The sequence below is a fragment of the Macaca mulatta genome, chromosome 14, assembly GCF_049350105.2.
Source record: "Macaca mulatta isolate MMU2019108-1 chromosome 14, T2T-MMU8v2.0, whole genome shotgun sequence".
Taxonomy (NCBI): domain Eukaryota; kingdom Metazoa; phylum Chordata; class Mammalia; order Primates; family Cercopithecidae; genus Macaca; species Macaca mulatta.
Genome location: NC_133419.1, coordinates 29,751,882 through 29,854,583, shown reverse-complemented (window position 1 = coordinate 29,854,583; position 102,702 = coordinate 29,751,882). Strand labels below are relative to the sequence as shown.

Genomic DNA, 102,702 nt, shown 5'->3' with positions numbered 1-102,702 from the left:
GGTTGCAGAGAGGCTGGCTGGGCAGTTGCCAGAGGTTGTCACTGTGGCCATGAGGCTGAGTGACCCAGACAAGGGTCAAACAGGAGTCAGTCTGCAGGAAGGAGGGCCGGGCCCCATGAAATAGAGAACATAGCACAAGTTACACTAATTACAGACTCTAGCATTAAATGTCAGCAACAAAAAGACCCACCACACACACCCAAGAACCAGCAGGTACTTGGCGGTCCCCACTCTTATCCCAATGCTTGAAGGAAGGTAAGCCTCCAAAGCACCAGCCTAGTGAAGAGAAAACTGGCGAGGAGAGCAGGGGAGAAAGGATAAAAGAGTAAGTCACCCCAAAAAGAGGGTCACTGCCAAAATTACTTAAGGTGTCTGACTAGACTGAATTCATGTTCTTTCCTTCACTATCCAGTGGGAGGTGAGAGTGAGGCTTGAGAGAAAAATCACATAAGTTACAGACAACACTGAAGCTACAGTTTCTTGGCATATCTAAACTTAGTGTGAGTTAATATGTGACTCCAATTCATATGCTATAAAAGCATTCCATGAAGATTTATGGAGGTTCAAAGCAGGACTCTGTGCTGGATCTAGAAGACAAGAAGCAGAGGCAATCCTAAAAATCATCGAATCTCTGGTGTTTCTGTTTGTGCCTTATTGTAGGGTACCCATGTCCCTCCTCCCCTGGCCCATGACCCACTGAGCTCTAAGAGTTGGTATTAAAAAGATGATATTGACTTTGTCAAACACACTATTTGGGAATGACAGCCCTTGGCACTATTTTAAAGGGCTATCACCAAGCCATCAGCCCTGATACATGTAGCTCTGAGAAACAGCATGCAGAAATAAGAGCATAGCACATTTGTTTTGTAGTTCAGAAGCCAACCCTTGTTTTATTAAAATGTGTACAAGAGATGGGGAAGGAAAAGGACCAGAGTGTACTGCGGCCATGTACACAAAGGCATGCACCACATCCCAGTTCTGCTGCTCTGGGCTGTCCCACGGGCAGCTCTCTAGAACTTGAGAGCCTCAAAAGGGGTCTCATGAAGCCCAGATCTTCCCTGGTCAAGCTGATGGCATTCGTGACACTGAAAGGTGGGAAAGGCCACCAGGTCAGTGGAGTGGAGAGGTTTTGTATATGGTCTTCTTTGAAGAAACTTACTTCTTGCAAGCCCTGGCATCTTCCAATTGACTGTCCTAGTAGTGGAGGCGGCATCAGCCTACCAGCAATGGAGGTCTACTCACCCTTCACTGAGTTTTGTCCCTGAAGTCAGAAACCCTGGCACAGCCAAGTTCACAGACAAAATCACACTTCAGGCCCACACTGCTTCACGCAATGACACATGTATAGATGGATATACAGAAACACTTCTCAAGGAGTGCATGAGCCTGGTTCATTTCATGTTTCTTTCAATCCAGTCTTTAAAAGGCAGCACCTTGGTGAAGGCAGTGGAGAGCCTGTGGCTGCATGTTTTATCATAGCTCCAGCTGACCAGTCCCATCAGATGCCAGCGTGGCTCAGGAGATGCTCGTCCCGGGAAGGACACAGCTGCGATGCCTCCTGTCTCTGCAGTGCATATATCAGAAGGGGCAGTGGGGTCCTGGCTGGCACAGAACATGTTATCAGTGACACTCACTGGGATGCCATGGTCCTCATGCTGCTCCTCACACAACAGCGAGTCCACCACGCTGACCACCCCAGAGCGCAGTGTGTCGTTCTTGAAGCCAGGGCTCCTCACATCTGCCAGGACATTCCAGCCAGCCACAGTGATGTGGGACTCCTGGAAGGAAGTGCTGAGATCCCGACTGGCAGCGAGGCAGATGGGCTGGACTCGGGTGCTGATACGGGCCTTGTCTAGGAGCTTCAGGATGGCGATGTCAGCATCAAGCAGGATGGGGTCATAGTTGGGATGCAGAATGATAGCAGAAATCTGCAAATGCAAGGAATGGGCAGCAATGGTGAGGAGCCACTCCACAGTGCACAAGAACAGGCAAGGCTTGGGGCTAAATTTTTGGGAGAAAATGTCTAAGAGGCAGCTACAATTATTTGGAGATACCTTACTCGAGAAATCATGGAAAACAACTGCTCTACTTCCAGGATTGCAAACCAAAGTGCTTTCTACAGCCTGGAAAGTGGGATTAAGTAAGTGAAGTGGACAGTTGAGGCTGCACAGCCATCTAAGGTGGGCAGCGGCCACATCACTGTAGTCAGCCACTCCATGCTGAAATGGGACCAGCATTCTAGTTTTGCCAGAAAATGAATTTCAAATCTTTATTTGAAATATCTTGATGTTAAACAATGCTTGCAAATAAATAAATGATTAAAAATATGTGTCAGTACCATCAAGGCACAAACCCTCACAGGCTAAGTTTTCAACCTCTGGTCCACTGTAAACATTTCATTTACATTCAAGTCAGCAAATAGAGCTATGCTCAGAATATTCCACAAGACTTTTCCACAAAGTCTTCCCTGATTTTCCCAGTCCTTGCTGGTCATGCCTTTTGATAAGAGCCTATAGGAGCACACATCTTGTAAAATTTTTATGTATATGTTCTATTACCTCAATCTCCTTTGAGTATATTGCCTTGGGGCTTCTCTTGTGTCACACTGATTATGATAAATTTGTCTATCTCTCCCACTCAACTGTGGACTTTTCAGAGAAAATAAAACGTGTTCTATTCTTTTCTGTGTCTACTTACAGTGGAAGGCCCATTGTGGGGGCTCAACAATAGATGGACAGGCTATTGTCTGTGGATAGATGGAGAGATGGATGGATGGATGGATAGATAGATGGAGGGATGGACAGATGGATGGGTGGATGGATGGACAGATGGATGGATGGATAGATAGATGGCGGGATGGATAGATGGATGGATGGATAGATAGATGGAGGGATGGATAGATGGATGGATGGATGGACAGATGGATGGATGGATAGATAGATGGAGGGATGGATAGATGGATGGATGGATGGACAGATGGATGGATGGATAGATAGATGGATGGATGGATAGATGGATGGATGGATGGACAGATGGATGGATGGATAGATAGATGGAGGGATGGATGGATGGATGGACAGATGGATGGATGGATAGATAGATGGAGGGATGGATGGATGGATGGATGAACAGATAGATGGATAGACAGATGGGTAGGTGAATAAAAGAGAGGGAGGAAGGAAGGGAAAGACAGACATATATTATAAATTTGTTAGGAGTGTATCTAGGTTAAAATATCTCTGTCTACCTAGAACAGTGCCCAAATGTAATAGGTGATTAGCCTTTTTTTATTCAAAAAATATTTATTGATAATCTACTTTGAGCCAGGCACTGTGCCACGCTGTGAGGGTACAATGACAAATCGCAACATTCATAGAGCTAACCGTTTCAGGCAAAGCCAGGCATTAAACAAATAATTTCACTAAGTTTTAATTTGTTACAATTTATGACATATGCTACCAAGTAACATATGCTACTAGGAGAAGTACATTTTGCTCTTAGGTGATTAACTTTTGATGACCACAGTGATAGATGACTTTGCCTCTATCTTGTGTATAAAATAATCTAGGTGGAAAAAAGACTCCACAGTCTTTCTAGATGGCCCCATCTAGTATCTTAATACGAAATATTGAACACTGCTATATGCCAGGCTCCAGGCTGGCTGCTGACATGCTAAGGGGACAGGGCTTGGCATAATCACTGCTCTCCCATGCTTGGAATTTTTTGAGCCAGAGCCCCAGCTTCCAAGTACTAGCCCTCTCTTACCCGTAGGCTCTGGATGGTCTTCTCATCCCGGTCATCATCCCGGTAGAATTTCCCCAAAACAACTTTCAGGTCTGCTGTCTTGATCATGGTGACCTTCCCCAGGTCAGTAACACAGTGGGCAGCCACCACCACGGTGCGCTCATTCACCAGGGCACCACTGCAGACCAGGAACCATGCTCCCTTGTGAAGGCTGCCATCATGCACCCCGCTGGTCCTCCTATAGATGGCCGCCTGCCATGGCCAGCGCAACCCTTGGGTCTTCGGAGCAGTGACGTTCTCAATTTTCCCACAGACTATGAAGAAAGTACCGGATTAGTAAGATAAAACTCAGACTTTGCCATCCAAAGGAGAATGTATCACTCAACCAGACAGCACAAATCTGGAAAGGTGAACCCTATGGACGTGATGACCACTAAGCCAAGTAACCTGGTTTTCTTCTCCCCTTAAATATGAATCAACCCACCTTGACATGGCTAGCTATAAATCTAGGGTTAAAATTGGAGGCTTTGCAGTCAAATGAAACCTGAGTTCTGATCCCAGGCACTTACTATCAGTAGAACTTTGGGCAAGTTGTCTAATCTTTTAGAGCCTCTGTCTTCTTGCCTGTAAAATGGATAGAACAATAATAATGGTCTCACAGAGCTCTTGAGGAGATTAAATGAGATGGTACATGTAAACAAACTCAAAATATCCTGACTATCCTCATAGTCATAACCACAACGAACTAAACCATACTGTTCTCCTTTCTCAAAGAGGGTGGGGAAGGCAGCTTAGTAAATGCAGGCCCCTAATCCAGACACTTCCACATATTATCTCAGTATTCATCATCATAACCTTACGATGTAATTAGTACCTCATTACATTTTTTATTTTTTGAAGCAGAGGCTCACTCTATCACCCAGGCTGGAGTGCAGTGGCATGATCTTGGCTCACTGCAACCTCTGCCTCCCAGGTTCAAATGATTCTCCTGCCTCAGCCTCCCAAGTAGCTGGAATTATAGGCATGTGCCACCACACCCAACTAATTTTTTTTTTTTTTTTTTTTTTTTTTGTATTTTCAGTAGAGACGGGGTTTCACCATGTTGACCAGGCTGGTCTCGAGCTCCTGACCTCAAATGACCTGCCCACCTTGGCCTCCCAAAGTCCTGAGATTATAGGCATGAGCCACCGGTGCCTGGCCTAATACCTTATTGCTTAATAACAAGTACCCAATTAGTATCATTGGGTGATGAGTGTAAAAATTGGGGCTTAAACAGGGTAGCCAAGATTATGTAACTTGAGGCCCTCTGGCACCTTTAACCCCGTTCCCCACTTGGGAAGTCACCCAAGTGGGGAAGTCACCCAAGTGGGGAAGTCACCACTTAATGACCCTTTTTTCTAAGTAAATATGACAGAATCACCCAAGAACGTATGCCCCTAAGATTTAATGAGTCAATTTCTCCTGGGTAGTAAGGTTAAGCCAAAGGAAAAAAAGTTCTAACTATGGAATTTCAGATATCACCAAACTAGAGAAAGCACTGGAGATGCTTTCCCAAAAGGCAGGGTTAATGGTTTTTCTCAAGCAGCCACAAAAGATGGAGCATGCTCAAGCCCAAGAATGAGCCTTGACTCACTAGGGATGCAGGATGGTGCCCGCCCACTCCACTTCCCAGTCCTCAGACATGTCCTCCGGCTGCTGCCCAGGCGGCGGTAGAAGGGTGAGATGCACTCATATTGGAGCTGGGTGTGCAGATGTTGGTATCCGGTGGGCAGATCTCCAAAGGGAAGGGCTGGCTTCTTGGTAGGGGCACTCTGCAGTTTCTGCTTGCTGAAGGCCGCTGAGTATAGCTGGTGTAATGGTGTCTCCCTGGGTCAGGAAACATGGGCCCAGAGAAAGGGCAGGGCGAGAGAAAGTCATTGTGGCCTCTTTAGCATTCATGCCATGTCCCACGTAGATATTTGGTTTCAGAAACAGAAAAAATCTCTCTCTCTCTCTCTCTCTCTGTCTGTCTGTCTTTTGAGGCAGGGTCTCCCTCTGTCCCTCACTCCAAGATGGAGTGCAGTGATGTGATCTTGGCTCACTGCAACCTCTACCTCCCGGGTTCAAGCAGTTCTTGTGTCTCAGCCTCCTGAATAGCTGGGATTACAGACATGCAACACCATGCCCAGCTAATTTTTGTATTTTTTGTAGAGATGGGTTTTCATCATGTTATCCAGGCAGATCTTGAATTCCCGAGTCAATTCCCAGATTCAAGCAATCCACCCCTTTGGCCTCCCAAATTGCCGGGATTACAGGTGTGAGCTACCCTGCCCAGCCAAAAATGTCTTTCTCATTCTGTGTCTCTCTGTTTCTCTCTTTCTGTGTCTCTCTTTCTCTCTCTCTCTCTCTCTCTCTGTCTCTCTCTCTCTCTCTCTCACACACACACACACACACACACACACACACACACACACTTCGACTCTCCCACTGAGCAAATTCTCTTGTACACTTCAATCTTCATTTTATGTCTCCATGTCTATTACTGGCATGATTCCAACTGCTTAAGATTTTAACCAAAGAGAATACTATCTGGCATAATAGCTGCTATCCAAAGGTACATTATACATGCACACACAAAGAAATTAATTGCAACATTAAACAGAAAAGGGAGTTAATTTGAATGAGAGAAATCTAGACATTTTTTTTCTCCAAACATTATCATAATGGGGCAATATTAGGAATTGACTTGAACTAAACTGTGTTGATACAGTAGCTTGATTTAGCAATTAGCAGGTGTAATTAGTACACCTCAGAGAGTAGAATTTTCTCTCAGGGCATATTGATTGGGAGAAATATGAAGCATTGTATATAAATGGGAAAAGGGGATATTAAATGAGCCTCGAAGTTGGAGCCATCAGAGACAACTCAGGGATTCTTGGGGAAGATGTGCACACATTCTGCGGGTTGTGTTCATTTTATATTGGCACCTAATGACTGTCACCTGAAAAGCTGAAATTCCTTTAGGAATCTATGTTTGCATCCCTGTTTAATGAACGGGCAAAGGAAGCGCAGAGAGACAAGTGGAAGTACGCAGAGGCACGCAGTAAAGAAACCTGTACCCAAGGCAGTGCTTAGCAGTCACAATTTCCACCCTGGTGTCCCCACCACACCAATATATCGTCATAAGAAATCTATTTCATATACAGTGCTTGGCTCAGAGCAAATATTCCAATCCTCTTGATTTCATTCTACAAATCTTTAGCTCGTGTTTATAACGAGGTCTGTAGCTCAGGGAGCTCCTGAACTTGCAAACAAGCTCCTCCCTTGGCCATGGAAGGTATACACTGTTGTTGTGGGCTTCTGGATGAGGAGGTAGCTGCTGGAGATAGGGATACCCTCCACTTCAGCAGCCTGTCTTCCCAACAGATACTTAAAACCAAATTTCAGCCTTGCTTTTTCATTTACTTGAGAAACCTGGCACCTTGCCACCTAACCTCCCATTAATATTGCTTTAAAAATAGGAAGCTCAGTAGTCTTTTTGAATAGTGCAGGGGCCTGTCTACAGCATGTGTCTTTGGGAAGAACAGGTTGATCCCATTTAGTGGAGAGTCCAGCCCAGGAAAATCACACAGATCAGGAAAGAGGGCAGAATTTGAATTTCACTGCCACCGTTTCCAAGGAAATGCCTTGCCCCTGAAAGGAAAAAGACAAAAATGGAAGGAGACAGCCTGAGGAGGGGTGAGAGACTGATGGATATTCTGACTTATGAATATTCCAGGGAACTTGGCTGTGGTCAATTTCAGTCACCGGAATCCGCTGTTACTATTTCTAACAATAGGTGAGAAATCACTTTCCGATGAATTATGTGTGCAAGGTGCTTTGCTACAGCCTTTACATAAGACTCAAAGTATAGTGCATAAGGGAGCAGACCATGAAGCCAGATACTGAATTTACATCCTGGCTTTGCCACTTCTAGCAATGTGACATTGGACAAGTTACTTAACTTCTCTGAGCTTCAGTTTACCCCTCTGTAATATAAATAATAAAATCTGTAATAAAATGGTGATAACAAAAATACGGACCTCAGAGGTTATAGTGAGGATTAAATGAACTAATGCATGAAAATGCTCAGAAGAGCAACTGACATAGAGCAAACATGCAATAAATGTTAGCTATTAGTGTTGCATATAATCCTTAAAACAATCCCCAGAGGCAGATTGTTATGATTATCCCTACTTTTCAAAAGAAAAAACTAAGGCTCAGCAGGTTTAGGAACTTGCTGAAGAATACTCAGCACTAAAGACAGAGGCAGACTCAGGTCTTGATCCTTTGTTTGTCAATCCAATTCATTCATTCAATAAATACTTACTGAATGCCTACTATGTGGCAGATACTGTTGTAGGCACTAGAACTTTCAGCATAAACAAAACAGATAATGTTCCTGTACGTGTAACTTTCACATTTTGGGGAGGGTGAGGGAGACAGAAATTGGACAAATAAACCCTTAAAAAATATGAGACAACAGGTGGAGAGAGATGCTAAGATAAAAACAGAAACAGAGTAAAGGCTAGAGTATTCTGGCTAAAGGGGTCCACTAGACAGTCAGGGTGAAGATAGGATTGCTATCTTTAAAAGGATATTTAGGGAAGATCTCTCTCTGTTAGGCAAAAACTGAGCAGAGAACTGAAGGAAGAGAGGCATTAAGCCTCACTGAGATCTTGTGGAAGCAGGTTCCAGACAGAAGGAGCCACAGTGTAAAGTTTCCAAAGCAGGACTGTGCTTGAAGTGATAGAGGAAAATCAAGGAGGCCCGTGTAGCTGAGTGGGGAGAGTGAGAAGGAGAATGTAGAAGAGATGAGTAGAAAGGGGCTACTCCCTCCCCACCAGGTGGACCCCACCTTTGTCTTCCCAGGAGAAAGGCTGAGCATACCAGAGGGCTCACATCCTTCTGTGTGGTTGGTCATTTGTCTCCAGTTCCTGGGCTCCCCCAGCCTGCCTCATCTCACTGGTTACCTCCAAGCATAACTTCCTAAATTATAGCTGGCTGTGCTTAACAGAAATGTCGTCTTCCTAGAAGCTGCCATAACAAGTACATAGTAATTTCAGGAAGACTCAAAGATTCAAGTCCATTTTCTCAAAGATCATCTGAAAGTCTTGCTTTCCACCAGTCATCTACTTTCCCACGATCCAGTGAAATTTGTACATCTTCCAACAGTTGCTACCTCTTGGCTAAAGGCAGCTGGCTAATAAGCCTCCATCTAACAAGCCCTATTCTTTCATGACCAGTTAGCACTAAATGTCCCTAAGAAACCTCAAACCATCTTTGGCCAAACACAAGTGGGGAAGGGGAAAGGAAGGGGAAATACTCATTAGCCTTTAGGGCAGAGTGCAGGTGTTTCGACCTCACCTTGACTGAACCTGCATTGGAAGAACTCTCCTTCTCACCAGGTCTGAAATCTTTGGTTCTCGGCAGGCTAGAAATAAAAAAGACAATGCTGCACGATCCTTTTCCATATTCACTGTTCACATCATTCAGTTCAGATTCATACCTGACTCCCACTTCTGGACACCAGGTGCCCATTCCCCAGGCTCTCAGAGGCAAGACATGTCAGCCAAGCTTGAACATCTCACTTTACAAAAGAGCTTGCTGCCTTTAATCTTGATTGACAGCACCCTCTGAAGAATCTAAGAAGACCAGATGCCTCTGAAAGGCTGCCCCACCTGAGTGATTTGGGACAATGGCATCATAGAGTAGGATCATCTGTTCATGTGAATGTAATTCGCAAACTTGATCAAAGTGGAATAAAATTCAAAGTGAAGGTTCTAAAACATAGCCCACATGGGGAATTAGAAGGTTCTCTTTTGACACTAGACAGCAGTGTCAACCATAGATAAGTCTTGGAAAACTGATTCCTTCGTGTTCTTTCTCTGCCGTTAAGGCCCCTAACAATCACTTGAGGGCAATTCAAAGCCCAGTTTAATTTTGTTGAAGTCTCTCTTTCTTCATGAGTGAAAAGGAATCCTTCCCATCTCACTTTCCCAATCAGGCAGCCAACATTCATCTAATTAGCAACTTAGAGAACTTTGGTTGTATTAATTTGTAAGAGAAGAGTGGACAAAAATCTCCAAGGACATATGTGACACCGTTCCCATACTTAATGAAATAAAAATCAGAGTTTGTGCTGGTGGGGATGAAGGTCGCTTCTGGCTAAAGTCTAAAGTGATTTATTCCTTTCACAAACCATTCCCTTTCATTCCTTTTCCCATGATTCAGGTTGTTGACAAACACCCAGAAGGCAAAGTGGAGGATTAAGACAATTATCTGGATAATCTAGGACAAGAACATGTTTTCTTCTCAGTAAACAGCCAGATCATTGTGCCCTGCCCCCAAATAGAGAGGCTGTTAACCTGAAGCAACTAGTGAATCAACTCAGTGAGAAACTATACATCCCCACTGCCAATAGAGAAGGTTCAAACGTCTCTATTCAGTATTCCACTTTTCTGTCCAACCTACATATTTAAGTTTACCCCTTGATTCCCAGATTGCCTCACTTTGAGTTTACCATGATGACTTCACTTCTGCCTACACCTCTTTTCTTTTCCGCTGTCTTCCATCTGGAATACCATCCCAACTCCTCTTCACATGTACAAATCCTCCCCAGCTTTCCAGACTGGCTCCAGTCCTACTGGATTCATGCAATTGTCCCTATTTCAGGAACATTGATCTCTCCCTTTGCTGAACTTACACCACTCATCTCTTCCTATAACTATCCCTTGAATGTACAAGGGTTTACTCTCTGTCTTTGTTTTTAAACATCTTAACATCTTCAATCCTCCCCCTCCATAGGCTGGTAGGGATGATGCATCTATTTTGTTCTTTTATTTCTCGCATCAACTTAATATTGCATAGAAAGTAGATAAGTGGAGCTATGTAAATGCTTATACATTGCCTCAATTCTATACTTGGATTTGCGTATATTAAACTCAGCCCTGTCATCTTTCCTAAATTGCTCTGATAACTACATTCCTCTTCTTGATCACCTCTCGAGGTGTTGTGATTAGGGAAAGCAGGTCCTCTTGAGGGAAAAAAAAAAAGAAGCAAATGTTTTTAGGATGGTTTCCAACCTCAGAGTTACATATGGTTTCAGAAGGGACTTAAGAGAGAAAGGCATTTTTCCAGGGGCTTAAAAACATGCAGAGGAGCTACCAAAAGGTCTAGCAACCTCATCAATGTCTGTAGACTTCAGAAACAATTGTAAGTTACCTTTTATGCAGATGGGCTGTTTCCCTGACCACTCTCCATTCTGCTGGCAAGTTCTTTTCTCATTGCCACTAAGAACATAGGAGTTGTTACAAAAGAAGGACACAACGGTGCCAATTTTAGCATGGTGTCCATTGATAAGCCCAGGGCCCCCTGTTATTTTCTTGTACCCATTGACTGGGCCCCCAGGGTCTGAGCAGTTTCTTTCTTCAAGGACTAAAAGAAAGTAAAAGAAAAGGAGAATTGTTAAAAGTCTGAGTTATTCCATTTTAGAATAGAATCTTTCATGTTTCATTGAACTGAAAATACAATGATATAGGACTTGGTGCTCAAAAGTATTACTAAAAGAAATCGCATAATAGAAAATTCATATATTAGACATGTATTTCCCTTGTTTTCATAATTTATTCTTAAATTGAAAAGTATCTAATTCTATATAGAAATAAATTTGATGCCAAATCTGGCTCTTATATCATCTTGTCCATTTCTTTCTCAAACTGTAGGAGCTAGGCAGCCCTGAGTAAAATAAATATCTCGCCTAAATTTCATTATTGGTATACAAGGATTATTGATTTTCAGTGTTGTTGTATTATCTCCTTCATTCTTTAAAGCTTGGGCAATTAAAAGCTATTCCATTTCCTATTTGTATTGTACCCAGAAAGTAGAGCTGCTTAGAAATAAGAGTAGATACGTGAAGTTAATTTAGATTTCATATTTAATCTCTAGGAAAATAAGTGTGTTGAAAGTTATAGTTAAAAATACTAGAGGACAATATAATTGTAGAGATATAATAAATTTACCTTGATCTCCAAATACAACTTTCCATGTAAGTATTGATACTCATTACAGAGGTATTTCTATTCTTTGACTCCTGTTGAATGGCTATTTAAAGTAGAAATGGCATCAGCAGCTATTCTGAGCACTAAACAGGATTTTTAGATACATTCTGGAAATATTCTATCAAATAGGCAACATATTTCTCTCAAATAGATTATGACACTGTACTGAACATGACTTGCCTTAAGGAAACTGAGCTCCCAGAGAATTCTAACTTTGACTACTTGATTTGGGTACCACTCTACCAGCCTCCCTACTTTCTTTTCCCTTTTCTTTCTTTTCCTTTCTTTCTTTCTTTTCTTTTCTTTTCTTTTTTTTTTTTTTTTTTTTTTTTTTTTTTGAGACATGGTCTCACTCTGTCACCCAGGCTGGAGTGCAGTGGCACAATCTCGGCTCACTGCAACATCCATCCCCTGGGCTCCAGTGATCCTGCCACCTCAGGCTCCTGAGTAGCTGGGACCATAGGCACACACCAGCTGATTTTTGTATTTTTAGTAGAGATGGGGTTTCACCATGTTGCCCAGGTTGGTCTTGAACTCCTAAGCTCAAGCTGTCCTCCCACCTTGGCCTCCCAAAGTGCTAGGATCACAGGTGTAAGCCACCACAACTGATCTTAGTTTCTTTTTTTAATAAATAATTTCAACTTTTATTTTAGATTCAGGGGGTACATGTGCAGAATTATTACCTGAGCATATTGCATTATGCTGAGCTTTGGGGTACAATTGATCCTGTCACACCGGCATTGATCATGATATCCAGTAGTTTTCAACCCTTGCCACCTTTTCTGTCTCCTCTTCTAATAGACTCTCTGGTTTCCTTAAAATCATTTATTCTAAGACACAGACAGGCTCATCCCTGTAAAACAGTCTCTGTGCAATGCAATTATGCTTTTGTTTCTTTCCTTCTTTTTATTTTTATTTTCAGTTTCAGATACATGTGCAGGATGTTCAGGTGTCTTACCTAGGTAAATGTGCGCCATGGTGGTTTGCTGCACCTATCAATCCATCACCTAGGTATTAAGCCCCCCATGTATTAGCTATTTATCCTGATGGTCTCCCTCCCCTCCTCCCCTAACCCCCCAACAGACACCAGTGTGTGTTATTCCCCTCCATGTGTCTATGTGTTCTTATCATTCAGCTCCCACTTACGAGTAAGAACATTCAGTGTTTGGTTTTCTGTTCCTGCATTAATTTGCTGAGGATAATGGCTTCTAGCTTCATCCAAGTCCCTGCAATGGATATGATCTTGTTCCTTTTTATGGCTGCATAGTATTCCATGGTGTATCATGTACCACATTTTCTTTATCCAGTCTATCATTGATGGGCATTTGGGTTGATTCCATGTCTTTGCTGTTGTGAGTAGTGATGCAATGAACATACACGTGCATGTATCTTTATAATAGAATGATTTATATTCCTTTGGTTACATACCCAGTAATGGGATTGCTGGGTCAAATGGTATTTCTGGTTCTAGGTCTTTGAGGAATCACCAAATTAGTTCAATCACCTTAAACTAATTTGCATTCCATGAGCAGTGTAAAAGTGTTCCTATTTCTCCACAGCCTTGGCAGCATCTGTTGTTTCTTGACTTTTAAATACTTGCCATTCTGACTGCTGTGAGATGGTATCTCGTTGTGGTTTTTATTTACATTTCTCTAATGATCAGTAATGTTGAGCTTTTTTCAAATGTTTGTTGGCTGCATACATGTCTTTAAATTCATAAGGAACCACAAAAGAACCCATATAGCCAAGATAATCCTAAGCAAAAAGAACAAAACTAGAGGCATCATGCTAACTGACTCCAAATTATACTATAAGGTTACAGTAACCAAAACAGCATGGTACTGGTACAAAACCAGTACCTTTGAGAAGTGTCTGTTCATGTCCTTGGCCCCCTTTTTAATGGGATTGTTTCTTTTTTCTTGTAAAGTGTTTAATTTCCTTGTAGACTCTGGATATTAGATCTTTGTCAGTTGGATAGGTTGCAAAAATTTCCTCCCATTCTGTAGGTTGTGTGTTCACTCTGATGATAGTTTATTTTGCTGTGCAGAAGCTCTGTAGTTTAATTAGATTCAATTTGTCAATTTTTGGTTTTGTTTCAATTGCTTTTGACGTTTTTGTCATGAAATCTTTGTCTGTGCCTGTGTTGTATGGTATTGCCTAGATTTTCTTCTAGGGTTTTTATAGCTTTGGATTTTACATTTCAGTCATTATTCCATCTTGAGTTAATTTTTGTATAAAGTGTAAGGAAGGGGTCCAGGTTCAATTTTCTGCATATGCCTAGCCAGTTCTCCCAGTACCATTTATTAAACAGGGAATCATTTCCTCATTGCTTGTTTTTGTCAGGTTTGTTGAAGATCAGATGGTTGTAGATGTATGGTCTTAGTTCTGAGGTCTCTGTTCTATTCCATTGGTCTACGTGTCTGCTTTTACACCAGTACCATGCTGTTTTGGTTACTGTAGCCTTGTGTGGTTTGAAGTAGGTTAGTGTGATGCCTCCAGTTTCATTCTTTTTGCTTAGGATTATCTTGACTATATGGGCTGTTTTTTTGTTTCCTTATGAATTTTAAAATAGTTTTTTCTAATTCCATGAAGAATGTCAATGGTAGTTTGATGGGAATAGCATTGAATCTATAAATTACTTTGGGCAGTATGGCCATTTTCACAATATTGATTTTTCCTATCCATGAGCATGGAATGTTTTCCCATTTGTTTATGTCCTATCTGATTTCCTTGAGCAGTGGTTTCTAGTTCTCCTTGAAAAGATCCTTCACTTCCCTTGTTAGCTGAATTCCTAGATATTTTATTCTCTTCGTGGCAATTGTCAATGGGAGTTCATTCATGATTTGACTCTCTGCCTGTCTGTTGTTGGTGTACAGGAATGCTTATGATTTTTGTACATTGATTTTGTGTCCTGAGACTTTGCTGAAGTTGCTTATCAGCTTAAGAAGTTTTTCGGCTGAGACGATGGGGTTTTCTAGATATAGGATCATGCCATCCACAAACAAAGAAAATTTGACTTCCTCTTTTCCTGTTTGAATACACTTTATTTCTTTCTCTTGCCTGATTGCCCTGGCCCGAACTTCCAGTACTACATTGAATAGGAGTGATGAGAGAGGGCATCCTTGTCTTGTGCCAGTTTTCAATGGGAATGCTTCCAGCTTTTGCCCATTCAGTATGATATTGGCTTTGGGTTTGTCATAAATGGCTCTTATTTTGAGGTTTATTGAGAGTTTATTGAGAGTTTTTAACATGAAGGGATGTTGAATTTTATCAAGGGCATTTTCTGTGTCTATTTAGATAATCATGTGTTTTTCATCTTTAGTTCTGTTTATGTGATGAATTATGTTTATTGATTTGCACATGTTGAACCAGCCTTGCATCCTGGGGATAAAGCCAACTTGATCATGGTGGATAAGCTTTTTGATGTGCTGCTGGATTTGGTTTGCCAGTATTTTATAGAGGATTTTTGCATTGATGTTTATCAGGGATATTGGCCTGAAGTTTTGTTTTTCTTTTTGTTGCATCTCTGATAGGTTTTGTTTTCAGGATGATGCTGGCCTCATAAAATAAGTTAGGGAGAAGTCCCTCCTTTTCCATTGTTTTGAATAGTTTCAGAAGAAATGGGACCAGATCCTCTCTCTACCTCTGGTGAAATTCAACTGTAAATCCGTCTGGTCCTGGGCTTCTTTTGGTTGATAGCCTATTAATTACTGCCTCAATTTCAGAACTAGTTATTGGTCTATTCAGGGATTCAAATTCTTCCTGGTTCAGTCCTGGGAGGGTGTATGTGTCCAGGAATTTATCCATTTATCATAGATTTTCTGGTTTATTTGCATAGAGGTGTTTATAGCATTCTCTGATAATTGTTTGCCTTTCTGTGGGGTTAGTGGTGATATCCCCTTTATTATTTTATATTGTGTCTATTTTATTCTTTAATTAGTCTCTCCTTTCTTCTTTATTAATCTAGCTAGCTATCTATTTTATTGATTTTTTTCAAAAAACCAGCTCCTGGATTTGTTGATTTTTGGAAGGTGTTTTTGTGTCTCGATCTCCTTCAGCTCTGCTCTGATCTTGGTTATTTCTTGTCTTCTGCTAGCTTTGGAGTTTGTTTTTCTTAGTTCTCTAGTTCTTTTAGTTGTGATGCTAGGATATCAATTTGAGATCCTTGTAGTTTTTTGATGTGGGCATTTAGTGCTATAAATTTTCCTTGTAACATTGCTTTAGCTGCATCCCAGTGATTCTGGTATGTTGTCTCTTTGCTCTCATTGGTTTCAAAGAACTTCTTGATTTCTGCCTTAATTTCATTATTTACCCAGGAGTCTTTCAGGAGCAGGTTGTTCAGTTTCCGTATAATTGTATGGTTGAGTGAGTTTCTTAATCTTGAGTTCTAATTTAATTGTGCTGCAGTCTGAGAGACTGTTATGATTTCAGTTCTTTGTATTGGCTGAGAAGTGTTTTACTTTCAATTATGTGATCAATTTCAGAGTAAGTGCTATGTGGCGCCAAGAAGAATATTTATTCTTTTGTTTTTAGGGGAAGAGTTCTGCAGATATCTATCAGGTCCACTTGGTCCAGAGCTGAGTTCAACTCCTGAATATCTTTGTTAATTTTCTGTCTTGACAATCTAATATTGACAATGGGGGGTTAAAGTCTCCCACTGTTTTTGTATGGGAGTCTAAGTCTCCTTTTAGGTCTCTAAGAACTTGTTTTATGAATCTGGGTGCTCCTGTATTGGGTGCATATATATTTAGGATAGTTAGCTCTTCTTGTTTAATTGAATCCTTTACAATTATATAATGCCCTGCTTTATCTTTTTTGATATTGTTGGTTTAAAGTCTGTTTTGTCAGAAACTAGGATTGCAGCCCCTGCTTTTTTCTGCTTTCTATTTGCTTGGTAAATTTTTCTCCATCCCTTTATTGTGAGCCTATGTGTGTCTTTGCATGTGAGATGGGGCTCTTGAACACAGCACACCAATGGGTCTTCACTCTTTATCCAGCTTGCCATTCTGTGTCTTTTAATTGGGGCATTTAGCCTATTTACACTTAAGGTTAATATCGTTATGTGTAAATTTGATCCTGTCATCATGATGCTCACTGGTTATTTTGCAGACTTGTTTATGTAGTTCTTTCATAGTGTCATTGGTCTATGTACTTCAGTGTGTTTTTGTAGTGGCTGGTAACAGTTTTTCCTTTCACTATTCAGTGATTCCTTCAGGAACTCTTGCAAGGCAGGTCTTGTGGTGCCAAATCCCCTCAGCATTTGCTTGTCTGAAAGATATTTTATTTCTTTTTCACTTATGAAGCTTAGTTTGGCCGGATATGAAATTCTGGGTTGGAAATTCTTTTCTTTAAGAATGTTAAATATTGGCCCCCAATCTCTTCTGGCTTGTAGGTTTCTCCTGAGATATCCAATGTTAGTCTGATGGCATTCCCTTTGTAGGTGACCTTGCCTTTCTCTCTGGCTGCCCTTAACATTTTTTCCTTCATTTCAACCTTGGAAAGTCTGATGATTATGTGTCTTGAAGTTGACCTTCTCCTGGAATATCTTGCTGGGGTTCTCTGGATTTCCTGAATTTGAATGTTAGCCTGTCTTTCTAGGTTGGGGAAGTTCTCCTAGATGACATCCTGAAGTATGTTTTCTAGCATGGTTCCATTCTCCCTATCTCTTTCAGGTACCCCAGTCAGTTGCAGGTTTGGTCCTTTTATATAATCCCATAGTTCTCAGAGGTTTGGTTCATTCCTTTTCATTTTATTTTTTTTAATCTAATCTTGTCTGCATGTCCTATTTCAGCAGGATAGTTTTCATGTTCTGAGATTCCCTCCTCCATTTTGTCTATTCAGCTATTGATACTTCTGGTTGCATTGTGAAGTTTTTGTGTTGTGTTTTTCAGCTCCATCAGGTCATTTATGTTTCTCTCTAAACTGATTATTCTGGTTAACAGCTCCTGTAGTGTTTTATCACGATTCTTACCTTCTTTGCATTAGGTTAGAACATACTCCTTTAGCTCAGCAAAGTTCATTATTACCCACCTTTTGAAGCCTACTTCTGTCAATTCATCCATCTCAGCCTCAGTCCAGTTCTGTGCCCTTGCTGGAGAGTTGTTGCAATCATTTGGAAGAGAAGAGACACTCTGGCTTTTTGAATTTTCAGCACTTTTAATGTTGATTTTTTTTTTCATCTTCATGGGTTTATCTACCTTCAATCTTTGAGGCTGTGACCTTTGGATGAGATTTTTATGGGGTCTTTTTTGTCAATGTTGTTGTTGCTTTCTGTTTTTCTTTTAACAGCCAGTCCCCTCTTCTGCAGGGCTGCTGCAGTTTCCTGGAGGTCCACTCCAGACTCTATTCACCTGGGTCCCTCCCACACCTGGAGAGATCACCAGTGGAGGCTACAGCAAAGCAAAGATGGCTGCCTGCTCCTTCCTCCAGGAGCTCCATTGCACAGGAGCACCAACATGATGCTGGCTGGAACTCTCCTGTATGAGGTGTCTGGTAACCCCTGTTGGGAGGTTCTACCCAGTAAGGAGGCACGGGATCAGGGACCTGCTTAATGAAGCAATCTGGCTGCCCCTTAGCAGAGCAGGTGCACTGCACTGGGGGGAATTCCACTTGTCTGGACTACCAGCCACCTCAGAGCCAGCAAGCAGGAAAGACTAAGTCTGTTGAACAGGAGATCATGACTGCCTCCCCACAGGGGCTCTGTCCCAGGAAGATTGGGATTCTGTCCATAAATCCCTGGCTGGAGTTGCTGGAATTCCTGCAGGGAAGTGCCACCCAGTGAGGAGGGATGGATCCAGGTTCCACCTAAAGAAGGAGTCTGGCCAAAATCTGCCACAGTCACTGTACTGCATTGTGAGGAATTCTTCTCCATCCAAACCATCCAAACTTTCTGGACCAGTGCGGAAAAATGGCCAACTGAAACTGCAGTGATAGCTGCCTCCCCTCCCCCTGGGAACTTGGTCATCTTAGGCAGTCTCCAGCTTGCTGCCACTGGCTGCAACCCAAGCAGCCTCCGAGAGACTGCACAGCTCTGTGCTTGAGACCAAAGGCCCTGTTGGCACAGGCTCACAAGGGGATCTCCTGATCATGGGTTGCACAGATCCATGGCAAAATTGTGGTTTCCCTGGCAGGGTAGCACATCACTCACTGACCCCTTTGGCTGGGGTGGGAGTTTGCTTTACTCCATGCAGCTCCCGGCTGGGCCATCACTCCACCCTGCTTTTCCTTGCTCTCCACGGGTCATGACAACCACCTAGTCAGTCTCAATAAGAGGACCTGGATACCTCAGCTGAAAGTGCAGGATTCATTTGGTGTTTTCATTTTTCTCAGTGGGAGCCGCAGACCAGAGCTGCTTCTAATCGGCCATCTTGGCCCCCACAATTATGCATTTGATATGCTTTCTTCCCTGTAACTGTTACAACTGCCTTCCAAGCAACTCAGTTGCTTGCCTCCAGGCAAAAAAAAAAATTCTCCATTCAGATAACACCTCTAAAATATTTGAGAATTAAAAATAAATAACTTTCCTATGTGCAACTTGGCAAGGCTGCAACAATTAGCCAAATCACTGGTTTGTCCACTCTAAGACCATCCATAGACTATGTCGAAGTTGATCTCAATGACACTCTGTATGCCTTTGGACTATGTAATATTAGCATTTTTTCTGGCAAATGAATCCAAAACTCCCATTTTATAAAAGTGTAAAAGTATAAAAAAGGGACTCCACTGAGTAAACTATTTAAAAATACTGTGATGGTATAAAAAGGGTAATGGGTTTCTTGAGCTTCAAGTGAACTCAGAAAACTCCAGTGCTTATATTTTCAGAAATGCCTCCATGATGTGGGAGGAAAAGGCAGATAAAGCAGTCCATGTTGCTTCACTGATGGTGGCAGCTTCTAAAAGCACAGACTCATTCATTCTGAAAATTGAGCTTAATAAGCACCCATTGGGGCCCACAGACTGAAATTGTCTCAAAAGCATAATATGTTATGCCTGAAAGTTTTATAAAATGGAATTCGTTGCAGACATAAAAATCGGGAGATTTCATTTAAAAATCTATATTATTCATTTCTAACATAATTCAGATCTGAAACCCTGGGTCTGTATTCCCATACAGCAATAATCAACTGGAGTTGAAAAGTATCTTTGCTTAGAAGGGAGCCCTATTCTTCACAGCCCCCAAGGGCTGCCTAGTTCTAGCAGGCATGGGAATATGTAGCCAATTAGCCTGTTAAAGGGCTATAATTTGTGTAATTTAAGTGGAGCTTCCCATCGATTTTGACCATAGCTAGATAGAGCTCATGGCCAAGAAAGATTGAGTGATATTTAAGACCAGTCTTGGAATACTAAGAGAAAATGAACTATACTCTAGCCACGTGTGCCTCAGCAGAGGATAAGAAATCCTTTCTATTGTTGGCTTTGACAGGTAAGCCTGATAGTTGGGTTTTTCTGCCCTTGGAAGGAAGTGCTTTCATGGTCCACTAGGCTCCCACCCCATTACTTTCCAAATGCAGGGTTCTAACGGCTCATAGCTCTACTATATTTAATGTGGGTTTAACTAGCAGAAACTTTAGAGAGTTTTTGAGCCCTTGAAAGTAAGAGAGATTTAGAACAATTTAGATCCTTTGTTTCTTTCACTAAGCAAACTTTAAAAGAAGACTTAAAGAGAAACTGAATCAGGACATACAAACACCTGTGCCCAAGGCATATAGCTATATTTCCATAATGCTTAGATGTGTATTCTTTTATAATCTGGCATTTCTGAAATCAAAGCACATGGGATGTGTACTTTTCATGTAGTATTTCTTTCCTCACAAACCCAGAAAAGCTATATTAAATCAACGGTACAACTTTAACTTGACAAGATCTTAGAATGGAGAACTATGAGAACCATTATTTGGTTTTAAGTTATTGCTTACAGAATGTCATAAGGATAGAGCCAAGTGATGCTTCTGAGTTAGGATCCAATAGAAGGTACAATGTACTGAATGTGTGTGTCCCCCCAGTATTCATATATTGAAATCCGAATCCCCAATATCATGGTATTAGGATGTGGGGCATTTGGGGGTAGATTAGGTCGTAAGGGTGGAGACCTCATGAATGAGATTAGTGTCTTTATAAAAAAGAACCCAGAGAGCTCTCCCACCCTCCTTCTGCCACATGAGGATACAGCAAGAAGTCAGCATCTGAAGCAAGCCCTCACCAGACAACGAATCTTCTGACGCCTTGATCTTGGACTTCCCAGCCTCCAGAACTGTGAGAAATAAATGTTTGTTGTTTAAGTCACCCAGTCTATGGTATTCTGTTGTAGCAGCCCAAACTGACTAAGACAGAAGGCAAGACTGAAAATCAAGAGAAATACAAACAATAGAAACACATTTATAAAGAATACAGATAATGTTGTTATCTACCACTACTCAAAAATAACTATGCTGAATATGTTTGAGGAAATAAAACAAGATTAAGCAGAAGACTGGAAACCTTAAAAAAAATAAGGGAAAAACATGTAACTGAAAAGTGTAAGGGCAGGAATTTAAAGCTTAGTGGATAAGTTTGATAGCAAATCAGATACCACTGAAGAGTATTAGTAAACTAAAAGATGGCTTAAAAACACTCAGAATGAAGCAAAAAAAGACAAAAAGATTTAAAACGTATGAGAAAAAATAAGGGACATAGGTGATAGAGTGAGAAGGTTAAAAAATAAATGTAATTGGCATCCAAGAAAGAGAAGGGAGAGAAAATGGAGTACAAATAATATGCAAAGAAATAAAAGCTAAAACTTTTCCCATATTGATGAAAGACATCAACCTACAGATTCACAAAGTTCAAAGCCAGATAAATATGAAGCAGCCGAGGGTTGCGGGGGGGAGAAACTAGAGCATACTTTAAAATAATTATAGTTATTATCTCTGGCTTATAACCTTAAAAATAAATTTTGCTTCTTTATAACTTTTTCCAAAGTTCTATAATCAGAAAATGTGACCCTAAAAGTTTGTTATTATATTTGTTGTTTCTGGGGTTAAGTACATATCAAGCAAAACGGCTTGGGTCTTCCCTGCCAAGTGTCTAAATCTAGCATTATTCAGTCTTCCACGCCTATTTTTATGTGTTCCCATAGTCTCACCACCCCATACAAATCTCTTTAATATCTTGCATAATCATAGAGTAATATAATTTTCTATGAAATTATTTAAATAAGTTTATTCACTAGACTCCAATGGAAAAAGAATGGCCGTCAGGATCAGATAGATATGAGTTCAGATAATCATTTGGTTCCCCAGTGTCCAGAGCAAGCGCATAGTAGGTGTTCAATAAATATTTGTTGGTGGGTGGAAGGGATAAAGGGTGAAATATATTCATTCTTCCACTTAATGAACTAGGGTTTGGAAAAATTACATAATCTCCCCAAGCCTTGCTCTTCTCATCTGTAAAACAGGATAACACTTACCTGGCTGGGCTAGTTTTGAGAAGTAACTGAAATAGTACAGTTTCCTTTTCCCTTACTTGCCTTTGTTCACAAAGCCCCCAACTGCCTTTAAATGCCAATTTCCCAAATACATCTTAAAGAAAACCCCACAGAGAAGTATAAAAGCCCATGGTTGGGCCTATTCAAACGTAATGCAATATTCCACTCCATTTTCTGGGATCCTGGTAATGTCTACCCATGACGGGCTTCCATACCTCATTCCAAGGTGTTGATCACACTTCTGGGTGCCAACCACGGTGTCCGTACATTGGTATCTTTTAATCCTGCACAATAAAGCCTTCAAATTTCATCCTATATCAAACAACCACTGTGCTTATCTCTTATCTCTCATTTATTTTCTGTGCTTCCCAAAGCCACACTGTCTCCTATGATGCTTTTGAAGTTAATTCTAAGACTTGCCCTCCCAGTTTAGACATCTACCTGGTGGGTACATAGGCCATCTGCACCTCATCAGAGCTCCTCCCCAGGGTCAGATTTCAAAACAATCTTTTGTTTTTCCTATTCATTCTCTTTTTAGAAACCTTTGTGTCTCCCCATTGAACTGATTTATGATTCTTTCCTATTTGAGTTTTTAATGAGTGTTTCATTTATCTTCAGTGGGATGGGGTTTTTTTGGTGCAAAGCCAAATGAGAATTTAAAATATTTGCATTTCTGGCCTGAAGGAGCATCAAGATCCTGCTTCGCTAAGTGAAATATTCTGTGATTAATAATAAATAGCACATTGCCATGCTACTTTCAGGATTCATCCTGCAGACAGAAACGCACTAGGTTTAGCATGCCCTTACGTGCTATTGCATGAACAAAAAATAGGAATCAAAGGTGCATTTCTCTGGGATATTGTTTCAGATAAATATTTAAAGAGAGACCTTTCTTATTTTTGTTTTCTTTTTTCCTTTGGGCAACTGTATGAGGTGGTTCACTGCCAGGTCAGTTTACAGAAGCATATGTGATGGTTTTGGAATGGCTCTATAGTGAACACTTAAGTCTCCCAGATTCTTTTGCCAGCTCAAAGCACCCATTCCTCAACTTCTACATGAGTGCTTTGCAGCTGAGAACTGGCACTTGCAACTTTTAGAGAACTGCCCTTGGGCATGGCCACCACCCTGCACTTGATATGTGTACTTCATATGAATTGAAAAATACCTAGGAGATTTTTGTCTCCCTATGCCAACCCCAGGGTTGCCTGTGGGCAATGACTGAGGGGTATGGAAGTTTCCAAGCCCAAACAGTGTTTCTGGAGGTGTAATTGATACTCCACAGAGCCCGTGAGATCAGGTTGAGTCTGGGAGTTCAACTGAAAATGCTCTTGCTTGATCCCATCCCCATTCTTATCTTGCTTCCTCAACTCGTTACTGGTTGATCCTGGGAGTGCTTCCTTTGATAAATCAGTTGGACCCAAGCACCTGACTCAAGGTCTGCTTGGGGAAGAAAACTAACCTGAGACAACTCTGCTGTTTTCTTAGCCCTGGACATCAAGGTCCCTCATGCCTTCCCTCAGTCTCACTCCTGGAGGTGAATATACCACAGAAAGGCAGCTGTCTTAACCCTGGGCATCAGGCCCTGTGTGCAGCACTCCTCGGCGGTGAAAAGATCTTGGGGAGTATGATTAGCCAAGCAAGTAGAGGCCAGGTCCTCGTGAGAGGACCTCCAACCTCCACAGATACACTCGCCTCGGGCTCCAGGCCAGCCCCACACAAGCCAAGATGTTTTACCTGAAAGAATTAGGTAGTCTAAGACATTGGGCTTCCCTGACTAAATAGCGTGGACCTAAAATCTGCCATGAGAGGATTCCCTCTGATGATTTGGTGCTGTCCGTGTAAAGCAAGTAACCTTTTTACAAGTCTGGGGCACAGAGGAGGCCCCAAGAATGACAGCGACTGCCTTTTTCATGAGCCTCAATTACAGGTCTGAGACACGGATTTTAGTGGATTCAAGGCAAGTAAAGTGACATCCTTTTCTCACCTGATTGTCATACTCAACATAAAAGTAGCTGAGATGACCAGGTCCATAAATTCTATAGGAAGTAGACAGGATGATGGTGATATCAGGGAATAACTATATCAGGACAAGGTGGAGTTATTTTCAGGAAAAGTGGTTCCTCAGTGCACACTCATGACACCATTTTCTATGTCCTCCAGTGAAATCAATAATATTAAATGTGTGAAAAGGAAGTCCATACTCTTCATTCCTAACCTGGGAACAGATGCCCCCTCCATATTCTCTTATAAACACAAAACTCAGGAGTAGATCCTAGCTGTGGTGAGACAACAGACCTCTTCTTTAATTTATTGTTATCCACCAGTGTATGCCTGTCTATAATGAACAAATGAATCTAGAATTTTAATATGATACACCAGCCTTGCATGAATATATGCCTTTTCCTTTTGCTTAAGTCTCCAAGCCATAAATTCAAATTTGGAGCTGAGAGCTACAAAAAGCCCCTAGAAGCCAAATAGTTCAAGCACTGCTTTGCCTTTCAGAAGTCCAGCATGTCACACAGAATGACGAAGTGCTATTAACTATTGATTTGATTCATTTTCTTGGATCTTCACATATTTAATGAGTGCCTCCTCTGTGCCCAGCTGAATAAGCCATTAGAAGATGTTTTTCTGTATGTTTCATTTAGAATTTTTTTATTTAAACCCTGAAATAGAAGTGATGCCAGTTCAAGCTATTCTACTAAGGCGCTTTATACTTTTCAAGGCTCTCCCAGCTTCACTTAAACACTCACCAAAAAAAAAAAAAAAAGATTTGGGGCTTTCCTTCCACTTATTCCCCAGGTCAGATTTTTACCCAGCACAATCTTTGTCAATCAAAAAAGAGAGTTAATAGTTCAACGAGTACTTGAAGGGATGTCATTGCAGGAAATTCAGCTTTACTTCTTTGGGCCAACTCAACTCATTCTGACCAGAAAAGGGAAAGACAGAGAGAGAGTAAGAATGGGGAGAATAAATATATATAATTTTTTTTCACTTGCACCAATTCTTCCTAAGTGACTAGTACCTTTCTTAATTTTGCTTCTATAATTACATCGGAGGATAAGTTGTGAACCAATGAATACAGTAAAGGTAATCATGGGTCCTTAGATGAATTTGAATGAGGTGCAGGGTCTCAGCAAACACTAACCAACCCCAGAAGTTGACTGTAGTCTAGATTGCAGCAAAGATTTCATCAGGTGCAATTAATTGAAGTGGGTTCATACTACTTAGCCTGCCGTGCTGTCTGAAAAGAAATTTCTTAATCTACAGGTAGAGTGCTGAGTTAAATGGAACCAAATTCTAATTTAAATGCTTCTGCTGAGAATAATCATTGGAGATTTGTTGGAATTGGAGCTCCCAGTTTTATCCTATTTGTGTTCTCCTTGTGGTACTAGATAGAACTGTTGATGCAGAGATCACCATTTAACCAGGGCACATTTGTGTAGTTAATGCAGTGTGGACAGTTGATCAGGGCACAATTACAAGAGATGAGACAATTAGAAGAGACCCAGAGACACTTCTTTATGATAGGAGCAGCCATTTTCCAATATGCTGCATGGCAAAGTTTGAACAAACCCTTCAGAAGATATCAAATCCTCTGGGAAGTATTGTAGGCTCTCTCCACAAATAACACTGTAGTCTCCACTCACTCCCATGACCCTACAAAGGACTAGGCTTGCTCTTACACACAGAGAAGAGCTTGTGCATGTGCACACGTGTATGTACAGAATATCAATTCTTAGATCTAACATTATTTTTTTAAATCAGCAATGCAGATGATTCATATTTTGAGTATCCTTCAGATAATGTAACCCTAAAATACATGTTATTCAGCATTAATCAAAGGCTTATCTAATAGTTTAGAGAAACAACCAGATGGTGATCTGCCTGACTGTGGTACTTAATTTTATGTGTCAACTAGACTGGATCATGAAATGCCAGATATCTGGTTAAGCATTATATCTGGGTGTGTCTGTGAGGGTGTTTCTGGAAGAAATTGGTGTTTGAATTGGTAGAACGAGTAAAAAGGATTGCTGTCTCCCAATGTGGGCAGGCATCATCCAATTTGCTGAGGGCCAGAATAGAATAAAAAGGTGCAGGAAGGGATAATCTGGGTTATCTCTCTGCCTGAATGCTTCAGTGGGGCATCCATCTCTGCCCTCAGCACTCTTGGTTCTTAGACTTTAAGATGCTTACTGAAGTCTACACTATTGGATCTCCAGCCTTCAAATTACACCACTAGCTTTCCTGGTCTCCAGCTTGTAGACAGCATATCATAGCACTTCTTAGCCTCCATAATTGTGTGAGCCAATACTTTATATGTGTGTGTGCATGTGTGTGTGTGTGTATGTGTGCATGTGTGTGTGTATATATATATACATACACACACACATATACACAAATTATATTAGTCCTGTTTCTTTAGAGAACCATGACTAATACAAAGCTGTAGACCTCTATTAAGTTAGCTCCTCAAGGAAACACCTTCATGAGGTGTCTTAGGTTGGGTTCTCCCAGAAGTCGCCTGTGTGACAAGGCTTTGAGTGCAAGTAGTTCATTTAGGTGACAGTCTTAGGAAGAACCAACAGTGGAATGAGGGAAATAAGGTGGGGATTATTATAAATGAGAAAGGAGATAAGACTGCATTATCAAGGTTACCACAGGGGATAACTGAGTTGGAATGATGTTTAGAAACTCTGGGAGACAGTGTGGAGCATGTCTCATCATTATCCTACTCACAGAGGAAAGGATATGAGTTATAACCTACCAATTGCCATTAATCATTTGTTGAAGGATGATGAGATGAACATTAACTCTTCATACCTCCCATTTGCCCACCTATAGAAACCTGTGCACCCTGAGAGCCAGAGGAAGTCTCAGACAGGGCAGAAGGCACATGAAAATGCAAGACAGTTGGGTTGGCATGCACAGAAATGGTGTGCATGAGCAAGTCCAGCTACCTTTTTCTTTTCAGGAAAGGGAGAATGATCTACTTTTTAGAAAGATATAATATTTAAAAATTAACATTTCTATAATTTACAAAACTCTAGTGAACAACATTTCCTCAGCACCCATCCTTAGATAAGGGGAAGAAAGGAGTAGATGTTTAGAATAAAATCAGCAATGGTTGCATCTCCAGATGAATGTGTGTTCACTTTCTTTTAATCTCCATCCCATCTAATACTTATTTTTTATTGTTCTTGTTCAGCTTCTAAATTATTTTATTTTACTTTAATTACTTATACCCTGCTTGCTTTCAGAAAGAGTTTACAGTGATTTACAAAACTATACATAAAAAATATACTTCTTTTTTTGCAAATGTTATGTTAATGAAATATTTATGATTGCCAGATACCACCTGAGCTAAAAACCAAGCCAGGCAGGGTGCTTATTTTGTTTCTTTAATATGAGCTGAGTTTTGGAGCTATAAGATTATCTGAGAGTTCCAGGAAAGGAAACAGATCCAGAGTCAGCAAAATTGATGACTGTCATCTAACTGGTAGTAAGGGCCAGGGATGGAGAGATGTTTGTCTCAAATCTTAGCATACTCTTGCCATCCGCCCATTGTCACTTGTCACCAAAATCAAGGAAACAACTTGTGACAGAATTTTGGTTCTGTTTAGAAAAGGCATTAACTTTCTCATCAGGGCATTGTTCATCCTGGAAATCTACTTAACACGACTCTATTTAACTCTACTTAACTCTTAGAGACAGCCATCACATGGCCTCTCTTCTCTTCCTCACTTTTTCCTGTTCAGCTTATATTTGAGTTTTGTGACTCTGGACCAAACCAAATATTTTTTACTCCCGGGAAGGTCTTCACCAACCAGGAATAATGACACCAACTGGTGATGTAATCCCCACTGAAAACTCTTTTTATCCCTTTCCAGCCAATGGAATTCTTCCCCCCTGATGTTTTCTAGCCCTCTGGGGGTGTGAATGAGAAATTCTCATTCTTTCTCTATGTGAAATTATGCTTGGATTGCACACACTGTTATTTTTTCATCCGGCAGCAATTTAGAGGCTGAGGCTTACAATTAGCTATTTGATCTTAATCAGTATTGTCCTTGGGCATGGTACACTATGTCTTTCGGATACCACTTTTCCGGTGTTTGGATGGCCTATTTAATTAGACAGCTGAAACTGCCTGTGCCTAAGAGACAGGTCAACTTGCAAAATTTTTTGAAAAGTTCTGGTCATTTCATTTCTTCTTCAAAATCAACCTGATACATTCTCATTTGATAGAGTAGATGGGTAACCTTTGTAGGTGTTAGAAACTTCACTGTCCAAATACAGTCTGCTTGGTAACATCAGTTTTCTTGGGGTTTCCCCAAATCTCAGAAGATTTCTGCTTCAGCTCCTTGGGGGTGGATAATAACTCTAAACTACTGGGGGAAATGTTCCCCAGTGGTATTCATAGCCAACTTCTCAAACTATAAGAAATGTTTGCTATGAAAATAGCCCGAGCTAGGCAATTCTGTTCTGTTTAGCCTTGGGGATGAAGAGAATGACCTCGCAGAAGAGTCCTCGGCTGCTAAGCACATTTGAGTCCTAGCAGATCCCACCCAGTTCATGGCATACTGGACGCATGTAATAACTTTCATCATCACCATCACTATTACAAAAAACCTTGCTAGAAGAAGCTGTAGCTGGAAACTGCATGGCATGTAACATTCTTCTAAGGACTAGGAAAGGGCTAAGATTGGAATTGTTTTATAGCTTTGTCAAAAGGAAGGGAAAATATATACTGGATAGCCCTGCCTTATTTCCCCAGTGCCTGGTACCTAGTAGACACTCAAAAATGTCTAGCTGGGTGAATCTGTAAAGTGCAAATGATCAAAGTATCTACTACATGGGAACATTGAGACAAATAAATGGACCACGTCACATAAAGCCCAGAGCCTGGCCTATATTAACGATAGACAGAATAATGACTATTGCTTTAGTACATGTATATCAACAAGAGTACCTTGCATTTTGCAAAAGGGAAGCTTTCATTTTCTGGCACAGGAAGAGGGACATGTAGTTAATGTCCCACAAGGGGAGGGACAGGTGGTAAATGTCCCACAAGGCAGATGCCTTTAAGGAAAAGTGGGGCTCTATAACCATTGCCAACAGGCTGGTGTCTGTCTTGGATCCCATAATGTCAGGGATGCTTGTTTCCAAGAGAAGTTAATTGTGCTGTGCTCTTGCTGTTTGCACCCTTCTCTTTCAACCCTCAGTAGGTAGACAGTCCATCCCAGTTCTAATGAAATAGCTCTTAACCCAGAACCCAAATACAATCTGCCTCCCACATTACGTCCTGTCTCAATGACCTCATCTGCCAAAGAAAAAGCCAAAGGGCCTTGACAAGAATCAGACAGGTGCAAGCAAAGCCTTAGCAAAGCAATGGTGGGTCTGGCCCTTTCAACACTGATGGGTGCTCTGTTCCCAACTCTTGGAGGTAGTCTTGCTGCATTGTTCAGATGGCCTCACCTTGGTATTTGGCTCTAGTCTTGGTATTTGGCTAGAATGCTGCCCATGCTGAAATAATTCCTGAGTAGTAAAATACACCCCTTATGTCACAATCCCCAAGCCTCTTGCCCTGCATGAGACATAGCAGTGTTTTGGTCAAGAGGCCACAAGGCCCATGGAGCCCAGGAGAGTTCATACTAAGATGTCACTTGGGCTAGGTAGACCCAAGCTCATCTAACAAGGATTGATCTAAATGAAAAGAAAACTTTTCACCAAAATTAAAAAAAAAAATAACTACACATACATACACCTTGGTAACTATAAAAGGGCAGCTTCTACCATGTTCAGTGACAGCTTTTGTTTTTTGGATCTAAATCCAAATGGGATGGCATCCCTCTGAATACACCAAGGAGGACATTACAGATTCATTTCATATTAGGGAGGGTGAATAGAGGAGAGACCCAGGTAATGTGTAAGAAGACAGTGGCCCGCTAGCTAATGGTCTTTCTGGGCTCCTCCAGTCTGCAAAGGCTCTGGGCTATCAAGAGCATATGGGTAATAGCCATGGATTCCTTGGGACTGTTCTCCATGGAATTAGCCCTATGCCCTTCATACCCTCTCAAGACAGAGTGCTCCTTTGTTTTTCTCCCTGCCCCTTTAACAAAATACCAAAATGTTACTCTGAAGTCTTGACTGCTTCTTTCTTTTTCTTCTCCCTGTCCTTTTAACAAAATACCAAAATGTTAACTCTGAAGTCTTGTCTCCAAAATGACCAGCAGGGGACTGACACAGACCACACTAAATGAGTGACTAATAAAACCCCATGAGAAAAAGGGAGGCTGGCCAGATAACATGATGCTTTGAGCAACCTGCTCTGGAGTGTCCGAATCTAGTTTCTCCCCAACATTACTCTATTTGTCATTTCTAACAGCCCCCTCCCAAGGCTGTCCAGGGTACAAAGTCTCAGCATTCAACATGCCTAATGTGGGTGTCTTTTCCTGGGATCCAGTATTTCTTTACAACAATGACACCAGCAGCACCTACTTGTCCTTTTAAAACCAGATCTTTCTTGCCTGTATGTTGGTGCAGCGGTAGCAATATTTAGTGTTTAGCAATGGCTTCGGGAGATTTGCAAAGGAAACTCAGAAAGTCTTGGAAGAGTTTTCTTAAATCCTGGGACTTTGAGAAAGTTATGTCATAATTGTCTAGATTGTAGAAACTAGTGTTGTTGCCCTAATCCCTTATCCAGGGAATCCCTTACTTTCTGTCATACTTTTAAATGGCCGTAATGTGGAATCAGAAACAGTGGGATGGCTCCTATTACTCAACTCAGTGCCTTATGTGGATCATCTCATCCCCTCCCTACAAACACCCTAAGAGGAATTTGGTATTATTTTTCTGGAGATTATAAATGGGGAAACTGAGGCTCATAGGAGCTAAATGACTCGCTCAAGACCACCTGACTAGTTAATTGAAGACTCAGTGTCAAACCAAGGTTTTTCTGGCCACAGATTCTAAGGTGATTCTTCACCTTGGGGTGTACCATCTCACGATGGACAAAGATGCATGTCTTCTGTGTATTAAGGATAAGAGAGGTCTTAGAACTGTGAAAAAGGAAGTAAATAATTCCATTTTTAAATGCCTCATCCTCAGAGATTTCAAAATACTTTGCAATAATTCCACCTAGGCTGCAGTATATGTATCTGTCCCTGATGGGAGAGATGATAGTTTACCCACTAGAGGTCTCAGTACATTCTCACTGGTTCGGCTTCATGTTTTCATGAACATCCCAAAGTTCCTAATTGTTTATTCTGATGAGAAGCGCGGGTCTCCCCTTTGAAGCTGAAGCATAAAGTGTGCCTCTCAGCCTGAGCTCTTTTCTTCCCAGGCCTTGGGACAGGCCAGTGGGAACTTTCTGAGACTCCCAAACCCAAATGAATCCAGATTCACCATTTTTCTTTAATTGGTGGAGGCCGATTTGTTTTGCTCCAAGGCGCGTCAGAGCCGGCAGTGTGAGCATTGTGCCCCAAGAGTTAGCCCGTTTCATCGTCCTTCATTAGGATGCAGGGGGAAGTCCCGGCCCGTCAACTGGGCCGGGGGAACAAAGGCAACATGGAAATTAGAGCAGGACGATGAATCCCTTGCTCTCCACTTTTTCAAAACAAGATTCTGACCATTTACTCAAGGACCCATTTTGTCGTTGTGTTCCATACAAAGAAACAGGAAACTTCAGAGGGAAGAAGGGGCCCCAGTTTCCTACACGGTGGCCCAGGGAGGCTGGAGGTTGCTGACGGTGTTGGCAGGAGGCTAGCTTGGCCTCAAGGCAGAGGAGGGGGCTGTTCCCCTTGTTATGCTTCCGAGGAGGTCACCCAGGCACCAGGGGAAGTTTTTCCTCCTTCGGAAGCAATCTAGGGCAGGTGAGGCCCGGGATAGTGGACCTTGAAGTCTGTCCCATCGGGGCTCTCACACCTTCTTGACCGCTGGTAGTAGGCCAAATCTAGCTGATTATTTTGCATTCTTTAACCTGTCCCACAAAAGTCTGAAGGAGAAATTTCTCCCCAGACCAATGGAATTCCTTTGAAAATAAATTCATTTCCAGCTTGACACGGATAGATCCTAGTTTCTGCAATGCAGGTCCCAAGTCTTATTTTGAGGACAGGTGTTGATAATGAATGGCTCATCTTCTAAATTGCCAAAACCTTTTAGTGACCAAAGTAGCTCTCAAAATCAAAATATGTGTACCCTTTGAATGAACAGTTCAGCATCTAAGAATTTATCTTACAAAAATATTTCTACGTACGAGCAAAGAAATGTATGTAAGGATATTCATTGCAGTGCTCTTCATAATAGCAAAATATTAAAAGCAATATCAAGTCCATCTTAAGGACTTGGATGACTATATAATTATATTAATACATTCAGCCATACAATGAATACTCAGCAATCATTTTTTCAAATCAGTATAACAACATGGACAGATCTCGAAAAAATATCCGTAACATGGGGACTGAAAATCAATTGAAAAATTGCATGAATACTTAATCCACTTGTGTTTAAAACAAGGTTTTTCAACCTTGGCGCTACTGATCTTTGAGCCAGATAACTGTTGTAGGGCCTGCCCTGTGCATTATAGGATGTTTAGCAGCATCCCTGGCCTCTACCCACTAGATGCCAGCAGCACACCACCTCACTCCTACAATTATCACAACCAACACTGTTTCCAGACATTGCCAAATGTCCCCTGTGGGTAGAGATGGAGAGCAAAATCACCCCTGGTTGAGAACCACTGGTTTAAAATAATGGCACATAGATCACTTAGGTTTGCATACCATAGGAAAAAAAGTCTAGAAGAATAGCCACCAAGTTTCTTACAATGCTTCCACTGGGAACCAGGATTGGGCAGGAAAAAACAATGTTCTCTTTTTATTCTATACACCTCTGTACTATTTGATTTTTTTGACATATATTTCTGCAATTAAGTAGAAAATCTACTTCTATTCCACTCCACTCACAGACATACACATACATAAGGAAAATAAAGAGAATAGTTTCTATCAAGAGATTGCACATCAGAATTCTATTTGGAAAAGAGAAACAGATGAGCTCTACCTGGGAAGGGAAGTCCTTTAAGAGGACTCGCTAATGGGGCATAATGGTAATCAGAGTTCATCAGTCAAGCATCTGGAGTCTCACCAAAACATACAGCAAGTGTCGTGTCTGAGAGATTGTGAACTAAATGAGAAACATGAAATTATGGCCTCTGGTTTTGAATTTGATGGGGACCAGTGTCTTGCATTCTCTGCTTCAAATCACTCATCTGCAAAACTGAGCATCTACCTTTCCACAAAGACTTGAAGAGATCGTTAAAGCAGCACCTATAAAATGGTTTCCCCTCATCAGATGTGGCACTGCATAAATGAAAGAATTCTCATTAATATTGATTTTGGTCATTAATATTGATTTTAAAGCTATTTAAAAAAAAAAAAAAGAGCCTAGTCTAATTTGGGCACTTAAGAGTTTGGGGAATCCCAGATGCTTGGGTTTCTTCCTAATTTCAAAATAATTCCTGCCAGAATTTTTTGAATTTGTTGGTATCCTCATGAGGAAAACAAGAAAATAAATCTTTTCGTTCTTTTTTGCTTTTCTAACTGATAGACTGCTCTGGAAAAATTGCTAACTAAGATTTACTCAGAAATTATAACATAAACTGCCATAGCCACTTTTTGTGATGTATCCCCCAGTGAGTTAGTTGAAACTCGTGCCAAATTTCCTAGAAGGAAAAATGAACCTGGATCTTATAGAAAACAGACAAACAAAAAACATTTAGTCCCCCCATATCAATGCCAGTAAATGACATATCAGATATCCATCGGTAACACCTTCACCTTGCTATAACTACGTGGTACTAAGGGAATTATGGCTTTTGAACAATATTTTGAAAACCAGCAAGGGAGAATTTTCCTGCCCATCTATGCTGATGTTTTAAAGTAATTTGAGACAGTTTGTGAATTAAGTTATGAATCAGGTCATGGTGATATATTTTACATTCTTTTTTCATTATGTTTCTTTTTTTCTTGATTGAATAACAATGCTGAGAAATCTGTTTTGACTCACAAGCTACCAATGAATATTTTAATCATAAGTTTTGGACCAATTTATTTTTCTTTCCTAATTTGACTCAGCTTCTTAAAGGCATTTTGGCTTTATTTGGTGATATTTTTCTTCTTTCCAATTCTACTCTTCTTTATCAAAGGATTGTGTAGTTCATGCGTCAAGAAATTAAGCCTTTCCTCTTTTTGTTTCCTCCTCTGAATCCAAAGAGTGAAGCTCAGGATTTGCCAGTGTCAAGAAACTAGAATCGCTCTACATACAAATTCTTGAAGCCAAGAGAATGCAACATTTCTCTGGTCTGCCTTGCACACAACATGGCAGGCTCAAATGAGGCAAGAACCACAAAGCAGAACATCATTTTCTACGTCTCTAGCATAGTCACACTCAAGTCAGCTGTGCCAAACCAGGGCAAGGATGCTTTTAGTAGAAATCAATGACACACACAGGGACCCACTATTGAAACCATGGTTTCCATCTGCGTTGTTTGCAAGAAAACATTAGTGAAAATTAATTCAAAACATACACAAATTTTAGAGAATACTGCCAGACCAGGCTGTTAGATGACCAACAGAACACCTGTGCATGCTAGTTAGAAGCGACTGTAGTAGACACTGTTGGTGCTCTGCCCTCAGGTCTATTTTCAGTGTTTCTGTGGGCCGTTTTCCCCTCCCCATCCTATGGTATTTTACTTCCAGTGGACTGTATCTGTGACTCTCTTTCAGGGAACTGCTCAGGAGCTACTGGAACCACTTTGCCCACATGCATAGAAAGCCAAGTGTGTCCACGGTTTATGTCCTCCAGTCCCCCAGGGCAGTCTGTACCCAGTGACTGATTGCTGGGGGATATGAAAGCCCAGATCCCTTGCCTTAAAGCTAGAACATTACTCTAAAGAGTAATGTACATTCCAGATCTCATGACAGGTTAACATTGGGGTTGGTATTTTGCCTGAAATCGCACCCCTACTTGGCCTCCTTCCCTTCCCAGGTCAGCTTCCCACTCCCCTATCAGCTTCTCTAGGGAGCCTGTCCTTAACACTTCCCTTGTGTACACATTCTCAACTCACGATCTGCTTTGGGGAAATCTACCTAGGACACTATCTGTCCTCCTTTGCTCTCCCCCAAATTCTTGTTCTTATGCACATCTCATTCCATGCTGATGGCTTCCATCTGTGACACCTGTTTTTGGTCTGGTAACCAAGGCCTTATATATGACATGTGTTAAAACATGACCATATAGTTTGTCATCCAATTCATGACACTTTGCCCATGAAAGAGTATGCTACTAATAATTTTGCTCAGCAAAATGTATAGACTGAGATTATCCCTGAGAAACTGGAGCTCATGGTCCCCCTAAATATCTACCCCCTCATTGCAGGGCTTCAAGATGTGCAATAACTCACATTGGAGTCTGTGAATGGTGCCTGGAGTATAAATCTAAAATACAGATCTTAGAATGGACAGGGATACAGACTGAGCCACAGGAAAGTTTGTTGACCTTTTTTCAGTGTTTTCAGTGTTTTTGAGCTCTGAATATTACTGGAGGCCATTGTATCTTTCTCAGAGATATTTGCAGCAAGTATCTGCAGATTGGAAATGCCAATGGACAAACCTAAGAAGTTGCAGACAACCTGACTCAGAAGCAGTTCTGCCCTTCTGAGAACCACTCACTGGGAAGGTCCACACTGTGCACCATCTTGGACAGACCAGACTAGACATCAAGAAAGAGTAGGCCCTGCAAGCTCTTAAAATCCTTCCATACCAGCCCCATCTGACACCTTAACTCCCACTTAGGAAGCATACTCACGATTTTCACAGCGCTGCCCAGTATAGCCTGCCAAGCAGGCACACTTGTAAGATCCAGCCTTGTCAAGGACGCACGTGCCGTCATGGAAACAAGGGGATGAGGAGCATGCTGTAAGAGAAAAGGCATCCCTCAGTGCCACTGTGCATTGAGTTGATGTCTTCAGGCCCAGAGTCTTGACCAAAGTCTTTTAATTGCTTATTAAAGCCTTCTTGCAATGTTTTTTATTCCCTTTACTGAATTCATGTTATGATTATTTGAAAATGCCTAAAATAGATACTCATTAAATATCAAATGTTGGTGATATTATTTGATGTTTTTGAGGGCCCCAGAAGTATGCTTAACACTCCTATATTCTGAAGACCACAAGGCAATGCAAACAACAATATTAAACTGATGAAAGCAGAGCCATGCTTGTATCTCTCCCATAGGGATTTCAGTGTACGGAGACATCTTTGGGTAGCTGAAGACCATCTTTTTTCAAATAAAAGCTCAGCATCCTGGCTACAGGGGCAATACAACTGGAAGACAATCTTTACGACATTGTTGAAGGTATATTCAATAATTTCCAAACTTATATTCTGTAATCATTAGTCCCTTGAGATGTTGATATGTTTTACTGAGGGTTCTGAGCTCAAATATGTTAGAGAAATGTTGCTTACTTTCAATGCTAATTAACCAGATTTCCTTACTGCAGAACTTCTCAGTTCAATGCCCTAATATACATTGTGAGTTTCCTAAAATACATTGTGAATTTCAAGCTCATTTGACCTCAAAGCATGCATTTTACAAGGCATCCTGGGGACTATTTTTCTACAGAAAAGATTTTGAGAAACACTCATCTGTGTGTTATCCATCAATCCTACATTCATTTATCCCAATGTAGAAGTAAATTCCTTGGCTCAGTTCAGCAAATCTGTATTGAGTACTTGCTCTGTGGAAGGCATGGGAGCAATACAAAGATGAACGGGACATCCTATTTACCAGATTAAAGCTACTTGAAGAAAATATAAAACAACTATGACTTGAAGTATATAGTTAGTGTATTATGAAGAAAGAAGAGGCAATGACATTCAAAAAAGGGCAAAGTCATAGCTTGTTGGAGCAAGAGAAAAGATTTAGGAGAGGAGAAAGAATGTAGTAGGGACTGTGAAGGACGGATTTTGATGTGCAGGTTGCAGACAGGTGACTTTACCCAGAGGAAATATCTTGAGGGCAAGTGAACAAACAGGGATGTTTGAAAAATGAGAAGTGGTATTATTTGACAGCATTGATAAAACGCAGGCCAGTATTGCCAAAGTTCTCCAAGGGAGGTTGAGGAGATCATTTCCGAGGAGAAAGACATTCTCCTGACCGTCCCTCAGTCCCAGAGTCACAGACCGGCCAGTCACTGCTGCCCCTACCTGGTTTGCTGACTGTCCTAAGCCCCCACAGATGCCTCTCACTTGGGACCTTGCTCAGCCTATGCCTGCAGGGTGTCACCAAGGGATGAGGATTCAGCCACAGGCTGATCACACCACAGCAGCAAAGCCTTAGAACTGCCAGGCCCTGCACAGCTCCACAGGGAGCAGGCACAGAGACTGGCAAGAGCGCCTGCCGAGACTTCCTGTAGGCAGCATCCTAAAAGAGGGGTAGACAGGAGAGCAGGGTCTCCTGGCCTTTCTGAACAGACAGGACTGAAGAAACACTGATTATTTAGCCACCCACCTTCTTTCCCGAGACTTTCATGTCATACCCTGTAAATAAGGAAACCTTAATGATCAGAATACTATTACAAGTTCTTTTTTAATTCAGTTTTTTTTAATCAAACTTCAAGCATGTGTTTATTTTATAAAACCTGATGCAATCTGATCTCAGAATAATGAGAGTGGGGTGATGGCTTAGGATTGAGCATTTTGTTCAGTTTGGTCAAATCCTACTTCCTAATGTGATCACAGCAAGAATTACAGTCAGGCTTAGAGTTACTCATCAAGTCAATGACATTTACCATTATAGTCTTTTAATACCTATTTTATAGATGGCAAGCAGAGGGTAAGGGTATGCCTAGGGTTAGGCAGCTGTTTAGTTCTTACTAGGTACCAGACTATGTTAAGCTCTCCATTTGTTCTGTCTCTCAGAGCCTCTTTAATGGAGAAGGATCTACTATTACTCCCTTATCACTATCATAATTCCTAATGATCACTATCATTAGGAAACAGAGGCCCAGAGGGGTAGAAGAACTTACCCAAGGTCACATAGCTTGATCTGTCAGAGATCTAAAGCCAATGCTCTCAACCATGAGACGTCCCCTTGTGTCAGCTCTAGAGCTGAACAGCTTGGGTACAAATCCCTGGTTCTGCCCATATATCTGTGTGACCTCAGACAAGTCATTCAGCGTCTCTGTCCTTTAGCCACTGCATTTGTATAAGGGAGATAATTCCTAGTTCTGGTTCTGGGTAAGCTTTTCTGAAATATACCTTGCTATTCTTTTTTCTCAGTGTGTAGGCTGTTTCTGAGAACACAGTCTGCTAGGTTTTAATAAGCCTGAGAGGAAGAAAGGAAGGGACATGGAAAGGAGGTATTTGTCTGGAGCAAGCCACAAAATGCCACATTTGTCTCATTGGCCTTTACCTGTGATCTCCTCAAAAATGGCATGGAAGCCATCAAAATTCTTGGAGCCATCAGAATGGAAGAGGACGTGGAGTGAGGATCCCGTGCTCTGGATAGGAGCTGGCCGCTCGTTGCCACAGACACGTTTGATGATCTGGCCGTCGCGGTTGTCTCCATCACGAACCTCAACATAGTCATACTGGCACATGTAGTCAAACTCCAGGCTCAACATGACAAACCTGCGGGTGGACAGGGTGACAGAGGGAAGCGGATGGGTCCTGGAAGTCCTGAGACCACTGGGCACATTCAAGGCCAGATGAGGAACAGGCCTGAGGAACAGATGGTGTCATTGGCCTGATCTGATAGGAAAATGGTCCTCGGAGGTTGGCGAATTTCTCTTAGTGGAGAAGTATGTATTTGTGCACTGTTTGTATGTATACGCACATGCAAGTGCTTGCCCAGGTGGAGCAAGGTGCCATAATCCATGCAGAGCGTCTTTGCATGTGTTGGTCACTTTTCCAGGGCCCTTTTTCCTCCCAGTCTGCATGGCTGGTTCCTTCCTATCCTCAGGCCTAAGCTTAAATATTCTCTCCTCAAAGAGGCTTCCCTGACCAGTCTTTCCAAAGAAGATCCCTTATTTTTCTCATAATATAGACATAAATTTTAACTTCTTATATTTACCTCCTTGGCTTTTTGTGTGTGGATGTGTGGCCTGTCTTCTCCACTAGCCTGCAAGTTACTTGAAGGCAGGGAGGAACACCTGTCTCGTTCCACGGTTTTCACAGTGTCCAGCACAGTGCTTGGCCTATGGAGATGCTACAGATATTGCCAAATATATGACTGAATGGTTACGTTATTGTAATTTTATAGTTGGAGAATGAAAAAAGCTCATATTGTTTTCCAAGACTAAATAAAGGGGAAAAAAACAACAACAAAAAACCTCTGCACACTCTTCTGTTTGACGGAAGAATCAGAAGGTAATTATCTTCTAGGCGACGATAATTCTCACCCAAAGAGCAGACAAAGTAGCACCAAGTCAGAATTTCAGGGGTTAAGGAAACCTGATACATCCATGCTTATCCAAAAGGGGTCTTGGGTTTGAAAGCATTGAGATACACCAGATTGGAAACACAGAAGATGACATTAAGCCCCCAAATCCAAAAGACAAGAAAAGCAGCAGCCACATCCCAGGGCAAGACAGGCAAAAGCATTTTTCCAGGATTTCCAAGGGAATACCTGAGTATCAAGTTCACAAAATGTGTATCTGTATCTTCTTCTCCACACTCTGGAGAAAAAATAGAAATAGAAAGGCTCATAACTGCTGCCTAAAATGTTGGGAGTAGGGATATTTCTGCCAACTACAGTAAAAACCCAACACGCTAGCATTAGGGAACACTGGAATACAGTGACAAAGAGTATACTGAATTTAAGTGTTCTAAAAGGTACTAATAACAAAGAAATCCAATAATCGAGTTTCATCAGTGTTTACTTCACAAAGGGTTGATCACAGTGCTTTTGGGGTGTAGGTCCTGTGAATCGCATGTTGTACAGCCTGCTCTAACATCTAAGAGGACACCTGATTTCTTATCCAGATGCCACCACGCACTCACTGTGTGTGTTAAGGAATCAGCTTCTTCTCTTGGCCTTGATATCTTTGTCCACAGAGTAATGGAGAGGCTACTGCCTGACAGAAACCACAGTTTTTCCTGAAGCTGAAGAGACATTGCAACTATATTTGCGTTCATGCATTCATTTGTCCTTTTGTTCACTTACTGAACACATATTTCTGGAGGCCAGCTCTGTCCCAGACACTGTCCTAGGTGCTGTCAGCATTGCAGTGCCCCAACTACCAACTAGACACGTGCCAGCCCTCATGGAGATTAATTCTGGGTTAGAAGATAGATAATAAGCAAGGAGACTAAAAAACAAGGTAATTTTAGAGTGCTGAGTGCTGCGAATCAAATTAACCAGGTAAGAGCATGAAAAGTGACTAAGGTCTTAAGTTTCTGATGCAATGTGGTCAAAAGAAGCCCCCTCTGAGGATGCTAGCTGGGCAGAGGTTTAAATGATGCAGTAGAGCCAGCCATGTGAAGGTCATGGGGGCAGAGTGGTCCAGGCAGGGGAATCTGTAAGTGCAAAGGCCCTGGGGCAATGATGAGGTTAGTATGTTCGAGGAACTGGAAGAAAACCAGGGATGCTGCAAGGTGGTGAATGAAGGGGAGAGTGATAGGATCCGAGGCCAGTGAGGGGAGCCTGTAACCAATCTTGTGTGGTAAGGAAACTAGCTTTTATTCCAAGTCTATAGGAAGCCACTGAAAGGTTTCAACAAGGGGATAATGCAGATTTTAAAGGCTCCCTGCAGCCACTCTGCAGAGAGGAGATGGCAGAGCTGGCAGGAGTGGAAGCCAGGAAGCCAGTTAGGAGGGCATGACAGAATCCCAGTGGGAGATGGGCGTGGCTTGAAGCAGAATGGTGACAGTGGTGACAGACAGCTGTGGATGGACTATTTTTCAAGTAAGAAAATAGATTTTGTGGTGGTCTGGTGGTAGGTGAAGGAAAAGGGGCATCGGGCACACCTTCTGGGCTTTGGGGCTGAACATTGTGTCTATACCTCCAAGTGTTTCCATCATTATTACTATCCCTGGCCAGGTGCTCCAGACTTCACTTGAGGAAAAGAAATCCACACATTTCCATGCCTCCCTAAGGCCCTTTCCTGGGCAGCTAATATGCTTCTCAATCCTCCACAGTGTTGCTATTTTAGAATTTCCTTTTGCATCTTGGATTTTGGAGAAGCTCCTGAGAGGCCCAGAGGGGACCATTGGTCTTGGTTCCTGAGCTGCTGAAATATTAACATGCAGCATTTAACACCTACCTTTGTCATCCCTGCAGACTCAGCCTTGAGCCCACTGGGCAGAACAGTGTGGTTCATCGCTTGTTCCTTGAGCCAGCCTTCCTCTAGGAATTAATGAGACTCATTCCCAACCCCGGGTCCTCAGGGAGTAGAAACACAATCTGACAAGCGCTAGTTTTGAAGAGGAAGATTGAGAAGGGGACCTGTTTTGCTGGATTTTTCTAATTCAGGGTACCAGGTTGCCCCTCCTGGAGGACAGAGAGACATTCAAGAAGCCAGGTAGCATGTGGTAACCTCTGTGTCCATTTATCCACCCAGAAAATACTTAGTGAAAGCCTGTGCCCTAGGGGATCAGGGATTTTAAATCCGTTCACTGTCACCACAGAGTTAAAATGAGAAGAGCTAAGTGGACAATGACCCTAGCCATTCTAGGGGTGAGTGAGGAAAAGGGGAGGTGTTTTTCAGGAGAGAGAAGATACGCTGGAGTCAGAAAGCAGTTCTTTTGGCATTTATTCGTGCAACAAGTATTTATCATGCAACTATAGTGTGCCATGAACTGTTCTAGCACAATGATGCAGTCATGAACAGCTCTCACCAAACAGGTCCCTTGTGTAGCATTTATCAATAGTTACAATAAAACAGGGTCTATACTTTGGACTATGGCATAAACAACATTTGCGAGGGCCCTAAAGCTCCATAAAAAGAAATGACTCGTCTTCCACACAGGTGAGAGAATTAGTTTATTTGTTGTGGGATGTTTGCTTTTTTTCTGAAAGCTCCAATTAAAGGAGCTGTGACAAGCATCAGCCCCAATCTAAAGTATAATTCTTTGAAAGTTAGGCCTGTGCCTTTTATTTCTTTACATCCCTCCCATAGGAACCAGCCCGGTCCTGAGTAAGTAGGAAACACTGTTGAAGATTTGTGGATGGGTAGACTGCTCTCAGTATTTTGCTTTGTTGGTGTTATCCTTGGGTCAAAATCATCTGAGCCCTACACTTCTAAGGCAGTGATGACAAGCATTTAGTTGGCTGTAGTTTCAGCCAGGCCTTATCCCAGAGAATCACAGACTGGTAAAGAGAAAGGCTCCAATATATATAAAGACTCCAGAGGATTCCAGTGACCAAAAGCCTTCTATCCCATTGCTGTGTCCTTAAAACCTCAGACTCCTTAGTTCTGACCCCAGCTCCTTACCTTAGTTGGATGATGAACCCAGGTTTAGTATGAATGGTCCATTCGCAGTGAGCATTTAGGGGATAGCTTTCCAACAAAATCTGACCCTTTGGGGCTCGCAGAACCTGGCCGCATCCTAAGAAAAGAAGAAAAGATTGGGACATAAAAATGGAGGTCAATAGGAAAGAGACTGGAGAAGGTCTCAAAGAGACTTTGAGCTCATGTCACACCCCTGAGAACAGGATGAATAAGGAAAAGGAAGAAGGAAATTAATATTTCTTAAGCAGCTGGCAATGTGCCAGGCAATTTACATAGATTAATTCATTTGATCCACCCAACAGCTTGGGAAGGGAAGTGGTGTCCTCACAATTTTCCAGCTGGGAAAACATAGATCAGAGAGTTAAATAAATAACTTGTCTAGCCACTAAGTGACAGAGCAAAGACTCAAACCTAGCTGTGTTTGAATGTAAAGTTTAAGCCACCCTATCATCCTTCCTCTCCAGGCCTGACAAATGCCAGCCTGCTGCCCCTACCTTAAAAGGCTCAGAAAGTAGACCCTCCCCACAGCTCTACTCTCTTCCCTCCACCATCCAGGCAGGAAACCAAGGCACTAATTTATTCTATGAGCAGTCATGTAATAAATGCCTCTTCAAAGCATGACAGTGGAAAGGAGAGATGATTTCCAACCAGTCGGACTGGATTGATGATTTTCTCATATTTTCTTGCTCCCAACTCCTTTCGTTCAAATGAACTCCTATCAAGATCACCAATAAAACTAAATGTATCAAAAAGGGGCTCCTGGTTAAAGCAGAATGAGGGGCCCAAAACCCTCCACCTCGACCCCTACCTAGTTGTCTGCTGAGTTACCTCCAAGGAATCCCTGAGATTTGAAAAACACTGTATTGAATAGTCTTTAAATTAGATCATGTTTTCTAGTGTTAAGATAAGCACAGGTATAGCAGATGCACTGTATTTTTGTAACCAAAAGTTTGGGGAAAATGTCTTGAAGTGGTTCTATGGAAAAATTATTTGGATAATGAAATAAATTATATTCTCTACCTGGGGGTGGCACACTATGATCCTTGGGCCAAATATAGCCCACTGCCTGCTTTTGTAAGTAAAGTTTTATTGGAACACAGTGACACCCATTCATTTATGTATTGCCTATGGCTGTTTTTGGACTATCATGGCAGAGTTAAGTAATTATAGCAAGAGACAGTAGGCCCCATAAAATGAAAATACTTACTATCTAGCTCTTTACATAAAAAGTTTACCTTCCCTATTTCTATACAGAAATCCAGATTGCCTTCTTAAACTCTGGATACATAGTTATATTCAATAACTCCCCAAAAGTATAAGATTTCATAACTGAAAATAAAAATATTATCAGTGGATACTGCACCATGGCAAGATGACAGTAGTAACATTTCTAGTGTTAGGAAAAGAGCCCAAACTCCACTTTTGACAAAGCTATGAGGTCTGAGGCTTCTTACTTTTGTGAAAACTACTGCTAGGTCATACTATCTATCTCTTCACTAAGATCTTTATTGCTGCTGCCCTGTGCCAATGATGGGAAGCATCATCCACTAGTTTCTACTTGGGGCTTCTGTCTAGTCCCAGCCTCCATCACCTGTCTCTTTGTAATCTCATCTCCTCCTTGATCTCCTGGTGATATGGTCTGGCTGCGTCCCCAACCAAATCTCATCTTTGTAGTTCCCATAATCCCCACATGTCATAGGAGGGACTTGGTGGGAGGTAACTGAATCATGTGAGTGGTTACTCTCATGCTGTTCTCGTGACAGTGAGTGAGTTTTCACGAGATTTGATGGTTTTATAAGAGGTTTTCCATCTTCACTTGGCACTTCTCTCTCCTGCTACCATGTGAAGAAGGACGTGTTTGCTTCCCCTTCTGCTGTGATTGTAAGTTTCCTGAGGCCTCCCCAGCCCCACGGAACTGTGAGTCAATTAAACCTCTTTCCTTTATAAATTACCCAGTCTCAGGTATTTCTACATAGCAGCGTGAAAACAAACTAATACGCCTGCCATTCACCCTTGTCCCCTAACATTCTATTGTCTACCCAGCATCCAAAGCCACCTTTTAAATAAATGAATCAGATCACATTATCCTCTTGATTCAAAGAGGTTCTCCTTCCAAAGGTTCTCCACTGTGTAAACACCTTCCTATGACATTTGTAGCCCTGCCTTGCTGGCTGCCTAAAGCAACCCTCCTCCCAATCTCACGTACCACTCATCTGCTTGTCCACACTGCCCCAGACACCGCCTGCTTTCTGTGCCCCACTCCCACCTTGTACTTGCTGTTTCCTAAACCTAGAAGGCCCCTCTTCGTCTGCATCTCTTTCCTGTAAGAATTAAGCTTATATGATTGCACCACTGCACTCTAGCCTGGGTGACAGAGCAAGACTTCACCTAAAAAGATATAGTAATAAAAATAATAAGCACGACTGCCACTTCTTCAAAAGGCCTTCCTTGCCATCCAGCTAAAATAGGCCCTCTTAATTCTATGGTCAATATCATTACTCTGTTTTGTTTTCTTCATAGTACACATGCTTATTTGAAATTATCTCGCTTACTTGCTTACTCCCTTTGATAGAGCTGGGATCTTTTCTAGCGTGTACACCTAGAATGGTACCTGGCATGTAACAGGTGCTCAATGCATATTTGTTGAATAAATGGATGATGATATTATTATAGGCCAGGCACTAAAGCTTTGCATTTTCTCATTTAATCTTCATAAAAAACCAAAGAGAACAACATTCATCTCCCCGTTTTCCAGATGTGGAACACTAAAGATGGAGAAGTTAAGTGATTTCCCTAAACTCAGATGCCAGGAAGTTAGAAGACTGTAAATCGTTGTCCTAATGGTAAAGCAGTGGTTAAGAACAGAGACTGCACAATCTGACTGGCCTTAGTTTGAAACTCAGCTTTATTTTCCCTAGCTGTGCAGCCTTGGGCAAGTTACTTCCTCTGTCAGAACCTCAGTCAGCTTGAATCAAATGTGAATAAAAGTGGCAGCTACTGTGTATGGTTTTGTAAGGCTTAAATCAAATTGTGCATGGCAAACTCAGGAAAATTAGTAAATGTTAGCTGTTTGTATTGAGTGGCAGAGCAGAGATTTGACCTCGGATCTGTCTAGTATCAACGCTGAGTCTTTGCTGGTATGTTAAACTGTCTCTGGGGCATTCTGACCCAGGCCTCTCCCACTCCATTTTGAAACGGCAGAATTTTTCCACCCCTAAGAGAGATACATGGAATCTTTGCCCGCTCCCTTTTTATAATGCACGTTCCTTCTTCCTGCACACCTCACACTCCTCATCGCCCCCATCTACCCATCTGCTGCTGGGCTACGGAAGCGATATGTAGGGTGTGAGAGACAACAAAACAAGCCTTCCTGCACAGCCCCCGCCCTCAGGGACGGGCAGCTTCCCAGCCTGCAAGGTGTTAAATCCCAGCTCCCTCAGCAAACCTCCTGCTGGGGATCCCAAATTAGAACCAGCAGCAAATGCTGCCAGCCTGCTCCCAGTTTCTTCTCTCCATATGGAAGCTGGAAGCAGACAGCTGTGCCTCAGGCCCCTCCCCAAATCCAAGGGAAGGCAGTGCTCATCTCCATTTAGGCTTCCTTGGCACATCCATTTGGGCTTTGGCCAGCTCCAGGGTCTCTTGCAGTCTCTAGAGGGCTCAGTTCCCATCCTCAACCAGGTGCCCGATCCCTGGCCATGTGAAATGCTGGACCACCTGTTCCTGTAGGCTCAGGGGCTGTCCTTCAGAAGTAGCCAGGATTCTAAACACATGCAACATCTCCATTCTTCTTAATGAGGTTCCTTTTCACTCTGAAGGGGAGGGCAGAGTTGGCCCCAAGATGGGGAACAACTTCCAAACAACCAGAGACAAAGGGGCCACTTCTTGGAAATGTGCTTGGAAAAAGGAATATTAGGGAAACAGCAAGAGGAGGAGAGAGCTGCACTCCCTCCCCACATCAAGGAACGACTTAAATTCCCTCTCCACTCTTGCCTCTACTTGAAGAGCTGGCGAGCCTGGGTCCAGGGGCAGCCTGACTACACCTCTCTGTCCAGGGCAGAACAGTGAACACAGCTGAGTGTTCCTGCCAAGGAAGTATCGCTGGCCAACCTAGCAGGTGGTCCTGAGTCTGAAAGACCAGAGCAGGCAAAGAGCCTGGAAGATGTGCTCAGATTCCTTAACAATATCTTACTGCAGGAGAAGAGGGGTATAGGTGTGTGCATGTGTGTGTGTGTTTGTGTGTGTGTAGTGATATCTGTCAGTGAAGCTGGACTGTGCCCTGAGCTCTCAAATTCTGGCATCATCGCCAATCTTCCCCCATGACTACATTCCCAAACAGAAGGGGCAGTTGGATAGACCCTGCTTCTACAGAACTGAAAGGAAATCTTTATTAATTTCTAGACCAGTAAGACAGCTGGAAAAGGCTCTCAACAAAAAATGAACACCCTTAGCCTCATTCAAAAGTCTTCTTATCTTCAGCATTTGGTGCAGGGAAGGGGATTGCAGGAGAGACACACACACTTCTAAGAAGTGGTTGGGTTTTGTTTTTCTTTACTGTTTCCTCCTAGAAAGAAAAGGAGGACTTAAAAAAAATTCAGAGAGAGGCATTTGCATTTTCTCTCCTCCTTCAAAGATGACACAGTCTGTGATGCCAGCCAGGGTCCAAATCTTAGTTCGACCACTTTCTAGTTGTGTGACTCTAAAAAAGGCCACTGTATTTTCTGAGCCAAGGTCTCTCATTTGGAAATGAGAATATTTGTACCTACAACAATGTGTTTTTCTCAGTCGTCTTGGGGATTAAATGAGATATTGTGTGTAAAGCACTTAGCACAGCACCTGGTACATAAAAATGCTCAATAAGTGGCAACAAATACTGTTATTTTTCTTGAGTCTTGTCTGGATCTGAGGCACTGACTATTTTGGTCCAGGAATCACAGGGGAAAGTTCAGGTTCTGACCCACTGCTCCAGGGTTCATGAGAGCCTCATCTCATCACTGACTAGAATCCTAAACTCATCAGGCTTAGCATCCCAGACAGTGATAGCAGAGCCAAGGCTTGGATGATGAAGACCCAAGGCCCTCCCACATCAAGAGATGGTTTCATGGAGAGGATAAAAGAAGGGGCTCTGGGGCTGGCTTCTGAATTTGCATCCTGGCTCTGCCACTTACAAGCTGTATGACAGCAGAAAAGTTATTTATCCCTCTGTGCCTGAGTGTCCTCGTCTGTCACATTGCTGTGACAAGGGTTGCAATGGGGATTAAATGAGTCAGCACAGGAAGGTACTCCAAATAATGCCTGGTTCATAGTAAGTACTAAGTGTTAGCTTTTTTCAGGGGCTCAGGTGTTCATCAGGAACAATGACAGGTCCTCAGCTCAGCCTGTGAGTTGACCTGTAACCCCAATCCACCTGACTCTATGATGACTGTTTATTGAGTTGTCTGCCTCCCCCACGACACAGTTCCACGAGAGCAGGGATATCATCTGTCCTGTTTACACCTATATGTCCATCAAGTCAGTGCTCAATTACCATAGCTACTAACTGAATGAATGGTTAGACCAAAAAACCAATTCAAAATTATTCCTGTCCAAACAAACCATTATTAAAGCCCCTCCCCACCACCCTGTGTCCAATGGCCTGTCCATTCAGTTGAGAAAATGATTGTCCAGAAAGAATAGCATCTACCACTTTGCTTCAGAAAGCCTTTCTTCCCCCAAAGTTGCCAGGGTTATCATAAAACACTCACATGGAAATAGCTCTGCTAATGGAACTCAATGGACAGAGTCTGGCTAGGGTAGCACAAAGAGTTAAGATTGCTAAATACTTTCAGTCTCTTTTCCCTATGCTTCAGTTTGGTTGATTTCTATTGATATGTCTTTAAGTTCCCTGATCCTTTCTTCTATTTTGACCAATAGGCTGTTAATCGCCTCCAATAAATTTTTGTTTTATTTCAGATAATGCATTTTTCAGTTCCAGGATTTCCAGCTGGTTTCTTTTTTATTGTATTGTTCAGTGCTAGGGTTTCCATTTTGTTCTTTTAAATACTTTCCAAATCTCTCCTGAATTTTTTTCTTTTTTTTGTTATTTTACTTTAAATTTCAGGATGCATGTGCAGAACGTGCAGGTTTGTTACATAGGAATACGTGTGCCATGGTGGTTTGCTCCACCTGTCTACCCATCATCTAGGTTTTAAGCCCTGCATGCATTAGATATTTGTCCTGATGTTCTCCCTCCCCTCACTCCCCACCCCCAGACAGGCCCTGGCGTGTGTTGTTTCCCTCCCTGTGTCCATGTATTCTCATCGTTGAGCTCCCACTTGTTGTGACAACATGTGGTGTTTGGTTTTCTGTTCCTGTGTTAGTTTGCTGAGGATGATGCCTTCCAGCTTCATCCGGTCCCTGCAAAGGACACGATCTCATTCCTTTTTATGGCTACATAGTATTCCATGATGTATTATATATCTCATTTTCTTTATTGAATCTATCACTGATGGGCATTTGGGTTGGTTTCATATCTTTGCAATTGTACATAGTGCTGCAATAAACATACGTGTGCATATGTCTCTATAGTAGAAAGATTCATATTCCTTTGGGTATATACCCAATAAAGGAATTGCTGGGTCAAATGGTATTTCTGGTTCTAGATCCTTGAGGAATCACCATGCTGTCTTCCACAATGGCTGACCTAATTTACATTCCCACCAACAGTTTAAAAGCTTTCCTATTTCTCCACAGCCTCACCAGCATCTATTATTTCTTGACTTTTTAACAACCGCCATTCTGACTGGCATGAGATAGTATCTCATTGTGTTTCTAATTTGCATTTCTCTAATAATAGTGATGTTAAGCTTTTTTTATATGTTTGTTGGCTGCATAAATATCTTCTTGTTTTGTTTATTTGTCTGTCTGTTTGTTTGTTTTGAGACAGAGTCTTGCTCTGTTGCCCAGGCTGGAGTGCAGTGGCATGACCTTGGCTCACTGCAACCTCTACCTCCCGGGTTCAAACGATTTTCCTGCTTCAGCCTCCCAAGTAGATGGGAGTACAGATGCACACCACCACGCCTAGCTAATTTCTGTATTTTTAGTAGAGATGGGGTTTCACCATGTTGGCCAGGCTGGTGACAAACTCCTGATCTCACGTGATCCACCACCTCAGCCTCCCAAAGTGCTGGTATTACAGGCATGAGCCACCTTGCCCGGCCATAAATGTTTTCTTTTGAGAAGTGCCTGTTCATATCTTTTGTCCACTTTTTGATGGGTTTGTGTTTTTCTTGTAAATTTGTTTAAGGTCCTTGTAGATTCTGGATATCAGAACTTTGTCAGATGGGTAGATTACAAAAATGTTCTCCCATTCTGTAGGTTGCCTGTTTGTTCTGATGATAGTTTCTTTTGCTGTGCAGAAGCTTTTTAGTCTAATTAGGTCCCATTTGTCAATTTTAGCTTATGTTGCAATTGCTTTTGGCATTTTCATCATTAAGTCTTTGCCCATGCCTATGTCCTGAATGGTGTTGCCTATGTTTTCTTCTAGGGTTTTTATAGTTTTGGGCTTTACATTTAAGCCTTTAATCCATCTTGAGTCAATTTTTAAGGTGTAAGAAAGGGGTCCAGTTTCAGTTTTCTGCATATGGCTGGCCAGTTTTCCCAGAACCATTTATTAAACAGGGAATCCTTTCCTCATTGCTTGTTTTTGTCAGGTCTGTTGAAGATCAGATGATTGTAGATGTATGGTGTTCTTTCTGAGGTCTCTGTTCTGTTCCATTGGTCTATATGTCTGTTTTGGCACCAGCACCATGCTGTTTTGATTACTGTAGCCATGTAGTATAGTTTGAAGTCAGGTAGCATGATGCCTCCAGCTTTATTCTTTTTGCTTAGGATTGTTTTGGCTATACGGGTTCTTTTTGGTTCCATATGGCATTTAAAGTATTTTTTTTTCTAAATCTGTAAAACACGTCAATGGTAGTTTGATGGGAATAGCATTGGATCTATAAATTACTTTGGGCAGTATGGCCATTTTCACAATATTGATTCTTCCTATCCATGAGGATGGAATGTTTTTCCATGTGTTTGTGTCCTCTTATTTCCTTGAGTAGTGGTTTGTAGTTCTCCTTGAAGAGGTCCTTTACATCCCTTGTTATCTGTATTCCTAGGTGTTTTGTTCTCTTTGTAGCAACTGTGAATGGGAGTTCATTCATGATTTGGCTCTCTGCTTGTCTATTGTTGGTGTATAGGAATGTTTGTGATTTTTGCTCATTGATTTTGTGAATTTTTCATGTCTTCATCCATTATATTCATCTTTTCCTGTCAATCTTTTAGTGCATTTATTTTAAAGTTATGTAAAAGTTTCTTGTTTGAAAATTTCCATTTCATCATCCATGCTCTATTTCTTTTGACTGAGTGTTCTCTTAAATGTAGATCTTATTTTCTTGCTTCTTCACAACAGGAGATCTATTGTTTCCTTTGATTGGAAATGCCCTTTCCTCTATTACGTTGGCAGGAGAACTGATGAGGGATGAATCAGTTCGACCCAATCAAGGGTTAAGCTGATTTGGGGCAGGACTGAAGCTATAACCTCATCAGAAGAGCCTTGAAATTCAAACTCCATAAACTTAAGGAAATCTCTCTTTGATTTTCATCTCCTCCTTCCCCCAGCTTCCTGCACTCCCATGACTACAAGACTGGGAAGCTGTGAGCCCATGAGACTGTGAGACTTTGAGACCACAGGCTTATGAAGCTGTAAGGTGACGACATCCCAAGATCTCCTGCTTCGTAGCCTCATTCCAGCCTTTGCTTGCACAGCTAAATTCCATTTAAGAAAATACTTGGTGGAGAGAATTGTCTTTGCCTTGGGGTCTCCTCTAGATTTAAGTTCAAGCAGTCAGCCCACAGATTCAAAAGTTTTCCTGGCCCTCCTCCTCCTCTGTTAGGCCTCTTCCTGCACTTGCCCTGCCCCCAACCTCAGCAACTGCCTTCAAGTATGAAGCAGCCCGAATCTCTTGCTCATCCTGGAAGAACTCATCCCTCTGGAGTTTAAATTCTTTCAGATTTCATATTCACAGACATATTATGGCTTTAATGAAAATTGTTATTTTCTTTGGTTTAATCTAGTGATTTCTTACTGTTTAAGCAGGAGGGAAGGTCTTTCACATCCTTCTATACCTTCATCAGAAGCTGAGCTATGATTGATGAGTTCTTTAATAACATAAAATCCTCTACAAAGATTTAAACATTAATTCTCTGGGGTCAAAGAGCTTCAGCACATAAAATATAAAATACTATTTGCCATACAATACTTTGTCTAGTGAAGACTACCTCCTTGTGTCCAGTGTGTATTCTTTACCTTTAAAGAATTCTCTTTTATTATCTTTCTTCTCTGGCCCTTTATGGATTTCTTCCCCTGCCCCCTAAAACAACAACTAACAAACAGAGCTCTGGATTATAAGAACAGCATCCACCAGTTATTGAGCACTTACTATATACCAGACTCCATCCACCATTTATTGAGCACTTACTATATATCAGACTCCATATTAAGGGATTTATAGACAGTTCTTCACTTAAACTTCACAAAAACTCTGAGGGCCACTATGAGGGTCCCAATTTTGTAAATGAGGAAACAGAGATTCACAAAGATTGGGTAACTTTGCCCAAAGCCAGGAAAGGAATACAGATTAAATCCAAGCCCAGGCTGCTAACTGCCACCTAATACCATCCCCAGTTTGAATCAGCCTGGGCACTGTTCTTCTTCTGGGAGCATCAAGACACAAAAGGCTGGAGCGAGATGAGGCAGTTTTCAGTGACACCGCCCTAGGCGATTCCACAACTCCCCTGGAGGGCAGCCCCAAAAGTCAGTAACACACAGCTTTGTAAGCCTTTTCCCCACTCCCCTTAAGTTTGCTCTTAATCATTCCTGCTTATGGCTCAGGAATCAGCCTGCACAAATCCTCTTCCTCTCTGATAACTCTTGTCCTACAAACATTTTTGGGCATGGCTTATGGCCAGTTCCTCTGTTTCTCTGCCTCTGTCCAAAATATGACTAAGAAGATAAATGTATTAAGGACCTATAATCTCTCCCCATAAATCCTCTCATCTGGGTTGCTTTCCTATCCTCCTCAGATGCCCAGTATCCTTCAAGGACTGAAAGGCTGGGATCACTGCCATGCCAGCTAGAAGTGTGGCATTCTGGGTCACTCTTGGGCCCTCCTGCTGCTCATCTTTTTTGATGGCCAAGGAACTCAGCCTAGGGCCAAGGTAAACCAACACCAGTCTGGTGGTCAGCAGTGGAAGTCAGCAGAGTGGTTCCACTTCAGAACTCAACTTTTGAGTTTAAGAAACCCTAAGAGGAAGCCTTGGTTTCGACTTTGGATATCAGCACCTCTAATAGCCAGCACCCAAATCGCAGTTCCTAAATACAATTTCCCACTATAAGAAACCAGGATGCATGGAGAAATGGCTGGTTTCAAGACCTGGCATAGAAAATCAAGGTGAACTTAAAACATTTGAGGGTGAGGGGTAGAATGCAAGTAAGTGCTCAAGGAGCAATGAGGTGTAGCCAGCTTGAAGGGCCAAATCTGAAACAATCTAAGCATCAAAAGAAAAAATATGATAACGCTATGAAACAGAAAAAAATTAAAATTCATGAGTCTCATAGTGCAGAAAAAGAGAGCGAGCCAGATGTTGGAGAATGATAAAAAGTGGCGAATCCTGGAAAGGAGCATGTGGATGTATGCTATTTCATCTCTCTGTAGAACTGAAATGTTTACATTAAAAAGTAGAGAAAGGTAGAAAGAACAGCTCTTTTTTTTAAATGGCAATAAAGTGCCACTAGCTCCTAGTCTGGATATTCTGAGATTACTAAACCAATCTTTCCTGGACAGAAAGATGTGAATGAGTTCTCTCCTGGGCCCAATAGCCTCAGGTCGTTTGCCCATCCTCCTGGATAATACAACCTGCCAATGGTTATGCATGAATCAATTGCATAATGAATTTTAAGGTCATCATTAGTTAGGTTAGTAACACAAACATTGTCAAGGACAGTGAGCATATAAAGGTGCTACTGCATCTGTTCAGTGCCAAATGCTCTCTAATTCACATATAAAACAGCTCTGATCCTTCTGGCACTTGTCCGCCACTCCTCCCTCCTTCTAAGGCTCTGTATAGTACTCAGGAAAGAAAAAAAAAATGCCTAGGCTCTTCAGAGACACTCAGAAGGAAGCGCCTTCAGGATAACGTTGTCTGAAAGGATCACTTGGGCGCCATCTAGTGGGAAAATGCTTACACTGCCATGGGGCTCCAGCGCTGTGTCCCAGCCATACACGGGCCACCCTTAACATACGCGGGCGGCATACTGCTCAGCACCAGGCGGGCATTCAACAAAGAGTGGAATGAATTACTTCTTCCTATGAATTCCCTGCATGTATGTTTAGTGCCAGTATGAGGTGAGTGTGATAAGAAACTAATAACATCATATTGATGTTTTCTTATGGTCAAGCACCGTTTTCACAGATGGATTGTAAACTCATTGCAGAATCATTGTATTCCCTGGTGCCTAGCCCAGTGCTCCATAAGAAATGCTCCATCAGTGCTCATGGTGGTGGTAACATACACTGTGCGGAATGAGGCTTTCAGAACAAGCATAATGGAATTGAACAAGCACCACTGAACCAACACAGGATCGGATAGGAATCTGACCGTTAGTTTGTTTTTTAAATTGCATAGCATTGACCACACTCCGTTTGTTTTTAACTTTAAAAAAAAAAATCTCCTCTCTAAACCACAAGCTCTAAGATGTCAGAGACCATGTCCGTCTGGCTTATCATTGTACATCCAGTACCTAGAAGCAACCATTCAAGAAATATCTTTTGACGGGATGGGTAGATTAATGAAGGAAGGCGTGAGCTCTCTGTTCTACCTGCCTAGGTGATAGACTGGTTGCTCTGAGCCAGTTCTGCTGTCCTTGAGAAAGCCGGGACCCTTACATGGACACGATCACCAGCCTAACCAATGAGGCTCCATAAAAAGCCTCTTACACCAAGGCGCAACCCAAGACTCGAACAGTAGGTGCTATTTAAAAAGACACATGCTCAGGATTTCTGAATATTAATATTTTCTGTTTCATAATGTTTGGGTAACTACTATCCTTGTTTTGTTACCATTTGCTTTATTGACCTCGTGCATGCAAATATTCTTTCCCTCCTGTCCCCTGTACCCTGAACAAACCCCCTTACTCACATGGAGTGACTGGAGTATTGTTTAGAAATATTTATCCACCCTGCTTCCTTGAGGATGGCATATACTTCCCTACTTCACTCATTAGGAACTTAGCCATGTGACTCCTTTTGGCCAGTGGAATATGGGTGAGTGTGATGTGCACAGAGGCCTTATGTGCACCTGTGTGTTTGGCTTCGCCTCTTGTGCTTCTGCGACCCACCCTGAGAAGAGCATCCTCTGATGGCTGCTGTCCCTTCTGCCTGAGCCCTGCAGCCTGGAGCACAACCAACCCAGACCAGCCCAGTTGAAATCAGTGGAACCCCTGCCAACTCACAGACCCATAAGAAAGAAAAACAAACATTTGTCCTTTGAGATTGTTAGTTACCCAGAAAAAAAAAATGAACACTTTAACACCACCACCCCTGAAAGCTTCAACTTAGAAACTCTCCGATCATAATACCCTTCCCACCTACATGTTCCATTACTTTATTACCACCAAGCCTGCTTTTCCACTTAACACTTCCTGTCCCTGTTCCCCCCACCAGGCTCTTTCTGGTTTCATGTCCTTCTCAATTGGGATCCTTGGTCAGTCACGTCTCAGCTTATTCTTGGATCAACAAAACAACTGGTTTTATTCCCTTCTGCTACTGCACTTCTGGAAAGTACCAGTCAATGTCCTAACTGACTGCATCATCTCCCTAAGAACTCTGGCTTCGACTGGGTCCTCCGTCTTGCTTGCACATGCTTTAAGCTTAACACCAGCTGGTGCCTTTTCTTGTTCCTCAAGTGGCTGCCCCAAACCTTTGGTTCTTTCAAGCCCCAGCCTCTCTTCTACTCGTTCTCAGCAGAGATTTCACTCCCTACTTCTCAGAGAAAACAGGGAAACTCACCAGCGGGAGGCAGGCTAGGACCGTGGTTAAGAACAAGAATAAGGGGTCTGGAATCATCCTGGGCTTTACCCTAAGTGTATGGCCTCAGGCAAGTTTCTTCACAGCTCTGAGCCTCAGTTTCATTATCTATAAAGTGGGAGTATGTATTTTCATAGGGTATTTTCATACGTTACAGATAAAACAAGACATGGCACATAAAGTGCTCAGCACACTTCCTACCATATAATTACGAACAAACCAGATATGCTACCTATAAATAATTCTTTCCCTCCTGTCTCAGTCTAGGACAGAAAAGGAAACTCCCTCTCCTTTAACTCTCACTTTTGTTCTTGATCTCACAGGAAGTTCTTCTCCTTCAGCATAACATGGTCTTACCTTCTTCAGTTATTCTTAATCTAATATCTTCAATCTCTCCTACTGACATGTTACTCACATTAGCTTAAAACCTGTTTCACCCTTTCCCATCTTTTTTTTTTTTTTTTTTTTGAGAGACAGAGATGAGGTCTTGCTCTGTTGCTCAGGCTGGAATGCAGTAGTGCAATCATAGCTCACTGCAGTTTCAAAATCCTTGGCTGCAGAAGTGATTCTCCCTCCTCAGTCTCTTGAGTAGCTAGCACTACAGGCATGCACCACCATGCCTGGCTGATATTTTTTTAATATTGTACAGAGACAGAATCTCTTATTGTTGATCAGTCTGGCCTTGAACTCTTGTCCTCAAGTAACCTGACTGCCTCATCCTCCCAAAGTGTTGGGATTACAGGTATGAACCACTGCACCTGGCCTTTCCCATCTTAATTGGTATTTTTCCACAGCAGTTTATTTACTCGTATAAACTATCACCTTAATTCTCCCCTTCCTTGCTTGATTAAGCTTATTTAAAAGTTGTCTGTATTCTTTACGTCTATTTTTCACCCTTCAAATCTTGCCTTTTTTTTTTTTTTTTTTTTTGAAACTGTCTCACTCTGCCCAGGCTAGAGTGCAGTGGCATGGCTAATTTTTGTATTGTTTGCAGAGATGGGTTTTCACCATGTTGCTCAGGCTGGTCTCGAACTTCTGGGCTCAAGTGATCCACCTGCCTTGGTCTCCCAAAGTGCTGGGCTTTCAGGCATGAGCCACTGTGCCCCACCAAATCTTTATATGAAGTTGCTATTGCTCAGGTCACCAATCACATGCTAGCCATCAAATACAAAAACCTCTTTACTGCCTTCATCCTATGTGACCTTTCTGCCTCATTTTGAAACACTGCCCCCAGCTTCCAGAACCCTACTCCTTCCTGGTTCTCCTCCCATCTCTCGATCTTTTCCCATCTCCTTCCTGGTTTTCTCTTCCTTTCTTTTTACATCTGTTGCTATTTCCTCTGACCATGGTGCTCTGTTCACCTCCTACTTCCACCTATAACAGCCATATGCACTTCTCAAGTCTCCAAAATTATCTCGAGCTGCAGACACCTATTTCCTACTGTTTGCAGGGTCTCCTATAGGTGTCCAAATTCCAACTTATCTCAGGTAGAACTCACCTTCTTTCCCCCACCAAACCTCTTCCCTTTTATTATTCACGTAACAGCATCAACTTCTAGAGAGTTGATCAAACTAAAAATTTGAAAGGTAAACTCTTGAGGTTCCTCACCCCTACCTTCAGTGAGTCTTGAGTCCTGTCACTTCTTCCTTTAAGCTCTTCTAATTCTAGTCTCCCTTCTTCATCCCCTGAACCACTGCAATTGCACTCCTAATGGCTACCTTTGGATATGGTCTTCCTCCACTCTACTGGAGTTATGCTACAAGAGTTATCTGTCAAATGGTACTCCCCTGATTAAACCATCCATCATCTTAGAACCATGTCTAAGCTCTGAGCCCTGGCACACTATGCCCTTCACAGTCAGAGCTTGCCACCCCAAGACCATCACCTTGCTCTGATCACACCTCATGTCACACGCTTCCTTGAACACACCTTGCATTTCCACACCCTGACTATACTATCCCTCTGCCTGAAATATCTTCCTGTTCTGCCAACATATGAGCAAAGGCATAGCTCAATCTTCATCTCCTGTCTGAAACTTTCCCTCCCTCTCCCTGTCATCAACTGTTCTCTTAGCTAGTTCTCAGAGCACTTGGTCCATCCCCTACTTCACCACTCTTCCTTGGCTCCCCACTGCACTTGGAATAGCATCTAAATTCCTTACCTAGCTTACCTACATACAAGGCTGTATTAGTCTGTTCCCACACTGCTAATAAAGACATACCTGAGACCGGGTAATTTGTAAAGGGAAAAGAGGTTTAATGAATTCACAATTCCACATGCTGGGAAGGCCTCACAATCATGGCGGAAGGCAAAGGAGAAGCAAAGGCACATCTTACATGGCAGCAGGCAAGAGAGCTTATGCAGGGGAACTCCTGTTTATAAAACCATCAGATCTCGTGAGACTTATTCACTACCATGAGAACAGTATGGAGGAAACCACTCCTATGATTCAATTATCTCCACCTGGCTCCACCCTTGACACATGGGGATTATTACAATTCAATGTGAGATTTGGGTGGGGACACAGCCAAACCATATCAAAGGCCATGTGTGATCACACTGGTGCCTACCACTCCAGCCCCAACAAATCCCCCTTTCCCTCTCATGTGCACAGAGAAAGAGCAATCTTCCATATGATCCAAAGCAGGAAAGAACCCAAAGTGATCCTATATAATCCAAAGGTCAATGTGAAGTCCAAAGCTGTGCACTACAGCTTTAATTATGACTATCCCAAACTATTATTGAAAGTAGTTTTGTCAGGCATGGTGGCATGTGCCTCTAGTCCCCACTATTTGAGAGGAGGATTGCTTGAATCCAGGAATTTGAGGCCAGCCTGGGCAATAGAGAAGGACCCCATCTCGGAAGAAAGGAAAAGAAACGAAAGGAAGAAGAGTAGTCTTCTTTCTGAATCACCTAACAATTCAGTAATTAAGGAGCATATAGGATAATAGTGATGTATTTATTGCATTAATTGAGCTTTTACTATTGTCAGAGAACTAGGTGCTTCACATACATTATCTCATTTAATCCTCAAATCAACCTAATGAGGTAGGTAGCCTTATTCTCCTTTTTTATAAAAGGACACTGATATTAGCAAGATTAGATGACTTGTCCAAGGTCATACTGGCAGCGATAGACAAAAACATTATTTAAACCCAGGTCTGTTTCATTCGAGAGCTTGTATTCTGCTCATTATGCGATACAGTCTCCATAGAACAGCTGCCAAAGAAGACCAGAGTTAAATATTGCGGCTGACCTACCTGGAACATAATCTGCCAGGTACTGATTTACGAGAAACCATCTAAAATGACATTGAAGTTTTAAACCTGCAACCGAGACCAACACTTAAAAAGTATCTGTATTGGCCGGGCGTGGTGGCTCAAGCCTGTAATCCCAGCACTTTGGGAGGCCGAGATGGGCGGATCACGAGGTCAGGAGATCGAGACCATCCTGGCTAACACGGTGAAACCCCGTCTCTACTAAAAAATACAAAAAATAGCCGGGCGAGGTGGCAGCGCCTGTAGTCCCAGCTACTCGGGAGGCTGAGGCCGGAGAATGGCGTAAACCCGGGAGGCGGAGCTTGCAGTGAGCTGAGATCCGGCCACTGCACTCCAGCCTGGGCTACAGAGCGAGACTCCGTCTCAAAAAAAAAAAAAAAAAAAAAAAAAAAAAAGTATCTGTATTATGGATAACTGAACTCCCCAGTTCACCTGGAAGTGCCAACAAGCCCCTTCTCCTCCTGGTATAGTTGAATTTCTCAGCTGCAGACCATACACTCATCCTTAGCCACAGAGTCTTGAAACTGATGGTATTTCAGTACAGATTATATCGGTCAAAGATACCAACCACACCTGATCCTCCATCTCTGTAAACTGGAAATATCATTCATAGGAGAAAATTAGACTGTAAGACCATTCTAACTGCTTCTGATTCAAGTAGGAGACATATGGAATAAGTTAGTGAAATAAAAGCAATTTGTACATTGCTTGAGATACAGACTCTCAGAGGGACATTTATCAATCAGGGCACTGCGGAGGGGAATCTTGGACTGAGCGAGAGATTAGATTTCCACTCCATTTTCAAAGAATTGAAACTCACAGAACTCTAATAAAAACTAAGTAATTCTTTCACACCAAGCAGATGCCAGAAAAACACTCTTTCCTTGGACAAAAGGCATGCTAGCAATTTGCTGTGGGTTCCAGGAATTTAATTCAGGATTCAAGAAATTTACCAACAGAAATTCATATGTACAGTGCACTACAGACAACATTTCTGAAGACTTAGTCACTGTTTGCTGACCAAGGCTACCATGCAATTGCTTCTGGAATGCATAGAGCAGAAAGCCTTGGCCTCGCTTAGAAAAGGAGATTGAAGAGTAGACATAAACCTCCTGTGACCAAGAATTCAAACAAATGTTCACAATCCACACCTCGCAGATGGAAACCCATCTTTGTTTTTATAGTTTTACCTAGAAAGCCCTCTGGCTGCAGGCTTTCCAAAACTCAGATTCCAAGGAGATAAATCTTGGTCCATTGTAAGCTAAGACTTTAAGACAGTGTGCACTAGAGACAGAGCTAGGTCAAGGTCTACTTACGCATGCAGTCTCCTCCGTACCAGCCTGCTCGGCACTCGGCACAGTAGAACCCCTTCACATAGAAGTCATCCAAGGTACCCCCCCATGAGCCATTTCGGCAGCTCTTGCAGTTTTCAAAGATGGTACAACCTGAAACATTCCCAAGAAGAGGAGTGTTAGGCCAAAGCACTTGCGGGTTCTAATCAGCTGCATGGGAGCACAACTGCACCTTCTCAGGGTCCTGTCTCAACTAAGAGCATCTGGGCCTAGAAAGGTGTCAGAGCCCAGAGGAAGAACCTCTCATCTCAAAGAAACTGCTAGAGGTGCCAGAATTCAGACTGGAGAGTTTAGAAGGGGGGTCTCAACAAGTATCCCAGGTAGTGGCTGGTGTTTTAAAGTAACACGAAACTGCCTGCAGGAAAAGGAAGAATCTATCAATATAGAGTCTTTTGTATAAATGCGTTACATGTTTATTGTGGAAGTTTTAGAAAATTTAGACCAGCAAAAAGAATTAAATAAAAAATATCTAAAACCCCATCACCCAAACTATTGCTAACAGTCTTTCTCTGCCTATATACACATACATTTTTTAAATTAGACTTATATGACTTATGGTACATTGTTTTTGTAACTTACTTTTGAATTTCATAATAGATAGTAAATATCTTCCTGTGTTATTAAATACTCTTCTATGTCATATACTTCTGTGATGAAAGTATGCCATTGGAAACAACTCTCCTGTCTAACAACAGGCTCACCCTGGAATGTGTCAGGCTCCCCGCAACCAGCAGGCCACACCAGAGGGGTTTGCGTGATTCTGCAACAAGGACCAGTTTAGAAACATGGTCTCTTGAGGGAGTCGGGGGTCGTGAGAAAAAGTACAAATGATTCAATCCCACTTAGCAAAACAGAGAACTAAGTTCTGGCTCTGCCATTGTGCAGCTGTGTGTCCTTGGGCAAATTGGTTAAGCTTTCTGTGACTCAGTGTCCTCATTTGTCCAATTGGGTGTTATGATTTGGATCTGTGTCCCCACCCAAAGCTCATGTTGAGATGTAATCCCCAATGTTGGAGGTGGGGCCTGGTGGGAGGTGATTGGATCATGGGAGTGTGTGTTTGTTTTTTTTTTTTAGACGGAGTCTCGCTCTGTCACCCATGCTGGAGTGCAGTGGCGCAATCTCAGCTCACTGCAACCTCCACCTCCCAGCTTCAAGTGATTCTCCTGCCTCAGCCCCCCGAGTAGCTGGAACTACAGGTGTGTGCCACCACACCCAGCTAATTTCTGTATTTTTAGTAAAGACGGGGTTTCATCATTTTGGCCAGGATGGTCTCGATCTCTTGACCTCATGATCCGCCCACACTGGCATCCCAAAGTGCTGAGATTACAGGCGTGAGCCACCGCACCTGGCCCATGGGAGTGGCTTTCTCATGAATGGTTTAGCACCATCCCCTTGGTACTGTCCTTGCGATAGTGAGTGAGTTCTCTTGAGATCTGATTGTTTAAAACTGTGTGGCACCTCCCCCTTCTCTTGTGCTCCTACTTTCACTCATGCTTTACCTTCCTCAATGAGTAAAAGCTGCCTGAGGCCTCCCCAGAAACAGATGCCACCATCCTTTCTGTACAGCCTGCAGAACCGTAAGCCAATTAAACTTCTTTTCTTATCAATTATCCAGTCTCAGGTATTTCTTTATAGCAATGTGAGAATGGCCTAACCCTGGGATTAGACATCGTATCTACCTCTTCAGACTGTTTTAATTTTTAATTAAATTATCACAAGTGCCTGCACATAGTATCTATAATACAAAATATGAACTCTTATCCCTGCCACTGCATACAGCATGCTCAATTTTAACAGCCTATTATCTGTTTTCCTATAATAGACTTAAGTCAAGGACTGTATCTTGTCCAACATTGTATCCACAGCACCATACAGTGGCTTGCACATAGTAAGTGTTCAATAAATATTATTTGAGTGAATGAAGGAAGGAAGAAGGAATGGCTAATCCAAGCTTCTGAATTTCTTAAGATAAACAGCATTTCCTCAAGCTGATAGTATGCTTCTTTGCTTTCAGCTGAAATTAGGTTTTCCTTGGCTGTAGTGTATGTACGTGTGGTTACTGTAGGAGAGAGATGCATAGCTCTCTCTTTCCACACTATCCTGATTTTGCTTCCCTTCTTCCAGTGTCCCCTTCTATCAGAGAAGATGAGTTGCTAATACAGCTGGCCCTCCGTATTCACAGGTTTGACATGCATGGATTCAACCAACCATGGCTAAAAAATACAGTACTCAAAGGATGCAGAGCCCTGCAGTTCCACAGGGCCAACTGAGGGACTTGAGCATCTGTGGATTTTGGTATCTGCAGGGGTTGTGGAAACAGTCCCTCGTGGATATTGAGATATGACTGTATGATTTGTCAAATTCCAGTAGTCATGTGACCCATAACTGGGTCCCTGCAGGATCACTGTGCCTTCCAAAGACTATCTTTACTTACATGCCAATTCCCCCTCTTTAACTCCCTATCTCATCACTGCTGAGGAGGCAAATGGACTGAGTCTGCCCCCAGCAGCTGTCTTAGTCTGTTCTCACACTGCTAATAAAGACACACCTGCGACTGGTTAATTTATAAAAAGAGGTTTAATTGACTCACAGTTCCACATGGCTGGAGAGGCCTCACAATCATGGTGGAAGGCAAATGAGGAGCAAAGTCATGTCTTACATGGTGGCAGGCAAGAGAGCGTGTACAGGGGAACTGCCACTTATAAAACCATCGGATCTCGTGAAACGTATTCACTATCATGAGAACAGCATGGGAAAGACCTGCCCCCATGATTCAATTACCTCCCACCAGATCCCTTCCACAACCTGTGGGGATTATTACAATTCAAGATGAGATTTGGGTGGGGACACAGAGCCAAATCCTATCAGCAGCCCTGGCCAACTCTCTTTCTTAGCACAGTCACATCAGAGTGCTTAGATATAAGCCACAGACACCAGCCTGGTGATTAAGATGAACAAGGCTATACTAAAAAGACACTAAATACAGAAATAATAAATACCCAGGGTGATGGATACCCTAAATACTCTGACTTGATTATTACACATTCTGTGCAAGTAACAAGATATCACATGTACCCCATAAACGTGTACAAATATTATGTATCAATTAAAAAGGAAAAAAAGACATTAGATAGTTCACAAAGTTGCTAGAAGGGCCAGGGGACCAAATGCAGAGCTATACAACCTAGAACTACAGGAAACCACACTGGCCCAGTGAGGACCCTGGTGCTACCAGATGCTACTAGAAGTCACCATTGACATCCCTGCCATTGGTGCCCCTCGACACTGATCCTGCTGCTCCACTGCCACCAGCAGAGAGAAGATCATTATCTATCATAATGATAGAAATGCAAACTGAAACTGTCCATGATCCCACCTATGAGACTGGCAAACATCCAATGACACATCGTGTTGCAAGGCTTAGGGAAAACAGTACTCTCACACACTGCTGGAAAAAAATGCCAAACATATGGAGAAAACATGGCAAAGCAAGGCTGGGAAGTGACATATGCGCCCCCCTTTGACTCAGCGATCCCTCTTCCAGGAATCTACCTCGAAAATACACTGCAAAACTACTAAGTGATGTATGCCGAAGGGTAGTCATTGTAGTACTGTTAACAGCAAAAGGATGGAAACAACCCAAATGTTCATAAACTATGGTAATCCACACAAGGCAGATACATGCAACCATATAAACAAATGAAGAACATGGTTTCATACTGACATAGAGTGACCTCCAGCATATATTGTTAAGAGATAAAAGCAAGGCCAGGCACCAGGGCTCATCCCTGTAATCCCAGAACTTAGGGAGGCTGAGGCAGGCAGATCGCTTGAGCTCAGGAGTTCGAGACAAGTCTGGGCAACATGGGGAAACTCCATCACTATAAAAAATACAAAAATTACTCAGGCGTGGTGGCACTTGCCTGTAGTCTCAGCTACTCAGGAGGCTGAGGTGGGACGATTACCTGAGCCTGGGAGGCAGAGGCTGCAGTGAGCCATGATTGAGCTACTACACTCCAGCCTGGGTAACAGAGTGAAACGGTGTCTCAAAAAATAATAAGAGAAAAAAGCAAGATGGTTAGCAAGGCTTATGATATGCTATCTTTTGTGTAAGAAGAGGAAAAATATATATGTATATATACATCTGCTTGTGTTTTCAAATATGGAAAACACATAAAAACAACAAACCTATTTGTATGTCAAATAGGTGACATCACAAAACAGAGAAAGGAACTATATCAATTGATTTTAACATGTAATATTTTGACTGTACATATCAAGTGGGAGATATTGGAAGATCAATAATCACCACAAAGAAGTAACTGCTAGAAGGTCTCATTTCATCCAAAGACACATTCATATCACTGGGACCATTTCCCAAGTGTCCAGCTCAGAAACCAGAGCATCAGACTTGACTCTGTTCTTGTCTTCCCTCTCCTATCCTACCCAACAGATCCCAATGTGTGGTCAGTTCCACTCTCAGATCCCAAATCCCTCTACCTCTCTCCATTCATAGAGCTTGTACCTTTATTAAGGTCCCCATTATTTCTTTCCTGCCTCTAGTCATGCTTGTCCTTTTCCCATACCACAGCTAAAGAGAAAAATCTGCTTTTCCTTCTTTACTAAAAGATTTCCAGTGTTACCAAAATATCTTCAGTATATAGCCTAAACTTTGAAGCACAGTTTGCAAAGCACTTCAGGATCTGGCTCCTGTTCCTCCCTTCAGATTGCTCTCTCTTAATCTTTTCTCATTCATTCATTCCCTCTCCCTCTCCCTCTCCCTCCCTCTCTCCATTTATCCAGGTCTCTCATCACATACACATTTCTCCTGCCAGACTGCTACTTGCATCTCCCAAAACCCCATGCTTCCTCTTGCCACAGGACCTTGGCACATGTTATCCTCTGTGGCTTGACTTCTCCTCCCAAGCCCCCTCACCTTGTTTAGTCTGCTTCTCCCATCAGCATGCTCACCACTTTCTCTAGCAAGTCTTCACTGACTTTCCTCCCACCTGCCCCCATTCCCATCCATGTTGCCATAGTCCCCCATGCTTCTCTATCATAGCATTTACTACACTGTATGGTAGCTGCCTGTTCTCCATATCCCCCCAGGCTATAAGTTCTGGGAATGCCGGAGTGTGTCTTTTGTTTTATCATTGTATTCCTAGTATCTGACTTGGTACATAAAGCTGCTCAGTCAGCTTGTTAAATGAATGAGTGAATGAATTCAAAGTTGTACAAGTTTAACACTGAAAAGAGTACTGACTCCTTTTATTGCTGTGCCTTTGGTTAGAATACGCTGAATTGTGTCACTTTTCATAATCATGGGACCACAGCCTCCTGATGGCTGCCTGCTAGAATTCAGGCGTTCAGTCTGTTCCTGTTCATTGCCTCCAACAACGTGAAGGCAACCTGAAGTCTCCCATTCCACACTCACCTGGGTGGATCAGGCAGGAGTCACACTCATTCTCCTCATTCCTGCAGCAAGGGATGGTATAACCCACAACTTCCTTCTTTCCGGGGCAGACGCACTCAATCTGATCATATTCACAACACTCCCGACACATGATATTCCACTCGGCTCCAGGACAGGCTTCATTAATGACTGTGTACTCTGAAATGGAAAACCAGCAGGTGAGGCTAGGGCCTGGCAGGGAGTGGTAAGACTCTTAAGTACTCTACTGCTAAGAGGCAACTTTGCCCTATAAATGCATTGCCCTGCCTGAATGAGAAAGAAGATCCATGTGAATTCTTCCCAGGCCAATGTCTCCAAAGTAGGGAGACCTACCCCAAGGAATATTTGAAACCACCCATGGGAGCATAGATGAAATCTGTTTTAACTGCTATTCATTTTTATTTTTATCTTTAAAATATGAAATCAAGTTTCATCATTAGATAATCTAGGTGGATTGGCAATAGAACTTAATGTATATAATTTATAAACCAGCACACATCTCTTAGGTGTCTATGCTCATTTGTATTTTTGTTAGAATACATCAGGCCGCTGTTTATGACTACATAGGTTGTGCACTGCACAGATCCATAGGCAGCCATTAAACTGCATGACTGCACACTGCAGCCCAGGAATGTGGGCCATCAGAAAATTTGGAGACCAGTCTCCACACCAGGTCATTCAAGTGCAAGGCCGATTGCCCAGTAGAGACTATGTCATTTCTTCCAAACTCGGCCCCTCAATTTTTCAGTGTACTATTTTCATAGTACCTCCAAAGCGAAAACCAACAGAAAAGACAAAAAGCACCTTAATTAGTATGTTTGGGAGAATTTCACTGTTTTACAATGGTGAACTCATTAGCCCAACTTCATTCAGGCGCCAAGTGCAACTGAGTGTTCTTTCCCATAAGAAAAAAAAAAAATCCCTTTCTGTGCAGGATTTTTTCCTTCTCATTTTCTTTTTTTATATATACCTTCAATAAAAACAAAAACCATCTGGCAAAACCTATAAGAGGAATCAGTCAGAGGCTTCCTGAAAAAAGTCAGGCTAAGAAACAGACCTTCTAGTTTTGATTTCCTCTTCATTTTCCCCACTCTCCATTTCTAAAAATTTTGCACAAAGATGACAATTACAGCTGAAATGAGTCAGATATTTGAGGAAGTGAATCTGGACAAGATCCCCACAAACCCTTCCCAAGAAACTCCAGGCAGGGATCACCAGCATGCTTCGCAGGCCCGCATAAATGAACTCTAGCGTCTGCAGTGGCTTCTAAACCCTTGAATTTCATAGTTTCCTCCCTAAATTAGGAAGTGTGACACAGGGTTGGTCACTCTCAATTTTCCAAGTAGAGCCATTTAAAGAAAGTATCATCATCTACTCTTAGCCTCAGGTCATAAGAACATGCCAATATCATAGAAGGTAGCCACTTGCACAATGTGGGACAGTTATTTAAATGAAATAAATTTAGTTTTATGAAAATTTGACTTTTTAAATCATTTTTCCACAAACATTAGTGGACCAGAAAACATCCTTACATTGGTGTTTGGGAATGAGTGGCTACATCATCACAGCATAATCACCACTGAGATTTGTTTCCACCACTACTGTCTGAGGCCCTTCAGGGGGACCCCCACGACTTACTTAGCTGTGCTTCCCATGTCTCTGATGATTTGCTGACAAAGTGAATGACTTCTAAAATCTAGATAATAATTTAATGGTTAAAAGCAAGAAACAGCAGAAGGAAACACAGGAGTTAATCTCCATCCATGATCTTGGATTTGGCTATGGATTCTTAGATATGACACCAAATCAGGAGCAACAAAATAAAAGTGAATTCGACTTTATTGAAATTAAAAATGTTTGTGCAGCAAAGGACATTATCAAATAAGTGAAAAGACCACCCATAAAATGGGAGAAAATATCAGAAAATATTTCTGATAAAGGCTTGATATCCAGGACATATTTCTAAAACTCATACAACTCAACCATAAAAAAGACAAACAACATAGTTTTTTAAATGAGCAAATGACTTGAATAGACATTTCTCCAAAGAAGCTATATAAATGGCCAACAAGCACATGCTAAGATGTTTAACATCACAAGTCATTTGGGAAATGCAAATCAAAATCACAATGAGCTACCACTTACTAGGGTGGCTGTGATCCAAACCAAGGGAAAAAATGGAAAACAAGTGTTGGCAAAGAGGCAGAGAAATTGGAACCCTTGTACATTGCTGATAGAAATGCGAAATGGTGCAGCCCCTGTGGAAAACAGTTTGGCAGTTCCTCTAGAAGCTAAACAGAATAGACCAGGAATTACACTTCTAGGTATAGATCTAAAAAATTGAAAACAGAGACTCAGAGATACTTGTATGCCAATGTTCATTCACAATGGCCAAAAGGTGGAAACAACCCAATTTTCCATCAAGAGATGAATGGATAAACGAAATAAAGCATATGGGCCGAACGCAGTGGCTCACACCTGTAATCCCAACACTTTGGGAGGCCGAGGCAGGCAGATCACTTGAGGCCGGAAGTTCAAGACCAGCCTAGCCAACATGGTGAAACCTCAGCTCAACTAAAAATACAAAATATTAGCCGGGAGCGGTGGTGCACACCTGTAATCCCAGCTACTTAGGAGGCTGAGGCACAAGAATCGCTTGAATCCAGGGGGCAGAGGTTGCAGTGAGCCAAGACTGTGTCACTGGACACCAGCCTGGAGGACAGACCAAGACTTTTGTCTCAAAATAATAATAATAGTAATAATAATAAATAATATAAAAAATAAAAAATGAGGTATGTGCATACAATGGACTATTATTCAGCTGTGAAAAGGAATGAAGAGCTGCTATGTGCTACAATGTAGATGAAACTTGAAATCATGCCAAGCAAAAGAAGCCAAACACAAAAGGACAAATATTGTCTGATTCTACTTCAATGCAATATCTACAATAGGCAAATTCATAGAGACAGAAAGTAGACTAAAGGTTACCAGGAGCTGGGGGAAAGCTGAATGGAGAGTTGTTGCTTAATGGTTACAGAGTTTCTATTTGGGGTGGTAAACTAGATTGAGGTGACGGTTGCACAGTCACAGGAATCTAATTAATGCCACAGAATTACACACTTAAAATGGCTAAAATGGCACATTTTCTTAGCCTTCTCTATCCTTCCATTCCTCCTCTGATTATGTGCACTCTGCTTTACCCCTTAGCTCTCTCTCCCTCATTGTACATTTATATCTTCCTATAGGTAAAATGTTTTTGTGTGTCCATAAACCCTAAGACCATGTTGGCCACTCTGAATTTTCAATAAATGGTGATTGATCAACTATAACATGTCACTCTACTGATGTTTATTATTGTACTACATTATAACATTCAACTTCTTTTCTTCTTTCTCATTGCAAGTAAAATATCTAAAAATTCTCACTCAATACAGCTTTCTTTTATACATATATATAGCTTCTTTTTAACATAGAAAAAAAATATTTTCAAAGGCTGAGAGAATGAAGGGAAGTCATCCAGTTAGAAAGAATAGCACACCCAAAGGCCACGGGATGAAAATAAACACAGGCCATATGCACAGGACAAAAACTAAGCTTGCTTGAAAGAAGCAAAGATTATGAATCCTGCATAAGTTCTTTTTTAGATCACAAGCTCCTACCTGTGCCAAGTTTTCCTAGTGGAATGTGTATTATTAATAATATGCTGTAGTGTGTTAAATCCATGTGGTATAGCCCGTTATTCAAATTATTCAAATTTTGGTATTTGTGATACCAAAAAAGGGCACATTTTATGTTATCTATATATATTGCCACAGTGTTTTAATTGTGAAAAGTAGGGGAGGGAGACTGAGAGAAAATAAATCGGTTAGATGCTCAAACATGGGAGTCGACAGACCTAGGTTTGGAATCTCCCTCTGCTACTTGCCTTGGCAAAGTTACGTTACTCTCTCAGCCTCAGTTTAGTATCCGGTAAAATGAGTACATTTTCTCCAATTTAGGCCTGTTGAAAATACTAGACAAAATAATGCATATAAACAGCTTAGCACAGCACCCAGTATGTACTAAGCATTCAGAAACTAATAGCTTAAAAAGAAAAAAAGAAAAACAATAGAGAACGCCCATATTTCTCAAGGATATTGTTTTTTATGCATGTCAGATCAATTTCTTGCTTAAAATGGTCACCTTGCTTCCCACTGCTTTTTAGAATAACCCTCAAATCCTCTGCCACGGCCCACAAGGCCTTTGAGGTCTATGGTCTCCCAACTCCGTCAAGCTTTTCTGGCCACTGTTTCCCACCTTCTCTCCATTTCTCAAAACCACCAAGCTCTGGCCCACCTTGGGACCCCACATGTGCTTCTCCCCAGGCCTCTGTCTCAGGCCTTCACGTTAATGACGTGTGTTCACAGAGGTCCTCCCTGGCATTCCCCTCTGAAATGCACACCCCTTCCATCCCATCTGTGGTTATTTCTGTCTCAGTATCCTCAGTATCCTGGTCCTTACCACAGTTTAGAATCGTTTTCTGTTCTCATTTACCTGCCGAGTGTCTGCCTCCCTTACATGCCCATAAGCTAACAGGAGCCACATCAAACTTGTTCACCACTGCCAGGACAGGGCTGGCTGGCACACAGAGGCGCTGAACAAATATCTGTTGAATGAATTCAGCCTGAACTCAAGAGCTAACCTTTCTTCAGCAGTCAAATATTTCCATCCAGCGGGTTCAGCTTGGAGCCATGAGCCAGGAGAGCTGGCTTTGCCTCTAATTTGTTGATACCAGAGCTGGGTGCCTTTCCTCCCACAGTGAGGTATCTAGACATGAAGGTCCAGGTGGCCTGCCTTGGGTCCATATTTCTGGACTCCAGCCCCCACCCCGTACAGATGTATGTTTGTTCCACTCTCTGAACAGCAAATATGCCCATGGGGTGTGGCTCATGCCTCACACCCCCTCCCTCTATTCACCCCGCAGCAAGCACTACATTCTTCTAGGTTTTCTAAGAATTTTGTAAATACTGATAACTCGAGGGGCTACACCAACAGGATAAATAATTTGCAACTTTTATAAGATTCTGTACGTCAACACGGAAGGCCATTTAAGGTTTGTTCCACTCCCTGTTTGCCCCTAAGCAGCAGACTCGTCACCTCTGGCCTGTCACATACCAGGGGCCTCCCTTTTACCCAGGAATTAATTCCCTAAAATACCTTCACTGGCATTTCTCTTTACTCCAATGAGCAAGCCCACCTCAGCCCTCTTTACTCCATGACTCTTTATTTCATAGATCAGATCCATTTCTCTTTACTCCAATGAGCAAGCCCACCTCTGCCCTCTTTACTCCATTACTCTTTATTTCATAGATAAGATCCATTTCTCTCTACTCCAACGAGCAAGCCCACCTCTGCCCTCTTGACTTCATGATTATTTACTTTATAGGTAAGATCCATCTCAGGCTAAGGGAATGACCCCAAGGAATCCTGGCAGAAGGGATTTTACAGATGTGACTAATTTAAGGATTTTGAGATGGGAGGCATATGCTGTAATATCCAGGTAGAACCAATGTAGTCACAAGGACCCCTGTAAGAGGGAGACAGGAGGGTCAGAGTCAGAAAGGAAGTCTGCTGACAGAAATGGAGGTTAGAGTGATGTGCTTTGAAGATGGACTGTGGGACCACAATCCAAAGAGGCAGGCAGCCTCTAGAAGTCTGAAAAGGCAAAGAAACAGATTCTCCTGCAGAGCATCTGGAAGGAAAGCAGCCCTGCCAACCCTTTGATTTTAGCCTTGTAAGATTCATTTTCGACTTCTGACCTTCACGACTGGAAGGTAATACATATGTGCTGTTATAAGGCCCTAAAGTTGTGGTAATTTGTTACAGTATCTGCAGGGGACTAACATACCGGGACTTTTTTTTTTTTTTTTTTTTTTTTTGAGACGGAGTCTCGCTCTGTCACCCAGGCTGGAGTGCAGTGGCCGGATCTCAGCTCACTGCAAGCTCCGCCTCCCGGGTTTACGCCATTCTCCTGCCTCAGCCTCCCGAGTAGCTGGGACTACAGGCGCCCGCCACCTCGCCCGGCTAGTTTTTTTGTATTTTTAGTAGAGACGGGGTTTCACCATGTTAGCCAGGATGGTCTCGATCTCCTGACCTTGTGATCCGCCCGTCTCGGCCTCCCAAAGTGCTGGGATTACAGGCTTGAGCCACCGCGCCCGGCCTGGGACTTCTTGAAAGAAAGGTTAGCCCACAGCAAGTCTTTGAACCACTCTGTTCCTCATTTTCCCCACTGAGCACAATGCCTAGAGCAAGGGTGAATGATGAACTCATTCTTTCATTCTACAAGTATTTATTGTTGACTACGTCCTAGGCGCGCTGGAATGCAATAGAAAAAAAATGGACACCATCACTAGCCTGATGGTGCTCACAGTTCAATAGAGAAGACATTGGTCAAATGACCCCACAAATACATAATCATAAACCATGATAAGGAAAACTTAGAATGCTAGAAGAATGAATGAGTGGTCATGAAGGTGCATTAGCACCAAATCTACAGACCTCATAGGGTTAGCGAGGTTTAAATAAAATTACAGAAAGAATCCATCTACAGCTCTGCATCACTTAACGACAGGGCTATGTTCTGTGAAATGTGTCATTAAGCCGTTTCATCGTTGTGTGAACATCAGAGTGTATTTAACACAAATCCAAGTGGTATAGCCTACTACACACCTACACACAGGCTACAAACCTGTATAGCATGTTACTGTACTGAATACTATAGGCAATTGTAACACAATGGTAAGTACTGGTGTATCTAAACATATCTAAACAGAAAAAATATGGTATAAAAGATTTTAAAAAATGGAACAGCTGTATAGGGCACTTACCATGAACACAGCTTGCAGGACTGGAAATTGCTCTGGGTGAGTCAGTGAGTGAGTGCTGAGTGAATGTCATAGGCCTTCACTATACACTATTGTAGACTTTATAAACACCATACACTTAGCCTACACTCAATTTATCAAAAATATTTGCTTCAGTAATAAATTAACCTTAGTTTTCTGTAACTTTTTAATTTTATAAACTTTTTTTTTTTTTTTTTTTTGAGACAGGGTCTCACTCTGTCACCCAGGCTGGAGTGCAGTCACACAATCTCAGCTCACTGCAACCTCCGTTTCCCAAACTCAAGCGATACCCCCACTTCAGCCTCCCAAGTAGCTGGAACTGTAGGCATGCACCACCAGGCCCGGCTAATTTTTGTATTATTTTTGTAGAGACAGGGTTTCATCATGTGGCCCAGACTGGTTTTGAACTGCCGGGCTCAAGCAATTCACCTGCTTTGGCCTCCCAAAGTGCTGAGATTACAGGTGTGAGCCACTGCACCCAGCCAATAGCACCCAGCCAATAAACTTTTTAGTGTTCACTTTTTGAGTCTTTTACAACAACTTAAATAAAACATAAACACAAGTACAGTTGTACAAAAATATTTTCTTTCTTTATATTTTTATTCTATATGCTTTTTGCTTTTATCCTATTTTTAATTTTTTTTTTTTTTTTTTTTTTTTTTTTTTTTTTTACTTTTTAAACTTATTTGTTGAAAACTAAGACACAAACATACATATTAGCCTAGGCCTACACAGGGTCAGGATCACTGCTTCCACATATGAGTAAGAACATGCAATATTTGTGGTTCTGTGCTTGCTTATTTCACCTAACATGATAACCCCCAGTTCTATCCATGTAGCTGCAAATAACAGGATTTCATTCTTTTGCATAAATAAATAATACTCCCTTATATATAGGTACCACATTTTCGTTCAGCAATCATCCACCGATGGGTACTTAGGTTGATTCCGTATCTTGTCTATAATGAATAGTGCTGCAATAAACATAAGAGTAGAAATGTCTCTTTGATATATTGATTTCCTTTCTTCTGGATGTATTCCCAGTAGTGGAACTGCTGGATCACATGGTAGTTCTATTTTCAGTTTGCTGAGAAACCTCCATACAGTTTTCCATAATGGCTGCACTAATACACATTCCCACCAACACTGTACCAGGTTCCCTCTTTATATCTTCACCAGCATGTTATTGCCTGTCTTTCTGATAAAAGCCATTTTAACTGGATTGAGATGATATCTCACTGTGGTTTTGATTTGCATTTATCTGCAGTTTTTCATATACCTGTTGACCATTTATATGTCTACTTTTGAGAAAAGTCTATTCAGATCTTTTGCCCATTTTTAAATTTAATTAATTAATTAATTTTTAAGTTCTGGGGTACATGAGCAAGATGTGCAGGTTTGGTACATAGGTAAACATGTGCCATGATGGTTTGCTGCACCTACCAACCCATCACCCAGGTATTAAGCCTGGCATGCATTAGCTGTTTTTCCTAATGCTCTCCCCCAACCCACCTTCCTCTGACAGGCCCCAGTGTGGGTTATTCCCCTCCCTGTGTCCATGTGTTCTCATTTTTCAGCTCCCAATTATAAGTGAAAACATGTGGTGTTTGGTTTTCTGTCCCTGTCTTAGTTTGCGGAGGATAATGGCTTTCGGCTTCATCCATGTCCCTGCAAAGGACATGATCTCATTCCTTGTTATGGCTGCATAGTATTCCACGGTGTATATGCACCACATTTTCTTTGTCCAGTCTGTCATTGATGGGTTTGCCCATTTTTAAATCAGATTTTTTTTTTTTTTTTTTTTTTTTTTGCTATTGAGTTGTTTTAGCACATCGTATCTTCTGCTTATTAATCCCTTGTCAGATGGATAGCTTGCAAATATTTTCTCTCATTCTGTGGTTGTCTCTTCACTTTGTTGATTGTTTCCTTTGCTGTGTGTAAGCCTTTTGGCTCAATGTATTAATAATCCCATTGGTCCATTTTTGCTTTCATTGCCATGCTTTTGAGGTTTTACCCGAAAAATCTTTGCCCAGATCAATGTCCTGGAGCATTTCCCCAATGTTTTCTTTTAGTAGCTTCATAGTTTCATATTGGATTTAGTCTTTAATTCATTCTGATTTGATTTTGTATGTAAGAAATAAGGGTCAAGTTTCTTTCTTCTGCATATAGATATCCTGTTTTCCTGGCACTATTTATTGAAGAGACTGTTCTTTCCCCCATTGTATGTTCTTGGTACCTTTGTCAAAACTGAGGTGGCTATAAGAAATGTGGATTTGTATCCGGGTTCTCCATTATGTTTCACTGATCTATGTGTCTATTATTATGTAAGTACCATGCTGGTTTGGTTACTACAGCTTTGTAGTGTACCTTGAAGTCATGTAGTGTGATGTCTCTAGCTTTTTTTTTTTTTTTTTTTTCTTGCTCAGGATTGCTTTAACTATTCAGAATCATTTGTGATTCCATATCAACTCTAGGATTGCTTTTTCTATTTCTGTGAAGAATGTAATTGGTATTTTGATTAAGGGTTGCACTGAATCTATAAATTGCTTTGAGTAGTATTGTCATTTTAATGGTATTAATTCTCCAAATCCATAAGCATGCAATATCTTTCCATTTTCTTGTGACCTCTTTAATTTCTTTCATCAGTGTTTTATAGTTTTTCTCATATGGCTCTTTCACTGCTCTGGTTAAACTGACTCCTAGGTATTTTATATTCTTTGTAGCTATCGTAAGTGGGTTACTTTCTTGATTTCTTTCTCAGATTATGTTGGTGTATATAAATGCTACTGATTCTTATAGGTTGATTTGTATTTTATGACTTTACTGAATTCATTTATCAGTTCTAACAGTTTTTTGGTACAGTCTTTCGATTTTTTTTTAAATATAAGATTATTTGGTCTGCAAGCAAGGCTAATTTGACTTCTTCCTTTCCAAATTGGATGTCCTTGATTTCTTTCTCTTGTCTAATTGCTCTGGCCAAGACTCCCAGTATTATAACGAATAATAAAAGTGGTGGAAGTGGGCATCCTTGCCTTATTCCCAATCTTAGAGGGAAATCTTTCCAATTTTTCCCCATTAAATATGATATTGGCTGTTGGTTTGTCACATATGGCCTTTATTATTTTGGGGTATGTTCTTTCTATGTCTAATTGTTTAGGGTTTTCATCATGAAGGGATGTTGAATTTTATCAAATGCTTTTTCAGCATCTATTGAAATGATCATATGGTTTTTGTTCTTGGTTTTTTTGATGCATGTACCATGTCTGTTTATTTGCATATTATTTGAATCATCCTCGCATCCTTGGGGTGAATCATGGTGAATGATCCTTTTAATGTGTTGTTGAATTCAGTTTGCTAGCATTTTGTTGAAGATATTTGCATCTGTGCTCATTATTGATATTTGCTTCTAGTTACCTTTTTTGCTGTTGTTCTATCCTCATCTGGTTTTGATAATAGGGCAATGCTAGCCTCATAGAATGAATTTGGAAATATTCCCTCTTCAATTTTTTTGGTAGAGTTTAAGGAAAATTGGTATTAATTCTTCTTTAAATATTTGGTAGAATTCAGCAGTGAAGCCATCAGGTCCTAGGCTTCTCTTTGATGGGAGACTTTTTATTACAGCTTCAACCTTGTTACTCATTACCGGTTTGTTGGGGTTTTCTATTTATTACTGGTTCAATCTTGGTCGCAAGTGTCCTGGAATTTATCCATTTCTTCTAGATTTTCCAATTTGTTGGATTATAGTTTTTTGTAATAGTCTCTAATAATTCCCTGTGTTTCTGTGGTCTTGGTTATGTCTTTTCTCATTTCTAATTTTATTTAATTAGGATTCCTCTTTTTTTAATTTTAGCTAAAGGTCTGTTGATTTTATCTTTTCAAAAAACCAACATTTTGTTTCATTGAATCTTCTTAAATTTTGGTCTCAATTTAATTTATTTCTGCTATAATCTTTATATTTCTTTGCTTCTATTTAATTTCTGATATTTTTGTTGTTCTAGTTCCCTGAGGTGCATTGTTAGGTTTTTTGAATTCCTTCCACTTTTTTGGTGTAGGTGTTTATTGCTCCAAACTTCCCTCTTAATACTACTTTTGCTGTACCCCATAGATTTTGGTATGTTGTATTTCCATTATTATTTGTTTGAAGAAATTTTTTTTTATTATACTTTATGTTCTAGGGTACATGTGCACAATGTGCAGGTTTGTTACATATGTATACATGTGCCATGTTGGTGTGCTGCACCCATCAACTCCTCATTTACATTAAGTATATCTCCTAATGCTATCCCTCCCCCCTCCCCGCACCCCACAACAGGCCCCAGTGTGTGATATTCCCCTTCCCGTGTCCAAGTGATCTCATTGTTCAATTCCCAGCTATGAGTGAGAACATTCAGTGTCTGGTTTTCTGTTCTTGCAATGGTTTGCTGAGAATGATGGTTTCCAGCTGCATACATTTCCCTACAAAGGACAGGAATGCATCCTTTTTTAAGGCTGCATAGTATTCCATGGTGTATATGTGCCACATTTTCTTCATACAGTCTGTCATTGATGGACATTTGGGTTGGTTCCAAGTCTTTACTATTGTGAATAGTGCCACAATAAACATACATGTGCATGTGTCTTTATAGCAGCATGATTTATAATCCTTTGGGTATATACCCAGTAATGGATGGCTGGGTCAAATGATATTTCTAGTTCTAGATCCTTGAGGATTCACCACACTGTCTTCCACAATGGTTGAACTAGTTTACAGTCCCACCAACAGTGTAAAAGTGTTCCTGTTTCTCCACATCCTCTCCAGCACCTGTTGTTTCCTGACTTTTTAATGATTGCCATTCTAACTGGTGTGAGATGGTATCTCATTGTGCTTTTGATTTGCACTTCTCTGATGGCTAGTGATGATGAGCATTTTTTTCATGTGTCTGTTGGCTGCATAAATGTCTTCTTTTGAGAAATGTCTGTTCATATCCCTTGCCCACTTTTTGATGGGGTTGTTTCTTTCTGTAAATTTGTTTGAGTTCTGCTGTTAGTCTGATGGGCTTCCCTTTGTAGGTAACCCGACCTTTCTCTCTGGCTGCCCTTAACATTTTTTCCTTCATTTCAACTTTGGTGAATATGACAATTATGTGTCTTGGAGTTGCTCTTCTTGAGGAGTATCTTTGTGGTGTTCTCTGTATTTCCTGAATTTGGATGTTGGCCTGCCTTGCTAGGTTGGGGAAGTTCTCCTGGATAATATCCTGCAGAGTGTTTTCCAACTTGGTTCCACTCTCCCCGTCACTTTCAGGTACACCAATCAGACGTAGATTTGGTCTTTTCACATAATCCCATATTTCTTGGAGGCTTTGTTCATTTCTTTTTACTCTTTTTTCTCTAAACTTCTCTTCTCACTTCATTTTATTCATTTGATCTTCAATCTCTGATAATCTTTCTTCCAGTTGATCGAGTCAGTTACTGAAGCTTGTGCATTTGTCACGTAGTTCTCGTGTCATGGTTTTCATCTCTATCAGGTCGTTTATGGACTTCTCTGCACTGGTTATTCTAATTATCCGTTTGTCAAATCTCTTTTCAAGGTTTTTTAGTTTCTTTGCACTGGGTTCGTAGTTCCTCCTTAAGCTCTGAGAAGTTTGATGGACTGAAGCCTTCTTCTCTTAACTCATCAAAGTCATTCTCCGTCCAGCTTTGTTCCATTGCTGGCCAAGAACTGCATTCCTTTGGAGGGGGAAAGGTGCTCTGATTTTTTGAATTTTGAGCTTTTCTGCACTGCTTTTTCCCCATCTTTGGGGTTTTATTTACCTTTGGTCTTTGATGATGCTGATGTACAGATACGGTTTTGGTGTGGATGTCCTTTCTGTTTGTTAGTTTTCCTTCTAACAGTCAGGACCCTTAGCTGCAGGTCTGTTGGAGTTTGCTTGAGGTCCACTCCAGTTAGGCTACTCCCAGTTAGGCTCTCTCAGTTAGGCTACTCGGGGGTCAGGGACCCACTTGAGCAGGCAGTCTGTCCATTCTCAGATCTCAGCCTCTGTGTTGGGAAAATCACCACTCTATTCAAAGCTGTCAGATAGGGACATTTACATCTGCAGAGGTTTCTGCTGCTTTTTGTTTAGCTATGCCCTGTCCCCAGAGGTGGAGTCTACACAGGCAGGTAGGCCTCCTTGAGCTGCAGTGGGCTCCACTCAGTTCGAGCTTCCCAGAAGCTTTGTTTACCTACTGAAGCCTCAGCAATGGTAGGCGCCACTCCCCCAGCCTCACTGCCACCTTGCAGTTATATCTCAGACTGCTGTGCTAGCAATGAGGGAGCCTCCATGGGCGTGGGATCCTCCAAGCCAGGTGTGGGATATAATCTCCTGGTGTGCCATTTGCTAAGACCCTTGGAAAAGCACAGTATTAGGGTGGGAGTGACCTGATTTTCCAGGTGTTGCATGTCATGGTTTCCCTTGGCTAGGAAAAGGAATTCCCTTCCCCCTTGCGCTTCCTGGGTGAGGTGATGCCTCACCCTGCTTTGGCTCTTGCTCCTTGGGCTGCAACCACTGTCCTGCACCAACTGTCCGACACGGCCCAGTGAGATGAACCTGATACCTCAGTTGGAAATGCAGAAATCAACCGTCTTCTGTGTCGCTCACACTGGGAGCTGGAGGCTGGAGCTGTTCCTATTCTGGTTGAAGAAATTTTTATATTTCTTTCTTAATTTCTTTATTGACCTCTTGGTCATTCATGGGCACACTGTTTAATTTCCATGTATTTACATATTTTCCAAGGTTCCTCTTGTTATTTATTTCTAGTTTTATTCCACTATAGTCAGAAAAGATAACTGATATAATTTCGACTGTTTTGAATTTGTTGAAGAGTTGCTTTAATGCCTAAGATATGGTCTATTCTGGAGACTGTTTCATGTTCTGATGAAAATAATGTGCATTCTGTAGCAATTGGGTAAAATCTGCTGGGTAAATGTCAGTTAGGTTCATTTAGTCTACTGTGTAGTTTAACTCCAATGTTTCTTTGTTTTTTGATTGAATGATCTATCCACTACAGGGAGTGGGGTGTTGAAGTACCCTACTGTTATTGTATTGCAGTCTATCTCTCCCTTTAGATATATTAATGTTTTCTTTATATACTTGGGTGCTCTATTTTTGGGTGCATACATTGTTGGGTGCATAGATATTTATAATTGTTATATCCTCTTGCTGAACTGACTTCTTCATATTATATAGTGACCTTCTTTGTCTCTTTTCACAGTATTTAACAGGCATGCTATTTCTATCTGATAGAAGAAGTATGCTACTTCTATCTAATGGAAGTATAACTACTCTTGCTCTTTTTTGGTTTCTACTTGCATAGAATTTCTTTTTCCATCCCTTCACATTCAGTCTGTATCTGTATAAGTGAGGTGAGTTTCTTGTAGGCAGCATATAATTGAGCTTTGTTTCTTATTCTTTTAGTCATTCTATGTCTTTCAATTTTGGAGAATTGAGCTCATGTAAATTTAGAGTTGTTATTGATAAGTAAGGACTTACTATTGCCATTTTGTGGCTTGTTCTCTGTTTGTCATGTAACTCATCTCTTCCTTTGTCCTTTTTTACTGTCTTCCTTTGTGGTTAAGGGTTATTCTTGGGTGGTATGTTTGAATTCATTGCTTTTTATTTTTAGTGTATCTATTATAGTCTTTTTTTCATTGAGTTACCATGAGGTTTACAAAAATATCTTATAGATATAACAAATTATTTAAACACATGACAACTTACTTTGTATCACTAAAAAAGAACAGGAACAAGGAAAGAAAACAGCCTTTAAAAAATTCTACAATTTAATCCCATCCCTCCCAAATTTTGACTTTTTGTTGTCTCGATTTACATATTTTTACAGTGCCTATTCTAGGGTTATCTGTGTATTTAATTTTACCAGTGGGTTTTATAACTTCAATTTTTTTTTTTTTTTTTTTTTTTTTTTTTGCATGTTAGTGTTTTTTTTTTCCTCTTCTTCTTTCAGAGTAAAGAACTCCCCTTAGCATTTCTTGTAAGATGGGTCTGGTGGTGGTAATTCTCTCACCTTTTGTTTATCTCAGAAAGACTTTATCTCTCATATTCAAAGGGTAGATTTGCTGGATGCCATATTCTTGGGTGACAGGGTTTGTTTGTTTGTTTTCAGCACTTTGAATATGTTATCCTCCTCCTCCATGACCTGAGTGGTTTCCATTCAGAAGTCTGTTGTCAGACAAATTGGAGCTCCCTTTATATGTTATTTGCTTCTTTTCTCTTACTGGTTTCAGGGTCCCCTCTTTGTCCTTGACTTTTAAGAGTCTGATTAGCATATGCCTTAGGGTAGTCTTATTTGGGTCAAACCTGTTTGGTGTTCTCTGACCTTCCTGCATGTGGATATTTATATCTTTCTTAAGTTTGGAAAGGTTTTTGTTATTATTTTTTTTTTGATAAGCTTTCTACTCCTTGCTCTTGCTTGACTCTCTCTTGGATACCAATAATTCTTAGATTTATTCTTTTGAGGTAATTTTCTATATTGTACAAATAATCTTTGTTCCTCTTCTTTCTTTTTTATCCTCTATTTTCAAATAGCCTGACTTTGTTTTTTCCTTTTTTTTTTTTTTTTTTTTTACAGAGTTTTGCTCTTGTTGCCCAGGCTGGAGTGCAATGGTGCAATCTCGGCCCGCCGCAACCTTCACCTCCCAGGTTCAAGCGGTTCTCCTGCCTCAGCCTTTCCAAGTAGCTGGGATTATAGGCATGCACCACCAAGCCCAGCTAATTTTGTATTTTTAGTAGAGATGGGGTTTCTCCATGTGAGTCAGGCTGGTCTTGAACTCCCGACCTCAGGTGATCTGCCCACCTCGGCCTCCCAAAGCACTGGGATTACAGGTGTGAGCCACCATGCCCGGCCTCAAATAGCCCGACTTCAAACTCACTGATTCTTTCCTCTGCATGATCCATTCTGCTGTTGAAAGCTTCAAATAAATTTTTCAGTTCAGCAGATGTATTTCTCAGTTCCAAGATTTCTATTTGGTTTTTTTGTTATTATTTAATCTCTTGTGAAATTTTTCGATAAATTTCTGAATGAATATTCTGTGTTATCTTAGAAATCACTGAGATTCTCTAAAACTGCTATTTTAAATTACTGGTCAGAGCCCACATATTGCCATCTCATTAGGGTCAGTCACTGTTCCTTGTTTTGTCCATTTGGGGAAGTCATGGTTCCCTGTTTGCTGTTGTTTTTTGTGGATGCACATCTTTGTTTTTTCATTGAAGGATTATTTATTTTAGTCTTCTCTGAATGCCTTATTTTTTATTGGGCATGTTTGCTTAGAGATTCTTTGTAATTTACCTATTGAAATCTTTTTTTTTTTCTTCCTGCTGAATTGCTGCTTCTTTTTGGGCAGTAGATGGTGTCTTAAGCCCAGATTTGCCTTGGCTCTAGTAAACAAACAAAACACTGCCTGTTCCAAATTGGGGAATTCCCAAAAGGAATACCCCAATAGTTTTGAAAGGCTGGCTAGGAGTTCATGCCTGGGGAACTTGTAGATGTACCTCCTGCAGCATAGTGTCACTGAATCACCACTCTGATTTGGTGTTTCTTTTGGCCGAGTTGAAGAGCAGAGTTTCCAGGGCTGTGGATGGTAGTCCTTTCTCTGGCTTATCTCTGGCTGTTGCCAGGGATATTTTTCCCTTCAGGTACTTAAATGCTTCCTGTGCACTTTGAGGCAGGAAACGATCTCCTGTCAAAGAACCCAAGATGGTGGGGAAGCTGGTTATCCACCTCAATATCAGTTTTTCCAGTGTAGAAACCATGAGTCAGAAGAAAATTTTCAATATGCCTCGTGCTGGGAAGACTGTGGAGAGGGACATTATCGATAAAGAAGTTCAATTCTCTTACCATCTGCTCGGAGTTTTTTGCAATTCTTTGTAGCCCTTGAAACTCAGTTATCCTCATATTTGAGTTCTGGGACTTTGCTGCTAAAAATCTCAGTGCTATATACTTATTTTTGGTTTTGTGTCAGGAGAGTGAAGCTAGCTTGCTTCTATGCCACCATTTTGGAAACAGGAACCTCCATTATAATCTTTTTTTTTTAACTTTTATTCAGGGTCAGGGGTACATGCACAGCTTTTTTATGTAGGTAAACTATGTATCATGCGGGTTTGATGTACAGATTATTTCATAACCCAGGTAATAAGCATAGTACCTAAGCGATATTTTTTTATGCTCATTCTCCTCCCGCCCTCCATCTGCAAGTAGGCCCCAGTGTCCTTTGTTCCCTTGTTTGTATCCATGTGTACTCAGTGTTTAACTCCCACTTATAAGTGAGAACATGCAGTTTGGTTTTCTGTTCTTGTGTTAGTTGACTTAGGATAGTGGCCTCCAGCTCCATCCACGTGGTTGTGAAGGACATTATATGATTTTTTATGGCTGTGTAGTATTCCATAGTGTATATGTACCACATTTTCTTTATCCAGTCTACCATTGATGGGCATTTAGGTTGACTCCATGTCTTTGCTATTATGAATAGTGCCCTCTATTATAAACTTACGAGAACACCATCATATATGCAGTCTGTCATTGACCAAAATGTCATTAAATAGCACATGACTATATTTGCAAAAATAAAACCAGTTCCCAGCAATAAGGAGGTGATGGTTTGGATGATTTTGTAACTTTGCTCCTTCTCCTCTGGTTTGATAAATCCACTATCCCTCTTTCTCTCCCAGCTTGAACAGAGACAGAAAAGTACCCCAAAAAATGAATATGTAAGAAATAGATACATGAAATATATTTTGAGAAATTTTCAAGTTAACCAGCTAAAGATATTTTAAAATGCAATAAATAGACAACATCTTGTTGCTTGCATTTTTTTTCCTCCATTTATCAGAATTACATTTGTGGAAAGGTCACATTGGCCATTTGGCTTCAGCTGTACGAATTTCAGGGAATTTCAATGTGGCAGTAAGGGCCAGTTCCCAAACTAGCATTTAGAGCAATATCAACGGCAATAGAAATTATTGCATGTTTTCTTATATGTATGCTAAAGCAATTTAACATTATTTTAGCTAAAATGTTTTTAAATTCTTAATACAATTTAATCTTCAAAATGATCTAGTTAAGTTGCTAATAAGTTTTATTTTAAATTAAAATTATTTAACCCATCTCCTTCACTTTACCAGTGAAGAAAAGGGTGAAGTAGGGAAGAGTTGGTCTTATTTATTGAAACAAAGAGAAATACCAAATAATCTTTCTTTAGAGAATTAATTCTGGGAGAAAAGACGGGTCCACAGAATTCCAGGGGTAGGGAGGGGGCAGTGAACAAGCCTGCTACTTAGGGGGAAACAGCTGGCCAACTTGTAGTTTTACCAGCTACTGGAATTGAGCAAACTTTACTTTGCTTTTCACATTTAAAGGCAAAGCCTTATGAAAGCTGCAAATAAATTTTACCTTGTCAGTGCTTCCCAGTGAATAAACACAAAGAAAACACAAAGAACTCATAGACTCCACACTGGGATAAACCAAGTCACTGAGAAAGCAAGCATATGCCCATGATCACACAGCAAAATCAAGCTTAGGGAGTTCTGGGTGCTACACGCATTCATTCATCACTAGCTCTTCCATTGGATAAAATACTTTTTTCTTTATAAAACACCTAAGCCTTCATTTTTGAGCAATTTTAGGTTCACAGCAAAATTGAGAGGAAGGCATAGAAATTCCCCACATACCCTTTCTCCCACAATTGCACAGCCTCCCCATTATCAACATCCCCACTAGAGTTGTGCATTTATTACAACTGATGACCTACATGGACTCATCATTATCACTGGAGCCCACAGTTTACATTAGGGTTCACTCTTGGTCTTGTACATTCTATGGGTTTGGAAAAATGTATAATGTCATGTACTCACCATTAGAGTATCCTACAGAGCGGTTTTACTGCCCTAAGAATTCTCTGTGCTCTGCCTAATCATCCCCGCACAACCCTCCCTGCACCCACCCCCAAAAAAAACAGTACACTTTTTATTCCCCCCCAAAAAAAGAGTTCCTTGTGAAAATCTTTGGAAAATGAAGGAAAGTCTAAATAAGGAAATTAAAGGTATTCAAAATAATGTCAACATTTTGATGTCTATCCTTCAAGTCATGTTTTCAATGGGCATATATATCCACATGTAGGTATTAATAAATGTATAAACATAGAGTCTTATTACCTCTCAAAATTGTTTTATTTTATAAGTTGCTTTTTTTTTCTTGTATCATGAACATTTTCTCTTGGCATTGAATAGTCTTTACAAGAAATTTTAAATTGCTGCATAATTATTCTATGTGTGCAAGTGCTCCCCTGATCCCCTCTCTAAAATCAGGGTAAAAAAAATTAACAGAGTTGCAAAGTATTTTGGCATCATAAGTCCAAACACTTCTCTCAACTTCCATGGCTATGGGCAGCCATACTGGTATCTCCTATCTAAAGTGGGAAGTCCAGTTATATTAGTCCAGCCCTATTTATTCCAGAATTCACTTTGGCAAATGTAAGACATTTAACCTCTTGGTCCTGTTTTATCAATGAGAATAGCAAGTCAATGAAAACAATGCTGACCAATTGGCACAGGTTCAGCTTTCATATATTTGGTAAACGAATGAATGAGTGAGTGAAAGAAAGCTGTCATCATCATCATCATCATCATCTTGCACAGCCCCTCACCAGGCTGACAAAATGTGCTTTACGACTATCCAATACTGGTCTGTTTCTACTGCTGACAAATGGAGAAGCATGTAATCCCTCAAACAGCAGGGGCCTAGCTGTGCAGAAGGACAGGAGCAGCAAATGTGCCCCTCAGGCATAGTCTGCAAGTGCAATGTCTTCAACATTATATTTTAAGAAAATATGTTGCCATGATGGCTGTTAAGGTCAACCTGAAAAGACTCTGAGGATTCTGTATGAACATAAAGGTCAGGCTGTTCCAGACCGGATAGAAACATCACATGTCAGACTAAAGGCCCTGGCCAAGACCACCCCAGAAGGTGGCAAAGAAAGACACTTTTGTCATGTGCCTGCTCCTCTTCCTTGATGTGAAAACCTACCTTTGAGTCCACCAAAAACCCCACAGCTCTCCCTTCTAACCACATTTAATTAAAATTTCTACTGGGGTTTTATTTTTACCGTCTGCATTCTATAAACCTTCTGAGACCAGAGGGAGAAAAAAGGACATAGGAATCAGAGAGAGATACAGCTAGGCAACTTGGGCTCCTCACCCATCCCTACTCACTGCCCCCTCATCTTGTGCTGTCTGAATCTCTGGTATTGATGTCTAAACAGCACACAACATTCCTAACCACTGGAGGATCTGACCACTGGCTCCATGGGGCTGATGACACCGACAAGGCCAGGCAGGAACCATGAGACTGTGAGTCAGAGGGTTGCTTGCTGGGGCCCTTGGTGATTCTATCCCTCCCCTGAGCTTTTGACAGCCAACCAGTCACCAAGTTACCCTCGGTCCATCCTGGTTGCATCTCAACCTAGGTGACCTCAGTCTTCTCCTTCCTTCTCACAGCTGCTCCTGTTAACAGCATATTGACAGCTGGAGAGTCAAGGCCTTCATCACCCCCTGTTTGGGTACCAGGAGTGATAAAATTTTCAATGGATTTGCTAGAAATCTGATTTTTGATCATGTACCCTGGGGAGAGGTAAAGGAGTGAAAATGAATGTGTTGCTTTCTTTCCTTTCTCACCCTTTATTAAGCACAGTACCTCACACTGAGGCTTTTCATTCATCCTCCTCTACTTCCAGCACCCACTAAGAATATATATGAGCCCTTGACACATACTAGCTCATTACATTCTCATAACCACCCTTTGAAGTAGGTTATTTTCTTCATTTAGTAGATAAGGAAAGAGGGTAAATAAATTGCCCCAGCTTTCAGGTGAAAAGAAAGATCAGAACTCAGCTTTTTAGGGACAAAGCCTTGCTCTTTCCAACACAATACATCGGTTCTTGAGAGTTCATGCCTCTGACTTTACAGTTGAAGAAAGCAGCACTGGTGAGTAGAAACATCTAGGAATGAGGCTGCCCAAATTTGAATCCCAGCTCCACTAGTTCCTAGGTGGCCTTGGGAGAGTCACTAAACTTCCTAGTTTTCTCGTCTGTGAAATGTGGGTAATAATAGCACTTCTTCGTGGTTGTGATGAGTATACAAAACCTAATAAAAGGAAAATGGTTAGGCCGGGCAGGGTGGTTCATGCCTGTAACCCAAGCATTTTTGGGAGACTGAAGCTGGAGGATCTCTTGAGCCCAGGAGTTTGACACCCGCCTGGACAGCATAGTGAGACCCTGTCTTTAAAAGTATAAAAATTAGCTGGGCACAGTCCCACGTGCCTGTAGTCCCAACTACTCAGGAGGCTGAGGTGAAAGAATTGCATGTGCCTGGGAGTTGTGATCACACCACTGCACTCCAGCCTGGGTGACAGAGTGAGACCCTGTCTAAAAAAAAAATTAAAAATAAAAAAGGAAAGTGGCTAGCAGGGTGCTCAGTAAGCACTCAGTGTTACTATCATATTTAAGATCAACAATCATGCTCTGAGTCATATCAGTAGTCTATTCAGAACAGAACTCTGCTTCCAATGGTGACACCAAAGGAAAGTTTAGGGGAGATATCGCTATACTCTGAAATCACTGAAAATGGTTGATGAATAACCTGTTTCAGATAATAATAGCAAACACCTTCACAGCACTTTCTATATACCAGACACAGTTCTAGGTTGTTCATCTATATCATCTCATTTAATCATTACAACGACCCTATAGCATAGGGACAATTAACACTTCTATCTTATAGATGAGAAAACTGAGGTTCAGAGGGGTTAAATACTCACAAGCAGTAAGTAGCAGAGATAGAATTCAAATCCAAGTAGGCTGTTTCCAGAGTCAGAGAGCATTAACCATCATGCTGGTCTGGCTCTCAGGTATGTCATTCATCATTCTGAATGGCAACAACAGCAATAAACTTACACGGAGAGCTTGCTCTGAGCCAGACACCATGCTGAGTGCTTTCCGTGTGTTTCTCTGTGTTCTTTCATTTAGTCGACACAATTGCATTACTATCTTGCATTTTATATATAAAGAAATCAAGGCACAGAAAGATTAAGTACCTTAATCAAGGTTACACAGTAAGTGGCGGAGCTGGGACTGAGTCTGTGTGCATCAGAAGCCCATGTTCTCACTTACAACACTCTCTCCAGACCACCTGTATTGAAACTACCTGTGATGCTTGTTTAAAAGTCTTATTCCTGGACCAAAGACCAGACCTCTTCCCTCAGAATCTCTGGAGGTAGGAGCTAAGTCTCTACCTTTCAAATAAGCATATTCCTTTAAGAATCACAGCCCTATGATGCTGCTTTTACTATTTCCAGGAGAATGTGTTACCAAGAAAGGTACCTTCCCTCCAGTCCACGTAAAGATGAACTTTATCTAAAGATGAAGGATAATAACCCTGACTTCTTAGTGGCCTTGAAAGGGATTCTGACCTTCTGGGCTATACTCTGGACCCACATCCACGGCATCTGCCCCTCCTTTATGCTGCTGGACAACCATGGACAAGACAGCTTGCCACGGCATTTCCCCAAAGCTTCAAGAGGATGGAGGCACAGGGATGAGATTGTTGATGTCACTGAAGTTGAAAAAACACAACGAGCATAAAGGGTTTTTGAAGAAAAAAATACATATTTATCAGACATTACCCTTATTCTCTGCAGAATAGAAAAAGACACAGATGGCAAGGGAGCGAAGGAGGCGAGATGTAATGTCTCCTCCAGGGGCCCACACATACATGGCCTTTTCAAGCAGTCTGTTCAGGTTTATATCATGGCATTCTGGGCTCCACCCACTTGCTTTTGCCTTTCCTGGTCCCTTTTCTCTAATCCCTCTTCCATTTATCTTGCCCCCTGCTGCTTTACTTTAAAAACAGAAATTCTACATCCATATCCAAAGGGAACAAAACCCAAACTCTAGGAGTTTGGAGGAGCCCCCAGTTGCCATTATCCTCAACAACTGTGGTGCTCGAAATCATTGAAGGACAGCTGCTTCTGGATTATTTCAAATGTTGGAATACGAGCTGAATAGGTCTTATTTTTATTAGCACTGGTTACCGAAAAAAATAATTGAATAATGCATCTAAAAATACTTGGCAGCCAGGTGTGATAGCTCATGCCTGTAATCCTAGAGCTTTGGGAGGCTGTGGCGGGGAATGGCTTGAGGTCAGAAGTTTGAGACCAGCCTAGGCAACATAGCAAACCCAACCCCCACCACACCCCCGCCCCCAGTTTCTACAAAAAAATTAAAAAATTAACTGGGCACAGTGGTATACATCTGTGGTCCCAGCTACTTAGGAGGCTGAGGTGGGAGGATCACTTGAGCCAGGAGGTCAAGGCTGCAGTGAACCATGATTGTGCCACTGCACTTCAGCCTAGGTGACAGAGCAAGATCCAGCCTCAAAAACAGATAAATAAAACTTGGCAATACAATTCAGCAAATATTATATCAATCAAAGCACTAGAATGACTACATTAAAAACAATGAAATATAAGCTATACCCTAAAAATCCAATCTCGTTTTCCCAAGACCCAAGAATTTTACAGACTATCCCACCTGTTCCCAGTCTTGCACACTTTAAAATCTTTCTGAGTCAGAGTGCATTAGGACTACAGCAGGGGTCTTGATCTGCCATGGTCTACCTCTTTGCCAAAAGCTTCCAGAATTACTGTTACTGTCCTCCTATCCAGATTCCCCTATGCAAAGCCAAAGCCAGATTTTCTGTCTACCAAAGGCAGCTGGCCAACAACAGATGTCAAGTGTAGAAAAATGTTGAGCCAGGGTGATGCATTTGTAATGGTATGTCCAATGGGTCCCGAAGTCCTGAGCTGACAGCAGCTTTAGGCAGGCTAGTCCTTATTATAGTTACCTCCCCCAGCTCTGCAAGCTAGAACAAGATCAAGGGAAACTTCTTTTTGCCTAAGGATTCCTGGCTGGCTCTAAACTTGAATTATAACAGGTGGATGGTCATGAGCAACGTCTCATCTGCAGACTTTTAAGGGGGCCTCAGTGTTTGGGGTAGAACATCATTAGCCCAGAACCACCTGTTCTATAAGATATTATCCCTCACGTGCCTACAAGAACCTGCCACCAGCCCTATTTCAAACACAAAGAAATGAAGCCATGGCATGTGGAAGGCATTTCTCCTCAGGCTGGAAGGTGGATGCATATTAAAACCAGAGAGAGAGCAAGTGTCAACAGATAGACGTATGACAAGTCTTTTGGGATTCTTTTTTTCTCTCTTTCTGACAGTCACCGATGTGTAGAATGGGACTTTGGCCTGAAAAAGGGAGCCTCATGAGGATCATGTAAGTTTCATCAAACTATAGATGGAAACACCCAGTATCATTCCTTCTCAATTCCTTGTGAAACTTGTGTTAGTGGGAACAGCATGAGAAGGAACGGGAGGAGTATGTGACAACTTTAATTTCTCAAGTTTTCCCATTTTGCCAGGCACTACGCTAAGTATGCTAAATGGATTATCTCATTTAATACCTGCAGTCAACCTATGATATAGATACAATTATCCTCAGTCTGCAGATTGGAAGGTGATAGGGCCACATCAGTGAGGGGAAGTAACTTGCTGAATAAAACTAGCCATAAATGACAGAGCCAGGATTCAAACCCTGATCAGTGTTTCAAACCACAATGCTTTATACCCCATGCATGTGCACATACATACATATACACACAGAAATATGCACCTCTTATGCCTACTTTTATTATTCTGCGTGCATGCACATGTAAACGTATATCCATTCCAAGAAATATGTATCAAAGATGAATTCGATATATATTCAGTGGGGGCTGAGAAGATCATAGCTTCCCAAAATCCACCTAGGCAAGATGCCCTTTAAGGAGCAGCTGGTTTCATTCCTCATCCATTGTCACTGCAGTCATCCTGTCTGAAACAAGTCCGGGCAGAGAGAAAAGGCACACAATGCTAGGGCCAAGGGAAAAACTGTGTTGCGTGACAACAAGAACAGTATTTAGCAAAGGCAGGAATAAAGAAGGTCCCACAAACAACAAACAAGGGGTCAACGAACAGCTCAAACCCATATGCTGTCTCTGTGGGATACAGCCCCAGTGTAAACAGACAGACCACTTTCAGGTTGTGCAAATCAGGGTCACAGTGACTGGGCTCTACCAGAACTGGCAAACACAAGAGTAATTTTGACCACAAATTGGACCACAATTCTTACTTTACATTGTAGTCAAATGTTTGGTAGTCGATCATGATCTGATAAAATATCAATCAGGTAGAAACAGTGACAATGCAGGGGGCACCTCAAACAAATAATCGCAAGGGATTGACAAAGCCTCTGGGGAAGGGGAGGGGAAAAAAGAGGCTGGGGAGGGGAGTGATTAGACCCTAGATTCAATGTCCCAGGGATTAGAAGGATGCTCAAATATTCTCTGTAGACTGATGATAATTGTATCTGACATGATACATCTAGCTGGGAAGTCAAGGCACAGCTCTTCTCACTCCCCCAGACTGCCACATCATCAGGCGTGCTAATGAGATTCACACCTCAGTTTGCCAAGTGATCCCAGACCACTCACATTACTACAAGCACCTGGAATACAGGAAATGAGTTTTCTCCACAGCCCAAACCGATTAGCGCTGGCGAGAACCTTTCTTATAGGAACATGGATGTGCCATCATCTCCATGGCCCTTTCAACATCTCAACAAATGTTAAGTGATGAGGACATCAGACTTCCTACCCATACCTCAGCAAAAGTCTGAAGAGAGGCCCATGATTCTTAGACTTTCAAAGTCCCTTCTTATCCTTTCCTTTGTAATGGTGAGATATCCTTCCATGTTTCATGCCTTATGGGCAAGAGATCAGAGTTTTCCAAACTGTATTTCATGAAGTACTAATTCCGCTGGATGGCATAAGGTAAAAAGACAAAAAGAGGCTCTGTGGCTAAACAACTTTGTGAAATGTTTCATTGTAAAAATGAATTATAGCTTTCTTTACTGCAGGACTCTGCAGAGTCTACAATCTTCAAATCCCCCAGACTTATTTCATCATAACATCCTGGATTCTGTTTACTTTTGCTGACTGTCTCCCAGGATTAGCATTTCCTGAAACCCACTTTGGGAAATGCCAAGTTGAACCATAAGTTCTCTCAGTAGATTGCAAGTGCCTTCAGAAAAAGGACTTTGTCCTATTCATCTTGATATACCCAACACCTATAACCATGCCTGGCACCTGATAGGGGCTTGATAAGGATTACTGAATAAATACATGAATATGGACATGGGAGCATGTGTGATTCCCAGCGTGAAGGCTATTTGCGACAAAGACTGATGTTAGAATCTTCTCTTGCTGTGACTTTTCAGAGTCTCTATTGTACAGAAAGAGGAATCCACTGGGTCCATTAGTGAATATTTTTGTTGACTGCAATTTGTATCTCATTTCCATGAGGGCTTGAGATACTTACCCATTGTGTTCTATCAGTGGATTGGCCAGAGAATCAGGCTTGCCCAAAAGGGAGGCTGAACACCATTGAGAAGCAGGCAGTTAACCCCCTGGGAGGCAAAAAGCCAGAACAAAAAGTGTTGTAAAAAGGATTTTTTACCACCAGCCATGTCCTCCCTTCTGCTTGTATCCAAGTAAGCAAAGGTAGGTTGAAAATTGTAGGAGTAGATGATACCAGGTAGAAGCTAAGCCCAGGCACCTTGTCCTAGGACATTTCAGGTGTTCTCCATCATTCTCGTTAACTTCTAAGGAGGGATCCCATGGTGGATGCAAAAGTCTAAAGGGAAGCCCATGTTTCTTAGATTTTCAAATTCCCTTCTTACTCTTTCCTCTTTAATGGTGAGATATTATTCCATGTCTTATGCCTTACGGACGAGAGATCAGAGTTTTCCAAACTGTATTCCACGGAGCACTAATTCGGCTGTATAGTATAAGGAAAAAAGACAAAAAGAGGCTCTGTGGTCAAACAACTTGAGGTGATCAGTTAATTCTCTGATCACCTCAAGTTGTTTGACCACAGAGCCTCATTTTGTCTTTTTCCCTTATACCATCCAGTGGAATTATAAAGTAAATAGAAGTGCAACTGGATTTGAAAAACATTGACGCTTTAGTTTCTTGGAATCATCAAACAATTCATTTGATTTCAAGCAAACCAACCCAACATCCCCTCTCCATCCAGTGGTTTTTCATTAAGCCAGCTGGAATTTTTTTCAACCCACCATAAATTCAGTGCGTGAGGACAACTGCTGTGTCGCCCCTGAGCTACAGTTAGCTAAATGTGTTCCTCACTCTGTTCTGGCAGCAACAGCCTGGTTTTCCAATCAAGTCAACTGACCAGACTTCTACTTACAGGGATGCTTGCTGCCAAACCACTAATTCAACCCTCTGAGACAGCCAGAACTTCAGAGAAGGCGATGATAAAGATGCCCAGACTGCAAAAATAAAGGCATTTATCCAACACCAGAGACAGAAGAGTGACAGAAATAGTAGTCTTCATAGCTGCTCAGCCAAGGGGGCCACTTCCTTAAATAGCTGATATAAGATCCAGGACGTTGGTATCTGGTAGATAGTAGATCCTCATTCAAAGTTGACATGAATTGGTTAAAACCCATCTTAGGATTAGAGTAAAAGGGATTGAGTCTCCATCCCCTGCAATATTCATCAACTATTTTTGCCAAAAAAGAAGGGAGAAAAGTGCTCCCCCTTACTCATTCCAGGGCTGCTCCTCCCATCCCATGGCTTAAGAGTTTACACAGAACACATCCATAAAGGAGCAGACGTACACAATGTCAGGGCCACGCTGGAAATAAATGGTCTCATTCGCAATTCCGTTCCTCTGCAAACAGACACGTGATTTGGATGATAAAAATTTACCATGGGACAAAGAAACTCTCACCTCTCATATCTACTGAGAGCAAGGTACATGACACCGTGAACAACTATCCCAGAAACTGGTTGGACTTTCAGTCTGCCTGGCACCCCTGTTTCCCCTAGGGAACGGCTCCTCTTGGGTTCCATGTGGTGCTACTGGGGCTGCTGATGCCTCTGTTTTTTCCTGCATCCACTCCACCTCCACAGAGGTGAGCACATGACTTGACGCAGGCCAATCTGGGCACTTGGGATGTTCCAGGGATAATCAGACTCCTTTACTAACACCATGATTTTTTATCATTTGGCCAAAATACAGCCAGCAGATCTGCCACCGTTGGACCTACTGCTTACTGTAGTGGTGTTGTGTCGTATTTCAGGGCACGCCTTATGGAGTCAGACTGGATTCAAAAACATGGATATCCAGTTATATGACCCGGGCAGGTACTGAAACCCTTTGCCTAAGCTCCTTTGTATGTGAAGTGGGGCAAACAACAATAGTACTTACCTCCTAGGTTTGTGGTGAGGACTAAGTAAATATATAAAAAGCATATAGGGGAGTGCCTAGTGTTTACCACAAACTCAATAAATTATTTGGATACCCAAACTTGGGATTCATTTCCTTAGGTATGCTAGGATGGAAGCCTCTTCAAAGGTGTTTCCACCATTGATGATTCTATCATCAAGGGTAAAGATGGCCTGATGCGCAACCCCTACTTACTCCACTCTCAACCCACATGAGCTCTTAGTCTGTCTCACAGACAATTACAACCAAGAAAAAGGGGTAGAGTTGAGTAGGGGTAGCAGTCACTCTGATTCAGAGAGGAATATCTCCAGCCAACTCCAATTCTCTGCCTTCCTGGAGTGGTTCTGTTTATAGGTATGAGATCTGGTGTGTCCTGAATTTTTTACTTCTTTCTCTTCGTTTTAATCTAAAGCTCTCGCCCAGGTGTTGAGATGACTGACAAACAGAATTCCTTAAACATAGACCAGGCTTGGAATCTGATAGAGTTTCTGCCACTGATCTGGTAGCTTTCAGTTTTCCAGCTGGCCTCTGGGTTCTCTGCCCTGGAATTCAGGAACTGGAAAATGTAAACATTGCATTTCCCTCGTCTTTAAAATAAGAGGGGAGGGAGGCTGGGCTCTTGTTACTTTCAAATATCCACAAAGTGAGGATGACAGCTCCTCCCCCATGAGGGGGGAATAGGGCACAACCTTCCCTCATTTATCATGGAAATGACGCTTTTCTCAATTTGCTTACACCCCAAATCAACTGCAGCTTCTACAGCTGATCTCAGGGGAGGCAGGTAGAGAAGTTTTCCTTTGCATCAGGATTGGCCACCCCAGTGGGGCAGATGGAAATAATTTTCAGACTTAAGACCTGTCATTAGGTCCCAGGCACCATTATCTTGGCCATTTCTGTCTAGCCAGTATAACCCAGACGTGGATAAGATTAAGTCAACCCGATGGTCCATGCCAGTGGCATTCTAAAGCCCTCCCCAAGACTTCTGCATATTCCTGAGGGACTTACACACTCTAGGTCACCTCTGCTTCTGGGCTCCTATGTCTAAGGTACTTTGTTCACAGGTAATTGACCCAGATATAACACCCAGCCCTGTCTCAGTTTCCACTGAAAGCTCATGCTCAAGGGCATTTATGAAAGTAAAACATTTTACCAATGAGTTAGAGGTCACAGAGATAGGTAAGATGATGTTCCATGAAATATACAGATTAAAATATGTTAGACACTGATAAAGTCTGATGTACCAGATGCTCTGAAAAATCCTGTTGGCCAATTAGTCCTCAGCAGCTTAACTCCCTTGTTTCCCTCCATTCACCATCCAGCCTTCCATCTTCTCCCTCTCATTCCCCCTTCCTGTCCCATCCCTCTCAGAAATGGGAGGTCAGAACTTCAAATGCTAGTAGGGATTAGCAGGTATCAAACATATGGGTTGAGAAGTGGGGTGTCAGACCCTAGAGAGGATCCAGCCTAACTCAAGACATTCAGGTTCAAAACACTCTGAAGCACTTGTGTCCTACTAAATACCTTCTGCAGGTCTTTTGGCTCCAAAGGCTGCCAGTTTGTGGTCTATCAGCATAGTCTCCCTCTTTGCCACAGCCAGCCAAGACACAGCAACAATGCCACTAAAACAGGAGCTAGCAAGGGCTCTCTCTCCCCTGCTTCATGTGCGTCCTGAAACCTTAACAAAGTTAGATGTCCGTCAGCATAATCAGTCCATATGCTGGATGTGTGAATGTAAGTCCTCCAGGTAACGGGAGAACTTGGGTTCAGAAACTAGACAGCCTGAGCTCACCCTGGGCTCCACTAATCTGCTAGTGTAGTCGTTTATTTATTTATTGTGGAAAAATACAAAAAATTACCTTTCAAATAGTTTTTTTGTTTGGTTGGTTGGTTGGGTTTTTTGTTTGTTTGTTTGTTTGTTTGAGACAGAGTCTCACTCTGTTGCCCAGGCTGGAGAGCAGTGGTGCAATCTCGGCTCACTGCAAGCTCCACCTCCCGGGTTCACACCATTCTCCTGCCTCAGCCTCCCGCGTAGCTGGGACTACAAGCGCCCACCACCACGCCCAGCTAATTTTTTGTATTTTTAGTAGAGACAGGGTTTCACACTGTGTTAGCCAGGATGGTCTTGATCTCCTGACCTCACCCACCCGCCTTGGCCTCCCAAAGTGCTAGCATTACAGGCGTGAGCCACCACGCCTGGCCTCAAATCGTTTTTAAGTGCATGGTTCAGTGGCATAAGTACATTCATACTATTGTGCAACTATCACCACCATCTATCTCCAGAACTTTTCACTATTCCACATTGAAACTCTGTACCCATCAAATAATAACTCCCATTCCACCTTCTCCTGGCCCCCGGCAATTACCATCCCACTTTCTGTCTACATGAATTTGACTATTCTAAGTACTTCACGTAAGTGGAATGACAGAACATTTGTCTTTTTGTGTCTGGCTTCTTTCACTTAGCATAAGGTCTTAAAGTTCATCTGTGTTATAGCATGTATCAGAATATCCTTTATTTTTAAGGCTGAATAATATTCCATTGTAGGTGTAAACTACATCCAGTTTACCAATGGACATTTGGGTGGTTTCCACCTTTTGGCTATTGGGAATAATGCTGCTATGAACGTTGATGTAAAAATATCTAATCAAGTCCCTGCTTTCAATTCTTTTGTGTATATACCCAGAAATTGAATTGCTAGATCAAATGGTAATTCTATGTTCAATTTTTGGAGGAACCATGCCTGTGTATCCTTAAACCTCTGTGTTTCATAGAACCTCTCTGAACCTCATCTGTAAAACAGGGATAATAATAGCAATGCCGTTTCAGGGTGGTCTGAGAATTAACGCACATAAAGCCTTTGGCTCAAAGACTGGACACATTAATAAATGTTCACTAAGTGTTTGCTTGATGTTTAATCTCTTCGTCCTCTGAATTGAGGGACTCATACTAAAATAATCTCTAAAGTCACTCTCAGCTCCTAAACTCCATGATCCCATCATTAAATTATTTTCCTGTTGGGGATGCCAGGAGCTCTCAGAGTATATATTAGGGAAACACCCTCTTCATGATCCCCACAAAAATCCACCCCTGCCAAGAAGGCCCAATTTTCCTAGCTTTCTCCTGGGAATTTGCCAACACATCCCAGTGTAATCTAACATCTAATTTTTCTTGACACGCCTCCGTTGCTTTCTTTCCACATTTCCTTTCTTAGCTGGCTTTTCCTGCCCACTGAATATCTGCACTTCAAATTATCTTCCCTGGTTGCATTTATGTTCATTCCCCACAAGTTAGTGTCTGTTGGAAGCAACACTTATGAAGTTCTCCAGATTAAGTTTTCATTCCCAAGAGTCCCATATTTTAAATGAGGTTTTCCTCTTCGGCAGAATCACACTGGCAGAGCTACTGCAATTTGGTGAAGTCAGTGGAGTTGGGCTTCTCCCCCGCTTCTGTTTATGTTGTGTTATCACTTGGCCTCGTGTTTGGATTCTCATCCTCCCAACATGTGTCACATGCCGGTGAGCAACAACGCTCTCCCGTACCATCCCCATGGATGTTTACAATTCAGCAAATACTCTTTTTAGAAAAGTTAATTAGAGGAAATATGCTTCCAAGTTTTTCTCGACTGGGGCCAGATTCAGCATCCCAGCAGGGAGTGGACTCCCTTCACTGCTTGAAGAAATATTTTCCTTCACGCGATTCCTCTGTCTTCCCTCGAAATGTGAGTAAAACATTCAACAACTAAAATATCCTCGCTAAATACATGAAGCTGCGCTCTGGTTCAGGCAGCAGTTTAGCCACCAACAAACTGTGCATCCTCCCTGAAGCTTTTTCACAGCCAAAGGTAAAAGAGGTTCTCGGGTCAGAAATAAATGGATTTTTCAGATTCTGGGCTAGGAAAAAGAGGCAGCTCAGGTGTTTTTATTTTTTTTTTTTTTAAACTTTTATGACTTTGAAGAGCCTCACCTGCCATGTAATAAAAAAAGGAAGCAGGGGAACACTGATGTAACCCTGAGGAATCGAATCCACTGAGCCCTGGCACTCTGAGAAGAACCAGGTCCTCTAGAGCTGGTCCACCGACACCATGCCCAAAGGCGAAGATGAAGTAGGGAGGTGCCTTAATGCAAAGTCACCCACTTCCCCTTGGTGTAAGGACTGCCAGCCCTTACGAAGGGTTCCTTCTTCCTTTATTATTGTCTTTGGGCTGCTCCAGACACCATGGAGGCAAAATTCAAATGAAACACTCACCATCTTTATTGTAAATCATTAAGCAACATCCTACCTGGGCAGGCAGGCTCTAGGTAGATGGAAAGTTTGACCAAAATGAAGGGCAGGGGGGTTTGTGTATCTCAGTTTTTTGCTGATCATGAAGGGATGTGCCCATGGCTGAGTTTCCCTTCTATACAGGCTATTGCATTTAGCATCCTCCCCACCCCACCTGGCCTGTTTCATTCTCAGGAACTTGCCAGCTACTTGCGGCGGCAGAGCACCCAGCTCTCAGGTAGAGTTCAGGTGACAGGTAACCAGCACAGAAGGGAAGCAGCGAAGGCTCACACATAGCTTGCCCCTATTCAGAGCTGCCCCATTTGGTCATATCTGTACATCTCAGCCTGCCCTCACCTCACCTCATGAGGTCTCACCTTACCCCTGGGCTATAGAAGGACAGATGTTCCTATGACGTTCCCATTTCCCTGCCTACCAGCAAGCGGGCTGTCATAAGACAAGCCTGCCATTCCCTCGCTTCTGCCCTTAGCTGGATCTCCATGTCATGTACCAGCCTCATTTGTCCCCAGAAGCCCATTTGACCTGGGGATTGTGGCTTAGAAAATGACATATGAAAACCAAAGAAGCCAGAGCTCCTTCAAAACAAACCCTGTGCATCCCCAGAAACAATCTGCACTTTTAACCTTGGCTTTTTTCTTATTTCTCACTCTCATCAGAAAGGGAGTGTGTCTATATATGCTGAGTGAGTCAATCTCCTGTGCTTGGATATGCTCTGAAGGGGTATGACTGTAGGATTTCGTGAAGCAACATTCACCAGAACACCAAGCAAGCCCTGCTTGCTTGCTTGCTTGCTTGCTTTTCTTTCTTTCTTTTCTTTCTCTCTCTCTCTCCCCTTCCTTCCTTCCTTCTCTCTCTCTCTTTCCTTTTCTTTTTCTTTTTCGTTTTCTTTCCCTCTCTTCCTTCTTTCCTGCTCACCTCTGAGGGAGCCCTTTCCAAGGGAAACTTAGCTTTTGCAAGTCAGAGCGGGCAACTCAGAATTGATTACCTAAGACAATTTGGTACTTTTAAAATGATAAAAAGAGCAAATAAAATAGGAGCTGGTCCGCTTTCCTGAGACAGTTCAGGCCCACGATTTGGGATGACAAAACCATGTCACAGTCTCAGGGAGGGCCACAGGAGCTCCAGCACCACCAGCCAAGTCCCCAAGATTATCACTGGAAAAGCACCCCCTTCCAACCCCCCCACCCCAAACACACATACACCACACCTCCTGAGACTCCCAGTCCTGCTCCCAGGCAGACCTCAGGAGGAAAATGCTCCCTCCTAGGGTGTCCCGGACGCTACTCACAGTACCTCTTGGCAAGGACGAGATGAGAAGGAGCTGAAGAAAAGTGAGCCCCAACTGCGTCCAGCAACCCAGCTCCATCCTTGCCGCGACTGGTGCCCGAGCGTCTGCTGGGGAGGGAGAGGAGGGACCTAGGGACGCCAGGGGCAGGCGGCTTTTACAGGGACCTCCCCGAGCCCCAGCTGAGCGGGAGCTCGGGTTTCAGCTCGCCAGGCTCTCCCATCTTCATCTGAGGGGAACCACCTTCAGCCAGAGCGACGTCAGCCCAAACCTCTCCTCTCTGCTGCCTTAACCCTTGCGGGGCCCCGGGAGGTGTGGCCATTCCTGAAGCCCGAGGACGGCGGCTGCGAAGGAAGGTGCGGAGCAGGGAGGCCAGCCCAGGTCCAGGTGGGCTCCCAGTGTTGGATGCTGGGAGGAGGGGCCGCAGGACCCTGGGTGGGAGCGAAGGTACAAAGGGCTGCGGGGCGCTCAGGTGAGGCCGGGAGGTCTTCCTACGCGAGGCTGAGACGGGAGCTGGCTGTGCCCGCTCTGACCGCACACGGAGAGCCTGATTAAAAGCCTGGCCTAAAGAGAAGGAGGAGTTGGTGATGGGAGGATAAAGGGAGCCTTCCTCCACTCCGCACTCAACACCCCTCGTTTATCTCCTTTCCTCTCCGTTTGCTCCAGGTGATCACAGTTTGGAAAGCTTATCTATAGGCTACTGGAAAAAGTTTTCCTCTTCCTGTGATCCATGGTGAATTCAGCAACATGAACAGCCCCTGCACACACGCCAGGCAGGAACGGAGAAGAACACATAAGAACCCTCACTGCCTCCACCGAGAGGGCTCAGCTTAGGTACAAGATAGCAAGTGACATCTCGAAGTGAGGAAGAAGGATGTTTTATAAGATAATAGGTTACATTTTTTATAAACTTCTCCGTGCCAGGTACCTTACATGTATTAACTCAACTATTCGTCACAATAAACCTAGCCTCTGTATTTTCCAATTAGAGAAATGGAACCATTGAGGATTCAATAACTCATCCAAGGCCACACAGTTAGTGAGGGGCAGAGCCAGAGTTTGAACCCGGTTAGCTTAGGTCCACAGGCTGTATTGTAGTCTTAGCCACCAGGTTATAGAGCTTCTTACGATGCTGCATATGCAGAATTATATTTAACCATTTGAAATGGCTTGGCTGTGTCCCCACCCAAACCTCATCTTGACTTGTGGTTCCCATTATCCCCACGTGTCATGGGAAGGACCAGGTGGAGATAATTGAATCATGGGGACAGTTACCTCTAATAAAAGTTTTAATTTTATTTTCTAGATATTGGGGAGCCCTGGTGGTTTAGGAGTAGGGGGTGCTGAGCTCAAAGCAACATCTCAGGAAGAGAAGTCACCCTGGACTATTGATGAAGGCCTGGAGTGAGGATTAAGAAACGGAAGTGGAAGGGAAAAGATAAGGGGAGAAACCTGAGGAATAGAATCTGTAAGGCTCAGGACAGATCAGAAGGTCAGGAGCCCTGACACAGGTGCTCCACTAGAAAGAATTTCTGAACTCCAGCCCTGCTTCTGGGGGCCTATTGCAGTAAAGTGACTGGAAGCAAGAACTCAGCAGGCCTGTGTTCTAATTGTTGATTCGCCACTTACTGGCTGTGTGACCTTAAGCAAGTTAAGTAACTCTCTGAAACTCAGTCTTCACATCTGTAAAATGGAAAGAATAATCAAACCTCCTTTGTAGATCATTGGAAGAATTTAATAAGATTATGCATGTAAGGCCCATAGCACAGAGCCTGCCACATACTAAGTGCACAATAAATATTAATCATTATCTCTATTATCTGTCCTGAGACTGCCCCCAAGAACATCGCATGGGATGAGTCTTGTTCCTACACTCAACTTCCATATTGAGGTGAAATCAGTTTAAAATAAGCACCAAGAGTAGCCTTAAACAGGAGCAGAATACCAGAGGGCAGCATATACCTAAGAGGTAGAGGGTAGAGGTTAGAAGAAGGGAAGTTCACCTTGTTGCTGGCCAACCAATACTGGTCCTTTGGTGATGGGATGGGGAAGAAGATGACTTAGTTTCCAAATAACTGTAGGCATAAGAGCCTCTCGGGCCGGCGCCTGTTTCAACTCCAGCTGACAGCACCACTTCCTTTTTCCTTTCATCTCCCGGGTCCCCATCTCCCACCCCCCACCACACACACCTTCCTGAGTTAATACCAAGCAGCCTCATCCCTACATGAATTGCATCCCCCTGACAGGATGGGGCTGTAGGTGATGAACCTGAAGGGTACCAGTATATACCACCCCCAAATATGCCCCTTTGGCATAAGGATTATTTTGAGCTGAAAGCAGTTAAGAAGAAGTAGATACAAGAAGAGGTCTCCACCTCCCCCTCTCTACCAGGACGGACAGAAGTTAATCACTGGAGACAACCCTAGACCCTTATCAGCCCAGAAGAATCTACATAGCAAAACTTACTAAGTAGTCTTATCTCCCATTAGTACCCCCATTTATTTATCTTCCCATAATTTGCTCCCCGTAGAAGCTCAAAGGCCTGTTTCGTTGTCTTGCCATTTCTCTGTGAATTTATTGTTCTTTTTTAAAATGCAATATAAACCCAAATTCTAACCATCCCTTTGAGTTACTCCTCACTAGGTACCTCCACGTGTAAGCACCATGCACAAGTTAATAAACTTTTGTTTTTCTCTTGTTAATCTGTTCTTTTGTTGTTTTTCTGTTTGCTTGTTTGTTTGTTTGTCATTCTAATTTACAGGGCCCCAGCCAAGGAATCTAAGATGGGTAGTGAAGAAAGATTACTTTTCCTTCCCAACAAACC

At 42.0% G+C, this 102,702-nt stretch overlaps 1 protein-coding gene across 3 annotated transcripts; it reads right to left on the bottom strand.

Annotated features, from left to right (window-relative positions):
* Window positions 1-858: 858 nt before the first annotated feature.
* PAMR1 (peptidase domain containing associated with muscle regeneration 1) lies at window positions 859-99,990 on the bottom strand. 3 transcript variants are annotated; one of them, XM_001114978.4, is made up of 12 exons: window positions 99,887-99,990; window positions 65,973-66,149; window positions 60,503-60,631; window positions 42,782-42,896; window positions 38,761-38,978; window positions 36,154-36,261; window positions 21,022-21,072; window positions 10,987-11,199; window positions 9,130-9,196; window positions 5,378-5,610; window positions 3,766-4,058; window positions 859-1,928 (listed from the first exon to the last, which is right to left on the bottom strand). In XM_001114978.4, exons 1-12 carry the CDS (start codon window positions 99,957-99,959, stop codon window positions 1,392-1,394), a joined length of 2,214 nt encoding a protein of 737 aa, XP_001114978.1. In that variant the 5' UTR covers window positions 99,960-99,990; the 3' UTR covers window positions 859-1,391. The 3 variants fall into 3 exon arrangements, with proteins under 3 accessions (XP_001114978.1, XP_001114993.1, XP_077819220.1); XM_001114993.5 differs by lacking the exon at window positions 21,022-21,072; XM_077963094.1 differs by lacking the exons at window positions 10,987-11,199; window positions 21,022-21,072.
* Window positions 99,991-102,702: the final 2,712 nt, after the last annotated feature.

Bases quoted from the DNA above. Each gene is read 5' to 3' on its own strand.
- PAMR1 (XM_001114978.4), bottom strand. From the start codon at position 99,959: ATGGAGCTGGGTTGCTGGACGCAGTTGGGGCTCACTTTTCTTCAGCTC. The intron at 38,979-42,781 runs GTAAGGAGCTGG...GTCCACCCGCAG, and splicing joins GGGTTCATCATCCAACTAAG to GTTTGTCATGTTGAGCCTGG. The intron at 4,059-5,377 runs GTGAGTCAAGGC...CTTTCTTCATAG, and splicing joins GGCACCATCCTGCATCCCTA to TCTGTGGGAAAATTGAGAAC.